This window comes from Colletotrichum fioriniae, assembly GCF_027942845.1.
Source record: "Colletotrichum fioriniae strain IMI 355084 chromosome Unknown scaffold_3, whole genome shotgun sequence".
Lineage (NCBI taxonomy): Eukaryota > Fungi > Ascomycota > Sordariomycetes > Glomerellales > Glomerellaceae > Colletotrichum > Colletotrichum fioriniae.
In genome coordinates, this window is record NW_027076839.1 from 2,866,340 (window position 1) to 2,988,235 (window position 121,896).

General features: G+C 53.9%; 39 protein-coding genes across 39 annotated transcripts; 19 read left to right on the forward strand and 20 right to left on the reverse strand.

The window, feature by feature from the left end:
- Positions 1–12,954: 12,954 nt before the first annotated feature.
- On the reverse strand, positions 12,955–13,990 carry FLX1 (mitochondrial FAD carrier protein flx1; the record flags this gene model as incomplete). Its single annotated transcript, XM_053190675.2, has 2 exons — positions 12,955–13,799; positions 13,867–13,990. The coding sequence occupies 2 exons, from the start codon at positions 13,988–13,990 to the stop codon at positions 12,955–12,957; spliced, it is 969 nt and encodes a 322-aa protein (XP_053052084.2).
- A 1,663-nt stretch (positions 13,991–15,653) lies between these two features.
- sap49 (Spliceosome-associated protein 49) lies at positions 15,654–16,807 on the forward strand (the record flags this gene model as incomplete). Its single annotated transcript, XM_053190674.1, has 2 exons — positions 15,654–15,673; positions 15,742–16,807. The coding sequence occupies 2 exons, from the start codon at positions 15,654–15,656 to the stop codon at positions 16,805–16,807; spliced, it is 1,086 nt and encodes a 361-aa protein (XP_053052083.1).
- Positions 16,808–17,524: 717 nt separating this feature from the next.
- Positions 17,525–21,675, reverse strand: N0V96_003676 (uncharacterized protein; the record flags this gene model as incomplete). The annotated part of the gene is made up of 2 exons (XM_065756905.1): positions 17,525–21,217; positions 21,670–21,675. The coding sequence occupies 2 exons, from the start codon at positions 21,673–21,675 to the stop codon at positions 17,525–17,527; spliced, it is 3,699 nt and encodes a 1,232-aa protein (XP_065614672.1).
- A 278-nt stretch (positions 21,676–21,953) lies between these two features.
- Positions 21,954–24,475, reverse strand: N0V96_003677 (uncharacterized protein; the record flags this gene model as incomplete). The annotated part of the gene is made up of 5 exons (XM_065756906.1): positions 21,954–22,770; positions 22,995–23,561; positions 23,620–23,735; positions 23,790–24,222; positions 24,324–24,475. The coding sequence occupies 5 exons, from the start codon at positions 24,473–24,475 to the stop codon at positions 21,954–21,956; spliced, it is 2,085 nt and encodes a 694-aa protein (XP_065614673.1).
- Positions 24,476–25,972: 1,497 nt separating this feature from the next.
- N0V96_003678 (uncharacterized protein) lies at positions 25,973–27,589 on the forward strand (the record flags this gene model as incomplete). Its single annotated transcript, XM_053190671.2, has 7 exons — positions 25,973–26,521; positions 26,582–26,665; positions 26,723–26,858; positions 26,920–27,034; positions 27,086–27,200; positions 27,260–27,388; positions 27,440–27,589. 7 exons carry the CDS (start codon positions 25,973–25,975, stop codon positions 27,587–27,589), a joined length of 1,278 nt encoding a protein of 425 aa, XP_053052080.2.
- A 413-nt stretch (positions 27,590–28,002) lies between these two features.
- Positions 28,003–28,673, reverse strand: LOC1 (60S ribosomal subunit assembly/export protein; the record flags this gene model as incomplete). The annotated part of the gene is made up of 2 exons (XM_053190670.1): positions 28,003–28,293; positions 28,365–28,673. 2 exons carry the CDS (start codon positions 28,671–28,673, stop codon positions 28,003–28,005), a joined length of 600 nt encoding a protein of 199 aa, XP_053052079.1.
- Positions 28,674–29,377: 704 nt separating this feature from the next.
- On the forward strand, positions 29,378–30,760 carry ECM42 (glutamate N-acetyltransferase; the record flags this gene model as incomplete). Its single annotated transcript, XM_053190669.2, has 1 exon — positions 29,378–30,760. One exon carries the CDS (start codon positions 29,378–29,380, stop codon positions 30,758–30,760), a length of 1,383 nt encoding a protein of 460 aa, XP_053052078.1.
- Positions 30,761–31,834: 1,074 nt separating this feature from the next.
- On the forward strand, positions 31,835–33,489 carry N0V96_003681 (uncharacterized protein; the record flags this gene model as incomplete). The annotated part of the gene is made up of 5 exons (XM_053190668.2): positions 31,835–31,858; positions 31,958–32,034; positions 32,110–32,536; positions 32,604–32,921; positions 32,980–33,489. 5 exons carry the CDS (start codon positions 31,835–31,837, stop codon positions 33,487–33,489), a joined length of 1,356 nt encoding a protein of 451 aa, XP_053052077.1.
- Positions 33,490–34,818: 1,329 nt separating this feature from the next.
- Positions 34,819–35,304, forward strand: N0V96_003682 (uncharacterized protein; the record flags this gene model as incomplete). The annotated part of the gene is made up of 2 exons (XM_053190667.1): positions 34,819–35,102; positions 35,196–35,304. The coding sequence occupies 2 exons, from the start codon at positions 34,819–34,821 to the stop codon at positions 35,302–35,304; spliced, it is 393 nt and encodes a 130-aa protein (XP_053052076.1).
- Positions 35,305–35,714: 410 nt separating this feature from the next.
- RBG2 (Ribosome-interacting GTPase 2) lies at positions 35,715–37,273 on the reverse strand (the record flags this gene model as incomplete). The annotated part of the gene is made up of 6 exons (XM_065756907.1): positions 35,715–36,300; positions 36,368–36,799; positions 36,861–36,885; positions 36,946–36,960; positions 37,157–37,185; positions 37,245–37,273. The coding sequence occupies 6 exons, from the start codon at positions 37,271–37,273 to the stop codon at positions 35,715–35,717; spliced, it is 1,116 nt and encodes a 371-aa protein (XP_065614674.1).
- A 436-nt stretch (positions 37,274–37,709) lies between these two features.
- On the forward strand, positions 37,710–38,992 carry CWC2 (Pre-mRNA-splicing factor; the record flags this gene model as incomplete). Its single annotated transcript, XM_053190665.1, has 2 exons — positions 37,710–38,322; positions 38,394–38,992. The coding sequence occupies 2 exons, from the start codon at positions 37,710–37,712 to the stop codon at positions 38,990–38,992; spliced, it is 1,212 nt and encodes a 403-aa protein (XP_053052074.1).
- A 129-nt stretch (positions 38,993–39,121) lies between these two features.
- Positions 39,122–40,108, reverse strand: N0V96_003685 (uncharacterized protein; the record flags this gene model as incomplete). The annotated part of the gene is made up of 2 exons (XM_065756908.1): positions 39,122–39,873; positions 39,952–40,108. 2 exons carry the CDS (start codon positions 40,106–40,108, stop codon positions 39,122–39,124), a joined length of 909 nt encoding a protein of 302 aa, XP_065614675.1.
- A 560-nt stretch (positions 40,109–40,668) lies between these two features.
- N0V96_003686 (uncharacterized protein) lies at positions 40,669–41,119 on the forward strand (the record flags this gene model as incomplete). The annotated part of the gene is made up of 2 exons (XM_053190663.1): positions 40,669–40,820; positions 40,954–41,119. 2 exons carry the CDS (start codon positions 40,669–40,671, stop codon positions 41,117–41,119), a joined length of 318 nt encoding a protein of 105 aa, XP_053052072.1.
- Positions 41,120–41,348: 229 nt separating this feature from the next.
- Positions 41,349–42,551, reverse strand: RFC4 (replication factor C subunit 4; the record flags this gene model as incomplete). The annotated part of the gene is made up of 3 exons (XM_053190662.1): positions 41,349–42,097; positions 42,156–42,376; positions 42,436–42,551. 3 exons carry the CDS (start codon positions 42,549–42,551, stop codon positions 41,349–41,351), a joined length of 1,086 nt encoding a protein of 361 aa, XP_053052071.1.
- Positions 42,552–42,945: 394 nt separating this feature from the next.
- Positions 42,946–45,044, reverse strand: N0V96_003688 (uncharacterized protein; the record flags this gene model as incomplete). Its single annotated transcript, XM_053190661.1, has 3 exons — positions 42,946–43,868; positions 43,926–44,847; positions 44,913–45,044. The coding sequence occupies 3 exons, from the start codon at positions 45,042–45,044 to the stop codon at positions 42,946–42,948; spliced, it is 1,977 nt and encodes a 658-aa protein (XP_053052070.1).
- Positions 45,045–45,376: 332 nt separating this feature from the next.
- Positions 45,377–46,685, forward strand: LTV1 (the record flags this gene model as incomplete). Its single annotated transcript, XM_053190660.2, has 2 exons — positions 45,377–45,396; positions 45,449–46,685. 2 exons carry the CDS (start codon positions 45,377–45,379, stop codon positions 46,683–46,685), a joined length of 1,257 nt encoding a protein of 418 aa, XP_053052069.2.
- A 566-nt stretch (positions 46,686–47,251) lies between these two features.
- On the forward strand, positions 47,252–51,740 carry SAC3 (actin cytoskeleton and mitosis protein; the record flags this gene model as incomplete). Its single annotated transcript, XM_065756909.1, has 5 exons — positions 47,252–48,940; positions 49,004–49,265; positions 49,444–49,533; positions 49,579–49,990; positions 50,303–51,740. The coding sequence occupies 5 exons, from the start codon at positions 47,252–47,254 to the stop codon at positions 51,738–51,740; spliced, it is 3,891 nt and encodes a 1,296-aa protein (XP_065614676.1).
- A 456-nt stretch (positions 51,741–52,196) lies between these two features.
- Positions 52,197–53,883, reverse strand: N0V96_003691 (uncharacterized protein; the record flags this gene model as incomplete). The annotated part of the gene is made up of 3 exons (XM_053190657.1): positions 52,197–53,233; positions 53,294–53,545; positions 53,601–53,883. The coding sequence occupies 3 exons, from the start codon at positions 53,881–53,883 to the stop codon at positions 52,197–52,199; spliced, it is 1,572 nt and encodes a 523-aa protein (XP_053052066.1).
- A 2,401-nt stretch (positions 53,884–56,284) lies between these two features.
- Positions 56,285–57,307, reverse strand: N0V96_003692 (uncharacterized protein; the record flags this gene model as incomplete). The annotated part of the gene is made up of 1 exon (XM_065756910.1): positions 56,285–57,307. The coding sequence occupies one exon, from the start codon at positions 57,305–57,307 to the stop codon at positions 56,285–56,287; it is 1,023 nt and encodes a 340-aa protein (XP_065614677.1).
- A 2,307-nt stretch (positions 57,308–59,614) lies between these two features.
- On the reverse strand, positions 59,615–62,271 carry CBF5 (centromere/microtubule-binding protein cbf5; the record flags this gene model as incomplete). Its single annotated transcript, XM_065756911.1, has 12 exons — positions 59,615–60,060; positions 60,118–60,222; positions 60,280–60,334; positions 60,458–60,673; positions 60,731–60,802; positions 60,859–60,962; positions 61,022–61,143; positions 61,215–61,230; positions 61,286–61,332; positions 61,854–61,897; positions 61,958–62,070; positions 62,154–62,271. 12 exons carry the CDS (start codon positions 62,269–62,271, stop codon positions 59,615–59,617), a joined length of 1,458 nt encoding a protein of 485 aa, XP_065614678.1.
- A 662-nt stretch (positions 62,272–62,933) lies between these two features.
- Positions 62,934–64,371, reverse strand: N0V96_003694 (uncharacterized protein; the record flags this gene model as incomplete). Its single annotated transcript, XM_065756912.1, has 4 exons — positions 62,934–63,721; positions 63,772–63,923; positions 63,976–64,057; positions 64,116–64,371. The coding sequence occupies 4 exons, from the start codon at positions 64,369–64,371 to the stop codon at positions 62,934–62,936; spliced, it is 1,278 nt and encodes a 425-aa protein (XP_065614679.1).
- A 2,802-nt stretch (positions 64,372–67,173) lies between these two features.
- On the reverse strand, positions 67,174–69,348 carry N0V96_003695 (uncharacterized protein; the record flags this gene model as incomplete). Its single annotated transcript, XM_065756913.1, has 4 exons — positions 67,174–67,234; positions 67,396–68,628; positions 69,062–69,077; positions 69,213–69,348. 4 exons carry the CDS (start codon positions 69,346–69,348, stop codon positions 67,174–67,176), a joined length of 1,446 nt encoding a protein of 481 aa, XP_065614680.1.
- A 2,217-nt stretch (positions 69,349–71,565) lies between these two features.
- Positions 71,566–72,391, reverse strand: N0V96_003696 (uncharacterized protein; the record flags this gene model as incomplete). The annotated part of the gene is made up of 2 exons (XM_065756914.1): positions 71,566–71,792; positions 71,866–72,391. 2 exons carry the CDS (start codon positions 72,389–72,391, stop codon positions 71,566–71,568), a joined length of 753 nt encoding a protein of 250 aa, XP_065614681.1.
- Positions 72,392–75,435: 3,044 nt separating this feature from the next.
- Positions 75,436–77,259, forward strand: N0V96_003697 (uncharacterized protein; the record flags this gene model as incomplete). The annotated part of the gene is made up of 3 exons (XM_065756915.1): positions 75,436–75,721; positions 75,781–76,032; positions 76,091–77,259. 3 exons carry the CDS (start codon positions 75,436–75,438, stop codon positions 77,257–77,259), a joined length of 1,707 nt encoding a protein of 568 aa, XP_065614682.1.
- Positions 77,260–77,533: 274 nt separating this feature from the next.
- N0V96_003698 (uncharacterized protein) lies at positions 77,534–78,837 on the reverse strand (the record flags this gene model as incomplete). Its single annotated transcript, XM_065756916.1, has 3 exons — positions 77,534–77,998; positions 78,450–78,726; positions 78,791–78,837. The coding sequence occupies 3 exons, from the start codon at positions 78,835–78,837 to the stop codon at positions 77,534–77,536; spliced, it is 789 nt and encodes a 262-aa protein (XP_065614683.1).
- A 724-nt stretch (positions 78,838–79,561) lies between these two features.
- HIS3 (imidazoleglycerol-phosphate dehydratase) lies at positions 79,562–80,345 on the forward strand (the record flags this gene model as incomplete). Its single annotated transcript, XM_053190649.2, has 2 exons — positions 79,562–79,835; positions 79,933–80,345. 2 exons carry the CDS (start codon positions 79,562–79,564, stop codon positions 80,343–80,345), a joined length of 687 nt encoding a protein of 228 aa, XP_053052058.1.
- A 269-nt stretch (positions 80,346–80,614) lies between these two features.
- Positions 80,615–82,795, reverse strand: N0V96_003700 (uncharacterized protein; the record flags this gene model as incomplete). Its single annotated transcript, XM_053190648.2, has 1 exon — positions 80,615–82,795. The coding sequence occupies one exon, from the start codon at positions 82,793–82,795 to the stop codon at positions 80,615–80,617; it is 2,181 nt and encodes a 726-aa protein (XP_053052057.2).
- Positions 82,796–83,504: 709 nt separating this feature from the next.
- On the forward strand, positions 83,505–88,688 carry GCN2 (eukaryotic translation initiation factor 2-alpha kinase; the record flags this gene model as incomplete). Its single annotated transcript, XM_065756917.1, has 6 exons — positions 83,505–83,717; positions 83,799–85,949; positions 86,014–86,352; positions 86,415–87,414; positions 87,467–87,888; positions 87,942–88,688. 6 exons carry the CDS (start codon positions 83,505–83,507, stop codon positions 88,686–88,688), a joined length of 4,872 nt encoding a protein of 1,623 aa, XP_065614684.1.
- Positions 88,689–90,623: 1,935 nt separating this feature from the next.
- CDC34 (Ubiquitin-conjugating enzyme subunit) lies at positions 90,624–91,361 on the forward strand (the record flags this gene model as incomplete). The annotated part of the gene is made up of 1 exon (XM_065756918.1): positions 90,624–91,361. The coding sequence occupies one exon, from the start codon at positions 90,624–90,626 to the stop codon at positions 91,359–91,361; it is 738 nt and encodes a 245-aa protein (XP_065614685.1).
- A 1,476-nt stretch (positions 91,362–92,837) lies between these two features.
- On the forward strand, positions 92,838–95,893 carry N0V96_003703 (uncharacterized protein; the record flags this gene model as incomplete). The annotated part of the gene is made up of 7 exons (XM_065756919.1): positions 92,838–92,936; positions 93,009–93,041; positions 93,118–93,193; positions 93,255–93,338; positions 93,471–94,790; positions 94,846–95,102; positions 95,159–95,893. 7 exons carry the CDS (start codon positions 92,838–92,840, stop codon positions 95,891–95,893), a joined length of 2,604 nt encoding a protein of 867 aa, XP_065614686.1.
- A 1,369-nt stretch (positions 95,894–97,262) lies between these two features.
- On the forward strand, positions 97,263–98,630 carry SIS1 (Molecular chaperone (DnaJ superfamily); the record flags this gene model as incomplete). Its single annotated transcript, XM_053190644.1, has 3 exons — positions 97,263–97,342; positions 97,516–98,269; positions 98,337–98,630. The coding sequence occupies 3 exons, from the start codon at positions 97,263–97,265 to the stop codon at positions 98,628–98,630; spliced, it is 1,128 nt and encodes a 375-aa protein (XP_053052053.1).
- A 2,231-nt stretch (positions 98,631–100,861) lies between these two features.
- On the forward strand, positions 100,862–101,682 carry N0V96_003705 (uncharacterized protein; the record flags this gene model as incomplete). The annotated part of the gene is made up of 2 exons (XM_053190643.2): positions 100,862–100,870; positions 100,954–101,682. 2 exons carry the CDS (start codon positions 100,862–100,864, stop codon positions 101,680–101,682), a joined length of 738 nt encoding a protein of 245 aa, XP_053052052.1.
- A 242-nt stretch (positions 101,683–101,924) lies between these two features.
- On the reverse strand, positions 101,925–103,606 carry RIT1 (tRNA A64-2'-O-ribosylphosphate transferase; the record flags this gene model as incomplete). Its single annotated transcript, XM_053190642.2, has 3 exons — positions 101,925–103,033; positions 103,101–103,159; positions 103,254–103,606. 3 exons carry the CDS (start codon positions 103,604–103,606, stop codon positions 101,925–101,927), a joined length of 1,521 nt encoding a protein of 506 aa, XP_053052051.2.
- Positions 103,607–106,715: 3,109 nt separating this feature from the next.
- N0V96_003707 (uncharacterized protein) lies at positions 106,716–107,760 on the forward strand (the record flags this gene model as incomplete). Its single annotated transcript, XM_053190641.2, has 3 exons — positions 106,716–106,880; positions 106,954–107,174; positions 107,238–107,760. 3 exons carry the CDS (start codon positions 106,716–106,718, stop codon positions 107,758–107,760), a joined length of 909 nt encoding a protein of 302 aa, XP_053052050.1.
- Positions 107,761–108,337: 577 nt separating this feature from the next.
- Positions 108,338–109,133, reverse strand: NOP16 (Nucleolar protein 16; the record flags this gene model as incomplete). Its single annotated transcript, XM_053190640.1, has 2 exons — positions 108,338–108,911; positions 109,021–109,133. 2 exons carry the CDS (start codon positions 109,131–109,133, stop codon positions 108,338–108,340), a joined length of 687 nt encoding a protein of 228 aa, XP_053052049.1.
- Positions 109,134–110,707: 1,574 nt separating this feature from the next.
- N0V96_003709 (uncharacterized protein) lies at positions 110,708–112,083 on the reverse strand (the record flags this gene model as incomplete). The annotated part of the gene is made up of 3 exons (XM_053190639.2): positions 110,708–111,771; positions 111,840–112,002; positions 112,060–112,083. 3 exons carry the CDS (start codon positions 112,081–112,083, stop codon positions 110,708–110,710), a joined length of 1,251 nt encoding a protein of 416 aa, XP_053052048.1.
- Positions 112,084–116,179: 4,096 nt separating this feature from the next.
- LGA1 (L-threo-3-deoxy-hexylosonate aldolase) lies at positions 116,180–117,151 on the forward strand (the record flags this gene model as incomplete). Its single annotated transcript, XM_053190638.1, has 1 exon — positions 116,180–117,151. One exon carries the CDS (start codon positions 116,180–116,182, stop codon positions 117,149–117,151), a length of 972 nt encoding a protein of 323 aa, XP_053052047.1.
- Positions 117,152–117,812: 661 nt separating this feature from the next.
- On the reverse strand, positions 117,813–119,429 carry N0V96_003711 (uncharacterized protein; the record flags this gene model as incomplete). The annotated part of the gene is made up of 3 exons (XM_065756920.1): positions 117,813–118,150; positions 118,245–119,201; positions 119,276–119,429. 3 exons carry the CDS (start codon positions 119,427–119,429, stop codon positions 117,813–117,815), a joined length of 1,449 nt encoding a protein of 482 aa, XP_065614687.1.
- Positions 119,430–120,981: 1,552 nt separating this feature from the next.
- Positions 120,982–121,575, forward strand: GPX2 (Glutathione peroxidase 2; the record flags this gene model as incomplete). The annotated part of the gene is made up of 2 exons (XM_053190636.1): positions 120,982–121,024; positions 121,112–121,575. 2 exons carry the CDS (start codon positions 120,982–120,984, stop codon positions 121,573–121,575), a joined length of 507 nt encoding a protein of 168 aa, XP_053052045.1.
- Positions 121,576–121,896: the final 321 nt, after the last annotated feature.

Sequence of the window (121,896 nt, forward strand, 5' to 3'; positions counted from 1 at the left end):
TGTAGCACCCGCGTGTCATGGCTCGCATACGGTTCGTCACATATCACATTCACTCTGACCAATTGAGTCTGGAAAGACTTCCGCGGGCTTGGCACACACACTTCTGATGCTGCAATACGACTTGGGACTTCACTTGCGACCGTCATGCTCCTGGACACTACGGACGTACTGCAGCGTGTAATCGGCCATCCGCACATCCGCATCACAGCAGCGCGAAAGTGACACATGACTTGATCCACTCAGATGGCTGCCAATTATGAGTTACCGAGATATTACACAGTAATCACTTGAGTGAACTCCCGCTCAGGACGAAGATCAAAATCGGGTGGCTTGAATGCTGATTGACATGATCGAGAACTACCAAACGCCAATATCTAGTCCAAGTAAGTAGGTAACAACGTTGCCATAACCCGATTTGTGGCTTGGATGCGCCGATTTCGCGCCACTCATTGGCGCGCACTATTTCAAATGATGAACTACCCTGTCGCCATCGCTGTTCTTCCGTTGTATCGTTGGCCTATGACGGAAAGCAGTACGCATAGTTGCGCAGCTAACGAGGTTTTCACGCATGGCTTGACAGGTAACTAAGGTAGGCAGTGAATACAACAATTGACAACTGACTTGTCCGTAGGATGTTGCTACGGCATTGGGTTCCAGCTGGCTGAGCACAAAAACAGTACCGTCTCTTAAGAGTCCAGACCCCACCAACTGCCAGGGTTGTTGCGGATTACTGAACAGCTTTGCATGGCGAAGGAAGACGCTATGGAAAGATGATTTCAATGGGTGCTACGCTCCTCGAGAACTGTGCAACTCCACTACATCAGATGGACTAAGAATCCGATCTGGTTGTTATTATCGTTGCTAACTCTCGGGCATCAACATCGATTAACTAACAACTTTAGGCTTCCAGCTGAGGCAATGTCGTCTCGTCAAGGGACCCATCACCATTATTTAGCAAGGGCCTCCCTAAACAAGCCTGTCAAGTGAGGTTGACGGTCTGGATGCCGTAACTCTTTTCGTGCTCAGAACTTGAACCCAACAGATGGGTTCGTTAACCCGAGCAGAGTTGCAGAATGCATCACGATCCATACCGTCGGGTATGGAGGCACTGGGCAAACGGTACCACAGCAGGGTAGGGCAGCAAGGTAAGCAGCCAGCATCACGACGAGCTGAGGTGACCCGGGCAGTACGCCAACCGGAACTGGGTTAGCGAAGCTGCAGGCGTAGGCTCCCGCGATCCGTGCACAGGTCCCAGAACTGTGGTTGAAGGGCGATCCCCCGGCTTGAGCCACCTTTGTGTAATTGGGTGCCCGATATGCTGGCCGGTATCAGGAACACTTTCCGGAAGGGATAATGGCAATGTGGTAGTACGCAAGGGGTCAGTGGCGGAAACGAGTCGAAGAATCACAGTTGAGGAAAACGACAGATCAGATGTGCCTTTCCGGCCCGGTCCAATTCCGAGTGGATGACGAGTTTTTCAGAAGCTAGAATCGCCATCAAGACTCGCCAAATTTCTTGTCAACAACATTTAGAGGTTGCCGAAGACGCTCTGGCTTTCCTTCCAATGATCCAATCAACTGTCCGGAGAGACGGGATTGTAGGTGACACTACCTTAGCCACGGGAGCGGCAACTCATACGGTCAGTGGGCTATATCCCAGGCTGGGAATAGCTTGGCACAGGAAGGAGACAACCTCCAGCGCCTCCCGAGTTCCAACCAGGTTCCATCGTTGGTGTTGCGCCAGGATCGATTACTATCGAAACTTCGCCCCGTTCGGGCAGCCATCGGAAGAACATTCAAGGCTTCAAGTACGAGCATGCCCAATCGCCCGCCCATAGGCGAACCGGCACCTAGAAGGACCGACAAACTCTTCTAGCGGCGAAACACCATCCCGCCATAGTTTGGGCTAGACGGTCGGAGTAGGCGATATGCCGATGGGACGAAAATAATTGCCTAGAGCGCCGCTTCTTCTCGACCTGATGCAGGTCACAGGTGCAAGACTGTTGCCCTGGCCACCTTGAGAAGGCTCATTTCCCCCTGGAAGGGGACCCGTTTCAAAACATCGTCATTGCTGATTTATGAGTGACTGACATTACCAGGGCCTCATTGGAATACTGGATAATTACGGGCGAAATACCCCGGCCTTTCTAATTAGGGAGCTGATGACAGCAGGCAACTCTTTGCCGCCCCCACGACCTGTCAAACAGCCTCCTCCTCCCTCTCGTCTTTCTCATATCCTGGTTCGCTAAATTGGCCGCTGCCAAATGTAGTACTGGCGCTGCACAGTGCACCAAGCGCGCACATGTATGGCTGGTGACAGATGCTAGAGTGTTAGGGGTGCAACGAAGTCCAAACTACGATTACATGCCGCTGTGACTAAGGTTGGGATCTCCAACGGACGACTGAAGTCAAAAATTGGGCCAAATAGGCTTAAACTTGACCGGATCTCACCTTAGCATTCGACTTAGCGGCTGTCAAGCTCGAAATGGCACAGCTCATCATTATCCATCGCCCTAACGACCCGTCCCGCTCTCTGTGGCTGCTGACTTTCGCAGACGGCTTTCAACCGACACATCGTAGGAAGCGTTCGGCACCAAGTTTTTCTGCAACAATATCCTATCGTGAGGCAGACATTATGCAATGGTGAAGCTTAACAAGAACACTTGAATTTCAGGGGCTTCCGTCGTTCATAATGGGGTATCGTCATCTCCGTTCAGTCCGGTATTTTTTCGAGAGAAGAACCTCAACTGATACGCTCTGCATAGTCCGTGAATCCGTGAAGTGGTCAGTATTGCAGAAAAAGGACAGGGTTTCGCCAAACTGTGCGACGCTTCGGGCGTTACAACAACATGATATGCTACGGCCGAGAACTCGTTGTGATTAAGCACCGCTTCTCAGTATGGAAAGACTTCACCTCGTACTCTCGCGACCATGACCATAATGGACAGTTTTCTCCAGTGTAATTCATCGCTGCAGGAAGGCTTCTCCACTGGGCCTAGGCTCACTCATTGGTATTCCAGCGGGTTTTCGCGGGGCTCTCTCGGGGAGCGCGGCGTTTCCCTGCTTTTCCTGGCGGGTAACTCTGGGGCTCCTGAGCAATGGACATTTCTCATGAGGAGGATTCGCATACACCAGGCCATATGATGACTTGAACCGGCCCAGGAAGACATGACAGGGAAATTGAAACTGGCCAAATTGCACGCCCTCACCTCAGCCTTACAGATACAGCCATCTGGGTTAGCATCAGCAGACGTTGAACCCCTTTAATAGGGGCCGTTTCTCAGACAAATCCGTACAATGAAGTTGATCCCGACTGATTCTTACGGGAAACGGTCAGCGCGTTACCACAAGTCTGGTCTTCTACGGAGATTAGACCTTGACGACGGGTATTACGCCATATCATATGGCAGTATCCGTACTCCGTACAATTACCTCCACTGCAGATGCTAACGAAACTAAAGGTTCCCCAGTACCCTTAGCATCGCGGGGGGGTTTTGACTGATGCGCTGATGGCGAACCTTGCCTTGATTACCGCGCGGCTTTCGGATTCTACGGGCAGAACAGGAATAAAAATCAGATATCGTCTGGTCTTCCGATGGCCCTCATCCGCCCCTCCGTTCTCTCCATCGGCAATCGCGCTGTGTCCCCTTCACCCGCTGATGAGGGACGGTGTGGATGAGGGCAAATTTTCAGCCTTTTGCGATCACATCTCAACTTTTTGAGATTATTTCCCAAATTTCCTACCTAACTTGGTCGGGAGAAGCGCAGGTCATGCCGCATGGATGACAGAATGGGCTTGCTAGGCACCGGGGAAGCAGGGTGTTCGACCCGCTAACCAGGACAGGGCCACTTCGGCTCTTGCAGGCAACGTGGTTCTTCTCCCTGTATCCGTACAGCTTGGGTTGAGGGAACGGACTACGAGGCGCGTCATGGCTGAGCCGGACCAATGCCTTGGAGCGAACGCTTTCAAGGCTCCTCAGCAACGAAGAACTCCTTACTTTCGCAAGTTGAACTCAACCTGCGCTCGTGTCACTTATCAGATCCTGGCCTCAGCTTCCAAGACGCCGCATCCACTTTGCATCGTTATCTGACAGGCTCAAACTATCTCCAGAGTCCACAAAGGATTTCTCTCTATGGGCCTGATATTGAACGAGATGGACGGTCAGGCGGATCGAGACGCTCAAATAACTTCATCATAATGACCAAAGTCGGCTGTGAACCTTCCATCTCGTGGTTCCGGCCTATTTCGAGCCTCTTTGAAACATGGTAATACCGGCACCGCCTTCTGGAGTGGTACGCTCTCGGCCGTTGAGGCATCGGTATGCTCCGAAGGCGCCGCGCTGTGATCACTCAAATGTCAATCAAGTCCCCTGATTGACATCACGCGGTTGACAGCTAGGCGGCTTGTCAGCGAGAGAAGACGCAATGATTGACCTAGGCAAGAGAGGCACTGTGGGCCACTTTTACCAGCTTTACCAGCATGCCAGCAAGCCCTGTGCTGAAGCCCTGATCAGGGTCCAGGGGCTTGAGACGGGTCTTGACTCTTGGGGGAAACGACGAGCAGAACTGAAATCGGTGCATGTGCACGCACCGAGACTTGAACCTTCCTGAGCCCATGGCTGCAAGGGGCGTATGAAGGCTCGACTCCGCCGCTCGGCCATTCGCAGACGATGGCAACCTTTCTTCTTCTGATCTCTCCACAGATCGATGGTAGCAGTTCCAGTGGGCAGGGAGGGGCTGGGGCAGATCACGGGAGTCTCGTCTCAAGCACCTTGCCGTATGAAGGTTTGCGCGAGTGAATATGGGCAACCGGTCGGCTTACCTAGGTATTCTCTGACTCCGACCTCGACTCTGACAGAGAAGCCATTTTCGTGGCGCTTCTTTTTTGGCCACAAACGGTCAGCTGCCTACGAATTCCAAGACTGTGGCAACCCACACCCTTCCCAGGCTCGCCTCGCCAGATCGCGGCACTGCCGATCTATGAGCTGAGGCTTCAGAGTGGCAGGAATCCAATACGCGGCCAATGGGAATTGGACGGCGGTAGAACACTCTGCACATCACCGAGATCTGATCGACTCGCGCGATGGGCGACATGACGCTAGACCTCTGGAATGTGGCTGCGCAAAATATCTCGGCTTGCATGGTCGCTGCACCGAGAGCCTATTCACCACGGATATCGCTCACAGACATGACGATTCGTGGGGACGGTAAAGAATTGAAATCAGAACCAGCATTGGCATCAGTAACCTAGCAGGGGAACAACGTTTTCGACTCGTTTTCACCTCTCGCGAGGCCGCCGAATGAGATGTGATACGGTGTGTGATTTTGTTGAGGGGACTTTCATTTGAGAGGGCGTGAGAGATGGTAAGTGATGGTATCCCTGACGAGTCCAAGCAGGAGTCGAGTATCTAGTGTCCGAACACCCACTAACAAAGCAGTCGATATGTGAGATATTTCACTTTTCTATGTGGACAGCCCACGAGTGGTGCGCTGTAGTTTTGGAGGGAAAAGACTTCTGGGAGCCGGAAGCCTCGTCCGAAGTACTAGCCGCTGTCGATTGTCCGACGTCGAAGGGATAACCTTGTATCAAAGTCGCAGGTCAGCCGACGACATGGACGTATTAGGGTGGGTCAGCCTCATCCATTCGCGCAAACTGGGCTTGGATGGGAATGTTTCAATCCCAAGCATCACGATGCGATATGCGAAGCCGCCTTTTCGCGCACACATCGCCCGACCCCACCGGCAGGCATCTGGGAGTGTGATCTACGCACTTTTCCTAACCGAGACCAAGCTGGATCGCCGGGTGCTCGAGGAGACCAGGGGGGGACGTCCTCAAGAGCTCGAGGGAACCAAACCAGACAAGCTGGGAGCTATGCGACATGGGATCCCTCCCCCCAGCGTCACAGAAGCCAGGGCCAAACCCGAGTCCAAGCTCCCAGTATCCTGGTCAGTCTACACTAGCGATGGAAGTGGACTGTGGCCCAGATCTCGGCTCTGAAAGCTTTCTCTCTCATCTCTCTTGTCAAGAGTCTGTGGGATGTGGGTGCGCGCTTTGTGTGGGCAGCGGCACAGAGGTGGGGTTCTCTCCGATTATGACAGCCTTTTTGCTTTCTTCCCTCACATTTTCACCCTGTGTGATGCAGGAGAAATATGAGATGTGACTGAAGGGCTGAGATCTGCCCTGACCAACATTTCGCAAGCTCTTCCATTTTGATCACGGCCCAGCTTCCCAATCCAGCATCTCTGCGCCGAGCCACTCAGCTCTCTGGGACTTTATGGTCCTTTGGATGCTGCGTACGGAGTATTCCCATGGCATTGCGGTTCCGTACAATATCGGGAAATCTGACATGTCACCGAAGCACGATCAACCGACATGGCGGTCGATCACCCACTGAGCTGTTTGGAATGCATATCTTACTCGATACCACCGGGGTCGTATAGGTCCAGACCCTTATTAGAGGTTAAAGGCACGAGATGAAGAGGGGCGGCGGCGGGGGGTTCACGGTTTCGCGGACGAGGTCGCTAGTTCAAGGCGCATCCGGCGGCCGTGGACGGGTCCGATGGGCGACATCAGTGCGACGCCCGACACGGGATCTCGACCTCCCAAGGCCCCCCTTCCTGGCATCGTCGCCTCTTCGTTGTCGTCCAGTCCACTCCACGCCCCGGGAGGAACGGACGGGGGAACCATCATCGCCGATACCACCTTCAGGCTCCAGCACCCATCAACCATCAACCACGCGAACCTTGACTCGTTCTCGCTTAAGGTGTGTCGTCTCTTTTTTCCTTTTCCAACCCGGAGGAGAGGGGGGGCCAACAACCTTCAATCCTTTCCTTCATCCAGGTTCAGGCTGGAACCCCGTCACCCAAAATTCTTTTCTGCTCAAAACCCACGGCCATGGAACCCCACTGTGCGACCCTCCGTCATCAGAGAGGTCAGAGAGAGATCGCGATCCTAGGGCAGTGTAGATGCAGGTGAGGACTGACAATGCGACCCCTTTTGCTGCGCTCCCAGCGCTGCAGAAAGCAGAAAGCAATTCAACAGAGGTCCAAGCGAGGAAACTTCTATCACATTGTTCACTTTTTTTTCTTCTTGTTAATTCCCTCTTTACCTTTACCCTGATTATTCAATCCTCTTTTCGCGCTATCCTCTTTGACGATGTCATTGCGAACGGCCGCCCCCGCCCTATCGAGATGTTGTTTTCCCGTGTTTCCTGTTCTTATTGACTTTCGGTTCAATGTGACCCTCTCGGGGCGCCTCTCGAGTCTTGAAAGGGGAAGAGAGGGGTCGAGAGAGATACCCAAGACGCTCAGCTTCTGTGCGTAACTTTGACAGAACCGAGGATGGGCCCATTGTCGCCAATGTTTTGGATTGTTGTTTTATCCTCATTCAGTCTTCAAGTGGTCCCCTCGTGGTGTTACCCGTGTTACACAAGGAGATCTAACGGGACGACTTGAACTAAAGCGTAAACTCCTGGTGATCTTTGGGAAGGGGGGCAGAGGGCGCTTGCTACACTAGATATGCGACGTTGCTCGGTGCTCGGGTCCTGATTCTCCAACGTTGTCGTTGCACTCACTCACGCACGCGTGGGAGGGGGAGATACTCGGGAGGGAAAGGGAGACAGACGAAGAGCTAGGTTTAGATCATGTAGGGGGTGGTTACTTGAGACGGACGACGACGTCGACGTCCGAGCAAAGCCGCTGAGCGTCCGTTGTTCGATGTCGTCCCTTGAGATTCTGGGTTCTGGTTCTAGCGGTAGGTACCCGTCGTGCCATCGTCCGAGCGCTCGTGGCAAAGATCTGATAGTGACGCGGAAACCACATGTTTTCCTTTCGTCATTTTTGGACGAGTTCAACTTTTGTCTCTGGTCTCTCTTTTGTCTTGCGCATCTTAGTGCGGTTTGCGGGGACCCGGGAGCTTGTGAACGTTGGATGACAATTGGCTCCGGCACTGGAACAAGTCTGTATCAGATGACTCACGCCCTCTTGCTCTCTGGGTTTTCTGTCTCTCTCCCTCTCTATTGCGCTTCTCTTATTGTTCCCACCGCTCAATATGATCCTAGTGGTTGGGTTGAGTTTGAAATGTCGCGCACATAGCCACTGTGATTGAGGCGCGCAATGGGAGGGGATACCATGCTTGAGTGGACTATATCGGTTTCCGCAAAAACGGTACAAGAGGGGCAACCGATCATGAGCGAGACGAACGACAAGCGCGTGCGTCTTTTGCTCCGTAGTCGCCGTCTCCAGTGTAAGTCGGAGGAGAAGGAGGCGCGGGCGAGCGAGCGAAAAAAAAAAAAAAAAAAGAAAAAAAAGATGGGGGTCCACGGCACGCCGTACACGCCGTGCACACACGGGAAACAAAGCTGAGCGACGGAGTAGGGGTGATGCTTGTTCGGGGCCGCAACTGACACTACGCAAACCACGCTGCCACGGCAGCGCACCCAAAAAAAGGCTCCATTTTCATCTCAAAGTCTCAACGTCCAGTACTGTAGTCTACCTCTACTGCGGCGTGGAGCTGCTGCGAGGGGAAAAGCTCTGCTCAGTGCTCATCCCCCGTTGGTCCCCTCCCCTTCTGTGTCCTCTCTTTCTCTTTCTCTCTCCAGCCTATCGCCTGTCACTCTTGCCCCCCAAAACCCCCTTACGGATACTACCTCGAGTGTTTTTTTTGCCACGCTAGAGCCCCAGGACGCACTTCTGGGCTTCTGAACGTGGCATTGTGATTTGTTCTTTGGGGAGAGTCTTTGCCTCCTCTTGAGCAATCTTGAGCAAGGGAGACATGTTGAGAGAGATGAGAGCTGTCGTTGAACCGTCAATGGCTGGCTGAACCTGCTCTGGACCATTGCCTTGATCGTATGGGCTGGACTCTGGGCCTCGGGGACCCGGTACTGGAGACTTCAGACGGGATACGTGGGCACCAGGTGGGCTTGAGGAGCGGTTTAGGTAGCTGCGATGCCGTTGCCCAGCACTTCATTCCTGTGGCTCTGGTTGGAGGAGCACGATGGGGGGAGGGGAGAGACGCAGGTTTGACACGTTGGCAGGTCCTGTAGAGATGGAGTCATGGCAAGGAGTAGGTAAGTAGCAAGAGGAGTCCGAAGGGGCGAGAAATGTCGTGCAGTTTACGGTTGTCTTGGTTGTCGACGGTCGAAGTCCTATCTGCACTTTCTCCATTTCTCCATCATCATCATTGTTATCATCATCATCATCATCATTATTGTAGTCATCAATCATTGTAATCTTGTTCTTGTTTCTCACGCCCCCCTTCCTCACGGCGTCATGTATCGTCCTGCTTGAAAAGCCAAGCCCACACGACCTCGCGGAGCGCGGGACTTCGGATCCACGGCCGTTGGGAAACCCCAAAACCCAACACGCGGGTTTTCTGGTGTGTGCTTTTGTGACCTGTAACAACGGTGCCACTCTGATCCAGATGGATAGTGAGTGAGGCCTGTCTCTTGGGATGTATCACTCAGTTGTAGGGTGTGTGTGTGTGTGAGCTGTGTTCCGTTCACCCTGGTTTCCTCTACTTTGGTGAGTGTTCCTATGTCTTGAAGAGGAGGTGGTGGAACAGCTTGAGGGAGTTATAAGACCGTTAAGTCAGGTAGGTAGGCTGCGAGCGAGACAAGATTACCCAGACACGCTAGGTAGCTAGGGGTGTGTGTGGAAGTGGCGAGTGGGAAAAGGTTGTGAGACGTGTAAGAAGAGAGACACGGTTCCAGAGACATGGTGGTCAGAGGAAGGCGGGGAGAGAGAGGAAGAGCAAGGACAAAGGGGGTTCAGTTGAATGTGAACCGCAGTGGCATGAGAAACTGAGATGTGGCCTGTTTCTTTCCTATGTCTGGGATCGGAGATGGGAGGGACGGCACGGAGGAAGAATGATGGCTCAGTCGCAGATTCGGAACAGTCCGATAGACAATCGTGATTACTCTCTTCACAAGCACAAGGGAAAAGCCATTTCGGCATTGGGGGGAGGATGCCATGAGCCTGAACATGTTTTGGGGGACTCTGAGTGGATGATATGTGATGGATGGGTAGGTTGCTGGCTGCTTCTTTGTGTAACCGTTACTTCCTCTACCCGCCTCTTAAGAGGGGCTTCCGCGCTTAAGATTAAGATATATCCCAGATAAGGTATTTCCCGAGTTGGCGATGGAGTGAAGGGCACCGGCTATCTAGTCTCAATGGCGAAAGATGTGAGAACGTACCGGCACATCTCCTTTCTTTCCACCCTTCTCCCGTTCCCCTAGCCCTCCATTTCCTTCGAGACTTATTCCCGTAAAAAGGAGCGGTGGTACATCACATGTGTGAGAGTGTGTGAGCGTGGATGTAGGCGTCGGTATCCGTAAGTGTGTGTGTGTATGTGTATGTGCGCGTGCGAGTGAGATTGACAGTTGTTCACCGTGAGATCCTGCACTTTGGACCCTTTTCCCATCCCGACCACAGTGAATTCTTCCTTTTTTTTCTCCTCTTTTTTTTTTTCAAAGTTCTTGTGTTCTCGTGCTCTTGTCATATCACGATGCCGCGGGTGCTATTCTGATAGGAGGGGCCAAGGGAAATGTGGGAAAAGACCACGCAGAGATGTACGTGTAACGTTGGGCTACATCCGGCAAGGACTTCATAAGGGGTCCATCTTCTCCCCTCTCCACAGTGCCCGCTCTGCAAGAAGAGAGGCCTGCAGGAGAGAAGCCCAAGGGGACGAAGAGCCAAGGGCCTCTCCTCTTGTCGACGATTGGATATCCAGATCGCCTCCCCTCTCCTCTTCATCTCACCACTTATGAGATCAGGTACCTTTTGACGATCGAGGCGCGCGTCAGTGAGGTGATTTACTGGAAGTGGTGTGCTGGCTAGGCTATCGCTGGCTGGCTGGGCGGGATGGATGGATGGATGACCTGTGTGGGATCTGCCGGCTTCCCTTTCCGCTAGGATCCGGACGTGACATGTCAAAAAGTCTCACGGCTCTTCTCGTCCGCCTACCTTACGCCTTCTCTTTTCTTTGCTTCTTCTCTTTCTTTGAGTGCCCGTACCTACATCTGAGAACTGAGAAACGTCCTCGTGGCTTCTGGGTGGCTTGAGAGGGTAACGGGGGGCCGGGAGGAGAGACGGAACATTCCATTACATGGTGAGATGGTGGTGGTGGTGGTGTGTTCGGTCTTCATTCATCAGTACCTACAGGCTATGCAGGATAGGTAGCAAAAACAGAGTTATTACTCTGCTACGAGTGTCTCGTAAAGAAGGGGTGCTGATTCCGAAGCAAGGAGGTACTTGAGTAGGGGGGTATAGCAAGCCTCGTGTTGTGTTAGTGAGTTGTCTGTCTCGGACGTCGAATGCCGCGCCCGCTGGGAGGCGTGGGATGTGTGGTTTTACTGTTTTGTGTGCCGAGCCTTGAGAGACAAATGGGGTACAAGGCGTGGGTTTCGGTTCGAAGAGAAGGCTGGGCATTGATGGCTTTTGTGATCTGGTATTTTGGATTACGACAAGATCAGATCGAACAAGTGTCATTCTCAAGGAAAGATTCGCCATGTTCTTTGTGCTTCAGCCTATGGTCTCATGACTTTGGTGGAAATCAGACAGACTTTCCTGGTGTCGAAACCCCTCACTGGTCTTCTGCACATTCGAAAAGTACCATATTCCGTCACACAGAGCGATAGCAGCGGCGTATGACGAGCCACGTGTGAGACTCTGGATCGTGGATCGGTGAATTCTTGTTGCCAGTGGCTCAGTGCTCTTCAACGTCGCTCGTAGAACCAGCCTCGAAGCGATGGCACATTCCTCTGGGTTTGTCCATTCAGTGAAGCCTTCGCTCTCGCGTGCGAATAAGCTCTGACAAAGCCTTGAGCTTGTGCTTGGTAGCCTTGGAGATTGAACTACTCGTTAAGTAGGAAAGTCGATGTTCGTCTTGCAGCCCCTATCCCAGTGCCTTGGGCCTATGTTTGAGCTTTTGATAATCTATCAGAATTCACCACTGGTAAGTCTATTGTGCCAATCACCCGGCTTGAGCATGGCTTTCCTCGAATTCGAATGAGGTTCCTGATTATCGTTTTTATGATCTTTCAATGAGCAGGTAACTACAGTGATGGAAGTTCATCGCAAAATTGGCCATCTATCGAGTCTGATATGGGTATTCTGAGTACAGATGGTGCGAGTATAGGCATAAACTGATCCAGAACGACGGGGGGGTCTCTAAACACAAGGTTCGAGACTTCCAAGATCAGAACGTTCGTGTACTATGTCGTCTTTATTCTCTCGTCTTTGTTGTACTCAGTAATTTGATGGTATCGCTCTACTGGTTGATTCAACGGATCAAGAGCGGCTGATTTCAGAGAGATATGAGGGATGAGATACAATGAAACAAAACGAAACGTGAAACGAAGATGCAACGGATTTTGACTGGCCATCAACCATGTGATACAACGCTGACGATGAAGAGTAATGAGGAGTAATCCAAGTCTACACAAGAGTTTTATCGCTCGTGAGAATTCTATCTTGTTACGTCGATTTACAACTGTGGTCTAATCTAAAAAACTAGATGTAGGAAAATGCAAGTCCCTAGAGTTGAGCAGTCAAGAAGGGCCACATAACGAAGCTTCCCCCAATGTGCTGTATAAGCCAGAGCAACTCACACACTCTCTCCTGAGAGTAAGTTTGGGTTATCTTGTTATGTCGGTTGATCTCACTGTTGCTTATTTCTAGTGGCAATGTAATGGTCTCCGTACAGACGTGTTTGAGTAAGGGGTCGAATAGCAAACTTGAGGACACAGGCGTTTGCCACGTCCAAGACCACCAAAGACACACAAGCAGCCGTTTCATGAAGATCTTTCTTATTTCGTAGCCTAAAGTCATGCAAACCAGATGGCGTCCCTGACATTGCAAGTGCAATCTTACTTGGCCATTGAATCTTCACTCTCCGCTAGCAGGAACATATTTATTCTCGAATGGTATCTCTTGTTCCGACACTATCATTACAAGCCTAGGCCACCCACTGTGGTAAGTAGTATTTGACGTTCTCGTACACAAGGAAAGTGACCCATGTAGCCGGCATCACCCTGACGACTCCCGGCATCAGGCCTCTGTAGAAACCTCTGGCGCCTTCCTCCTGCCAAATCCTTTTCACAACACCCCGGATACCCCGTCCGAACCTCTCATCGGCGTCGTAGTTCTGTAGTCGACTCCGGAGCACCTGGTAGGGATACGTTACAGCCCCCGCGACCAGCTTCGCAACGCTCGAGATGACCACCGTCGCCTCGTTGCTCAACCGCCCGCCATTGTCGCCCTTCCGCTGCCTTCCGGCGAAATACATCTTCTTGGCGGGCTCGTATACGGCAAACTGTACCGCGCCGTGCGAGACCCCGATCAGACTGACGCCGAGACCGCGGTAGAAGCCCCGGAGACCCTCGGAGCGATACAGCAGCCGCGCGCCGGTCCACATATTGGCGTAGGCGCCCGCGGCGGTGCGGTCGGATGAGAGCATGCGCGTCTTGAGGACCCAGACCGGGTTCGTTAGGACCTGCGTCAGCGCTCCGGCGAGCGCAGACGACACGAAGAAGTCCTGGGTGGTGAGGTACTCCTTGGTCAGGTTGCGGGCGTCGGCGCCGGAGCCGCTCGTCAGCGGCATGTAGCCGGCTCTCCAGAGAGCGATGGCGCGCTCGACGCGCGACTTGAAGAAGAAGAAGGCGGACCAGCTTGATGCGTTGCCGATAAGGTTCGGTGTCAGGCCGCGGTAGAGGGAGGCGATGGGATGCGGGTTCTGTGTGAGCGTGCGGATGAGAGACATGGTTGTCAGCGACACTGAAGGGTTGGCCGCGCTCCGGTGGACTAGGCTCTACTTGTTAGGGACTGCTTTTGGATGGTTCTTAGATAGACACATCATTCCTTCACTTACTTTGCATTCGCGTCTTCACGATATCAAGCGGGTGAACTACCAAAGTCGCAACCGAGCCGGCCGAGAGACCGGCGACGGACTCGACCAGAGCGGGTGAGATGCCCGCATTTTTGCTTTCTGACATAGAAGTGAGAGGGACCTCTGTCACATTGCTCTATGTAGAAAACGTGACTGCGAGCTCACGCATCCAGTTGCAGAGACCTCGGCCAAGCTCAGATGTCGGAACCTGTGTAAAAGGAGCTTGGTGAAGCGCTAGTGTGGCTGAGGACTGTAGCTTACCAGAAAAATGCGACCGAGTGATTATTCATACGTCATGTTAGCTCATTAAATTGCGGCTCCGCCGTCACTTTTTCAGAGCTTCAGCCACACTAAAGCTCCTTTCGCAGGTTACCTTATGACCAGGCGTAAGGTAGGAGGGATATCAACAGCCCCTAATGCCCATAAACGCAATTCTTTTAACGTGTACGTTCGACTAGTCTTCAGAATCATTGAAAGACTGCAATAATTCTGCAAAGCTTGTTGACTTCTACTTGAGCCTTCAACTATGTATATTCTGTCTTTTCTGCTTCCAGGCACTAGCCGTTCGCGTTGGGAGAACACTTTTTTTTTTTCCAGAAGCTGCATCAGATGCGATGTGTAAGAATAAGCTAGAATGCGCCAGTTACCCGTGGCAAGCTCCGAATGTCCATTAACAACCAGCTAATTGCACCCAATTCCTCCCAACATTGGTGTCCGCGCTGCGGGACCATTTGTAGTTGCGTACAGTAGACAAGAGTATGTCGTCAGAGAGGTTTCATTTGATTACATATGTAGTTGTACAATGCGCCGGAGCCGCGGCCTGCATTTTCCTCATCACCATTTGCCAGTGATCCGGTGTGTCACCCCCCCAAATGTTGGCTAGCATCCAAAATGTCGCAAGCCTAATATTGTACAAAAAGTCGATGTTGAGACACGCGTCGTCTAAGAGAGGGGAGAAATAAGGCTGGAGAAGGATTAGCTACGCTGCTCCGTGATATTCGCGCGTCTCGGGGTAACGCCTACCGGATGAAAGCGGGACGGGGCTCGCTGCGGGTGTAGCCTGCAAAAGTTGGTCAGTTTCGCTGTCAGAGGCGTAGTCCGAATCGAAGCATTAATCATTCGTACCGAGGTAGAGGACGAGAGGGAGGTAGCCGCTGTGAATAGGTCAGTCACTGGGTTTCTTTCTCATCAGTCACAGGAGACTACATACTAGTGGATGGCAATACGGGAGATCTCAATGATCTTGCCAATGCGCTCCTATAATATGCAATGATTAGATCCAATTCCATGCGACGTGATCTAGCTGTCGTTGCGGTGTCGCACCTTGGACTCTTCGGAGAGGGCGAACATCTTGACGGTTGGAATGTGACGTCGAAAATATTTGATACGTTGAATCAGATCGAGTTCGCGTGATGGCGGTCTTCGTCGTCGTCGCTGGGAGTTCGTGGATATCTCGTCGTCGCTGCGTCAGGGAGCTGGTAGTGGATGCGCTGGAAGCTGTTCCTGAACTTTTCTTCGTCTGCCGGAAAAACGCATCGAGTGGAGCCGCCGGAACAACCGCGCAGGGAGGCTTATCGACCTTGGATTGCACGATAAGGTACGTACCACCATAGCTCAACCGCGACTGAACGTCAAGGCCAAAATTTCCAGGTCTTTATGGTACAAGGGGACCAACGACTTTCCGCCTCACGCATTCTGACGGTCTGATTCATCTTGCAAGTATCATCCATAGATCGTACAGAGAGCACTGAAGGTGCCGAAATTTCAAAATGGCACAAAACAGGCATTGGTAAGCTCCAATTCGCCCCAAAGTAATCGTTCAAAGATACTGTAACTAACCTACGACGCGCGACACAGGGAACAAGACAAAGATGCGACCATCTACATCGGAAACATTGACGAACGCGCGACCCCGGCGATGGTGTACGAGGTCATGCTCCAGATGGGCCCCATCCACAACATTCACATGCCCCGCGACCGCGTAACCCAGAACCACCAGGGCTTCGGCTTCGTCGAGTTCAGGACGCCGGGCGACGCAGAGTATGCCGCCAACGTGATGAACGGCATCAAGCTCTACGGCAAGTCCTTGCGCGTGAACAAGGCCAGCGCGGACAAGCAGAAGCAGGCAGAGGTCGGCGCGGAGCTCTTCGTGGGCAACCTTGACAGCATGGTGGACGAGAAGATCCTCTACGACACCTTTTCGCGCTTCGGTCCGCTCGTCAACTTGCCCAAGGTCGCGAGAGAGGACAGCGGCAACTCAAAGGGCTTTGGTTTCATATCTTATGCCGACTTTGAGAGCGCCGACGCGGCGATTGCCAACTTGCACATGCAATACATCCTCAGCAAGGAGGTCTCGGTCCAGTACGCGTTCAAGAAGGACGGCAAGGGCGAGCGCCACGGTGACGCTGCAGAGCGTGAGCTCGCCGCGCAGGCCAAGAAGAGGAATATCGTCCCAGAGATTCAGGCCGTACCACCCGCTTTCCTCAACGGCCCGCCACCGGCCGCTGCGCCGACTGCTCCCGCCGGATTCGACCCCGCAAACGGCCTGCCGGTCCAAGTCCCGAACCCGGGAGCCCCAGCCGGATTCGCGCCTCCGCCGCGGGGACCAGCGCAATACAATGCCGTACCACCACCGCAAGGTATGGGTGGGCCAGGCATGGGTCGCGGCGCCGTACTCCCTCCCGCGCCGTCTGGTCTGCCCGCGCGGCCGCCACAGTCGCAGGGCGGCTACACGAATCCGGCCGACTTCCACCCGGGTGCCCCAGGTTTCCGCCCGCCAAGCGGACCTCCTGCACCGCAAGGCTTCGCTGCGCCCCCTCCCAACTTCCCCATGCCTCCTCCGGGGGCTTCTGGGACACCGCCCGCGCCGCCGGGCTTTATGCCTCCTCCGGGCTTCAACCCCCCTGGATTCCCCCGTCGATGAAGAAACAGAACGCAAGGAGATCGCCACTCGTTGGCGGTGTTGTAAAACTACAAAAAAGACAAAACAGCGCTGCCTTGGTGCCGCTGCACTTCGAGGCTTCATCAGTTTCGGAATAATAGCCGGGCGTTTAGGATAGGGCCCAGTGAGAAGCTCGTCCAGAGCAGGTTGAATCAGATTGCAATGGTCTGTCGTCACTTTGATCAGACGGGGAGTAACCATTGCTAACATTGTCCAGATCCTCACTTCAGTGACATGGCAACTGTCAAAGCCCCAGCCTGGATCGCAGGCAGATGCCTCGCAGGCGTCATACCTCAAGAACCGGCGGCCACGGTGAAGGTTATGATGATCGTTACTTGTAGCTTAATGAAGAAATGAAGGTTACATTATTTTTGACTTTGACTCCAGCTCAGTGGGCTCCAAAGGACGCATAGACGGATTCTCTACGTGTATTTGTAATGACTGGTCCAATTGAATATTGACGAGCTTCGTCAATGCGTCGCAATCCTAGCTTACACGTCTTTGAAGCAGCCCGCACGTCCAAGGTAATGTAGCACTGCATTGGCAGCCAGACGCACGTAAATGTAGACGTTCCAGGTTGAGGAAAATGCTGAGAAGAATGGTTATATCATTCCAAATCCGCTCTCGCCGTTTTTGTACATGGATTACAAATGGTAGGTACACAATTATCATACATCTCCGACTCCGCGGGATCCCCATTTATGAGTCTCGTGGCTTGTCCTCTTGCAGCTCCTCCTTCTTCAGCTCCTCTCTTTTTGGCTCGCTCACTTGCGGCTCATTTTTCTCCAGTTCGTCCTCCTGGAAGATACCTTCCTTCAAGGTCTCCTCGTCAAAATCGTCCTCTCGCAGCTCGTCTGTCGTTTCATCCCAGGATACAGTCTTCCACTGGGCCCTGTGTCCGAAAGCCTCATCATAAGTTACGGGATCATCCATGCCAAAAATATGAACTGGGTTTTCCCGGGCCTTCTCTTCCATTTTCGCCCGGAATTTCCTGCCCCTCTTGCTCATCTGTTCCAGCTTGCCCGAAAACATGTGGTACCATGGGTCAGGCCCGTTCGCATCCTTGTCGTTTGAGAGCGCCTTTTTGCGTCGCACCTGAAGTGCTTTATACAGAGCTTCGGCGCGGCCCGCAGGAAGTTCTTCAATAGAATACTCCACGGTCCAGGCCGAAACGCCAGCCTTAGGGTCGGGCCGAGGGGCGTATTCTCCATTCACCCTGTTCCGCACTGTCAAGACCATTCCGAGAAGCTCGTTGTCGACGATATCAAGCTCAGGGGTCTGGTCCTCCTGGGCTTCTTTGCCGCCAGCATCCTTGGCAGACTCGGTGGTGGTTACCGTTTGGCTGGCACTGGGGATAAGATCCTCAACCATTCCAGTCGTTGCTTCCTCCATATCAGAAGCCTGAGGTGTCGTCTTGATTTCCGACTGCTTCGACTCGGCAACCAGCTTAGAGAGAATACGCTCGAACGTTCGGAGTTTGGAGACGTCGGAAGTAGCGTCGTCTTCAGGAATGTCGGTTTCTTCCACGTCGAGATTCTCATCGACATTCGAAGCAACGCGGAGAATCAACTCCTTCAGACCGAGATTCCGAGAGCTGCGCACCTCTCTCTCTAGCGAAGACTCTCCGTCTGTCTCTTGGACCGACTCAGTTCCCTCGCTAGCGGCTGGCACAGCTTCTTGTGCTTTGCTCGATTCAATAGCTTGAGCGGCATCGGCCGATGGGGTACTGATATCGCTCGCAGACATCGCATCTGTCTGATCATCCTTTCCATCAATGTCCTGTGCCTCGCTGGCTTGATTGCGAGTGAGAGCCTCCAAAAGACCGTCGACATACCAGCGAGCTTCTTCAGGTGTTCTCGCCTTCAGCAATGCACTTTGCTCCAGTGCGTCGTGGATTGCCTCCCGTACATGGCCAATGCCGAGGGCATCGTCTTCCACTGCCTCGTTGACCTTCTCCTGCATTTCTTCCCAGAATGCTTGCGTCTGCCATACTTGGCTACTAGACTCAGTACTAGACACATCGACGCTAATAGCTTCCTCATCTTCTTCTTGGCCAACTGATTGTTCGACTTCCGAGTCCTGCATCTCGGGCTCCGATGACTCCTCTGAGGCCATACCAAGAATCTGCTCCTCGAACTCTCTGACGGCAGCTTGGTTGCGCGTTTGGACCTTGTCGATATCTTCCTTTGTAACAGGCTTTGCGAAAACATACATAAAAGGAGGGTCGGTAGGTCGCGTTTCCACATGAAGACGGATGGATCGGCCAGGGAATCGTTCAGTCGCGCGATCGAGGACCTTGTTCAGAAGGTGAAGGCTAAGCTTGAATTCTTGGTCGCCAATATTTCGGTGAAAGGTTCCGTGAATGGCTTGGTCCATCTCGTTGATGGGGATGTACTGGAAACCGAAGATGCGTTGTGTGTTATGGAAGGCGACGAAGATGCCATCCATACGGCCCATTCGCACTTGCAAAGAATACTTGAGGAATGCAGATCTGATCATGTCGAAGTATTCGCGCTCAAAAGACTCCCACTGACCATAACGGCGGCGGATCTCATAGCCAAGTCCCTTGTGGAATTGCTGAGCGTCCATCCGGATTGAGACCACGGCTCTTGTCTTCAGATCAAACATCCCAGATCCTGGTAACCGTGGATCATACGCGTCCAGTTGAGAGCGCATAAGGAAATCGCCCATGGTAGTGTAATGAAAGGCTTCTGCGGCATTGCGCTCCTCCTCGGTGATCTGATCGGAATTGGCACGGCGATACTTTTCGAACTCTTCTCGCGGCAGTGTCAACTGCTTCTCCATTGACTTTCCGAGCATGCTCAAGATACTGGCAGAGTCGTACTCCTTGTCTGCATCTATCGCGTACACCCCTTCGTTGAAATGCAGAAAGGAGGCAGCTGGGGCACGAGAGATGGCAGTGAAACTCGAATACTCGGGCGTGAACTGGCGGCTCATGTTATCAGGGTTGATAGGCCGCCACGCAGAAAGCAAGAAGTGGAAATGGGACAGCGTCTGAGTCATGCTGGACGTTGAGCCGGTGTACTTCCTACCCAGCTTGGCCGCAAGCGAGATCAAGGTGTTATCCTTTGAAGAGGTAACATATTTCTGGAGCGCATTGAAGTCAAACTCACTGATCGGCATGATATCGCCGAGGTAAGGATCAAAGTTGAAGACTCGCGAGCGGGGGTCCTGCATATGGTATACTCCAGGGTTGAACAAGACTCTGTCCAGGCCGTACGCGAGTTTCGGCACCTCGGGAGCGTCTGGTACTTCGATGGGCACTAGGTGAAGATTTTCTGCATGCACTCTCTTTACATTGACAAGAGGTTTTTCAGATTTCTTGGCCCTCTTGGGCTTGGTTGGAGGTGGTTCGCTGTCGTTGTTCGATGTCTCGTCGGCAGCCGCTTCGTTGGCAGCCGTGTTGGCGGCAGAACGAGCTGCGCCAAGAGCTGATGCACCAGCTGCGGCTGCCGCCACAACTAATGGAGCCTTGTCACCGCCAGTGAGGCGATTCTCAAGTGATGTCCACGAGGCTTTCACTGGATCTTTCGGTATCGGCTTTCGTTGCTCGCCAAGCAGGACCTTTCGCACTTTTATCCGCATCTCATCCCGCCTCGAATTTGCCTTGCTACGCGATTGAGCTTGCTGAGGTTGGTCTTTGCGCTTAGAAGCGCTATCTGATGTGGTGCCCGACGGTTTCGTGGCACTTGGCCTCTTTGCGAGATGGTCGAGGGGTATTGACTGAGAGCGCAAGACGCTCTTCAGAACGTCCAGAGTACCAGAAATCATCTTGAGCTTCCCACCCAGCTTGTCGCTCTGTTTCGCCACGAATGCGTCCAGTTCTCCCTTCTTCCCAGAATCTGCTTTGGCTCCTTCGGCAGCCGCTCCAGTGGTGCCTTCTTGAATATTCGACAACCTACTGTTGATGGAGGCGTAGCTTTGCTCAAGCTTCTTCAGAGACTCAAAAACCTGTTTTATGACCTGAGGCTCGGGCGCTGTTTGGGGGTCGACCGGCTTCTCTATATCGGCGGGGTTTCCTTGCTTGGCTGGCGGTTTCTTGCTTGACTGCACCCTGGCATTCGATTGAGCTTTAGAGGCAGTTTTCTTGGGTGGTAACTTCATTGACTTTGCCGTCCGTCCGCCCTTGAGCTTCGTGTCGCTCTGAGGTTTCGCATCGCTCTGAGGTTCCGTATCGCTCTGAGATTTCTCTTTGCTCCTAGATTCCAAACCGCTCTTAGCTTTGGCCTGGTTATCTTTCCCAGTATTGGCCTCGAAATCGGGTGTTGCATCGTTTCTACGTTCTGCATCGTCTTTCGGGGCTGGCGTTGCTATGGATTTCTCGTTCGAGCTACTCTTCCTATAGCCTCGGTCGCCAACCAGGGCGGTGGTCTGGAAGAAAGAGGGTCGCGTCCGACATGGTGCTGAAAGGCAGGGCCGGCAGGACGCACAAACGTAGGAGTTTCCCAGCCTTTGAAGGCGCAGGGTGTTTGCACGAAGCATCGGAGGCAAAGGTGACGATTTGCAGCCTCAGAAGTTGACGGGGAGTTTGAAGTGGGCTAGAAAGCTGTTGGTCAATTTTTTTTTCCTATTAGGTAGAACGGAACGCGGACGGGACGCGCCACAGTTCAGTCAATTGCGACAAGGGTCCAAAGGAAGCCTGGTCCGTGCATGCGCAGATCGCATGCCTCCAAGCAAACCCCCCTGGCCCCCTGTCTACCTCGACTCCCTCTTTGCCTTCCTACCTCAGGGTAGCTCACCTCAGGCAGTTGAGGTGAGGGAAGTAGAAAGTCTATCTTGGTCGCTCAAGATTCAAGTAGTATCTTCCATCTGTCTTACCTTACCGTCATCGTTTGCTAAGTTGATACAAGTTACGAGCGTGAGGAATCGAGGTAGTAATTGCTAATAGGCCGAAGTCATACAGCCCATCAACTTTGTAAAGAATAACTACAGCGGGTGTCACAACAATTCCATCATCTCCCAGTCAATTTCGCCGCATCATCTGGCAGCGATACAAATTGGGGGGTATTATGCTTTCCCAAACAATCAGCTCATGCCAGGCCAAATACCGCACCAGACGCCAGTCCATAATGCCGTGATAACATGATCCACGCTGAACCCGAACCCACTACTCCTTCCCAGTGAATGCGTGAGACGCATAGTCCGTGGCCGTCTGCCGCGCTGCTTCGGCGTCTGCAAAGAGTGCTTGGACTTCAAAAGAATCAGCCAGCATACCGTCCGCCACACTCATCCAAAGCAAGTTTCCACTCCGCTTCGCCTGTGTCGAGGCTGCCCTTGCGCTTTTCAGAGCTTGTTCGCCCACCACATTATCGAACAGTCTGGACCGCATGATGCTGAGGGCTATCGCCAGGCAGTGCGTGTTACCTGTCACCCGAGACCCATTCAACGAGTTCGTTATACTCGTTTTGATTTGGTGCATAGATGGCGGGGGCATCGTCTGAGCCGTTGCCTGTACGAGATTGAAGGCGGTGCGTATATCTGGGTCTTGATGTTCCGTGCACATCGGCCGCAACTGGTCCAATAGCTCAGTAGATGTCATCTCGTCCCGGTAAGATGAATCTTGAAGGATCCAGATACGGTTCAGCGCAGCGAGTATGCACAGCTCTAGCTTAGCAGGCTTTCTGCCACCTGGACCTCCACGGCCTGCATCGATACCCAACCTCTCGTCTTCGAACAACAATAGAGCAGTCTCCAAATCACCAGTGCCTTGATGATAGACCCCGGAGAGGTATAGCGAGAATACGCTAAAGATTTCATTCACAGCTGGTGTGATAGCCTGCTGCAGTTGTGCCACGCACTGTTCGACCTTTGGCCATTGACTGTGCGTTGCAAAGTACAGCCCCGTCAGAGCTTGCAAATAACAGAAGATTTCGGTCCTCCATTTAGACTGCTCCATCGACTCGCGTAGGGATGCCGCGGGAACACTGGGGGCTATCTCCTTGTTCCCTTCTGCTGTGTAAGCTTCATGCATATTTGAGAATACAAACCACACTCACATTTTGCCAATACATCGAATCCCTCCTTCCAGAATTCGTGGCTCCTCTTAGGATCCGAACCAGGGCGATACATGCCGGCTAAACCACTGAACGTGTAGCTGTTTACGGTTAATTGATATCTGACAAAGGGGGCGCAATTGTGTGGTACTTACGTCAATACTATAATCTCCAGCCGGTTCAGGAAAGTCATGACAACGTAATCGTGTTGTCCGTCAATTGGCCCAGATCGGAGGATAGCAGTCGTGTCATCGCTGAGGGTTGCAGAGGTTGAGCTATGTCTCTTAACAGGGATCAAGATCTCAGGGTTCAGATCAGTCCATGTCTGGGATCCCAAGTTTGCATCAAGCTTTGCTTGAAGTGTTCTCAGTTTGTGAATCAAGATATCGGGTGTTTTCTGATGCATGCTACACGCAAGGTCGAGCAACAGCGTCAAAACATCCAGCTGCGGAATCTGAACGGAGGGGTCCAATTGAAACTTTGTGGCTTGCGCCAGACAAGTTTGCACTCGTTCGATGGTGTCAGGGCGCATGTTCCTCAGCACCGACAAGCCTTCCAAGAGGGAGGCGAAGACAACCATCGCGTTGTCCCCTCGCTCGCCCGCTAAGACGGCAATAGCGCGCAAGTTGTCCAGCACTGCCGCATCGGGTGGACTACCCGCATGGACATGGAACGTGGCCTTCAGCAGGCGAAAGGCGTAAACCCAGTGTATGTGTTTGAACCTGGTGTTTCTGTAAGCAACGAGCCAACATCGATTGAGGTAAGGTTACTACGACGTACGTGAGACAGTCCGCGATGTTTTTTTCAACGGCGATGAACGCCGCCTTCTGATTCCTCTGAAACAGTACCTTAAGCAGTAGATACTGCATACAGTACTTAAGATCGGCGTATCTATGCTGGAAGGAATGTCAACACAAGACTCGAGCGAGTAACGATCCAGTCCAACATACCTTGTCGCAGATGGTGATGCCCTTGCTCAAGGCTGTTTCTGCCTCTTGAAGATTCTCAGTTTCATCACACAAGATAGACGCATATCTCAACCTTGCTTTCGCCTCTTGTCTCGGAGACAGTCGATTGCTTTGGAATGCAGCCTCGAGACACGCCAGACCAGTTGTAATCAACTTTTGGTACTCGCGCACTTGCTCGTCTGATCCAGATACCGCCACTCTTTGTACACCACGGCGCGCCTTCTCGAAACACTCTTCTGCCACGTGAACAAGGATCGTCGTCGTGTCGTAAGACCTTGCTTTCGTCGATAAGGCGGGAGAGCCTCTGGATGATATGGCCGGAGAGTTCATCGAGGATATCGCAGGTGACTTTCTAGCTATACTAGGAGATCGTGCCGGCTGAACAGTTGGCGAGTTGGCAAAGTGAGGCTCGGGGCTAGGTTGGACTGGAGAAGGTTCGGCAAAAGCCTGGTTCAGGACCGGCACAGCCTGAGTTTGACCCATGGGCGGCTGAGAGAACTGGGCATATTGTGGTACCGCCGGAAAGACTTGGGGGCTACGCTGTTGCTGTAGCTGCTGCAACTGCTGCGGTGGTTGAGATGGCGCTTGAGGCTGTTGTTGGAAGTGAGGTTGGAATTGCGCTTGATGTTGCGGCTGTTGCGGCTGTTGCGTCGGCTGATAGTCAGCATAAATTGGCGGCGTCGGTGTCGGGGTCGGTGCAGGCGCAAGCGCAGGAGAACGCGAGGCGTGTGTGGTTTGGACGAAGGGCGAGTGAGGAGGCGCAAACTGTACGTTCATCGTATTCCCGTGAGGAAAGGGCTGCTGGAGTTGGTGATGGTGGGGGTATTGCGGCGGCTGCTGCTGCTGTTGTTGCTGCGGGAAGGTGCCGCCATACGCAGGGAACTGCCCATATCCGTTGGCCTGCATATTCATCGGCGTAGGCGCAGGAAGAATAGGAGTCGGAGCTTGGGCAGGTGGTCGATGGTAACTGCCATGAATCGGTTGCGCTTGACCGTGAGTGCCATATGCAGCGTTCGCGTAGTTCGGGGTTTGGCCATTCCCACTCCCGCCGCCATTGCCATTGCTATTGCCGTAGGGATCGTGGTAGGGTTGGGGGACTTGCTGCTGGCCATTGAAGGCCTGTCCCGAAGGCAAGGAGCCCCGGTATGTCATCTTTGGGACTGCATAGGGATCGCAGGCTTCGCTACATGGAGTCTCGACGGTCGCTTTGTTGAACTGGACTGACTTGATGCGACGCGGTTGCTGTCCAATAGCCGCACCTGCAGGTCGCGAGGCTCCTCGAGGAACGACTGGTCGAGAAATGGCCCATGGTCCCTGCGTGCCTTACATAATTCCACGTGCCGTGGATCCCTCCCCACGGTTCCGGTCAGGTAGGAAATGCACAGACCACGAAGGCTCCATCTTTGCCCGAAAGAGTTACACGTAAAGATGGCTGGCTACCTTAGGCAAATAGGTACTGAAATTCTAAACTTTTGAATCCCGATGAGTGTGGCACTGCGTGGCTGAACAGAGTCTCAGCCGCTGGGTACCTATGTACGGTTACGACCGAGTTGGTCCTCTCCGTATTCTAATTGGCTGTGGACATGTGCCTCGGCTCGATGCCAAATCCATCTTGCTCTCTTTACCGCTACCTAGGTGATCCACGTCATTCGCCCTCTTTTATCGAGCTTGAAATGTGCTGTCGTACAGACATATCACTGAATCCCACTGCAGAACGGACACTTGGTGAACCCGGCGCCGATCTATCATGGTAGGCTGATTTGAGACCTTCGGTCCTACACCCAATACAAGACAAATGGCCCGCTGGTTCGCCCCCTGGACTTGATTTTGGTACCCAGGTCCGTAGCAAACATTGTGAATTTGCATATCTTAAATCGGAAGCTACTAGTCCTCGGGGCTCCACTGCCATGACTTATGGCTCTCCAACCATTCTCACATGAGAGTTCACATTGACTTCGCAACAACCTCCTCTGAACTGCAGTCTTTTCTAGAAGCCCTAGCCTTTTCATAACGTCGTGCGACTAATTCCCTTGTTTAGTCTTTACTCGGCATCCTGACATTTGCTGCTGTGTTGTCTAGTGAAGGGACTTTTCCACCTTTTGCTATTGCAAACTTTCTCTTAAGCCAAACTGTCTCGATCAACTGCTGTCCGAAGACTCCGAATCATGGACTGGCTAGGACACGCCAAAATCAACTTCACACACGCATCATCGCCTGTGGCCCTCAAGGAGAGGGATGGCGCCCAAACTGACCTCCTCAAGATCTGTGAGAAGATCACGCCGCCATGCCACATGAACCCGCTCCTCTTCAACGGCCACTTGCAGACCATGTGGACTGCCACGAAGCAGCACGGCCCGCCAGTGTACTATCGTCGCAAGGTCTTTGACGCCGACGACAAGGCCTTTGAAGGCACTTTCGCAGTCGACTTTGTAGCGCAGCCCTTTGAGGAGACCGATAGCACCTTGCCGCCGCGGACGGTGTACTTCGAGGACCAGGAGTTCGAGACTCTGGCGTCGGACGACAACAGGCCCCAACTGGTAGTTCTCCACGGCCTCTCAGGTGGCTCTCATGAGATTTACCTGAGACACGCCATTGCGCCGTTGATTGACTCGGGAAACTGGGAGGTGTGCGTGGTGAACTCGAGAGGTTGCGCCAACAGCAAGTTCACCAGTGGTATTTTGTACAATGCTAGAGCAACATGGGACTTCCGTCAGGTGAGTGATTTGTTCGCTGCTCATCATACTTTGCAGGAGGTCAATTGACAATCGGCCCAGACCATCAAGTGGCTGAGAAAGAAGTTCCCCAACCGCCCTCTGTTTGGCTTGGGCTTCTCACTCGGCGCCAACATGTTGACAAACGTAGGTTTACAGTTTTTCATTATACTCTTCTCACGTTGACTAATTCTTCCACGTCAGTACTGTGGCGAGGAGGGCGTCGACTGCCAGTTGACGGCCGCTATTGCGTGCTCCAACCCCTTCAACCTTGAAGTCTCCAACAAGGCACTGAAGCGCACTTTCCTTGGTAGAGAGGTCTACCAACGAGTTATGGGAAGTAAGTTGTTCTCATCACGCAACATGCGAGCTTGATCCTTGGTACTTACACGCCTATGCAGCCAGCATGAAGCAACTCATCAACGGACACAAGGAGGAGGTGCAAAAGCACACCAACCTCGACCTCGAACGCCTTCAGAACGTAACGTACCTGTGGGAATTTGACAGGGAAGTCCAGTGAGTTTTCATACGCCACCAATTCCACAAAGCGTTTCTCACAAAAAGCAGATGCGTCAGCTGGGGCTACCCCACAGAGAGTGCCTACTATCGCGATGCGTCTTCCTGCGACGCGGTCCTGGCCATCCGGATTCCCTTCCTCGCCCTGCATGCCACCGACGATCCTGTAAGCGACCACTCAATCCCAGCCCTGAACTTTCAGGCAAGCTGACCAAAATTTTGCAGATTGCAGTAGAAGAAGCTATCCCGTACGAGGAATTCAGCAAGAACCCCTACACGGTTTTGTGCACCACCTCCTTGGGCGGCCACCTTTGCTGGTTCGAGCCTGGAGGAGGAAGATGGCACGCAAAGCCGGTATGTCCTATCATCCAAAGAATGCCGAAAAACATGAACTGACGAGACCAGGTCTCAAACTTCTTTAACCACATGGCGTTCAACGTGGATCATAGCCAGCTACCTCCGAAGACCAACGGACTTCCGCCCAGGAACGGCAAGTCAGAGTTCCACTTCACCCCTGCGAGACACAGAATGGAGATCAAGGCAGCCTCGGAATAGCGCGGGACACAATAGACATCACAATAGGATTTTGTATCGGTTTAGACTTAGATGATATAGATAGAAAAAGTACACCTGCTTTTTATTGACATTCGCAGTAGCGGACAAAGCTATGAACATGATAGTATCCAGACAGGTTATTTGCAACGGCAAGATTCATACCTCGCCGATGCCTGACTGATCGCTGTCCTATGGTGGTGCACTGAGCTCTCGTGCAAGGTTAAGCCCTCGCCATGGTATCTGCTCTGAACGCCGTCGACACAACAGAGGGATAAAACAAATAGACGAATAAGAAGACGTTCCCCCTCCCAACTTTTTACCAACCCAGTATGTTTACTTTTTTTGGCACTCCTGAACGCCGCCCAAGATGCAAAGACATGCTGCTACGTGTTCCACAACCCCATCTCCCTCACTCACGCAAAGGAGACGCTCTTCTTCTTCGTCTTGGGCTTGGCGGCCTTTGACCCTGCGGTCGCGTACTGGCTGATCTTGTCCTCGTCCTCGGCGCGGGGGTTACGCTTCCTCTTCTTGCGCAGCGAGTCCTTGGTCTCCTCCAGCTTGCTCTTCTTCTCCTCTTCCTTCTTCTCGGCCTCTACCCGGCGGGCCTCGCGGATCTCCTCCATTTGTCTCGCCTTCATCATCTTGGACTCGATCTGGCCCTCCTTCTCGGCCTGGACCATGGCGAGGATGGTGTTCATGCTCTCCTGTTTGGGTAGAGTTAGCTATCAGAATAGTTTGAAAGAAGAAGGCATATTGCAGCGCGGGGGAACCATACCCTGTCATCGACAAAGACCTTGCCCTTCTTCTTGCCCTTGGGCTTCTCCACGCCGACCGGCGTGATCTTGTTCAGCTTGGGGATGCCGAGCTCTTCCTCCGTGTAAATCTTCTTCTTGCGCTTCTTCAGCAGGGCTTCGAGGTTCGTCTTGCCGCCGGCCTTGAGGGGCTTGGTGCCCTTAGGCGTGTCTCTGGATTTCCTAACGATGCCATCGGGAACGGGCCTCTTGTCCGCGGCCTTGCTGTTCTTGATGCCAGAGCCGTTGGCGGCGTGCTTGTTCTTGATCGTCCTCGTCTTGTTTGGCGCCATTGTTGCAAAATCGGTGACGAGATGTCCTCTTGTTGCGGGTTGTGGCGGGTTGGGTATACAACTGGAGCGTGTCGCGACTCGGCTGGGTGGTTGGAGGGACCAAAGGTGCGACTTTCTTAGAATTTTTTTCTATGCTTGGGAGGCGATAAGCTCACCGAGGCGGATGCGATAAGCTTGAGTGGGCCCGCTCCCCGCCATTCGACCTCACTCGCTGCAGGGGTCTGAATTCCGAGCCGAGACTCTTTCACTAAGTCTCGACGAACTTGTAATAAGTTATTGCCGCACAGTAATGATCAGTTTCGATTTCACTTTCACGATACAATTGAATTGAATTGATTTACAGAGAAGGCATGAGTTATTGCTCTCAAAGAGTGCAATACGACGTAATGTATGATTCGGTCGACATGAGCTGCAGCGTCAGAATAAGTTGCTAGGATCGGGACTGGTCTCAATGCGCCTTTTGCAGCACAGTACTGTGCCATCCCTGTCCAAAAAAATGGGCGACTGCCGTTATCGCACACCTGGCGTCGTCTAAATCTCTCTTCTCACCTCTGCTTCCCCCCCCCAGTGACTAACATTCTCTCACAAGAAACTCACACAGCTCCAGCATCACAGCAAGCCGTACGTGAGCCAATTGGCTCTCGAGCATCCTCTCCTCTCCAGGTCCTTTTAATCTCAGCATTGGGCTGTCGTCAATTGTCAGAATGGCGCAACCCGTCAAGAGGTTTCCCGGCCATCTGGCTCGGTTCGTGAGGTGCTACTCGGTCTCCGCCGAGAGCATTCCGGCCGCCAAGAAGAAGTACGTCCCGACGGAGGGCACCTATCCCAAGGGCTTTCAAGCCTCTGGCATCCTCGTCGGCGTGAAGCCGGGAAACAAGACGAAGCCCGATCTCGCTCTTCTCAGCTCAGACCGGCCCTGTGCCGCCGCCGCCGTCTTCACCAAGAACAAGTTCCAGGCGGCGCCCGTCACCTTCAGTAGGGATTTGCTCAAGAAGAAGGCCAACCGCGGCATCCGCAGCGTTCTCATCAACTCGGGATGCGCCAATGCCGTCACCGGAAAGGGAGGTCTCGAGGATGCTTCTCTGATGGCCAGCGCAGCCGACAAGGTTGTCGGAGGAGAGGGCGATGCGTCATCCACCATCGTCATGAGCACAGGAGTCATTGGGCAGAGGTTGCCGATCGCCAAAATTGTCGATAACGTCCCTGCTGCTCAAGGGGCTCTGGGCTCCTCTCACAAGCACTGGCTGAGCTTTGCTACCGCCATCTGCACGACCGATACGTTCCCGAAACTTATGTCAAAGACTTTCACGCTGCCCTCGTCACCAAACGTTGAATACCGCATCGCTGGAACCACCAAGGGCGCCGGCATGATTCACCCTAACATGGCCACTCTTCTCGGAGTTGTTGCCACGGACGCGCCCATTTCGCCCGCTGTGATGCCTTCCGTTCTCAAGCACGCCGTCGACCGATCGTTCAACAGCATCACTATTGACGGAGACACTTCGACCAATGATACCCTTGCTCTTCTCGCCAACGGTGCTGCCGGTGGCAAGGAAATCTCTTCCGAGGACTCACCCGACTACGCCGCCTTCCAGCAGGTCCTGACCGACTTCTCCATCGACCTGGCCAAGCTCATCGTCCGCGACGGCGAGGGCGCCACCAAGTTCGTCACTATCCGCGTCGTCGAGTCTGCCAGTGAGGAGGCCGCGCGCAAGATTGCCAGCACCATTGCCAGGTCACCTCTCGTCAAGACTGCGCTGTACGGACGGGACGCCAACTGGGGCCGCATCCTGTGTGCGACCGGCTACTCGCTCGTGTCGGAGCCCGGCCAGGCCGTCAACGACGTCCCCGAGGTCACGCCCGAGAAGACCAACGTCTCGTTCGTTCCTACCGATGGCACGCCTGAGCTGAAGCTTTTGGTCAACGGTGAGCCGGAGATGGTCAACGAGGCCAGGGCTTCGGAAATTTTGGAGCTGGAGGATTTGGAGATCCTGGTGAGGCTGGGAACTGGCGACAAGGAGGCGACGTACTGGACCTGCGATTACAGTCACGAGTATATTACCATCAACGGTGACTACCGCACATAGAAGAGACGTGGGAAATCAACGGATTGGGAGAAAAAAGCCTAGATTTTAGGTAGAGAGCTTGAAGCATTGTCATATTAGAAGAGCGTCTATGAGGTAGTTGGCCATTGTTTGTCAAGGAAATAGACTCAGCCAGCCAATTGAATAATTCACTTTACCAGTCAACCCATGTTGTCGACGGCATTGCAGTGTTGTAAGCGCAAGGGATTCGGAATTGCGTCCCTAAGAAAAGAGTGAGCTAAGGCCCCGAAAAAGTATCCCGCCGGCCTGAAGGCCGCGCCGAGGCATCGGGTTTGGGTGCGGACACTGCTATTGGAGGCCGGCACAACTGGCGCTCCCCCGCAACGGTAACGCGCCTAAGTGGCACCACCGCATCGTCCTTACGGAGTATCCGTAGTTTTAGTCTTGTGAGGATTGATGAGCGCCGGAGAACGGCTCTAATCAGGAGGAAAGGTCACTGAACACTAACAGTGAGGCCTGAGGGCTAGTAAGTGATCTTGGGCCAGGGTGATCCCAAGACAGGTTTCTGATCTTACGACTGGACCGGAATCTGCCTCCATCGCTCTATGAATGAAGTCCGTTTCGAACCCACCTCAACCCACCTCATGGGCAATTTGGCGGTAAGCTACCCAAGTGATCTAGATAGGCAGTCTTTCTAGTCCTTTTACTGTGTGGTAGGTATGGCTAGTCAATCAGGAAAATGAGCCCAGCTATACGGCAGAAACCCACCGCTACAAATCTGGGGGGGCCTGGGGCCATTCTCAGACGTGGAGGGCGGAGGCGGAGGTTCAGAGACGGCTACCCCAGGATCCCCACCTTTTGGGGGTCCCTAGGTACTCCCTAGGCAGCTCCAGACTCAACCTCGGCTTGCCGGCTCGTCCCATCGCTCGTCTACCGTATGATGAGACTAAACACTCCACGTTCAAAAAGGGAGTAAAGATCCATGCCAATTGACGTTGTTCCCCATTTCTTGCATCTCTATACTCTTCATACCTCACAAACCTCACAATTCCCAACTCTGAGACGAATCAATCTCGTACTGTCATCCCCAATTCGCCTCGCTTCCATATCCCCAAGATGACGTCCAGAGTTCCAGCCATCGTAAGTCGCTACCTTAGTGCGGGGAGAGCTTCACCCCCCAGCTCAGGTACCCAAAATTTGGAAACGCACAGCATCGCTGACCCAGCCGCCGCCGCCCAGGTCCTGGATCGCCTCAGCGATCGCGCCAAAGAGGCGCTTGATCTCGTGGCCAAGTTTGTCGAAGAAGAGTGCATCCCGTAAGCAAAAATCATCCACCAAAACGGCTGTTTTGCTTAGTCCACCGGCACTAAACATCCTACTTCTGTGTGCAGCGCAGACCCCATCCTGGAAGCTCAGATCGGCCAGGGCGAAGCGAGATGGGACCACCACCCGGCCATCGTTGACGACCTCAAGGCCAAGGCCAGGAAGCTGGGCCTGTGGAACATGTTCCTGCCAAAGGGCCACTACAAGGAGTCACCCGGCTTCACGAATCTCGAGTACGGCCTGATGGCCGAGTGGCTCGGCAAGTCGCGCGTCGCCTCCGAGGCCGTCAACTGCGCCGCGCCCGACACGGGTAACATGGAGGTGCTGGCCAAGTACGGAAACGAGGAGCAAAAGGCAAAGTGGCTCAAGCCGTTGATGGAGGGCGAGATTCGCTCCGCATTCTTGATGACGGAGCCCGAGGTTGCCTCGTCGGACGCAACCAACATCCAGCTCAGCATGCGCAAGGAGGGCAACGAATATGTCCTGAATGGCTCGGTACGTTGTGGGACGAACCCTAGGCATATTTCAGTGTTTTGGAGTTTCGTTGCTGATATCAAAGTAGAAATGGTGGTCCAGCGGTGCCGGTGACCCCCGATGCTCAGTCTACATCGTCATGGGCAAGAGCGACGCGAACAACAAGGACCCCTACAGGCAACAATCCGTCATCCTCGTCCCCGCGGACACAAAGGGCATCACCATCCACCGCATGCTGCAGGTGTACGGCTACGACGATGCGCCCCACGGCCACGGTCACGTCAGCTTCAAGGACGTCAGGGTCCCCGCCAGCAACTTGGTGCTGGGCGAGGGTCGCGGCTTTGAGATTATCCAGGGCAGACTTGGTCCCGGTCGCATCCACCACGCCATGCGTACCATTGGAGCAGTAGGTCCATCCACGAGTAATGTGTTACGGCTACAGACTAACATATTTATCTCCCCAGGCCGAGCGAGCCCTCGAGTGGATGCTGATGCGCATCAACGACCCGACCAAGACGCCGTTCGGCAAGCAGCTCAAGGAGCACGGCGTCATCATCGAGTGGGTAGCCAAGTCCCGCATCGAAATCGATGCCGCCCGTCTCGTGGTCCTCAACGCGGCCATCAAGATGGACGACCACGGAGCCAAGAAGGCGCTCAAGGAGATCGCCGAGGCAAAGGTGCTCGTGCCGCAGACGGCGCTGACTGTCATCGACCGCGCCATCCAGTCGTTTGGCGCGGCCGGCGTCTGTCAGGACACGCCGCTGGCGGGCATGTGGGCCAACATCCGCACGCTGCGGCTCGCTGACGGACCCGACGAGGTGCATCTGCAGCAGCTGGGCAAGAACGAGAACAAGAGGGGCAAGGAGGTCACAGACAAGATCCAGTGGCAGAAGCAGAAGACGGAGCAGCTGCTTGCGCAGTGGAAGCTCCAGTCGTTCCAGCCTGGGTCGAAGATTACCAAGTCCAAGCTGTAAGGTTGCGTTACGCGTCGCCAGCTAGGTGTTTGTATAGTTGAATGATATCTTTTGTGTACAATATCGTGAATGACAGGCCTTGGGTCAGTCTAGGCCATGTTCCTCCCCCAGATGGGATTGACATTTAGGATGAGAAGTGATCTGCAACCCGTTGGCCCGCCGCCGCCTTCCATGTTCTCTGAGTCACACTAGCACCCCCATTGTCTGGCCATGTGGAAGTGGAATTGATCAGTTCAAGAGACCCTGCGGCATTAAGGTCCGGGAGGTGACGCTGCTAGTTACCTTGGAGATGGGCGCGTTGGACAGCTCAGAACCGTTCATGCTGGCAGCATTGACCACAGATGCAACCTCTTTCTTTCCCCGGTGGGACGGGAGATGGGGTCAGAGCCACTCCACAGACCGAGAACTAGCAAGGCAAACAAGCATTGCCGTAGCTCTCGACTGCTTCGTTGTACAGGATTGATGGGCAAGATGGATGCAATGGCAAAGAACCATAGCTGGCAACATAAGGTCCGGGGTGCTGGGTTGCCCAGGAAGCCCGCTAATAATCTAGAAGGAAAGGATGGAAAGGATGGGAAAGGAAAGGGAAACCTGACAGCGCATCCCGTCCACACCTGTCCATCACACGGGCGACGGCCGAAGGTCACAGCTTCCTGACTGACAAAGACTCGGTGTCTCTGGGTGTCTTGTGCTCATAGTACCTATGGAAATAAGTAAGTAGCGTCGTCCCCTGGCAAGTTAGGCCGAGGACCCGCATTCCTTCCCACCCCTGAACCCCTGCACTATTATCTGCAGACTGCAGTTTCCCACAGCGCCGTCGCCGTTTCGATTAGCCCGTTGCCCCGTCAACATCCCAGAAAATTCGTTTACTTTGACACCCGGCAACTGCTCCACCCACTTTACCACCCAATGTGTGCCAGACAGGGCCTTTTCATTGCTTCCAAGAGAGAGGAAAGAGCGTGCATCTTTTTCACATCCATTCACGAACGTCATAAACACTCCACGGTAAATCCTGTGTACCAGCGCAAGCACCCGTTAAGTACAAAGACCTTCCTTCTCTGCATTGGGACCCAATCCACAGACCATAAACTACCCAAATCCACCACCACTTTACACATCCATCTTCCTTCACCATCCCACTGCAACCATCCATCCATACACACACACACACACACACATACACACACTTTGCGCCATAAGCTTCACGTCTTCTATACACGCATCGAGCAGCAGAACCACTTCCGAGCATCCAGCACAGCTCAGCATTGCGCATTGCATACAGCAACCAAACCAAATCAACCCACCACACCACCCAACCCTTAAGCAAACATGTCTCCCAACGTACTCGGCGACAAGGACGTCAACGCCACCGTCGTGGCCAGCGACCCCCAGTCCACCAAGGACCTCAAGAGCATGGAGTACCACCGCCAGGTCCTGCAGAACAAGATGGCCCAAGAGAAGTACGACAAACTACAGCCTCGCAGCAGTAACAAGAGCAAAACCCTAAACTCCATTGTTCTCGATAGGTCCAAGACGTACATCTCGCCATCTGACAACATCATGAGCCCTTGCACCGCCAAGCTCAGCGCCCTTCGCAACAAGCAGGTTGGCAAGTAAGTCATACCATCTACCCACAACATCCATTGGGCTCCCGACGTTGTCTACTCTTGTCAAGAACAACAAATGCTAACCTCTTCATCCAACAGGGTCAAGCCCAAGTCCCTCTTCGCGCAGACCTCAGCCAAGAAGCTCAGAGGCGACGCCGCCGTGTTCGGTGACCAAGCAGGCACACCCACCAAAGACAACGCCTTCTAGGCAGCGTCGTCGCATCTTCTTCGGACCAAAACAACATAAAAGCTTCACTTCACTAATGGGATTGGCTCGCGGGTTGTTTTACTAGTTTTGTCTCTTCCTCTTTTTGGAAAAGGGACGCTGAATTTGCGCCTCTGCTGGCTCTTCCAGGCTGTTTTTGAGGATGGGATAGGGTTCATTGGCGTTTTACGGGTAGACCGAAGTCTGACTCCAGGATAAGGGGTTGGGTTGTACTACACCATGACATGACACGAAACGATATCAGGCTTTTTTTTTGCTTTTCCACGACTAGGATTCTAGAAGGACTGTATTCATCAGCCACCGCGATGTTGGCGGTTGGCATGCGCAGGAAATACAATTCCTCGTCACCTTTTTAAACCCATTTTCTTATTTTCATCTGATGAATTCATTTCTCATGCCTTCCACGCGCTCACGACGCAAACCACATCCTCATCCGCCACCGCATGTCCGAGTCCCACTCTCTGCGGGATATGCCTGGCGCTGGCGCCCCAGACGAGCGCGTACTTGAAGGTATCCTTGAGCGTCCTGTGAATGCGGTCGCACACGTCCTCAATGGTACTGTTGCTCCGCACGATGAGCGCCTCGCTGAAATCCGGATCAGCGCCCTGGCGCTTGGTATAGATGCGGATGAGCTTGAGCTCCTCCCAGCAGCGGTCGACAACGTCCTGGATGCCGAGGTCGAGCTCGCACGACATGACGACAGTGTGGGGCTCGCGGGCGAGCTTGTCGAGGAAGTCGAGGGAGACGGAGTCGATCTTGTTGTAGACGTAGAGGCATTTGATGTACTTTCGGTGGTCCTTCATGATGACGTCGATGAGGTCGTCGACGGTGGCGTACTCGTCGCGGACGAGGACCTCGCAGTTTAGGATCTTGTAGTCGCGGAGGATGTTGAAGACCATTTTCTCGTCCATGTTTTTGGGCGGGGACTGGAAGGTGATTTTCATGCCGCCTGCTTTTTTGGCTTTGAGGTAGATGTTTCTGCCACGGTTTCGTCAGACACGAACGAATAGGGGAAGAGGAAACATCATCATCATCATCATCTTACGGTGGCTCTCTGTTGAGACGGATGCCCACGGCCTCCAGTTCAGCCTCCAGTAGCGCCCTCTGCTCCGCCTTCTTGGTCGCGTCCAGCACCATGAGGATCATGTCGCTCGTCTTGGCCGCCGAGATGACCTGCCGTCCTCTACCTTTGCCCTCGGCGGCACCCTCGATAATACCCGGCAAATCGAGCAGCTGGATCTCGGCGCCGCCATACTCGAGAACGCCCGGGATGGCTGTCAACGTCGTGAAGGCGTACGAGGCCACCTCTGATTTCGTCCGCGTGACCTTGGACAGGAAGGTGGATTTACCGACCGAGGGGAAGCCGACGAGGGCTATTCGGGCGTCGCCGGATTTGCTGACGTCGAAGCCTGCGCCGCCGCCGCCGCCTGCTCCTGGACCTGGTTCGAGGAGTTGTGCTCGGAGACGGGCGAGTTTACTTTTGGTGTGTTTGTAAGAAACAAGGCGCCTATGTGGATAATGGTGTGATGAGTACTAACCCCTTTAGAAGACCAAGATGATATTCTTTCAAGGTCTGTTGTTAATAATGGTTCGTGCTTGGTTCAATAAAGATCACAAACGTACCAGTCGCCTTATTCTCTATAAGAAGTTAGCAAGAATTCTATCGGAAAAGAGCATTGCGCTTGGTCATCTCTCTCCAGTCACATTCACGATGAGCTTGTAGAAAAGCCATTCTCATTCTCCCGTTGATTCGTCGAGTCTCCCCAAGTCGACCATGATGCATATGAAATGACTTCTGAAAAATGACCCGAAGGCAGGCGAGGATGCGTCTTACTCTGGGTCTTTCTCATCTCATCCTCAATCCTAGTGGCGCATCATCAGCCTCCCGTTTGCTTCGATTTGGTGGTGGTGAGGTTTCGTACTCCTTGATCTTTTCCGTAATGTTCACCATCTTGGCGATTTATGAGCTCAGAGTCTTTAGACTCTGACAAATCCTATAAATCGAAAAGATGGTGATGAGCAATAAGCGCTTCGCTTTCTGATCGACGAGAGACGGCTTCGCAAGATCATGGTGGGGCAGGTCGGCCACCCAAGGCATTGGAAGACTGAACTGTGTGGCAGAATTTACCGCGGGGCTGCGTTGGAGCGACAGGGGTCTCCACTCACCGCCCTCGAACCACTGAGGTACTGAGGATGTGCGCGCCATGGTTTGCGCCACAGCTTTATCGCGATAACAAATTTCGAAGCCTCGCCGCGCGCGTTCACTGTTGCCCCGTAGTCGACATCCATCCAAAAACCACCCATCAACACTCGAGGTATCCCACCAGCTCTCTACCACGACATCCACTGCACTATATATCCCCCCTCCCCTCCCCACGACCGCAATCATGTCGGACGAAGTCGCGCAAGCCCGTCCCGAGGAGGTCGACGGACCAGAGCCCGAGGACAACGCACAGGAAACAGCGACAACCACCACCGAGGTCGCCGCGCCGACAGAACGAAAAGTAAAAAAGATCATCAGGAAGAAGAAGAGGCCGGCGCGCCCCCAAGTCGACCCGTCCTTCATCACCTCGGAGCCGCCGCCGCAGACGGGAACAATCTTCAACATCTGGTACAATAAGTGGTCGGGCGGCGATCGCGAGGACAAGTACCTCTCCAAGACGCACGCAAAGGGCCGCTGCAACGTCGCCAAAGACAGCGGCTACACGAGGGCCGACAAGGTGACCGGCAGCTATTTTTGTCTGTTCTTCGCGCGCGGCATATGTCCCAAGGGCCAGGACTGCGAGTACCTGCACCGTCTGCCGGGCATCCACGACATCTTCAACCCCAACGTCGACTGCTTTGGCCGGGACAAGCACTCCGATTACAGAGACGACATGGGTGGTGTCGGTAGTTTCATGAGGCAGAACCGCACGATTTATGTGGGAAGGATACACGTCACGGATGATATCGAAGAGATTGTGGCGCGTCACTTTGCGGAATGGGGGCAAGTCGAACGAGGTGAGTTTATGCAGAAATTATGTGCCGCATCTACGGGAGCGTATGCTAACTTTCTTTGCTTGTCTATCTAGTCCGCGTGCTCAACACTCGCGGAGTCGCATTTATAACATACTCCAACGAGGCCAACGCGCAATTCGCCAAGGAAGCTATGGCGCACCAGTCCCTGGACCACGAGGAGATCCTCAACGTGCGATGGGCGACCGCCGACCCGAACCCGATGGCGCAGGCGCGCGAAGCGAGACGGATCGAAGAGCAGGCCGCCGAGGCCGTCCGGCGCGCGCTCCCCGCGGAGTTCGTGGCCGAAATCGAGGGCAAGGACCCGGAGGCCAGGAAGAGGAGGAAGATTGAAAGCAGCTACGGGCTCGAGGGCTACGAGGCGCCAGACGAGGTCCATTTCGCGCGGGGCGCCAACGCCGTGAACCCCGTCGGCCGTGAGGGCCACGAGGTGGAGTACCAGGAGCGGCCTATGCTCGAGAACGGCGGCCAGGAACAGTATGACGGGTTGCCTATGCTACAGCAGCAGCAGCCGTCGATTGTGTCTGGCGGGATCTTCTCCAGCAGCACACTGGCGGCCCTCAACGCGTCCAAGGTCGCTGTGGCGTCGAAACCAAAGGTTGCTGTGTCTGCTGGGCCGTTGGTCGGCTACGGTAGCGACGATGATTCCGACTGAGTCCTAGGCTGGTTGGTTTTGTACGATTAATAAGGGGCAAGGAGAAGAGAGAATAAAAGCGATCATGATACCCCATTTGAGAATGGAAACACATCAAAGTAGAGAAGCTGAGTGTGGAAAAAAAAAATTTCAACTGTTGAATATTCGTGAATATAGAACCTCGTGTCTGCCTATCCATAGATCCATGACCGGCATCGTCTGCCCGGCCCTCTCGACGGGCGTGCCCCACTCCCGTTCAATGGCGGCAGAGATGAGTTGCTGGACCTGTGTGCTCGCGAGCACCTTTTGCGCCTGGTACGGTCCAAACATGCTGGCTCTCACGGCGGCCGAGATGAGGGCCTTAACGTGGCCCATCATGAAGATGTAGGCCGTCTGCTGCAGGGTGAGGCCCACGAGGTTACAGATTGCGCCAAAGAGGGGGGCCAGGTGAGCGAAGACGAGCGGGGGTTCAGCCTGGTCGTCTGCAGTCGACGACACTGACCGCGACGAGGTGGCCGTCTTGAGAAGCGCCGCGTACGGCTGGAGAGTCTCGACAACAGGGGCGGGGAGGGAGGAGGCGAAGGAGCGTTCCCAGATGGAGAGTAAGGCGCGGCCCTGGGCGATGGAGGCGCGGCGGCCGACGGTGCAGATGATTGCGGCGTCGAGTTGGTCGTCTAGGTCCGCGACGTCGGAGGGCGAGCGGTGCGCTGCTAGGACGAAGGGTAGAGTCGTCGAGGCGTAGGCGGAGATGGATTCCGGGAGGAAGGTGTTGAAGGAGGAGCGGGGCCGGGTGTGGGCTAAGTAGGACTCGAGGCCGCTGCTGAAGGCGAAGGAGCCGAGGGGCAGGGCTGAGTCTGAGAGGAGGAGGAGGTAGTGGTTTGTTTGTGAGGGGGATGGTGATACTGGGATTTCTGTTAGTTGAGAAAAGGAATGATTTGAGATATTATATATTGAACATGTGTAGTTGGGGTTGGACTGACATGAGGGTTTTGATGAGAGACCTCGAGACGGTAGAGATTCGACGGGTACTTGTGTATCTCCTTTGAGATCATTCAACTTTCCCCTGGCAGCTTTGAGGCGTGCCTCCAGCTCCAGGATCTCCTTTTCAGCATCGTCAACAGATCCATCCCGCGCCATTGAATCCATTGGGGAAACCTGCAGAAGCCGTTTGAAGAATAAGACTCGATGTTGCAGTTGATAAGCTTCCGATAGCGGGAAGGGGTCCCTGCAGGATCGGGGGAGAGTGTTCGTTCAGGGGCTGCATCGAGCCTAGGCGCCCGCCGCCATTCTCCCACTGCAAGGATGGCCGCGCCGCCGGGGCACTCTATGGGACTTTTGGGACTCGCCGCAGGGATTATGTTCGGCGTCTGCTCTCGTCCCACCCGCCCGTACCAACTTGCTCACCTCGGCGATTGATGGAGCAAAAAAAAGACAAGAGCTTCACCTTTCACGCCTTACAAGGTAGCTATACATAGTAGGATGCCCGCCCGGTGAAAATCGTACGATCTCACCAATCAAAAGTCTCAGACTTTTATCGCTTCTGAATATCTTCAAATTGCATCTCTCACCGTCGCCTACGTACGGAACACTTTCACAGACCACTGAGGTCTCGACGTCATCAACTCTTTTCTCAGCAGACACAGACACAGACCGGCGCCCCGGTCGACAATGCCAGTAGGATGGCAACGCACGACAAGATGAAGAGCGCCGAGGCCGACGATGCCGCGTGGGAAGCTACCCGGGGAGCCTTCATCGGCGCCGCGAGATGGGGTCTCGGAGCCGCCGTCGTGGGCGCCTTTGCGTACAAGTTCTCGCCGCTGTACAAGGGCCTCACCATTCAGTTCAAGATGTAATACGTCACCTCACGCGACACAACCCAAGTCACCCTTACCCTTTTTCTCCCCCTTCTCCTATCTCACTCCCTCGTTCATTCACTTCGTCTCGTAGTATTGGATGAAATGTGACTGACATAATCACGGCAGCTATATGCAAATGTCGGCCATGGTGCTGGGAAGCATGCTGGAGGCGGACAATAGGTTACGAGAATACGAAGCCCGCGTTAGATTGCAGAAACGCATTCTGAGGGATAGGGCTAAGTGGGAGAGATTTGAGCGGGAGTTTTATGAGAATCCAGACGAAAAGAAATGAACGGTAACCATCACAAGCGACTACACCGAAATTGAACTTTGTCAACTGGATGAAGGTCGATCTTAACCTGTATTTCATAGTATTGTATATCATTGGACACTCAAATCCTTGACTTTTTGTTTTTCGAGCTACACAGAAAAGGTACCGCAGACCTGATTTAACCCCCAACGCCGGATCATGCAAGTCATTATGTCCCGCCAGCAGCGAGTCTTCTATCGGCTGCCAATCCTCATTTTGAGGGAGCCTCAAACTTCTTCGGGTCCATGTTGAGCTTGCAGAGCCTCGCAACGCAGCCGCTCAGCTGCAGCAGCGTCTGCACGCCCTCCAGAATCTTCATGTGCGTGAAGCCAATCTCCTTGATGAACTCAAGCTTGGAGTGCTCACTCAGCGTCGGGATCGTCTTGGTGACCTTGAACATGGTGCTGATGATGTCGTGGCTCGAGTACCCCAGGTCCCAGAGCTCCCGCAGGCATTCGAGTGCCGAGTCGACGTTGCCCTCGTAGCACGCCTTGAGCATCGCCTGAACCTTGATCGGATGCGGCGAGTCCACCACCTTGAAAACGTTGTCACCTGACACGAAGCCGAAGCCGGCAAACGTCGACTGCAGGTTGTTGATGGCCTGCCGCATGTCGCCCTCGGCGCTGAAGACGAGCGCCGCGAGGCCGTCGTCGCTGTATTCCACCTTTTCAGCTTCAATGATTTGCAGCAGTCGCTTAACGACCTGCTCGTCGGTGAGTCGGGCGTAGCGGAGGATGGCGCATCGTGACTGCAGCGGCTCGATGATCTTGTTGGACTGGTTGCAGGCGAAGGCAAAGCGCGTGGTGTTGGAGTAGATTTCCATTGTCCGGCGAAGGGCCTGCTGGGCGCCTGATGTCATGCTATCGGCCTCGTCGAGGATGACGAGCTTGTGGCGGCCCTGGGGCAGGGTAACCTTCTTCTGCGCGAAGCCCTTGATGCGATTGCGAACGACGTCGATTCCTGTGCTTGAGCGTCAGTATTGGATGCGTCAAACATAGAACATATCTGTTATCGTTACCTCTCTCGTCACTGGCGTTGAGCTCCAATACAGCCTCCTTGTATGTGTCTCCGAGCAACTGTCTCGCCAGGCAAAGCACACTCGTAGTTTTTCCGATACCAGGCATGCCCGAGATGATGACGTGCGGCATGTTTCCCTCCTTTGCAATGATCTTTAGTCGATCAATCGTCTCGGTGTTTCCGACTACATCGTCGAGGAAGACTGGGCGATACTTTTCGACCCTGAAGCGCGCATATTAGCAGCTGGGTTGGAAAGTTGGAGGAAGCTTATAATGACTGACCAGGGAAGCTCGTAATTAGGAACGCCATTTGACGCCGCAGTTAGTGCCTTCTTGGCTGCGGACGTCGAGGACTCGCCAGCCTCCTCTGGCTTCGTGATCTGCTTCTGAGCGGGCATGGCGGCTTTTTTCTCTTGGCTGGGGTTTTGGGAGATGCAGATAGCAGATCGTCAAGTAGCTGGAGTTCTGTGCGGGCAGTGGGCGGAAGCACTTTACGCGATGCTCATCGAAAAGACGCGTCGGGTGTGGAACGCGCTAAACTGCTCTGGGATCCACCCTTCCATTGTCTTTCCTGACTAGGTATTCTCCAGCATTCAACCTCACCGACATCTCACAAACTTCTTGTCAGTCCTGAGATGTTTCTCCTCCAGAGCTTCAATACGCAGACACAATTCCGATCTTCATTCACGATTTTATTGCATCATGAAACCTTTCACGCATTTCCTCAAAAAAGTACTGGTAACATCAAGGCATTCAACTTTTTTTTCGTTGCATTTTGTTCATCCAAGGTATCTAGTCGTCGTCTTCATCGGCCTTCTTCTTACCCTTCCTGGTCTTCGCACCTCCCTTAAAGTGCTTCTTTCCGGACGACAGCTTCACGTCTTTGGGGTCGACTCCGCTCTCCAGGGCAATCATTGCCCTTGCCTTTCTTCCACTCAAGTGCTTCTGGCCCTGCTCCGTGTACTTGTGGCTGAAGGGCATCTTGGTGTGCCCGCCACTGCTATTGGGGCCAAAAAATCCTTTGTCAATCTGCTTGGACTTGGGACCAGCCGGCAGAGCTGCCAGGTCCGAGGGAGCTATCGAAATATCGTCGTCGACAATGGACATGGTGTCCATAGACGTGCTCAGGGCCCGACGGCGCTTCTCGGGGAGATGCGTCTCGTCATAGAGCTCTGCGTTAAACTCTGGGCCCTCGACTGTTCCTGGTGGCGGCTCGCAGTACAGGAGCTTTCCGGCAACGTAATCTTTGAGGATGTAACGAGAAGCTCTTGACTCGTCAGGCTGGCCCAATCCTTGGGTCTGGAAACCTCTCGCTCTTGCGTATGCGCGGAGCAACTCCGGAGCCGTAGGAGTGCCTGTGCCTCCCTCTTCGATAGCGCGGGTCTTGATCTTAATTCCGTAGACTGCCTCCAAGAAGGACTTGGGTATCCTCCTGGTGACCAAGCCGGCCGGGCCCTGGAACTCTCGCAGTTGATCAATCGGCAACACACCGTTGCAAACCAGGTCGGCTTTGGTGTTTGCGAAGTTGGGGTAGACCAAACCAGGGCAATCGCACAGGACAACATTATCGCTGAGGTGGATTGTCTGGAAGTGCTTGGTCTTTCCTGGTGTTGATGAAACTGACACCTTCTTGGCACCAATCAAGGCGTTGATGGTGGAAGACTTTCCGACGTTAGGGTATCCGACAAGACCAATCTGCAGCTTGTGGCCAGGCTCTGTTCACCCGTCGTCAGTACCCAATCCAAATCACGTTTTGGATTGTCTCATCATACCTGCGTTCTCGGGAGCGTGGCTGAGGAAGATATCCTCCAGCTCCTCGACTGTAAGAATTCTCGTATCCTCATCGTCAACGTCGACCTCGGCCTCCGGCTGCGAGACCTCAGGCTGAGCGGTCTCTGCGCCGCCCTCTTCTTTGTCATCCTTCTCCTCCTCTTCTTCATCCTCCTCTGAGCTCTCCTCCTCAGCGGATGCGGCATCCTTCGTGGCAGCCTTGGAGCTGCTGCCAGCCTCCGGTTCTTCCTCCTCAGAATCGTCGTCGCTCTCCATGGCCTCAAGCAGTTCTTTCGCAAGATGCGCAGAGAAGAATCTGTACGCAATGCCGTTCTCCTTCAGGTACTTTGCCCACATCTTACGCTGCGTCAGCGTGAGCATGTCGGCCTTGTTAATCAGCAGTAGGTTCTCCTTCTTCGAGTCGATGTCTTTGACGTAGTGCTCCAAATCCTCGGATCTGAAAAGCAAGGGGTTCCTGGCATCGACGATCTGAACAATCAAGTCTGATCGTTCAATGACACGCCAAAGTTGCCTCCACACCTCAAGGTTACGCTCGAACGGTGTCATGAGCAGATCGTTGTTCTCCTGAAGTTCGGCGAGGCCTCGTCGCCAGTCAAGGAAACTGTCTCTCTCCCGTCTGTCCAGCTCCTCCGGTGTGGTGGACGCATCCCACTTTGGTCTTCTCGGCACTGTCAAGCGTCCTCTGTGAGCCTTCTGTTTGCCAATGATGGCCCTTTCCTCTGCTCCAGAAAGCAAATACGGGTTCTTCTGGTCGGTATGGATGATCTTGACGTTGTTCATTTTCTCCGCCGTAAAGTCCGTGCCCGCCAGCTCTGCGGTCGCGAGGAACTCGTCGAGAGCGCCTTGCTCGGTGACCGATCGCATTTTGACCCATGATGCTTCTTGTCGCTCGTTCGTGAGATACTAGCAAAGTGTGAGTGTTTATCTGGCAAATATCGGGGCAAAGGACTCCGGCGTTGCCTCATTACCTCTTCTCCTGTTGCGTGGTTCACTCTGGTGATGGTACTCTTCTTCCTGTCTGCGCCACGACCCTTTCCAAAGCGGTCGTTCATCAGGGCGTTGCCCAGCCCGGCGGTCTTCTTGGATTTGGCGTGCACCATTTTCGCGGTGATATATCGTCTCTCGCTACTTTGGAAAATGGGGTGAAAAATGCGCAGTGGAAAGAAACGACTCCCCAAAGCTGCTTTGTGAATCAGAATGAGTAATAGTGGGAGCCGTCGCAAGTGCCCGCCTTGAAGAGAATAGCAGTGCCCCGCGACTATTAATCAGCGGGGCAAAAAAGTGATTTTAGGCGTTTATCGATAAGAGATTTTTTTTTTGCGACCGCGGGGCTCTCATCTGTGCGTCCCACTGAATCTCTCCCTCTTGCGCACCCAACTGTCAATTCAACAAGCCAGTATACCATACCGCGAGAGACCCCAAATTAAACAAGATGGCGAAGGGAAAGAAATTGTAAGTTAAGATTGAATAACTACCAGGTTTGATAGCTGACTTTTGTTTTCAGCGACAAGAAGAGTGCGCAGCACTTCACCCTCGTCCACCGACCGCAAAATGACCCCCTCATCCACGACGAAAATGCGCCCTCGATGGTGCTCAACCCGGTGCCTCAGAAGGGTGGACCGTCGAAAAGCAAGCATCTGAGCGACCTTGCATCTGAGTTCGGATCAGAAGCTGGAAACATACGCGCAAACGAAGGAGAGGCGGCAGAATACGGCGTTTACTACGATGACACTGAGTACGACTACATGCAGCATTTGCGCGGCTTGAACTCGGGAGGTGGCGAGGCTGTCTGGGTCGAGGCGTCGGGTGCGGCAAACAACGACAGGAAAGGAAAGCAGGCGCAATCACTTGAAGATGCACTGCGCCAGATGGATCTGCAGCACAAGAGCGAGGATCTGCTGGATCCCTCGGTCCTTCCCAACAGAAACCTGCCGCGCACCAACTACGAGACACAGGTGGACATCCCCGATGCCATCGCTGGATTCCAGCCCGATATGGACCCCCGCTTGAGGGAAGTGTTGGAGGCATTGGAGGACGACGCGTATGTGGATGATGATGACGACATTTTCAAAGAGCTTTCCAAGGACTCGCGTGAAGTCGATCAGTACGAATTCGAGGATCAATACGGCTACGATGACGAAGATGAGGGTTGGGAATCAGACGACACTGCAAAGCCGAATAAGGAGTACAAGGAGGAAGCGGTGCCACAGCTGGTCCCTGTTGACGGGGAGGCATTACCGGAACACCAGAACGAAGACTGGATGGAGGACTTTAAGCAGTTCAAGAAAGACCAAAGGGGCGGCAAGGTCCAGCCGGCTAAAGACACTCCTTCCGAGTTGCAGTCCTCCATTTGGACCACTACAACGATGGGTGGCCGGAAGAAGAAGAGAAAGGGAGCGTTGACCAACCCCTCGGCCTTCTCCATGACCTCATCGGCCATGGTCAGGACGGAGCAACTCACCCTTCTGGATGCCAGGTTCGACAAGATTGAGGAGGAGTACACAAATGAGATGGGCGACGATATGGCATCTGTCTCGGAAGTATCAACGGCAACTAGTGTGACCGGACCCACCAGAGGCGACTTTGACAGTATCATGGATGATTTCCTGGGCAGCTATACTAAGCCTGGAAAGCGGACAAACAAGAAGAATAGGCCGCAGACTGGTCTTGAGCAACTGGACGAGATTAGACAGGGTCTTGGCCCAGCGCGGTTCCGTTCACTCAACACCAAGAGGGTTTAGGTCTGTTTGCGCCTAGATACAGAAGCATTCGGCGTAACCTAGATTCCGGTCATCGAGATACCCTCACTGAGCGCCAGATTGCATGAGATCTGCGCCCCATAATGTTATGATAAACAAATTGATGTTTTATGAACCACTATCCTCTTCAACTTGATCTGAGATTCTGCCACATGCTGAATTCCTGCAGTCCCTGGACTAATGATGTTCCGTTCAGTGATTCACATTTGTTGCTTCCTTGAACAAAATAATTCTTTGTCGCTAGGAATATTTTTCGATACTTCCTTTGTGGAAGGAACACCCGAAAGTGCCTGCGAAGAATGCTCCCGCCGTCATAGAACCCTGAGGAGTTCAACGCAAACAAAGAGGGCGTGTATTTATTCTTCTCACACCCCTGGCTCAGTGGAACGCAGATGGGAGTCATAGCTTTGCTGGCTCTAAACGCCGCTAAACGCGATACGCGCCGGGAAAAAAACGCGGCAAACGCAGACCAGCTCCATCCTAGTTCTCCACTTGGTTCTTGCCTGCCTCGTGGTTTCCTTCTTGGAGTTTCCTTTCGCGAACCCGACATGACGTCGGTCTCTTTCCCTCCAAGCAGACCCGACAGGAAGCTATCGCCATTCGGAGGCACATCGACTGGTGGCTTTGGGAGTCGGCCTGACGTGAGCAAAAACGTTCTCGGCCTCAATGGGGCGAGCGCCGGCGGTGGGCAGCGGTCGACACGCAACTTGAATAACCAGCCTCCCGACATGACAACTCCTGCGACAAAGCGGAAGGGCGTCAACCCGTTCGATGGCGCCAGCTCAGACGATAATCGACGACGAAAAAACACGAAGGGAGATTCACAGGGCGAGTGGAAGAAGAAAGGTCTCAAGGCGCAAGGCGCGAAGCCAAATGGCGCGAAGGCGCCGAAAGGGTTTGGAACCACCCAGTCGCGCGGTGGTTTCGGCAACCAAAACAACAACAACAACAACAACAACAATCACAGCTCGGGATCTACCGACTACGAAACAGACGATGCGAATGGCGAATTGAATGGCGACGGCACTGCGTACTCCGACAAAATATTCTCGCAATTACGGCAGGATGGAATCGCACCGCCAAAATGGCCGTCAGATCCAGGAAATACGTCGTCCAAGGCCGCCATGGCCAAGTTCAGGGAAGAATATAAGACATATCGCGATCGGGCTAGGACGTCATTGATGCGCGCCGGCTTGATTGACGATCCCGATAAGCCAAAGCGGCTGGAAGACGCGATTGACTTCAAAGGCATCTGCGACGCGATGTGCCCCGACTTCGAGAAAATTACTCGCATCACCGAATTCGACGTTCAGTCTGCCGAAAAGGACCCCCGAACCACTTTCGCCAACACATCAAAAATGGTCAAGAAGTTGGCGCGCTCTGCTGCTGGCCAGGAGGCTCCGTTACCCATGGATGTCCGATCCACAGCCGCCCTCAGGAGGACGCTCGACTACCTCATCGACGATCTTCTACCGATTGACGACAAGTTGCCCTCTTCGCATGGTTTTCTATGGGATAGAACACGTGCAATTCGCAGAGACTTTATCTTTCATTCGACAATGTCCCCCGAGGAGATGAAGGATCAAGTTTACTGTCTCGAGACAATCGCCAGATTCCATGTTACAGCTTTACATTTGCTTTCTCAAGAGGGATTTGCGCCGGAAGACTTCTCGGAACAGCAAGAAATTGAGCAGCTGGGAAAGGCGCTGCTTTCTCTCATGTTTGCTTACGACGATTGCAAGCCGCAAGGTGTTGTTTGCGAAAATGAGGCCGAGTTCAGGGCGTACCATTTGCTTTTCAGCGCAAATACTCCCAATATCCTCGACAACGTGCAAAAGGAATGGGGGGACGCTCGCTTCTGGACCGAATCCGATACCATCAGAACAGCTGTCTCACTCGTCGAGAGTCTGCAGAGCGCAGAGGACTTCCACGGTCCTTTGGGCTCGGGCCCGTCCATGGCAACATCGGGTGCACACCTCACTTACTTTAGAATCCTCCAAAGCCGAGAAGTGTCTTATACAATGGCATGTTTCGCAGAGATTCACTTAGGTCAGCTGCGCCGCTCAGTTCTTCGCTCATTGAAGAAGGCGTACACCAGACCACGGCATGGGGCGAAAGACATCACGCCCTCATCGCTAAACCGATTTCTTCATTTTGATACAGAAGATCAGGCGATTGAGTTTGTCGAGCAGCATGGTCTCAGCTTCTCGAATGGACAAGGACCAGCGGGCGAGCCCGTACGATATCTGGATACCTCACAACGCATGACATGGCCGAGAATTCATCACAGTTTCTCTCAGAGACTGGTTGAGAGAAAACGAGGTTCTCGTAGTCTCCCTGAGATCATCCACCGCACAATAGCCGACGAATCCACGGGCGCTGGCCAAATGGCCCCTACAGGATTTTCGACGGGAACAGCTTCGTTCAAGGCGCCTCCACCGCAGGCTCCTTTTGGAAGCAACTCAGCAACGAACGCAGACTCTCCTTTTTTCAAGTCTCCTTTTTCAGCACCCCAAGGAGGCATCTCGACGGGACTTACGGGTGCGCCGTCTTTCGACAAAGGTAAAGAATCTTCCACACACTACCCATACCGTTGTAGCCGCTTGCCTGCCAGCACCGTCGTCGACGTCAGATTCATTGCGACTCTCCTCCGCCGAACCATTTCTCTTAAGTCAAGATCGAACGTCACATTGCCAGATTTCAGACTTGACAACACTTGGTGCGGCTGATCGACTGGCAGCCGTTCCAGAGGTTGAGAAGCGCTCAAATCGTATTCACAATCAGGACGAGATGACTAGCGGTGGATTGTCATTGGCACAAGACGTAGAGGGTAGGCATAACCAAGCCGGAAATCTGCTAACATTGTGTCCCACAGCAACCGAAGGCCCCAAGCCTACCTCAACGAATTCCAGCCCGTTTGGAAACCCCTTTTCAACCGGTCCGTCACCTTCCACTGGTGCATCCCCTGTCCAACAAAGCGGTCCGGCCTCGTCATCGTCGGCAACAACAGCGCCAGCTCTGAATCCATTTGCCGCCAAGACAAGTCCTTTTGGCAAATCAGACGCTGCAGCAGAGAGCGCGACGCCTAGCAACAACCCATTCGGGTCGCTGAATCAACCAAATGGCACTTCGCAACCCAAAGCCTCGAGTACACCGGCTTTCCCTCCTGCGACCTTCGGCACCGGCGCACAACCAAAAGCACCGGAGCAAGCGCGACCAGGTGCCTCGACAGATGGCTCTCCCGCCATCACCGTCACTCCGCCAACACCTAAGTTCCCATTGCCAGCGTCAACCACAGCCGCAGAGTCGTCAGCGCCTTTCAAATTCCCATCAAATCCAGGCGTGCAGTCTGGGGCTCCGAATGCTACCACTAGCGGTCCCTTCCAGCCAACTCCGAAATCATCTGTGACCCCACAGCTACCCTCCTTCTCGGCAGGCGCGGCGGCTCCCGCTCAGCCGGCAAAGCCTTTTACAACATTTCAACCTCCACCGAATCAACCTCCTAGCCTACCTCCGTCCGTTCTCTCTCAGACACCCACTAGCTCTACAACCGGGTCCGGGCAATCCCCATTACCATCCTTCAATTTCCAAGGGGCTAGTTCGGAACCCGTGAAGCCCGCGCCCTTACTTCAGCAGAGCTTCCCTCCAGCTATCGCCTCTCCTGTACCACCTGCAGCTTCACCGCTCGCCCAAGTAAAGCCTCCTCAAGCTCCACCCGTCAAGCAGCGGTCCAAGAAAGATGTTATGGCCGACTTCGCGAAATGGTTCGTTACAGGAGACAACGGGCTGATACAAGAGTTCGAGAAATACATGGTTGAGCAGCTCGTCTCGGCCGCTTTTGAACAGTATCACAGGGAGGAAGAGGAAAGGAAGAGAAGAGAGGAAGAGGAGAGGGATCTGGCAGAAGCTCGGAAGTTTCAGGTTTACAACCTATCAGTCAAGTACTTCTACCGATGGAGGGAAATCGCTAGAAACCTTCGCCTCACCAAGCTTCGCAGACAAGAAAGGGAGGAGTACCGAAGGGTTCAGCGGGAACAACGGGAGGAAGAGATCAGGCAGAGGAAGAAGGCAGCCAAAGTTGCCGAGGCAAAGAAAAGGGCTTTGGAGAGGAACGGTTTCGATCCTGTGGAGGAATTCAGAGAGCTCCTTCAGCTCAGAAAAGACGGCACACAAGCCGACTTGCAAGCCGAAGCAGAGGCTTTGCTAGCGACCGGCATCCTGTCGGGTGTCTCGAACGAAAGAATCGCAGCCGCCAATGTCATTCGGGCCCCAGGGACGATGGAGACAATTGCGACGAACACGCCACTACCTCGATCTCGCTCATCAACAGCCTTATCGCAGTCGACTACGGGCGCTAAGTCCCGCGGCGCGAAAACGCGGGCCATACGGGAAGAGTTTGGCAAGAGCGCTACCAATTTCCGACGATCACTGCCTCCCATGTCTGCCCACTCCTCGTCGTCACGACTGTCTTCAGAGCCGCAGAAGCGCGTTAGCAAAGTGTCTGACCGCTGGCGTCTGAAGGCGATGGGGCTCGTTACGATGCCCGACGGAACAGCGCTGCCGGAGACCATCGCAAACGAGATGCGGTACAATGGGAAACGATATGCAGGGCTCGGGTCATTCGGCTTGGACGCCACGGAGCGACGGCGGAGCGTCTCGGCGGATCTCAACCACGCAGCCGAGGCCCGATTACGCTTTTCGCAGTCGCTCAACGGTGGCAGTGGCAGTGGCAGCGCTGCTGCCCTATCGCAAGTCAACGGGATCTCACCGCTTAGTAAGAGGAAACGGGCTCTCGATGACGACGACAACGAGGTTGCTGTCGCGGACGAAGCCGCCACGCGGGTCAAGAAGCGGCCGTCGAGCAATGCGGAGATTGATAGGATACTCCGGGAGGCGAGGGAGAATCTGGAATCGTTGAGGAGTTCGAGGATCGAGCTCGACGAAGGGGCGGACTGGTTCAGGGAACAGAACGAGATGATGCACGCGGAGGAGGCGAGCAGGGCTAGCTCGCCGTGGGGGAAAAGCGGTCATCGATGAAAGGGACGGTGGACTGGGGGACGGAGTACGTACGATATGCATCAGCATTGGCGTTTTCAAGGGTTATGTTCTTGGGCGTGGAGTATGAAGGGCACTCTTTTTTTTCCTCCCACTAGTAGTTCTCGTCTTTGTAAAGGTACACAAAAAACAACACGGGCTACGAATACCCATAGAAGAGACTTGTTTGGATTACTACGTTCTCGTGTATATGAGAAGTGCATGCACACTCATGAGGACTTTAAATTTGTGAAGTGAAGTGAAGTGAAGTGAGAATGTAGATGTATGTATGGAATTGGTATTACTGTCTGGTATTGGGTATGATGAACCTTGTGTTTCGGTGCCCACTTATTCCATCGTCTTGTAGATTTACTCCTAAACGCCACTCGCTACCGACCGTGACTTGTAACAAATGAAATCAGAGGGAGACCCCCTTTTGACAGCTTTAAACATTGACAGCTATCTCTTTTTGTGCGGAGGCGGCGGCGGGAACGCCACCTGGATCTTATAGCTCTCTACGGGGCTACCTCCCAACGAGGTAACCCTCTTTGGCAACGGCCGCGCCAGATCCCGCACGATGCCGGGGATGGTCTTGGACGCGTCCGATACCAACGGAGGCGGCGACGACTCGGTGTGAATGTGCCGGTTATGCGCAGGCGCAGGCGCAGGCCAGCCGGCCTGGCTTAGCAAGGGGCTCGCCGTCGTGCCCGAGGTCGGGGAGGCGTAGGTGGTGGACGGGCTAAAGGTTGCCGCGTTGCCCATTGACGGGGTCGAGAAGCCGTGCTCTGAGGGGACGTAGGGTCTGAAGGAGAGGAGGGGCGCGGCGGAGGTGGTTGATGTCGGGGTGGCGTACTCGTCTTGCGGGGAGGCCATGTTGTATTTGGGTGAGTGTGCTTTTACGGGGATGATGGGGAGGCTTGTTGTGATGTTTGCGAGGGTTAGGGGTTCCTTTTGCGAGGGCTTCTTGTCGGTGTAGGGAATGTGGTCTGCGGCTGTGAAGGAGGTGATGGAGTTGTGTGGCATCCAGAGGCTGGGTTTTGATACGGGGCTAGGGGCCATGTCTTGCTGTTGTTGCTGATGCATGGACTCGTAGTAATGCTTTTCGTTTTGTGCCTCTTCCTCCTCGGCGGAGAAGAAATTTGCTGCCTTTGGCGTGAGATGCGTCTGGCAACGGAAGGAGAGAGATGAAGCTGGACGATGGCCCTTTGCGCGGCGAGAGAGCTCTGGGTTGATGCCGCGGCCTTGTCTGCGCGCCCTGCGCTTGCGGCACTGAATGAAGGTGCAGCCGGCAGCTAGGAGGAGTGCTACGATGGCTCCGATGACGATGCCCACGATAGCCGTCATGGGAAGGGTGTGAGATTCAGTCTTGTCGGCACCTGCCGCATCCTTTGGGTCGACGACGGTGATGATGCCCTTTGTGAAGACGGTGTCGTTGAGGCCGACTAAAGTGCCTGGGTTTGGTCTCTGCTGGCAGCCTGCTCCAAGGGCAACGAGGTCTATGCAGTATGTTAGAAGCGTGCCTGCGAGGGAATGCTGTTGACCAAGACGTTACTTACAGTTTGAGAGATAGTAATGTTCACCACCCGCTCTGACACACGATAGGCACTTGTCGTAGGCTGAGCCGAGCATGGCGCCGCCGTCTGCATCACAATAGGCGTACTGTGATGACTTTGTTGGGTCCAGTTCACCATCTGTGAGAGCAGCCTCTAACGCGCCACATGCCGTTGACGTCTGACAGGGGTTGGAGCCTACGCCGGTGGCATTGGGGTACCCAAAGATGCAGTAGTCGAAAGAGTACCTCATGTTGTCTGACGGTATTGGTCAGTACCCCTTGTCCGCAAGTGTGATTGTTGTAAGACTTACACAGAAACCAGTCTTGATCGTTCTCGCTGCCCTGAACAAAGGTGCTGTCCTGAAGACAGCTCAAACATTGCTGGTATTTCTGTCCGGCGGCCCCTGTTTTGTAATCATCGTCCACACAAGTAATGTCCTTGCCCTTGGTGTTGGATGAGTTGGGGTCCGAGGCATCGAGGCCGTTGGAGTCCAGACAGAAAGACGCACATGGCGAATTGGGCGTAACTTGGAGTGCTGATACACAGGCTGGTACGATTGTGGTGAGGAGAAGGAGGGCGGATCGAGCGGCCATTGTGAGCTGCGGCCGGATGGACAGGGATTAATGAGTGTAGTCGAAATAGAGCAGAGCAAAGACTCCAGAGCCTTGCAAACTGTAATTAGGTAAAAGATCGTAGAATAGAGAGTTGATATCTCGAGAAATGGTATTAGATATCGCCCAGTGTAAGCCAAGAACACAAACGAAACAATTGCACACACACACAGTTGGAATAAGTTTAGCAAGGAAGTAACTGCTTCTCAAGTCAAGGTGGGAGAGCAAGGTGATATATCTCGCAGAAGACGCTGATCCCATCTCCACCATTCACTCGAGCAGGGGGCGGGGGGGGCCATATGCAGATGCAGGAACAGGATGGTCTGGAATGGTAAGGTGATGGTCTGGAGTCGCCTGCAGCTCGCAGGGCCCATGGGATGTGATCCCGAATGTATGGGGAAAGATACACAGTAAGAGGTATGGAGTGGCAGGCATTTGGCAAACGCAGCCAGATAGAGTGAAGAGCGGCGTCCCAAGCCGGAGACGGGCCCGTCGTCCTGCCGCCCATCTGCTCGACCACGGTTCGAGATGGGTGTCGGCGTCGGCAGAGGGTGTGGTGATGTCGGATCGAGGCGGCCAATAATAGGCCTGCGCAGGTTCCCGAGGATTACGGTTATAAAGTGATGGAGGGGGCGGGGAGTTGGGGTGGACTCTCGACTTGTGCAGTCGTGTAGAACTGGACTCCATAGACGCCGTTTGCCGGACGAGGTGAGAGAGCATTATCTCCCCGTTGGAAAAAGCTCGTCAGGTGAACAGGCGATAAGGAAGACGGCAGAGCGCTAAAGATTTCCCAGCACTCGCAGGACGGTGTGCAGGGCGATACACCTCAGGGCGGCAGCTTGTTGGTCTGCCGCAACGTGTATTTGGTTAGTGGCCGCCGGACGGCATGCGCCATCTCTCCATCTGCCCCCAATACGGTGGTGCAAGCGATCGATAGTGTGGTTTTTCCCCTGACGATTTTGTGCGTATGTGTGCCCGCGTGTGGCCGCGAGTGTGCTTGTGCCTGTGCCTGGCGTTGGTGGGATGCATTGTGCAATGTTAGTGATGATGGCGGGCGGCTGCGAGATGCACCCATGGGCATTGGCAGATGGGGGCAGGAATGGGAGGAATCATTGTGCCAATGGGAACACGGCGTTTGGCGAATGATCTGGTTGGTCAGATCAGTTCTGTTGGAGTGTTGGAGCGTTAGGTTGAAAGTGTGAGTGACAGTCAGCGTAGTTCGGCGCTTACATCTGGCACCTGTGGCAGTTGGTTCCCGTTATGCCTGCGTGCTTGCCTTCCATTGTTGGTTTCCTTTAGCTCCTTCTACCAGGGCATTTGCAGTCTCCACTTAAAGCCGTGAGCCCGGCCCAGCCGGTTCCACTGCGGAACCCAAGTGGACAAGTGGGGTCCGGCCAAGGTACCGCGGTACTTGGCTTGTCGCTCGTTGGCGATCACTTCTGGGTCTCGTCAATGCTCTTTCCCTTTTCTCTCATTCCCTTCTCCATCACTCTACGGAGGAAGCATCTCTCCCTTTTCCATCCTTGGCCCTTCAGCCTTCAGCCACAACTACACACTACCCCGGTCGCTTTCCAATCTCAATGCCTTTACGGAAACCATCCAGATCCCGGCCTGTCTATCTCGAGAGAGTTCCCTTTTTGGTTGACAACCCTTTTACCAGACGTCTGCTATTAGGGGGCGTGTTAAGCATGCCGCACCCAATTCCCCATGGGTTCCTTGCTGGCATGAGCTTCTTTTCCTCGGACTCCCTCTACACCCCTGGCAAAACTCTGTTGTCACCTTGTCTTGTCTTACTGAGCCGAACTTTTTTTTACCTCTGAAAGCTTGTCACTTTTGCATCACTCAGGTGTTCGAGTGTTTTTCTGAATACGGATTCATGGGAGTTCGTGATTCGTATATCTCACCAAAACTAGAAACTTAAAGGAAAACCCAATATCTTGTATTCTCGCCTTCGATTCCGATTCACCCGTCATCGTGCGACGTTCCTTCCGTTCATTCCGACTCCCTGGTGTGGTGTAACACCCTTTTCTCATTGTTCTCTCTCACGTCTCTCTCTCTCTCTCTCTCTTCTCTCGTTTGTCTCATAAAACGGGTGTGTGTTCAAAGCTCCAGTCGCTATGTTGATGTGATCCAAACGCCCGCAGATGAGAAGAAACACGCCCCAAAAACAAAATCCAAACCCCGGATTAGACTTCCGGCTGTGCATGCATTCTTGCATTCCCTCTCTTGCATCGCTGAACATGTCCAAACGCTTTTTCGTTGCCGGCTGTTGATCCTCGACGAACCAAAACCAGCATGCATCAAATATGATTACTGTTGTCATTAATCGCCTCCCTCTCACTCCCTCTACTTCTCAGGTCGTCTCTTTCTGTTTCATGCCTTCTTAACTGATGATGACATCTCTGCCGGTAACCGAATAACTCGTCTGATACATGCACCGCTGAGGCGAAGTCTCGGGACAGTTGCCGTGAAACAGCATCTGCCCGCCCCCAGCAACGCTCGTCGCGCCGCCGGGCGCCGTGAGGTTGAAGTCGCCCGTCTTGAGCAGCATCCTCGACGGCCGCTGGTAGGGGCCCTTGATGTTCCTGCTGGTCGCGTAGTTGACGTTGTAGTTGTTCGAGTTGAAGCAGAAGCTGCTGAAAAACAAAATATACAGCCCGTCCTCGGTGCGCACCAGGTCCGGCGCCTCCACCAGGGGGCCGTCGGCCGCCGTCCGGCTGAGGATCTGCACCGGGTCGCCGACTTTACTGATGCCGTCCGCCTCGACCTCCTGGAGCATGATGGGCGTGTCCACGAGCGGCTCGACGCCGTTGTTGCAGTCGCCCCCGTTGCCGACGTTGTTGCCGTCCACCTTGTACACCACGTAGCGCTTCTTGGTCGGCTCGTCGTAGTACCCGGCAGCGTCGATGGCGCCGCCCTGGTCAAACGGACACACCCACGGCTCCGACGTCGGCTTGTAAGGGCCCGTGACAATATCAGAAATGCCCACGCCGATGCAGTGCCGGCCGCCGCCGTCCTTGACTTCACCAGAGTAGTACATGATGAAGCTGCCGTTGTCGAGCCTCCGCACGTCGGGCGCCCAGGTGTTGGACCCCGTGGCCCAGCCGACGTTGGGGAGGGCGTCGTTGTCGAGTAGCTCCCAGGAGCCGGAGATCTGCGTGGCTTTCGCGACCTGGATGTTCTTGCCGTTGCCGTTGGTCGCGAAGGAGTACCAGAGCCCGTCGTCGCCCTGGACGAGGGCCGGGTCTGGGAAGTCGGTGTTGATCTTGGGCGTGAGGACCTTGTCGTCTCGGCCGACGACGTAGAGAGCGTCTACTGGTGCGCCGAGGACGGGCTGGAAAGCTCCTAGACTGAAGATGCCTGCTGCGAGGATGGCATATTGCCGTAGTGATGTTGTTGAAAGCATTGCGACTGTATATCTCTCTGTCTCTCTCTCTCTCTCGCTCTGGGGTATAATAAATATTGACAATTATGTATAAGAGGGGCGTGTGTGATACAAACACACACAACAGTGCAAAACAGATGACGAACTAGACCAAAGACTTCGCGTCCAAGAACAGGAGAGTCTTTTCCCTGGGCTGATGACGAGAAGGGGTCTTTCCGCGTGTGGTAGGTAGGGTTTCTGGGTTGTTTGTACTCTTTGAGGAAAGGAATTGGAACAGGTCTATTAGAATCCAATTACTGAGTACACATTACTTTTTCATAAGCAAAGTGCTGCCGTCATGAGTGTCATAGCGAACTTCGAGAAGGAAAACGGTTTCGAGGATCGTGCGGACGAAGGGCCCTTCTTGTAGTCAAACAAAACAAGCACATACACATACACATACAAGCTACAGCTTACACCCCGAAGAAGAGACTGACAAGTTTGATGCGTGCGCGAGTGTGTGTGGGTAAAGGTGTGTAAGAGGACGAACCCCCCCTTCCCCTTGGCCGGAAACATGTACATTGGGAAATCTTTTTCCTTGCTCTGCTCCTAAGCTTGCGCCCAGCTCTCAGCTATGCAGGAATGAGATTATCACTGCAAATGCGTGTGGAGAGATCGTTGAGCTGGAGCAAGTAGCAGGAGGAGGATACCTCTCACGGCTTGTGGTGGGCTCTGTTCCATGGCACGTCAAAGCAGATGATGCTTGAAACAGGTGGGCCGGGGGGGTGTGTGTCGTCAAAGTGCGTGGCAGCTTTTCACACTTGCGCCCTTCTCTCACTCCTCGACCGGATACCCGAAGCTAGAACCTCTCTCCCGGCATTGAAATCCCTTCTTCCTATTTTTTCTCTGCTTGGAAGATCAATTTTTACACTCTTAGGGCTCGGCGCGCGTCAGATGGGAATGTCGGGGTGGTCAGATAGCATCCTGTTAGGCTTCCTCCCCACGATAATCCAATAGTTCTTACATCAACTCTCCTAGTCCACGTTCAGGTAGAAAATTTGCCCAGATCGGAGAAAAAAAAAGGATTTGCATAGCATGCATAGGATTCCGGCACCCGTCTTCCGCCCCATTCCTCTAGAGCGCAGCCACATAAGAGACTGTACCCTTGGTATAGAGTTAATCCTTGTTGTCCCGACTCCCGCGTCGTCATGGGCAGGAAAGGAGGCTCTTGGGGTGACTTGGGAGTTGGGTTCAGACCGCGGTGCCACACGGGATGTACTTTGGTTGACCGGGATGACGGTAGTGGCTCTTCTCCCTTCCCTTCCCAAGGCGACGGACGGTGACCGGGGTGGGAGGTATGGGTAAGTTCTGTAGGTCCACGGGGAGATCTTCCACTGGCGGTGTCGGCCCCCGCTGATCGGGCATGGGCGAAGCAGGGCATGAGGGATGAGGCGCAACAGGAACCGGCAATCATTAATCCTGGAGACCGGGGGGCACGGGGGCTGTGAAGGGGGGAAATGATTTGCATCCATACTTGGTCCCAATACACGTGCCTGGAAGACTTCAAGACGTCGAGGAAACGACAAAAAAAGAGGGCAAGACACAAAGAAAGGCGGGGGTGACGTGCTGCCACGAGTGCCATCTCAGGGGAGCATTGAAAAGGGATCCGCACCTCCAGTAATTATACCCGGTCACGGTATTCTTGGTTGCATTATACCCAATTCTACGAGGCATCGAGGAGGGTCAGTGGCAGTTGCTGCTGTTTCCTTGGTTGGCCAAGGCATGTGGTCTGAGACATGCTTGGTGACAATGCTTCCTTGTATTTTTTCCCTCACCCTTCATGGTTGATAGGTAGATAGTGATAGGGTAGGGAACCCGTCTTCGGACGAAGGACGGAACACGTATATTGGCACTGTTTATGACTGAGATTCCCAAACAAAACTCGTTCGGACGAGATCCACGTTGGTCCGGGACCCGAACTGTGCTGCAGTCTGAAATCCCGCTGGGATGCTGCCGGGAGTACGTAAGTCCCTACCCAGCGTTTTGCGTGTGCCTTTGTTTCAACACCCTCTGCTCAACAACTCCTGATATGTTTGCGATAACGTCGAGACAGTAACAGCCTGGTTAAAACGTGAACTGATGCGACAGTAGTAGTCGTCACTTTTGCTTTCCGTATAGGACCTATCTACTCCTATCCAGCCAGTCCGCACTATGTTCAGAGACAGAAAAATTCAGAGCCAAACGCCACTTGCCAAAGCCATTTTTTTTATGATACAACAGCCAACCACCGACCATTGCCAACAAACACATGGTATCTTAGCCAATCGAGGTGAGTAAACTCGCAGGAGCTTACTCGCTGTCGTCATCGTCGTCAGCACCACCCTTGGCTGCCTTCTTCGCGGCCTTGGCCGCCTTCTTCTCAGCCTTCCGACGCTTGCGCTCCGCCTTCTCGTCAGGTGTCTCGCCCTCGTGCTTCTTGCGTTTCTTGGACTCGCCATCATCCTCGGCGTTGGCAGGGGTGACTGCGACGGGAGTAGCTGTCGTAGACTCCACCGCCTTTTGGGGAGTGGCCGGAGCCGCCGCTGCAGGAGCAGCCTCACCAGCAGGAGCTCCGAAGTCCTTGTACTCCGACACCCACTTGGCGGGAGTGGCCTCATTGGGACGGCCGTACTTGTCGAGCTTGCCGTCGGCCTTCATCTTCTTCTTCTCGGAGGCGAGGGGACCAAGACCCCATCTTCTGGGGTACAAGTCGCGCTCCATGATGCATCTCTTGACCTTGGCAACAACGCCGTGATCTATTTTCCATTAGTCAAAGGAGTCATAAGGTTGCAATGGAAAGAGAGAAATCTTACCGCATGTCGACATCTCGACGGTGGACATCTGGGCAATGCCGAGGGCGATGGCCTCACCCTTGGTGGTCATGAGAACAACCTCATCGTGAACCTCGATTTCGGACTCTAGAAAAGCGGATCAGCATGTCAATCATATGTGACATCGTGGGGTTGACAACTCACCGTATCTCAGAAGACCGGGAAGCATAAGCTTAGCACCGTAGCAGACAGCGTTGACCTGTGAGGTACGTCAATATCAGATGCAACAGCGATTCATGTGTTTAACGCGACTGAGACATTGTCCACAAAGTCGCATCGGGCCGTGAGGGGTTTTGGAGAGGGGTTGCAATGGATTACTTACAGCGCTGTCCTTGACCACAACACGCTTGTAGCCAGTGAGAAGAGTCTCCAGGGGAGAGATGACCTTGCGCAGGTAAGACTCATCCCTGGTGTTGTCCATGGTCCACTGAGCATCAAGCACGTCGTGCAGAGTAACCATCTCCTTGCTCTCGCCCATGGCACCAGAGCGCACTCTTCGGAGCTCCTGCATGTGGCCACCAACACCGAGCAACAGACCCTAATCCATGTAAGCAATCAGAACAAGGCTGAATTAACGACATTCAATATGACGTACAAGATGGACGCAGAGGGTACGGATGTAGGTTCCAGCTTCGCAGGAAACCCAGAAGACACCGAGGTGGCGATCCTATGATTGAGACACGGTCAGCGGCTGTTTCCCGATGTTGTAGCAGATCGACGTACATTGTCGAACTCGATGAGCTTGCTCTCGTGAATGGTACGGATACGCAGCTGACGCTTGACGGCAGAGATCAAAGGAGGGCGCTGGAAGAGGGCACCAGTCAAAGCTGCATCGCGAGTCAGAATACTTTCGGCAGTTGCAACGGAGTTTCTTGAATCAACTCACTCTCAAGAGCGCGGGCGAACTGGACCTTGCCGCCGGGCAGCTTGTCGTGAAGGCGGATGACGGCAACATACTCCTTACCAGCGGACTGCTGGGACTTGACGAGTCTGGTGGCACGGTCGACGCTGGAAAATTTCGTCAGTCGCGATTCTCTCTCGTGGAATGCTCCATCGGATTTTGGTGGGTTGCTGCTCACCAAACAATCAAGCAACCTGAGAAAGTTAGCAAAACACGTTCGAGACAGATATATGTGGGAACGCGACTCACCAGTGACCTTGGGATCAAGGGTACCGCTGTGACCGGTCTTCTCAACGCTGCGGAACAGAAAACATGGTTAGCGATGTTTCCTCGACAAAACTCAGAATGTTCTGAAAGATAAGCGAATGCCCCTCAAAATCGTTCGATCGTATGTGTTCTCGGTTGACAGACGGCAACGGCAGCATCCGCAGTCCCAAGACGTCGCAGTCTGATGGTGGTCCGGGCAAGCGAGTTCCGACGATTGCCTCGCGAGGCATGCCTTCCCATGGCAATTTGCACCTTTCCAAACATGATATGCTAGTCGCTGTTGCCATGTTTTCGTCTAGGCCATGACCATCAGATCGCAAGGTCGTTGGAAGTTTTTCACCAGGAAGTCCCCGACCGCATCGTGTGGAACCATCTGCAAAATGCGTCTTGTCGCCGTCGAAACTCGCTGACCAGGTGCCACCGATGCCAAATTTTTATGCTAGCCATTGCTGTAGAGAAATTCGTCTTCGTGGTCGGGGGCTAATCGTACGATTGGGCGCGGGGCATTGCCTTTCACGAACACAAAAACGAGGGGATGGGAATTGCATACCGAAGGATACGCTTGACCCATGCGACAACCTCGTGGGAACTGGGCTGTTCAATTGTTAGTTTGCTTGACTAGACATGTAGAGCATCGCGACTACAGAAACATACGTTGGAGGGCTTGTCAAGGTTGATGACACCGGAAGAGATGTAGGACTTGATGTCTCTCTTCAGAGGGCTGCATCCTGCCGGAATGGGGGTGAAGTGACCCGTCCGGACGAGAACTGCAAGAAGCCTGGTCAGTCATTTGTTTGTGATGATCTAGACGAGCGGTCGCTCCAAGTCCAAGAAGAAAGAGAAAACTTGCGCTTGTCGTAGTTCTTGAGCAACAGAGGCCAGCTGCTCGTGTCCAGGTGAGGGACAGAAGCCTGGGGCTTGATGGCGAACTCCTCCTCCTCGCCGTGCTTGACAATCTCCATGGCCATTGTTTCCGAATTGAACCGAAACCGACAAAGGCGTGTCAGGTGCAATGGGTGTCTGACGTTGGCTCGTGAACGTCGAAATGGAAGGTCTCGTGGTGTTGGAGGACTTGAAGCTTCCCAATCCAAATTTTTTTTCTCTGGCTGTGGGGTGGAAGCTGCCAAAAAAATCCGTCTGGATCCACAATGTGGCGCGGTGTTGCCATTGAGCAAACACGATTGGTCACGCTCTAACCCCTAGCCACACAGCGGACGCGCCTTGCACCGTTCCGCCTTCCTCAACCAGGGACCAGCCGTCTTGCAAGAAAACTTGGAAGTACTGAACGACCAAAGAAAGTGGCTTGTTATCGTTATCAAGGACACCTTCACAGCCGGAAATGGGACGAATGACGACAGGCTCAACTTAGGTAAGAATCACAATGACGGGAAGCATCCCTCTTTATCCTTCCTCTCCTTTCTTCATCTTGATGTTAACTACTTAATTGCAATTATGACGATATCTCACGTTCATTGCAAGTAGGCATACTTTGCAATCGAGCCGATGTTATTCAATCGGTATCTCCAACTCCAAACTCCCGCTAATTAATGAGCCTATTGCCCTCACGAATGACAGCCACACCAGCTCAACTTTGAAATCTCGCATTATTTCTCAAGTATTCCATCGCCGATCAAATATACCTCCTCCTAAATTCTTCTTCAGTCATTCCCTGGTACGCCGCCGAGTCGTGCTCTGCATATGTTTGATGTGCTGGATGCTGAAGGATTGGTGGGCTAGCATGTCTCTGCCTTGCTTCCCAGTCGCCGTCGACTTCTCTCAGCTCATAGGCCTCGGGTTTCCCCTTACCCTTATCCTCAGGCCAATTTTGCTCCGTATCGTCGCCTCCGAAAGCCAGGCCAATCTCCTGCTGCTGACTGCTTGGGGCTGCTTGATTGGCCGGCCACTGCATATGTGGCGCTTCAGTGCCGCTGACAGGACTGTTGTACTGAGACGAGTACGGCGAAAAGTATCTCGGAAACGCGTTCTCTCCCTGCGGGCTCAATGGAGAGTCATCATACGTCCGCGGGAACACCTGGCTCTGTGGCGTGTCATCCCAGCTTCGCAGCGGACGCTGGCTCAGTGGAGTGCCGTTGAGGCCGGCAAGGTTCAACGGCGCTGGCCATCCGGACGGGCCCTTTTGCTTCATCTCAAGCTGCTTGAGGTACGCCCTACGTCTCCTCTTGCCGTTCCATACGATGCAGAAACCAGCCATGGCAAGAAGCAGGACTGCACCTCCGATGGCGATGCCGACAATGCCGCCTAGACTGATGGGTCCCTTGTTGTAGTTTGAAACATATGTGTTGGTAGGTGTCGGCTCAGTGATGTTCACGCGAGTTTTCGAGAAAGGGGAGCCTTCCACAGAAACCGTTGTACCGGGTGTCGGCTTCTGTTCGCACCCAGCATCCAAGATGGTGATAACTAGCAGCTTGTCAGTCGAACTTCAAGACCATGGCCGTGGCGGTACGTACAGTTGGTCAGATAATTATTGTTCCCTGCGCGGAGACATGCTGAGCAGCTGGCGACCTGGTTATGGTCCCATACATCGCAGTATTCATACTCGGTAGCATTGGAGGCCAAGTCACCATACTTGATGGCGTTTTGCAATGGCTCACACGCAGTCCTAATCGGAAGCTTAGCAGGTAAATTTAGCAGCGCTTCAGAGGTAGACAAACCTTGTTAGACACGGGCTTGAACCGACGTCCGGGTTGTCTGGGTAGCCGAAGACACAATAAGAAACGGCGTATCTAAGGTTGTCTGCAGATTTGTGTGTGAGTACCAAAGTCACGTTCGAAGGAGTGGCACATGCACTTACATAGTAGCCATTGTGTGTCTGTCTGGTTACTAGCAGTCGCAAAGTCGCTGGTCAACTCGCAAGATATGCACTGCTGATATACAGAACCAGCTGCGCTGCTGGAGTACGAGTGTTCGTCGCAAACAACGTCATTCTTGGTCGTCGAGTCGAGTACGTTGCCGCAGAGTGTCTCGCAAGGTGAACCATCAGCCACGTGGATTGCAGACACCCGGCCGAGCCAGAGACCGGCCACAAGTGCGCTTGTCGTTACTCTCATATTGAGAAAGACGAAGCGAAAGGCCGGATTTGTGTATGTGTGTTTCTTTTCGCTTATTACGTTCTACAATGAGATCACCGCGGAAGGGCGATTGACTGCAACGCGCAAGGGCAGTTGACCGGGCTTGAAGTCGAATGATGAGGGGCGAGGTCCGCTGGTGTTACATTCCGGCGTGGAAGTGGATTTCGCAGCCCAAAAAACTGAAGCAAAGACTGAGCGTCGGGTGGGAAGCCTGAAATTTGTATGTTCAGAGCGAAGCCGCGATCCGACGATCTCGAAGAGGTTCTTCACGATGTGACGACTAGTCACAGCAACATCGACGCCATGCGAAACCAAGCTTCATATGTGTTTCGGTGTTTGCGAGAGAGAAGTTGGTTACGGTTGTGATTGTGACGAGGGGCGCAGGTCTCTGCATTCTCATCACCTCGTTGGTTCTACTCCGTACTGGTGCGTGTGATTGGGGTCCCAGAAGAATTGGGGCGGCACGGAGGTCAGCACACCTTGGGGAAGAGCCATTACTGTGTAGGCCTCTGGGTTGGTCTCCTCGACCACCAGGCCGGGTGAACAGCACGCAACCTGCCTCGAACGGTAAGCTGAAAGGGCCTCGTTGGTTGTAGCCAAGAACCCAATGGTCTGCAATAACACACCGCCGCCCGTCGGCTTCCCGTTGTTGGCGGACGCGGGGGCCGGATTGCAAGAGATACAGATCTGCCTGCTCTCTCCCAGTCTCTCTCGTTGCTTCGTCCTCCTAGCGCCGAGGTGGACGGTGGCGTGCAGACTACTGTTCGGCCCCAGCCACTCAGAATGCAACAACCCTGGATGGGCGATGGAGCTAAGATGCAAGAATCCCTGTCTGATTTCACACTTCAGCAACCTCATTCGGGGCGGCGGGAACCCCTCTCCGTTAAGTGATTGGTCGTCGAGCATGTTTGTCTGCTGGCGGAAGAGACCCGTTGGACGGCCTAGCGCCCTGAAAGCAAAGAAATCAAGGCGTTCCTGGCTCCCGTGGTTGGTGTGATATGCACCGGAACAATCAATCAATTGAGCCTCGACCTGGGTGATCGTAGGCTTAACATGTCGTTATGGGGAAAGGCAGGCAAACAGGATAGACCTGCGGAGTATGAACCGCGGCCATCTCACGATCATCGACTCACTACCGCCGCCTAGCGGAACCACCCGGCCTCGAATCCTTCGGAATGCAAGTCAAGCGCGGGTACCCCATCTAAACGCCCCTCAAGCTTTACTCTGAGGTAAATCTCTAGGATTCAGCCCCCCCTGTATTAGCAGGCGCCAACTACAGGCACATCAACGAGATGACAATGACGTTGTGCATCTTCATGTATTTTGGCCAGAGATATCGACATTGACAGGTTATGCATGCTCTCGGTGTCTGCTCGTGAGTGCGAGCATCTCATGTTCAGACATCAATGAATTTTCCATTTGCTCAAAGAATATCCGCAAGGCCTCAAGAGGCAAGACAAAGAAGTACATGTAAGGAATGCTACGTCAGCCCATACCCGGGAAACCAATATCAACGTGCACACCATCCGTCCCAAATCCACCATGTCCGTCATATCATGTCGACGTTGCACCCTAGTCGATCTATTCATTATGCATTGATATCCTATCGTGCAGATGATAGAACTTCGCCCCTGGCAAAGAGACCCGAACTCCCCGCTATCATAGATAAAATCGAAAACAAATATGGCATGAGCCATGCCTCTGGATGGAGGCATCTATGCTGCTACGACTTGTGGTCCATCTGCTGTTGGGCCGACAGTTCTATCGGTGCAAATCAAATCAGAAAAATTACCCGCCAAGTCTGAGAAACCTTTTCCCTCAACGCCGAAAGACTCGACATCACGAATGATGACCATGGCGCGCGGAGTCTTGGGTTCGAACAGTGGTGTAGATGGCGATCGACCGGAGCTTGATACCGTCTCAATCGTCTCAGCCAAAGAGGTTGCGTCGCTGAGTTTGGGAGACTTGGTGGCTGAGAACTCAGGATCACTCCCTACTGCGCTGTCCGATGCGGCAACAACACATTCAGGAACATGTGATGCCGCCGGGGACGACGCCGATCGACCAGATATGAGACCCGGAGACAGTCTGTGTTCTGAAGACGCCAAAGCAGACCCTGGGACGGATCCGGTAGAGTGCCGTCCATGAACAGGACAGTTGGGGCAAACAATAGCCTCTACTCTTTCGAAGCTGGGCTCGGAAGCCGGAGAGCTGATGGGAGGCTTGGATGCGATCGAACTTGCTCTGTCACGTTCGATGCGGACTATCTCGTCAGACGCTTGCTCTACTGGAAGAGAAGGATCGTGAGGTGACATCTTGGGCGGTGAGAACTTTGCACCAGGTTGTCGGCCACGGCTAGCCGCACGAGAAGCGGGACGTGGCCCGACTTGCCCTCCACTCATCGAGGCTCTGGAAGAGGGACGGGCATTTCTTAGGTTCTCGCGCTCAGCTTCTGTTATCGAACCGGTTCTTGCGCGAGTGTTCATTCGGGACATCGGACGCTGAGGTTGAGTGTTCTGAGTGTCCGGCAGTGCTGGGAGCGATCGTCGATTGTACTCGTCATGGTAAATACTCGGACTGGCTGCAATCAGGATGGACGAGAGATGCTCACTTGGGCGGCTCCTGCTGCAGTTGCGAGACTTTGGGGAGGACGGTCGGTCGAGCTGGGGAGTTTCAGTTCTCTTTTCCTCCGACTGAGCTCGATTTCTGTTGACTGATTCTGCCCTCTGCGAGATAGAACCCAGCTGCTGCGAGACTTGTTCGCGATGTGCCAAGGCGGACTCAGACCGGTCTAGCATTCTTGTTCGACTGGCGTTGCGCGACTTTGGCGAGGAAGGCCGGGCTGGTGTAGCAGAGTCACCTCTAGGGACCTCTTTTCTTTGACCCTCGCCTTTTGAGCTGTTTGAATCTCCAGACCGGGTCTTGCTAGAGTGGCGTGCCTTCGAGCTCTGGGATGGGGCACGTTTCCGCTCAGTTGACGGCTGATCAGCGGCCTTTTTCGACTTTGTACTACCAGCAGTGGCGACTGTGCGCATGGAGTTTGAGGAATGCGCGCGAGCAGTTGGCTCGTTCTGAGTGAAAGGAGGAAAGTGGAAGGATTGTGTTCTGGTGTGATCCGGCTCTGCGACTCCATTTCGACCCTTTGACTCCATCGGAGTCTTCAAGAGTGTCTCAGAAGGTCGCCAAAAATAGCGAGGCTCCAATGGTGACTGATCGTCAAACGGGGTAATGGGAGTGAAGGGCATCTGCGTTATTGAGACGCTGCCGCCGTAGATCTTCAAGCTCTTGTCCACAGCGCGGTTGCTTGTAGGATATCCACTCAAGGGTGCACCGCTATGGGGATAAGGGGTGCTGTCTTCAGGTGGACGAGGGTTTGAGGCGATCGACTGGTTGGACAAAACCGACTGAACAGAGCGGGTGGACTGGCTGCTCTGCGGAACTGGACTTCCAGATTGCCATGGTTCAAGTGGAGGCGACTGTGGGATGATCAGTTTTGGCCGGATTGCCATGGGCGTCGGGCTCGGTGCAGTGGGCGTCGGCAGATTGGACTCAGTGGACTTTGCTGAGATGCCTCGAAAGTGAGCTCCGGCGGAAGAATCAGTAGGTGGGATATGAATCTTCGCTGGCGGCGACTTAGTTTGCTTTGACGCTGGCAGACTCTTTGGCGACTGAAAAGAAGAGGTGGAAACAGAAGCTGGTTTGGTCGGGGGTGACGTTGGCTGGGTTGGAGTGTGCGAGGAAAAGCCTTGTTTCGTGCCCTTTGATGCATTTGATGCTGGTGTCGAGGGACTGCTTCCAGACTGTTGCAACTCGGAGTGCACAGCAGACGGTCTCTCGGGCTCTGGACGGTATACCAGCTTTGCGTACGGCGCATTGTTGGTATCAATGACCAAGAGTTCCTTTTCGCCACGGCCGAGGAGTCCGTATATCTTGACTTCGCCACCCTGGATCCCAATGACTGCACTCGTACCCGCGTAGACCGCATCGTCCTCGTTACCGGTGCGATTACAGAAGACGACAATGATTTCCTCATCGTTTTCCGCCCGAATCAGAGGCTCCAGACGGGTAACCCAGTAGGTCAATGTATCCATGTCTGGTTCGTTTGGCATTCGGCTGAACAGACGACCATCTTCCCTAGTCATCCACGCCATCGAAATGATAACCAAGTTCGAATCATATTCGAGCACGTGAAAAGCAAATTCGAACGCATGCCACGGCGCTTGGAACTTGTAGGGGCTGCTCAAAGGTCAGCGCAGGGTCATTTATCAGTTGTAGAGTTAAGCTACTTCAAGTCCATGCCTGTAATTCGTGACGGTTAGTGAGAGGATTCCAAAAAACGAAGCAAGGAGTACACTGACAGATGCCGATGGAGGTATTTCCAAGTCCGGGAATCCAACCCTCATAAAACCCTCTGTTCCCCTCGAGTGCCCAGGTCTCGTCTGTGTAGTAGAGGAAACTTTTCCGGTAGTTTGCGATCGTCTCTCCATCTCCATTAACTACAATCGCGGAGTTGTAGTATTCAGGTCCCGTAGGCCATTGATTCGAAACATCGACCTTCTCGGGATATCCAACGACCACATTGCAGTTGTACTTTAGGGCTGTGGTCCGAGCCCACAAGGAAGTAATACCGGAGCCTGACGGCTCGAGAAAGGGCGAAATGTGCTGTAACGACTTGAAGTTGTATCCTAGAGATTATCAGTACCAGGATAGACAATGCGCTCGATTCGGCCATTGTAAGAGAAGTGCAAAGGGTACAGGGCGGCTGCTCGCTAATCTACGCTGCATATAAAGAAACCCCAGATTGAGGCGGTAAAGCTAACCTGAGAAAGCCAGCTCAGGCAGTACAAGAAGATCGAGATCGTCCGTATCCGCCTTGCTCAAAACAGAGTCGGCGCGGTTGAGGTTATTGTCGATATCGCCCACTTGGGGAGCGAACTGAAGGCAGCCTATCCTCATCTTCGGTTGGTGTCAACGGCGAGTACGACAGGTCGACGAATAAGTCAGATGCCTCGTCTCCAGGAACCCCTCGACCGGTCGCACGGCTCGTCGCAACGAAAGTTAATGAGAAAAGTTTGTATAACGAATACATTCAAGAGACGAGTTCGCGATGCCGGAAGAGTGTAGGATCGAGGAACGGGGCATGCCGAGGAAGAAAAGGCTAGTGCACACTAATCCAGGTAAATGTCGTGGGCGACGACAGTTATTTGGAGGGCGGGGGAATTAGGAGTTGGCAAGCAGGGAGACAAGTCGCAATGCAACAGACTGGCTCAGCGGGACCATGGGGTAAGGCGCCGAGATGTGTGGAAGTGCGTGCCTCCTGAGCCTCCAGCCAATTGTTAATGTGCGTTGGTGGTGATGAAGCTCAACCAACGGGATAACGACGTTTGCCGCTGTCCGCGAACAAGGATCTGTAGGAGCCACTTACAAGCTGCAGCTGCTCGTCACTATACAACCGGTCGCCCGCAGAAGCACGCAAGCACGGACCATCAGTAAGTAGAGTCCACTGCCATCTGCTGCCAACCCACCATTTGAGCCCCGCGAAGCGACCTGAACTTGCCTCTTTTCGGACTGTATCTAACCACTTTGGGTAAGCGTATCGTTGCCAATCCCTCCAACGGTGTCTATCCCCTTGCGTTTGCCCAATGACAACAACCTCGTACTCCAAATCCCATGCTCATAACGATAGACCAAGCACCAACGGCATGAAGGACTCCAGTCTCCCATTGGTAGCCTATTATGCTGGCTGTGAGAGCATGCGACGATGTCCCGCCATTCTCGGCCACTGCTCTGTCGGGCATCCTCTTCCAGGGCCCAACTGTGCTCGTACAGTCCCAAAGTAAGGAGAGAGACAGCCTTATCAAAGTTGCATCTGGCAAAGTTCACTTCCCTCCTGATTCTGGGAGAAATACTCACCATGTCTCACGATGTTAGCTGGTAGAAACTCTCAGCCTTGCAACCAAACCTTTGATCCAGCTCTCTGGTAACCCTATGTCACTAGATCCGTAGAACGTGGTCTTTATCTGTAACACAGCTTGTTTAGAGAGCCAAAGAATCGTGGATCGCATCTTACACAGTGCTACCTTCTTACGGACGAGAGCAGTACGGGAGAGGTAACCGCGGAGCAAGATCAGAAGCGAGTGATCTGCAGACTGAGGACTGCAGATGCACGAGACCGGTTTGCTGCCGCTGGGGGCTGCGAGTTGTCCACGAAATAAGCCCAGGGGGGCTGATGTCTACGCTGAGACTTGGTCACGCCCGTCGCGTGATTTTCTCTGTTTCCCGCCTCATCAAATTCCGGTTCCCGCCTAAACGCCCTACACAGTCAACCAACTTTCCCTGACCGCAAGTCACTTGAGAGAAGTTTCCTTTGCCGATCCCAGGAAGCGAAGCCAACGGTTGGACAAGAGCCGCTTCCGAGTCTATGGTATCGGTGGAGAAGCCATACAGGGTCCCATTCGCCCACTACGCGGGCTAGTCAGCTACATCATCAGTCCTACATAGCGTTGCAGCCTCCGGCCAACGTGCCAGCCTCTCATTGAAGAAGGCAGCGCGTAGCTTAGCCAGTCAGAGATGAACCCGGGTGCGCTACCCGGGTTCACTCCACAAGCTACAGGGCAGTGAAGCTGCGCAATGAAACCGTACGGAAAACTCTCGAGCGACTAAGTCCGCAACTCCGGCGTCTAACAGAGGCTCTGCCTTCTTTTCTGCGGTTACCCAACGAGGTTATAATGCGAAGCAGACGCAGTAGCGGTGAGAAAATAATCGGATGCTAAGCACAGGTTGTGGCATAACCGCGTTCTTCATCCTCGATTCTCATTCATGATGTAAGGAGAAGCCGCAGCTTGCGGGATACCGCTCGCGTTAAACATGTCAATCTCATTAGATCAAAGTACTCGTTCTACAATAGTGAATGATACAACAAGTTATGAAGCGAAGCATAATCGAAGAAGACAAGTCCACACTACCCGCCGAATTCCCCATCTTATCAATTAGTATGCCAAATCATAGTTTTCGTGAACGATTTTCTCAAAGTTGTGAGACAGGTCTAGGACCGTTGCTGCCAAGAACAACGTTGGTGCTGACATTGTTGTACCCAAAGTACGCAATCCTGTCATGGTTTGCACTGCAGAATAATATCAGCTCCGTTAAAACCAGAAGATACAGAGGCATATCTTACTTAATCAGGGACAAGACTGCCTCGTCCGTCGTCTCGTTGTGGCCCCAAGAAGCCGTCCATCCACCGTAGTCGCAGGGTGCGTCGAAGAAGCTCTTGCCCAGCGGCCGAGTACCTTCAAAGAGGGGAATGATGAGGAGGCACTGTTCGATTGGAGTTCCAAGGGCCTGGATGCCGAACCTCATGATGAGTGCATCGGTGTAAGGCTGTCCTCGATTGAATTCATCTTCACAACTTTGTTAACACACTGTTGATGTAAAACCAGCCGAAGTTGTTAATTCAAAACATATCAAACTCACATCTGACAAGGTCCTTGATCCTCCAGGCAGAGGCGTATGGCAGGTTGGCCTCTTCGTCCCTTGTCTCAACTTCGCGCTTGACCGCCGGCATCGGGTAGATGTACACCGTAGACTGCTGCGGCACGGCACCGTCGCCGGCCCAGAGATCGACGTCTCTGTAGGCGAAGAAGGACAGGAGTTTCCTGTCGTCGTTGATAACTGTCAGGGTGATGAACTCGCGCTCGTCCCAGCCGCCGTTGACGGTGTACTCTGGTCCGCCGGGACATTTTAGGGACGAGAAGTCTATCTGATACGCGGGCAGCCCGCCGGCGGCGTCAATGTCAAAGTTGCAGTACTTTGGCGCCTTTGTCGCGTCTTCGGAGACGAGAAAGCTGTAGCTGCATTTGCTCTGGTCCTCTGCGCAGGTGCGTCGGAAGTCGAGGAGGGTCCAGTCTTCGGGGTTTGGGGGCTGGGGAAGCCCAGATGGGAGTGCGAGCGCCTGGATGGCGGCGAGAGCGGCGAGGAAGAGTCTGAATTTGAAGGCCATTGTATAGAATTTGAGTCTTGGGTGCTTTGAATGTCCTGAGGATGTTCACGAGATACTCTGGTTCTCGGGCTCGCAGTAGATAGAGCCATTTTATAAGTCTTCACGATAGAGATGACTGGTTTCAGCAAACAGCGGTGGCATCGTGGGAACAGAACTCATAGTCGTATGTCAAGGATGAGTTTGCAAAACGAAGAATCATGTTGATGAGTGGGATTGATTGCTTCCTGCTCATGTTTCCAGGACGTACGACCCAAACGGCCTCCTTTTCTGCGAGACACAGACCGACTCACGCGATGTGTAAAGTCACACATGCTCCAAAATCACCGAATCGGCATAGCTCGTGCTTACCTAGATGGTTTTGTGTTGAGACTTTTGGCGATTCTAGATTGCCCACCGTGTCCCGTTGAATATCCTCAAGCGGGCTAGCTTCCAGATCTCACCGCAAGACTTGCCGTCTGGATGACACCCTGTAGATTATGGGATGTAGCGCAGGACGTTGACAACTCTTTCGGCCCGATTAACGGAGAGCATTCACCTTTCGATACCGATAATGATTCTAGAACGTTGATGAACAAGGTGTTCTAGGCTTGGAAAAAGGCAGAAATACGGGCTGCGGCGTACGGATGTTGAAAATTTGGGCACCACGCATGTTGTACCACGGCGGCGCCACGAGGGAGAATAGCCAAGGCGCGGATAACAACAAGTACAACTTGTCGACATGACCTATTGGGAATGTGAAAAGCTCCTTGAGGAAACAAAACATTGTTAAGGTTTCATGCATACTGTAGGAACATGATTCGGCTTGACAAACGACGTTTGTTCGGGTTGCAAAGGTCTTGATCGGCAACAGTATCCATGTCTGGACTAACAAAGAGTCTTGTAAGTCATGCAAGGGCCCGAGGAGGGAAATGAACTCAACTGCCATGCCGTACAGCAAAAATTGTTGGGTACGAGACATAATCACATGAACGGAAATGGGTAAGAAATAAGAGGCTGATCTTGTGCAAAAAAGTGTTGACTAGGTTGGCAAGCCAGTCCGCCAAACTCATATTGCGTCCATTTTGTGGAAGAGTCCTGGACCCAACGTGCACCGACACAGTCGTGCTGCGATATTACATCTTGCTGAGAATAGCAAGTGATAAACCAGCGGCTCAACGGGTATCTGAAGATGAAGAAAGGGACGGCAAGTCGGGAGATAAACAATCAAGACAAAAGTAATATAGGAAAACAATCTCAAGTGCCAAAGCCTCCAGGGCCGGGACGTCGTCTGCTTTTCAATTCTCTTGAACGGTATCGAGGTGGAACCAAGATGCCGATGGGCACCACAGAATGAGACGCAACACAGGACAGAACTGAGCGCGAAATGCGGAAGCTCTGCTCCACGGTCGACTGTTAGTGTCAGTCTGCCAGAAAAAAATTCATGTTGCACCGTTGCTGGTGGGTGGTGGTGGTGGTGGTGCTGCTGCTGCTGAAGGCGGGAAGCTACGCTACCGAGCTCCATTCTGCTGAGGTTCGCCCCGCGGAGGTTGGCTTATGCAGCCACTATCACATCTGTCTTCTATTCACGGAAATTTGGCTGCAAGTGACGACTTCCGCGGTGGACGCCAGAGCGAATAGGAGCCAGCCAAGTGCGTTGTGTGGGTGTCCGCAGTAGCATGACCGCTAGCCTAGAGTTGGAAGACGTTGCGTTGCCGTCAGGCCCGGCAGCGCCAGTAACTCATTGCAGGTGAGGTATTTTGGCAATAACGGATTGCAGTTATATGGTTGTGGTGAACTTCATCTCGTTGGTTGATAGACGCGGGAAGCACAATTGCGAGGCTTCAATGCATTCTTAGGCTTACGTGAATTAGCAAATATAGGACACTTCAATTCCATGATAAGCCAACCAGAAGAGATGATGAGTTGAGCGAACCTCATTGTCACCAGTCCGGCCAAGAAAGACGTCCAAACGTGGGCAACAGACCAGAAGTGAGGGGTAAAAGAGTGAGAGCGGTCATTCAAGCGAGCTTGTGAAGGAACTTGGAGAAAATGGAGATATCTTACTCGGGAGACTGCCGCCCGCTCAGAAATGCGACCTCGTGGCAGTCTTGACTCTTGGCCATAGCTTAGGTGGTCTGATTTCCCTCAACCCCGGCCGTTAATCAGAGTGCCAGAGGAGTTCGGTGGCGGAAAGGATGGATCCCTCGGGCGGGAAGACGGCCGCTAAGTGGTTGAATGAAGCCAGGGGGCCGCATCCCCGGCCGGCGCCTGCGAGGCCACTCAATCCTGTCCATTCCGTTTCCACTTCCCGTCTTCAAAGGTAAGGTATCTCACTCAAAATGTGCCTCCCGACCAGTCAGCGACTCGCATCTTTGCGGACCCTGGCTTGATCTATCTTTGTTTTGGCGCTGGTGTTCATGTTTCCTCCCTCCTCATTCGACGGGTTTGACCTCGAACTTTCTAGGATTTTGGCACTTTGCGCCGTCTCATTGGCCGCATGTTCACTCTGATCCATCTCGGCGTGCTATTCTCAGCTCGGAATCCCCCGCCAGGGTCGATCTGGAGAAGCAACGCACGACTTACATGTTCACTTTACCATCTTGGGGATGCTACATTTTATTTTGGCTTTTTTCTTTCGGCCGGCTGGAAGCCTGGAAGTCATGGCGACTACTGTACGCTACAGCACACCCTCAAAATAGACCAGCCCTCTCTCTGCAATGGGAATGCTTGCAAATGTAGAGCCGCCTGCCTGTCTTGCATGGGATCGCCGTGCTCCCGCGATGCTACCTCTGTATTATCCTTTGGTATATCTGCAATACGTCCCTCGGACTCGAAACTTGAGCTGTGTCTCTTGATGGATTTTGAAAGGTTCATCTTGAACTCCGTGTCCTCGATACATTCTGCCGAGTAGACAGTGTCTTTGTGAATCCTTATTCACTTACATGTGGAGGAGATTATTGCATGCCATGCCGTTGAAGAAGCTATTATAGCCTTCTCCCCGCCTTGGACGCCCTTCCTACGCCCATCCTCCAAAACCCAGACGGCCTTCAACTGGCCTTATCATAATGTCGACTTTCTCCCTGCGGCGTCTCCTCGTTGTGTGCTCTCTCATCACAGCCGCCTTCTCGCTAGAGGTAACACCAGGCTCAGACTGTGCAGCCTTGTGCCTGGGTGGGACGAACGGGACGGCCATCGACACTGCGACGTCAGGGACCAACTCCTCCGACATCGTATGCGAGAACAACCAGTACCACTCTAGCGGCACCGGCATCAAGTTCAAGAACTGTGTCAACTGTCTGCAGAAGAGCCAGGCTACCAAGGGCCCGGAGAGCGACGCTGCATGGTTCATGTGTAAGATTATAAACACTCAACAGGGTGCTTGCGGGAGTCTTGTCTGACATTCTTTATAGACAACGTTCGTTACGCCGTTGACGTCTGTCTTTTCAACTTTCCGGACACAATCTCCACCATCAACTCGCCTTGCATCATCAACAGCGCCTGCTTGCCCCTCAAGAACGCTCTGACAGCCGCCCTTACAACGCCAGACGCCGATACGGCATACGACTACTGCACGGCGGACGGGAACAAGTTTTCGAGCTCAAGCTGGTGGTCCTGCGTGAAGTGTCTTCAGTCCAGCGACGACCAGAGCTACCTCTCAAACTGTAAGCAGTATCCAAAGAGAAGATTCGCATCAACAAACCCGCTGACCTCCCCCCTCAGTTCTCATCGCCCTCAAGGCTGGCTGCCAACGAAAGCCAACGGACGGAAGTCTGATCGGGCTCACCGGGCAGCTCTTCTCCAAAGAGATCGTCAACATCACCGACTCGGCAACAAACACCACGCTCCCCGGAGACGGCGGAGCCTCCTCGACGACCATGACGCTCGGCACCATCGTGGGCATCGCCGTCGGCGGCGGTCTCGTCTTCGTCGGCGCCATCTGCCTCTTCATCATCTACTGCCGCAAGCAGCGTAAACAACGACTCCAGCACGAGGGGACCTCCCTCCACTACCACCATCAACAACTACCCCCAAGAAGCAACGGCAGCTCCTTCACCGCGACCAGCAACGGGGCCTACCTCCCCATCGGCGGCGGGGACCACAAGAAATCCTCCTCCATCAACTCGTACAACTATGAGCTCCAGGAAAAGAACATCATCGCGAGCAGCAATAACAACAGCTTCAACAACAACGCAGAGTACTACGACAGGCTAGAGCAGGAAGTCCAGGCCGGCCGCGAGATATCCCACTACAACTATGACCCGCACTCGGGCCACCACGGCCCCAGCAGTGCCTTACCGACGCACCCGGCCTACATCCCCCGCGCCATGAGCCGGCAGTCGAACCGCAGCACGCCGACCCCGACGCCGCCGATCCCGCGCAAGACCAACACGCCAGACTCGTACGCCTTGCAGACGTACCTCAGCGCAGCAGAGGATCCCCTCTCCACCATCAGACCACCACCCCGCGCCGTATCCCGGACACCGTCGCCCGCTCGGTCGCAAGGGTCCGCGTCTTATACTACAACCACCAACAACAACACACCAAAGGTGATCAACATTCCGCCTCCGCCTCCGGGGAAACCTTCGAGGAAGATGTCGGCGCGGATACCCTCCATCTCCCTCCCCTCGGTACCGCGGATCCGCGTGCCGAAGCAATACTCCCCGCCCTCCATCACAGTCCAAGGCGCCACGCCGATAGCGGACCGCGGCGAGAGGACGAATGAGATGCAAATCTCGGAACCCTTGACCTTCCACGAGGAGAGGTTCAGGGACGAGCCGCTCGCGGGCCGGTCGGCGATAATATCGCACCAGGTGCCGGTGCAGGTCAACCCTGAAGAGTACGAAGGTGATATGCCGATTCGGAGCGGCAAGAGCACTCTGTACGGATAAAAAACTATGATTTGGGGTAGTGGGTAATGTGTCCTGATAATGGCGCAGGGGAACAATCGGTGGTATACCAAGGATTGTACGGAAAGGAGGACAATTCTCTATTTTTGATATCATGGAGTTTTTTTTTTGGGATGGGGCCGGTAATCTGTATGTTTATACCTAGCGTGTGAGCCTGCGCCGTCAGGTATTCAAAGTGATCGAAAGGGTCATGGAACAAATACAATGTTCATCATTGATTATGTCTATCGTACAACGATTATCATGGCCTGTGAATTCAACCCAGACGTCTACCGGGTCCTCTCGTCCTCCACGACTCGGGCAATACACCGCCGCCCTGAGATACACCGGTGCTGCTTCCCGAACTTTGGGCGGAGCCACCACCGCCGCGAACAGCAGTTCCGTATCCACGCTGATTAAAGCGAGGCGTCTGTACAAGACGAGACAGGAAGCCGGGCGTAGGGATCAAGTTGCTGCCTCCGCTGAACTCGGGCCACACCCGGGACAGGAAATCGTAGAGGTGAGCGGCCAGGAAGCCCATGAGCTGGAGCATGGCGGTGTAGTATCCGCCGGGGAACAGCAACGACACGAGCATCATGCAGAACGGGGTGAGCTGGGCGGGGATGGTGACGAAGTAAAAGTTGGCCTTCATCCCACGCTGGTCTTGGGTGACGGTACGGCACATGGCGAGAATCAAAGCCGGCAGGAAGGCTCCTCCGCCCATGAGGTAGGTGCAGAGTGCCTGTGCGATATTAGCGCATGCTCCTTTGGGCCGAAGCTGTATGATTGATATTGGTCATGATAATGGTATAAACAGTGAACAAGAGGAACAAAAAACCCAGAGATTGGGTGAAGATATGTAGGGCGCTAAGAAAACCACTCGAGCAACATTGTGAGGTTGCACGAGCCATCCATAAGACATCCCACCATGCCCACGCCACAAGCCACGTCCCTAAAGCGAAAGAGGACGGGTCGCGCCGTGAGGGTAATCTTCCTCATTTCCAGGAACCGCTGACAGCTGTGGGATTCCACTGTGCGGGCAGATAATATGAGGTGCAAGAGAGTTGTGTGTATAGCAAGAGAGGAAGAGATGTTCCTCTCGTATGGGCATTGTGTATAATGGAGGAAGTTTTCTAAGAGGGAAATAGCATGGTTTTGGGCGGACTGTCGAAGCAGCGACAATAGCAACTTACCGTAATGACAGTGCACACGAACATGAGATACCAGATGACATCCTCGCGCCTAGCGAACCTGGGGTTGCCGACCTCGAGCGCCGTGAGGTAGTGGTACAGGAAGTACGTGTCAAAGAGCAACCCGAGCTGGGGGCCGGTGAGCAGGAAGTTGGTCCCGAGACGCCAAATCTGAGGCGGGATCTGGAAGAGGAACTGGGGCATGAAGATGAACCAGTATCCATTTGCGACGCCCAGGAGAACAGAAAGAGAGGTGACGAACGCGGCTGTTGCAAATGTTCTGTTGAAGACGAGTCAGCAAGGCTGAGGAAGAGAGCAAGGTGAGAGGGATGAGCTGTGCTTACCTTGCAACAGGCGGCGCCTGCCAGTAGGCATCGAGGAACTCGGACATGTCTTTCAATGTCCAGCAAGCAAGCAAGCTGTGTGTTCCAGTGCGTTGAAAAGGCAGGTAAGTGAGAAGTCGTTGAAGCAAACGAGAGAATGTGGTGATGTTGCAGATGGCAAGGCAGCTAGCAAATTGGCCAGGCTGCACTATTTATCTGCAGGTGTTGCGGGAGAGGAAAGACGTGACCAATCAGACACCAGGCTGCAGCGCTGATGTGTTGGTGTTGGTCACCTATGCTCTTTTCCTGACCCGTGTCCTCTCCTTTTTGGGGGCGAGCTGGGGGAAAGCTGGAAGGACAAAGAAGCGTTCCTGCCTCTGCGCTTTTCAATTCTTTTTTTTTCTGCCGCTGGAGCTCCATTGCTTCGGGTGGGCCTGGCCCCCCAAGCGGTGAAAATTGGGGAATGCGGTCGGGTACGATTTACTTACCTTAGGTAATATCTTCCTTACCTACCAGTACCTTACCTACTTTCTGTTTGATGGCGGCAGCAATCGCTGACAGTTGAAGGGTGGTGATTGGGCAATGCCCCACCTCATCTGAGGTCTGCCCCTCCCCGCCACTGGCAGCTCCGACACACGGCGCGCATTGATAGCGATTAGTGACTAACAAAAAAAAGTCCCAATTCAACCTCGAAGATATTCAATACACTTGCGACATTCCCTCGATCTTTGTACCAATTCTTGACATATCACCCCTGTTCTCAGTCATATACGACCTATTCACACACCAGCCATGTCTACAACATCTCACCCGCCCAGATGGGCCGCCCTCGCGCGCGACACCAACGAGACAAAGATCCAGATGGCCCTCAACCTCGACGGCGGGGCATTCCCCCCAGACACCGACGAGAGGCTCACCGCGGCCGTCACCGAACACGCCTCCCAGGCAAGCAAGTCCCAGACCATCAGCGTCAACACGGGCATCGGCTTCCTCGACCACATGCTCCACGCCCTCTCCAAGCACGCCGGCTGGAGTCTGGCCATCGCCTGCAAGGGCGACCTTCACAGTTCGTTTCCCCAGAAACAGTGACGCAAGGACACTGGCACAAAGGACAAGGAAAGCCCGTCCATGCAGACTTACACCTAACACCTTACCCTCTATAGTCGATGACCACCACACAGCAGAAGACGTCTGCATAGCCCTCGGCTACGCCTTCGCCGCCGCCCTCGGCAGCGCAACCGGCCTCGCCCGCTTCGGCTACGCCTACGCGCCCCTCGACGAGGCCCTCTCCCGCGCCGTCGTCGACCTCTCCAACCGGCCCTACAGCGTCGTCGAGCTCGGCCTCCGCCGCGAAAAGATTGGCGACCTGTCCTGCGAGATGATCCCCCACTGCCTGCAGAGCTTCGCCCAGGGCGCCAGAATCACCCTCCACGTCGACTGCCTCCGCGGCGAAAACGACCATCACCGCGCAGAGAGCGCCTTCAAGGCCCTCGCCGTCGCCGTCAAGATGGCCACTAGCCGCGTCGCTGGTAAGGAGGGCGAGGTGCCTAGCACCAAGGGAACCTTGAGCGCATAAGGAATGGGTAAAAGAAGAAAAAAGACAGAAAAAAACACGGTAAAACAAAAGCAAATCATGGGGAACACACAGCCTGCGAGAGAGAGGTTTCTTGGAATCGTTTGAATAATCCGAGTTGATATGATACCCCCGCCAAACTCCATGCTATCATCTTTGGTGGTCAAAAAAGACTACTCGTACAATAATGCCTGAATCATATCCCTCCAACTAAAACGCCATAAACACTAAAGGGCGGAAGAACGTAAACCAGCCCACCATGCAAATTAACATCATGAGCGCTGTGGTCGCATGTTCTCCTTGTTATTGCTTTGGCCCGACGCTGCGCGCCTCTTGTCGGCCTTTCTCTGTTCTATTCGCGCGATGGCTGCTGCCCGTCTCTGCGGTGGTAATGTGCTCTTTGACATGTTTGCTGCCAGCATGGTGCTGGCCTCAACATCGGGCTCGCCCGGTCCCCCTAGCCGAGCAAAACGATCCTGCAGCAGATCAATTGGTGCGTCCTTGTCCTTGCTGGAGAACCTGTGTCGAGGTGCCGGCGTGCTGCCTGTCGGAACCTCGCTCGAGGTGACGATGCGATCGTTCAGGTCAGAACCTAAGTATTCTCTGTTGCGAGGGGACCTTGGGATGAAAGGCCGCCACTTGGGCTTGTCCAGGCTGACGCGGTTCGAGAAGATTTCGGACTGGGGGCGCCTCGGTGGCTCTCTCGCGGGCGGCTCGTCGTCTGAGCTGAGGGAGTCGGCGTCTCGCTGATACTTGTCCCGAAGGTTTTGAGACTTTGGCTCGTTGAGCTTCTTACCTAGTGATTCTACTAGGTCGAAGCTCCGGCGGCCTGCCTCGGTTGAAGTTTTGCGGCTTTTATGATCCGCAGTAAAGCGGTCAGTCTCTTGAGTGCGGTGTTCCTTGGCAACGGGCTCACGTTCAGAGGGAGCAGTGCCGTTCTTCGTCTTCGGCACATCGGCTGTTCCTGCTTTGAGAGTCTTGTTTTCCCTTTTGAGCTCGTTGATCTTCTCCGTTGCCTTCTCCAAGATGCGCCGCGTATCTTCTTGCGTGGCTTCGGCGTCCGTCCTGTAATTCTCAAACTCCGACTTCAACTTGCGTAATTCATCGTCTTTCTTGCGAATCGCAGCCTCTAGCTCGTCCACACGCTTCCCCGATATCGCGGCGTCTTTGCCTTGTTCCTTGCTCTGTGATGGTTGTTGCTCGGCAAGTCGTTTGTTTTCTTCGGCGAGCTTGTTTGCTCGTTGCTCTGCAAACAGGAGATCGGACTTTAGCCGTTCGACTTCCTCCCGTAGCTGCCCATTCTCCTTGACTTGTGTTCGAGCCTTTCTCAACTCTCGCTGGGCCTCGAGCAAGGTCTTGTGTGTTCGTGGTGAGGCAGCCTGCCGCCGACGCCTGCTTCGTGCGTCCCCTTCTTCGTCTTCGCCGGTTTCGCGGTTCTCCAACAGGGCAGCTAGTTCCTGCACCTGCGTCCGGTACTCAACAGCCACGGCAGTCTGTTTTGCTAAGTCTTTGATAAGCTGGGGATTGTCTCTCTCTTCCCCGCTTGCTCGCTGCTTCGCGGCAATCTGCGCCGCCATTTCGGAGATCTTCTTCTCCATCTTGGCGGCCTTCTCTTGCTCCTCCCTGAGTTTGGCGTTGAGGTCGATAGCCTCGGCGTCCTTCATCTTGGCGTACGACTTGGCAAGCTGTTTGTACTTGAGCAATTTCTCCATCTCGGCTTTAGCGTCCTGGTGATATTGTTCGAATTCCGACTTCCAGTACTTGCCCGACCGCGAATGGGGCTCATTAAGGTCCATTGTGATATCGTGCATGCATTGGTCATCGTCGGCTTCCTCCCATTCGTCCTCAGCATCATCACTCCTGGCTGAGGTGGTCCGCGTCTGGCTCTTCTCCCGCGAGCTTGAAGCTCCTTTGTTGCGTCGTGAATTCTCCATTGTTTCGGTCAATTTGGTGCGCTTGCTTGCGGAGTCGCTGGTTGTGTCTGCAAAACTGTCTGGAAACCTCCCAGGTCGTTCATCGGTGTCTACTTCTTTGCCCTTTCTGTTTTCGACCTTCTTATTGTCCAGCACATCGTGTCCGAACGACACACGCTTCCGCCGAGATGTTCCGGTTCCTGGGGTGAGAAGAATTCCTTGAGGTTGCTTCATCGGGGTTCGGGACTCGGCATCAGAGTCGTCTTCGTCCTTGCGACGCGCCATGCTGGCAGTATTGTCGTCGTCAGGTCTCGCGGGTGTTCCAAAGATGGCGCTTTTGAGTGCGCGGGCGGCAAAGACGGGCGCGGGCGTATCTGGTTGCTCAATCTGTGTTGTGTCGTCTGCTGTGAGGTCAGAAAAGCCGTGCGATGCGGCGGGAAAGAAGGTTTGATCTGGCTGGGCCTTCTTACCTGCGCCTGCGTTTGCTCTGTTTCCCCCCGACGCGCCCTCCAACCCTCGTCTAAGAACCCAGCCCAACATCCTAGGTTGCTTGTGGGCTTCTTATCGGTGGAGGAAGCTGGTTGTGCCAGTAGATATATGCGCGCGGATCAATGGTGTTTGAGGTTGGGCGGAGTCCGACAGACGAGATCACATCACATGCGCTCATGTCCCGGCGGGTCAGGTATTAATTAGTTGTGCAGTTTTTGGTGATCTGACCGCGGCGAACAGATGTGGTTCTCAGTTGTTTACTTTGTTACCGCATACGGACGGCGCGTCCGTGGTTCGTCCCCTGGTCCCACACCGTGCTTAGTCACCGTGTGCACACTGCATCCAATGTCTTTGTCGCTTTCCACTGCCCCTCGCCTCAGGGGTTCTTCAGAGCTTCAGGCGCCTTGGCCCACTGGAAAGAGCAACTAAGACGGTCAGCGTCATCATTGAGGGGCACTTGTTCGCCCCAAAACGAACCCCCACTTCCAGTTTGGCAGCGGTAAGGCACCCAGCTAAAGGCGAATGCGCCGTACTGTGACAGCGCACCAGGTCGCCAGCCGTCGATGGTCGCGGTGTGGCGCTTTCATCGGCTAGACCTGCGCTTGTGACTTCTTCCTCTTTTCTTCTTAGCTTTGCTTCACCCATATTACTATATCTGAATAACTAACTTTGCTCAACGTACCAATTATGGCTTTCCCGTAACGGACTGTCACGGCTCGCGCTGTGGTGATTCGTCAAGCCTTTTCTCGTCGTCCTCGATATGGCGTGGAAATCATCCGGGGTGTGGAACAAGCCCATCGACAAACCGCAGAAAAATGAAGATGACTCAAGCTTCCCGGGACTCAAACCAAAGCGTCCCGAGGCCGCCCCCAAATTGGAATATGAGGAGCTCCAGCAAAACGAGCTCATCGCCCTTGAAGCCATTTATGGAGAGGATTTCATGAGGCATGCAGAGACGCCGGGCGCTTGGAAGGTAATGGCTACATCAATATCATCCCGTCCTCAGCATATCAAGACTTCATTGAACAGAGCCTGATGCTGATGCTCCAAACAGAAATCCGACCCCTCATTCGATGTTCGCATCAGAGCTTCATCAGATGAAGACTTTGCAGTTACGCTGGGCGTTGTGATGACTGCTACGTACCCCAGAAGCCCGCCGCTACTAACACTGAAGAACACTGGCGACCTTCGCGAGGTCACTTTGTTCAAACTTCAGAAGTACCTCGAGACAGAGCCCAAGATCTTTGCCACCGAGGAGCAGGAGATGGTGGACCGTATCGTAGAGGGACTCAGAGACGTTCTCGAAGACGCGGCCCAGGCAAAGGCGAAGGGACTTGAGCTGCCTTCGCTGGAAGAGGAGAGAGCGGCACATGAGGCTTCGTTGGCCAAGTTGGCCGAGGAGCAGAAACAAGCCGAGGAGCGCAAGAAGGAAGAGGAAAGCAAGGAGGAGGAGAGGGTTCTCGGTGGCTTGTTACAGGTTGAATTGAAGCGTCAGAAAGAGAAAGCCAAGGAGACACGAAAAAAGAATCGCCCCAACGGAGGATTACCATCTCTCAACACAATGGACGGTCCCAACTGGCCCGAAAGTGGCCGCATCATCTTTGACAGACCTTGCCAGACCACCGACAAGACTGGAAATGCCATTTCCTTCCAGGCTGTCTTTGGAAAGTCCGAGATTGCCAAAGGTCCCGTCTCAACCGTCTTCTCCGTCTGGCCTCTCGTAGGCAGCGGACAAGAGTGCCCCAACTTGGCGCTCAAGGAGACAGTTCTTCGCCCGGCTTCAAAGGACACTTCAGTATTCAAGAAGCAAATCCAGTCACTCGAGGGTCAGCTGGAAGCGCTCAAACAGGTGCGTCATCGCAACTTGCTCGAGGTCTTGGATTTCAAGGTAGAGCGCGAGAAAAACAATGTCGAGAAAGCGTCAGCAAGCCTCTGGACTGTCAATGTCCTCACACCTAGTGCTGAGAAGGGATCATTAGCCGAGCTACTTGACTTGGCTGGCCAGTTGGACACCAGCAAAGTACGTGCCTGGACACGGGATCTATTGGATGCTCTGAACTTCCTGCACAACAAGTCTCTGGTACACCAGGATATCCATGCAGGAAACGTGCTGCTCTTCCGGGAACAGACAGGAGAAGTCGTGCCGAAGTTGTCAGACGCAGGCTACCAGAGGGAGTTACATAACATCTCTTCCAAGGGACAGGCGCCAATTGGGTTGAGCTCTGCAAAGTCTGCATATTGGCTGCCGCCAGAGACTGCTGCTTTATCGAAACAGCATTATACACAAAAGACGGACATGTGGGAGTTTGGCATCGTTTTTCTTCAAATGATATTTGGACTTGACGTGCCTCAAAAATACCACTCACCCTCTGCTGTCTCCGACTCCATGTCTCTGTCGCGGCCTTTGCAGGAGTTGGTTACTAGATTCTTCAAACCGGACCCCAAGAAACGACCCCGTGCTTTCGAACTCGGCTCCAGCGAGTTCCTCGCCACCGACGCCCCTGTGATCGTCGAGGACACCGCGTCAATCGCGTCAAACTATCACTCCGTAAACGCACTATCGCCTATACCTCCGAGATTGAGACGCGAGTCAACGAATAGAACTCTTACTTCGTCGAGATATCGGGAAGACTTTGACGAGGAAGGTCGTCTTGGTAAGGGAGGGTTTGGCGAGGTTGTCAAAGCTCGCAAGAAGCTGGATGGGCAGATTTACGCCATCAAGAAGATCAGCCAAAGATCCCAAGCAAGTTTGACAGAAATTCTGAAAGAGGTTCGTCTACTATCGCAGCTCAGTCACCCAGCTGTGGTGCGCTACTACAACACTTGGGTCGAGGAGATACCAGATCAGTCTGACACGGAAGGCGACACCTCCACCGAAGATCTGAACACGGAGGACTCTCGCGATACTATTTCACAGGACCCGGCGATTCACTTTGCAACCAGCACCGGCGGTCTGGATTTTATGTCTTCGAGTGGCTATCCACAAGTGGAGTTCGGCTACGATGATTCGGACGCCGAGGAAGAATCTGAAGAAGATGATGAAGACGATGAAGAAGGCACTGAGGATGAAAGCGACTCTGATGACGACGACAGCAGCCAGGCTGTCGGAAATGGTCCAAGGAGCAGGGAAATTCAAAGAAGAATCAAGCCTCAACGATCCTTTAGAACTGTCTTGTACATTTCCATGGAGTACTGTGAAAAGAGGGTGAGTTCCTATACCGCGCAGAATACACCGTCTGCGAAACAATTGGGGATACTGACGACAACAGACATTACGCGATCTGATCACTCGAAAACTCTACCAAAACACGCCAGAAATCTGGCGTCTTTTCCGTCAGGTTCTCGAAGGCCTGGCCCATATCCACGGTCTTAGCATCGTCCATCGGGACCTAAAACCTGAAAACATCTTCATTGCTCACAGTAGCGATGGGACGGACAATGTCAAGATTGGAGACTTCGGATTGGCCACTAGCGGCCAGTTCGCGGTCGATAGGGCTCTTCCTAATACGATGGAGTCGGACGATATTACCAGGAGTATCGGGACTACGTCTTATGCTGCGCCGGAAGTGCGCTCCGGGTCTAGCGGAATGTACAGCTCTAAAGTGGATGTAAGTCTCTCGCGCAAAATATGTTGTCATGCTTTGTTGGTCGTGTCTCTGATACTATTTAGATGTACTCTCTGGGCATCATTTTCTTCGAGATGTGTTATCCCCCTATGTTGGGCATGCAAAGAGCAGAAGTTCTCGAGAAGCTCCGGCGACCAAGTTCTGAACTCCCTGTGGATTTCAAGCCTGCCGAAAAGATACAGACGGATATCGTCCTGTCTCTCATCACCCATAACCCCAAAGAAAGGCCATCGAGTGCAGAATTGCTGCAAAGTGGAAAGCTTCCGGTGCAAATGGAAAGCGAGACCATCAGACGAACATTAGCTGGTCTTGCCGACCCCAGTTCGCCTTACTACAAGAAGATGCTTTCAACGCTCTTCTCACGGCCTCTGGAGCAAGCCAAAGACTACGCTTGGGACATGCATGAAGCGAGTCCCAGCCAGGCAGACTTGCTCAACCAAAGCATCGTCAAGGAAACCCTGATTTCTATATTTCGCCGACACGGAGCTCTGGAGTGTCAGCGCACCTGCCTTTACCCACGGTCGTCCCACTACGCAGAGAACGTCATGAGACTACTGGACTCGAACGGTACCGTTCTGCAGCTGCCGTTTGATCTCACAATGGGCCACGCCAGAATGCTTGCCAAAGCTAGCGGGACTCCGGGCGTCCAGCGCACTTTCACTTTTGGCAATATTTTCCGTGATAAGGGGGATACTGGGCAACCTTATATGCTGGGCGAAGTTGACTTTGACATTGTCACGACCACCACCCTCGACATGGCACTAAAGGAGGCCGAGGTCCTCAAAGTACTGGATGAAATTATTGCCACGTTCCCGTCACTATCTACGAGCCAGATGTGTTTCCATCTAGGACATTCTGATTTGCTGCAGCTAATCTTTGACTATTGTCGCGTCGAGCATGGCTCCCGAAGGGCTGTGGCAGATGTACTCAGCAAGCTCAATATTCACCACTGGTCTTGGCAGAAAATCAGAGCCCAACTGCGTTCTCCCCTTGTAGGCCTTTCGGCAACCAGTGTCGATGAGTTGCAACGATTTGACTTCCGAGGTTTGCCAGTTTCCCTTTCTTTCGCTTTGAGTCATATGCTAACCTGAGTTAGATACGCCGTCCAAGGCCTTCTCCAAGCTCAAGACACTGTTTGAAGGCACTGACATGTATCAACGAGCTTCGTCGACTCTGGCGCATTTGAGAGAGGTCTCGGAGTATGCCAAACGACTTGGCGTTACAAGCAAGATATATGTCACGCCATTGAACAGTTTGAAAGAAAGCTTCTATACTGGCGGAACTCTGTTCTCCTGCCTCTATGACAAGAAGATGAAGGATGTGTTTGCTGCGGGTGGCCGATACGACAGCCTCATCAGGGAGAATCGTCCTAGGATTGGCAGCCATTACGAAGAGCGTCACGCAGTGGGATTCAACCTGTCGTGGGAGAAGCTCTCGAGAGCCCCCAAGACGAGCGGAAAAGCATTCCTCAAAAAGTCGGAAGAAGAGGGTCACAACATGTTTAGCAGCACGAAGAGAGTAGGTCATCGTTTTCCCTCACTTTTGGTCTGGCTGCTCACAACATCTCACAGTGCGATGCCCTCGTGGCCAGTTTCGATGCTGCCGTCCTGCGGTCCACGGGGATAGAGATCCTGCAGACGCTGTGGTCGCACAACATCAGCGCCGAGCTTGCGAGGGATGCGCGGTCCCCAGAAGACCTGCTCTCTCGCAACCGTGACGAGGGCTACTCCTGGGTCATTATCATCAAGCAAGACGCCATCCTCAAGGTCAAGACGATGGACAAGAAGGACACGCCCGACGTCGACATACCCATGGCGCAGCTGCTCTCGTGGCTGCGCGCCGAGATCCGGGAGCGGGACTCCAAGGAGTCCAAGGCGGCGGTCAAGTCGCGGGCTGGCGGCGGGCAGCAGGCTGAGACCAACGCGACGATTGAGACGCACCACCAGGAGCAGGACGTGCGGGTGCTGGTGGCGGGGACGCGGAGCAAAAAGTTCAATCGCAGGACGGTCGTGGAGCAGGCGCAGGTGAGCGCGGCGAGCCTGGTGCGGTCGTTCCTCGACGGACCGATCCTGGCCATCGAGACGACGGATCAGGTGATGGACCTCATCCGGGACACGTCCCTGTCGGACGGGGAGAGCTGGCGGCGGGTGGAGCATAGCGTCACGACGGCGGAGAAGAAGTACGTGAGGGAGATTCACGACATGTTGCTGAATTGGAAGTGGGCGTGGGAGAAGAAGAGCGGCAGCGGCGGCAGCCGGCACGCGTTTTTATATAACTTCCGGACTGGAAACTGCGTCTACTATGATTTGGGGGCATAGTCGGCTGGATGAGGTAGATGGGGTGAGCTTGTAGCTTGCTCACCAAAGAAACGAATGAATAAAGAAACGAACAATCTTTCGAGGCTCAAATTCTTCTTCCTCCTTTTCCTTTTCTGTCTTTCTTTTAGGTTTCTTTTACCATTTCTACCGAGAAAGCGTACTCGAAGCATCAGCTTCGCTCGAGTCTGCCCAAAGAAGTATTCCTTGGTGCAGGTTATGGCGGTGGATGGTGGTGACAAAACGAGAAGAAATGAACAAGAAAGCAGGGGTCCGATGCCGGGGCGGTGACTTGTGACGTGGGTTTCTGCGAGTTTGCATGGTTGGGTCGGGACGATCGGACCAAGGAGCATTGAGTTTATCTGGGATTCGACTTGGTTTACCTACTCTGACGCCTTTTTTGCGACATAAAGTACCCCGTAGAATAGGGATTTACGTGCCGGGTCGTTATGCGAGGACAAAGGCTCCCGGTCAGGTACCGAAACGGAGGCATTTTTGGGGCGAGTACCAATTTGATCAGCGATTTGGGAGAGGGTTGATTTTCAATCTATACCCGTGGACGGATACCTTGATGGCATATTATAGAGGGTGGATATCATATCATGATGGACATCGTAAATATTTGCAACTTCTATCTGTATGAATGTCCTTAGTCATCTTGGGCAGTCTTTGGGAACAGTACCCAAGGTAGACGGGATACTCGAGGGAATCATGAGGTGTAAGTGCTGTGCTGGTACCTGACGTGGTGACAGGCTGAAATGCACAGACAACAAAGAGAAACCTGGCAGTGCCTGTGAGGTGCATGGCGAGTCCCGGACCACCACCACCCCTTTGCAGTCCCAGAGTGTGTTGTTGGCTTTGAGTTAAAGACTGAAAGTGGCGGAGGCGAGGTCGATTAAGCACACACAAAGATGACACAGCAATATTGATGGCAGAGCAGACAACAAGAGGTTTTCAATTATGAAGGAAGGCCTGTTGGTGGCGGCGTATTTGGCTGACTAGCTGACGCCTGCACTGGTGAAGTGACCTTTACCTTGTTGTACGAATACTACGCAAGGTCCTCGAGTGGACAATAAGACAAGGGGCAAAGATAGAGGCACCCGACAGCGGCAGACAAGGAGTACTCCGCAAGGTAGGGTGCTGGTAGGGCCAAGGACAGGCGACGGCTCTGAAGCTGGCCACGGATCCGAGACACTGCGTGACCTCCTTGAGGAGTCTAGCCATCTCGGGTGCTCGCTGGGGTCCCATGGTTCCCAAATCGTCCAGGCAGGGCAGTTTCCGGTCTACCTTACCTCATGGCAGGGAACCTTGATAAATCGCAAAGGGGCCACCTCAGACTCTGGCTCTGGCCGGAACTGCTGCTTTCTTAATTTGAGACTATTTCTTTGCATCGCGACTTCCGTTGTTCAGCTTTGTCCCTGGAGGTCCTCTTCTCCCTCTCACAGCACACAGCATAAAATCTCTCCCTGGACCAGACCTTACCGCCACTCCATACCCGTCTCATACTCTTACACACCCGACTCCCCACCACCCACCAGACAGCCCGAGGTCTTCACATACAACGGGTCGGTCCTCCCGTCTCCCTTTATCTTATCGCCTGCCGCCCACTCCGAGTCAGTTCGGTGGTTTATCGAGTCATCCCCTTTCGCCCCTCCATACCCTCCATCCCACCTCATCGTCGCTTCCTTTCTCCGGTCACACGTCTCTTGTGAGAACTTGCGGTGCGCCTTCTTCACTGCCCACCCACACGAGTGCCCTTTCATTTCTACTGCTGTTTGTGCACACAATTGCATACTAGCATCGCATCAAATTTTGACATCTTCTTCCCTGCGATAAATCCATCTCATCGCTTGAACTTCATCCCACTCCCTCACGACGACGTGCTTCTCTTCCGCATACTACCCACCGCCACCTCACTGTTACAAATACTCCAACATCATGGCGCAGAAGCGATTGATGAGTGAATATCAAACCCTGCAGAAGGAGAAATGGGTTCACATTGATGTTGACGAGCGGAATGTCTTGAACTGGAAGCTTGGCCTCATGGTCGTCAACCCCGACAGCGCCTTCAACGGAGGCTATCTGAAGGTTTGCTTGATCTCCCCTCAATACACTATGGAAGCACCTGGCTCACTGACTTTTTCTAAGGCTGAAATGACGTTCCCTCGAGACTACCCGTACCAGCCTCCCACCTTCCGCTTCCTCAACAAGGGAATCTGTCACCCGAACATCTACACCGACGGCAAGCTCTGCATCTCCATCCTCCACACTCCGGGCGAAGACGAGCAGTCTGGAGAACAGGCTTGCGAGCGTTGGTCTCCTCTGCAGGGCGTAGAGTCGGTCTTGCGTTCTGTCCTACTCCTTCTGGACGACCCCGAGATCAACTCTCCCGCCAACGTCGACGCGAGCGTTCTCTACCGTGACAACCGTGCCGAGTACCAGAAGAGAGCGCAAGATACGGTCGCAAAGTCCAAGAAGGACATTCCCGAGGGTGTGGTCTTCCCCACAACCGCCGATCTGGAGCCTGTGCCTCAGAAGCCCATCGACGACGACGCCTTCTGGAACGAGACGGACGACGAGGGTGACTTTGATTTGGGCGGTAGCGATAGCGACTTCGACATGGACGAGTACAACGAGGACGATGAAGATGAGGATGCGGACGACGATAAGCCTTGAATTGAACCCTCGAACATGGGAATCGACCCATCACACACACACACACACACACACACACACAAACACTTTCCTGCTCCAACTCGAACCCGCGACACCAAGAAAAGCAAACACTTTACGGCAGTCACTCTGACTTGGCGGCGTTTGCGGTGGCCTCGTTTTCCATCTCTCACATTTCTTACATCTTTCTTCCTCTACACGCATGATAATGCATAGCGACGGCCCCGGGCGTTTTACCGGCTGTCAGCACGGCCTGCTTAGGCTAACACGGCGTCTTGGTTTTTACGGGTTTGGCATCATTCAATCTCTGAGGAGGGCTTCGACACAGGGATACGGGAGTTCACATTTGGCTCTGCAAAGGCAGAGAAATCAGAAGGGGGCGGGATTCAATAGTTTGGTGGCTGATTGGCAAACCAAGCGGCTAGGACAGCGTATGAGATACCGCACTTAGACCAATCAATGAATTCATCACTTCACAACTGTAGAGTGCGCCACTCTGAGAAAATCTAGCAAAGGTTGGTTATCTGGGAAAGCTTACCAAGCCAACGTGCCTCATGCGGGTAATAAGCAGACTTGTCTGGACGCTCTTGGCCAATGTGTCGTACCTTTGCGTACTCCGGTCACTCGTCTGCTGCGTGTTGGCGCAACATTGCTCGCGATGACTGGGCCAGCAGTGGCCGTAAACGTGCACGCCGTTCTCGATCCTTCAGCGCCGTAAGGGGTTTAAAGTGTAAACTTGCCCCGCTAACACCATCAGCATCCATGACGGTTATCGATGACCTTTTCTTAATCTTTTATCACCTCGACTAGATGGTTACTATTACGAAGAAAAAGCTGTTGCCGAACGATATCAGATCTTTTGAGGAGTTGAAATCAGAGCTTGATTCATATGCCTTACTTGCCTCAGTTGTGACCCAAAACCTGGGTGCCTGTGAGGGCAGAGAGTGTTGGTGACGGCAGATAGTGGGGAAGTATCTTTGTGCCGCTGTTACCTTGAGGCGCACTGTCCACGAGCAATCGACAGGACAGACAGCTCATGGGGCCTTCCCAGCACGGGTCTACGTACTTGCATCCAATGCCACTTCCACGTTCCTGAGGTACCAAATCGAACGTGAGGTGTCTCGACCACATCTGACGACAAGACGAACGGAGTGAAATTGAAAGTCCGCTGGCATTGCTTTCTCCCGTACTGTTGCTGATTGCTGCTTTCCGACCTCTCTTCCGCACCCTTACGGACAGCATCACGCTTAGGCCGGGTCACCTCTACATCACATCGGGTCCTTTCCGTTTGGCACTACTCCTCCGAGCCTCTCTCTCTTGCAAAGCTACATGCGCCAGGCCACCTGCGACTCCAGCCCGTCTTTCTCGATAACCATGCGCAACTACCCTCGATCCTTCCACCCGCATCGCTTCTAATCGAACCATTCGCAACGATTCGGACCGAAAACATAGTACTTGTCTGAGGGGTGGCTTTACAACATGGCGCCCGAACCCACGGCTGAGGATGTTGACAACTTCCTTGAGTTCTCGGGCCTAGACCCCGCTAGAGACCGCAATATCGTCATTACGGCACTCAAGGTGAGATGATGGCGGCTGTTTGCCAAGCGCGATGCTCGTCCGGCTGCACAGAAGGGCTGACATGGAGTACAGAGCAACAGCAATCGGGATGAGCTTGCGTCAGAGGTCTTGATAGATGGAGTCGACGTGGTCTGTCGTGCCTGGTCAAAGAGCTCTTCATCGCAGCTAATAGGGCTCCCAGTTCCGGAGAAAGTACACATGGGACGACACAGCATTCGGAGCCAGTCGTGACGGGGAACCGAATCACACGGGTATAGGTGCGTTTGGTCTTGTGCTCTCGCAGCTGGAGACATTGCGTTGCTGACTCTTGCTGGCCAGCTTTCAACATTGAAGCTCCCGACAACGCCGTCATACAAGGCGTCACCCCTCCACCCGACAACGGCTTCTACGGGCCTTCAGCAGGTGCTCCCTCACGACCTCCATCGAGAACAAACAACCGATCGCCGCTTGGTAGGATGATTGACTGGACGACCGGGGACCTTTCCGGTACTGCCTTCCCTGTTGTGTGGGGCTTTGGCTGACCATGGACATTAGGAGCTCCCAGCACTGCTGCGCAAGAAGAGGACGATTACAATAGGGCCATTCGAGACTCCCAGCGAGATGCAGACTACATACCTCAGGAAGCTGGCGTCACGGGCGGAAGCGCCAACGCCCCGCACTTTGGACCTGCCAACAGGTCTGACTACGACTCGAACAGCTGGGCTATGGTGACGACCGCAACGAGCTCGTACCAAACGACTGTCGACGACGACCCCGCCCCTTCTGCAAGAAAGCGAGAGGATGACGCTCCGGCGTTCCTTGTGCAGAGAACCACGGCACGCGCATCTAAGCACCATCTGGATTCCGTGTTGACAATTCTGCATGAGATTCCGCTTGCACGCAATATCTTACTGCAGGGGGGTGAACAGGCTGCCAGCTATGGCCACAACAGCGAATGGTGGAAGGGTCAACCGATTTATGCCCCCCACGTCCTAGCCGCCATGAATCAAGGCGACCTCCAGTGGGCCGACGACACGAAGCCGGACTTTCATGAAGAGATTCATCGTTTGATGGCCTTCTTGGACTTGACTGAGAGAAGCTACGGTTCTGTCGATTCCATGGCCGATCTAGTTCCCAAAACCAACTTTGCCACCGAGAGGCAGTTCTTTGATACCCTCGTCGAAAAGACCGATGCCGACGTCATCAAACCCCTGACGCACCTAGCATGCCCCATGTCTACAGACACCTTGGAGAGGACTCAAGACCCACACAGATTTGCGTTCTTGAACTTTGAGTTGACGAAGAGTCAATATGAGAAGACGACATCTCTGTACGAAGCTTGGAACTGGATTGTGTGGCACGATGTCATGACGTGGCTGGAGCTCAATGCGGATACCGGAATGGTTGTCCTCGATGACATGGGCGAGGTCATGACAGTCGTTATCGATGGCGATGGCACACCCGACAAGCTCGACATTCCCGAAGTGTGGTATCCAGAGCGCTATCTCGAGAGCCGGAAGGAGGAGGCAAAGGTCTGCCAGGAACACCTTGCGTGGGTGCATAGGATGCTCTACGAGGCCGAATCCAAAGAGTTCGAGCTCACTAAGTGGATTGATCCGAAGACTGACAAGGTCCACAACAAGGAGGAAATGTTGGAGAAGACAATCAAGGAGTATGAGAGTCACGTCAACTACCTAGACGGCCTGGGACGGTTCAGAGAGCTGCGAAAGTCAGACGACGATGAGCAAGGCAACCTCCGTTTGGAAGACGTGCCGTGCGTCTTGTCTGAAGGCGAAGAGGAGCTTTTCAAGAGCTCGCAAAAGGTGCTCCAGAGATGCAAGTGGCAGCTTGCTCAAGTCAGAGAAAAGCAACAGAGTACGTCGAGCCACATGTTTACCACATGCTTGTCGGTCACTAATCATGGAAGCAGAACTCAAGTGGGAACGGGAGAGGCTTGAGGAAAGGAAGCAGTATCTCAACACTATACTGACTGACCCCGACAAGCCAGGCTTAAGCAAGCCGTTCACTGGCAAGAAGTACCTGTTGAGGGGAATAGCAACACAGCAAAACGTGACATATGTCTGCAAGCGAGCCGAGCCGACCCTCATTGACATTGATGAGGCGCCTACTTCAGTAGATCAGTGGTGGCGGCTGTCGTATAGTGCGAAGCAGTATGCGAAGGCCGAGGTACGAAGCTGCAACGTGTTTCTATTGGAAGTAACTCGGATACTGACTTGTTACAGAAATATACCTTCCAGCAGGTGGTGGACGCAATCTACTTTGAGACTAAGAACCCGTTGCTCGTGTATGCTACTGACGACGCAATCAACACGCCTGTGGCACCTCTTTCAGACGCCCTTTTACGGTTCGCCAAGGCCGAGAACAAGATCTTCAGACAAGAATTGAACCAGGAAACCACGGAGGAAGTGGCCAACTTGAGAAACACAAACATGTCGCCAATTTCGCCGTCCAAGAGGAAATACCGGTCGGGCAGCGTCGACTCCATGGCAACCAACCGAGCTTCATTGGGCAACAGCGATACAAATTCGCGCGCCGGGGATTTTGAGACGGATCCATTTGGCGACGGAGACGGCACCATGGACACGGAAATGACGGACTTGTCGACTAGGCAAGGCAACACAGACACACAAAACTCGAGTCTAGCCCAGGTCATGTACTCAAGTGAGGCGCAAGACAAAGCACGAGGAGGCTACGACATCAACGGGCCCGGCATCGGAAAGGACGGACTTTCGACCAGTGCTCCCACTGACGATGTTACAGAGATTAGTCGTACAGTGACGCCAGACGTAGACGTGGAAGAGCCGGCCAAGGGACCTGAGATGCAGGAACGGAGCGGAAGCGGTGCCGGATCGCCATTCATGGCTAGACACTCGATTTATGGAACGGCACACGACCCCAGAGATGAGCAAAAGACGATAAAAATGATGGATATGGAGATTCCTGATGAGCATCAGTAGCATGGGCACTAGAGAGCATCATAGGGGGAAAGTTTGGTCTACACAGTGAGACTCGCAAAGGCATAGCGGTACAGGCAAAGTCTTGAGAGGCATGCAATGCAGCGAGCATCTTTTGCTTCTTGAAGGCTCTACAGCACAGCACAGCGCAACACGGCATTGCCATGGTATGATGATGATGCATGCAATAGGCGATGAAATGATCAATCATTGGATACCCCATTGTCTCAATTGATTTGATTTAAGCATGCGTACCTTCTATGTACCTTACCATGTTACCAAAGATGGATATTGTCGTTGACGTACCTTATCTTGCACTGCGTATGTCGGATAACTGCGTAGAAGGTTCTCGAAGCTTCTTATTCAACTAGGAGAATTGAGAGACGTTGCAGGGATATGATGGCTTGAAGCGGCGCTCGAGCCACGGCATGAGCCTGACTCCGCTATTCCCGCACGGCAAGCGACCCCGCCATTTTCGTCATTGTCCATTTGCGACTGCTTTCCTGCTGCCCAAAGAGCTCTCTTGCTGATGATACTCGTCTGGAATGAAGGAAGGATATTATGGACATATCTCAGGACCCCGTTTACTAAAAGACTGGATAGGTACTCTCTACATGTAGAAGATTGTATGGATACTTCTGTGATCAGACAATCTCGAGACCAAAGGGCTGACTGGACGAGACCCATCCAGCCTTTCTGCGCTCTTCCATCGAGGCAGTTCGAGTGAGATCACCCGATTCGACGCCCCGCCAGGTTTTGGGTCGCAAAGTCGCACGGGACGGGGGGTGTGGTGGTCAAGGCTCCCCCTCCTTCCTTCCTGCCTCCCTCCACTCCCGTCCTCTCAGGCTCTCCCTTCCCCACCCCCTGCTCTTTGGGGCTGGGCTCCTCTCGAGAAGACGGGCACCGAACCTTCCACAATCACGCCCTGTTTCTTCCATTGAAGACGGCCGGGGAGCATTTTCTACCACTAGACGCTCTGGGCTCCCCTCGGTGACCCGGTCTTTCTTGGCTTTTTACCTTACCTTGCGCAGTAAGGACCAACTTTACCTTACGTAGAGGTACATACATATCACGCACCGAGACCCAGACAATCGGCTGCATCATCCAACCATTCTCTCCAATTCTTCTTTTCTTTAAAAACTACCAACCTTTTTTCTTTCTTTTGCTATTCACTACCTACACGCACGTCGATTGACTGCACAAGCAAAGCAACCTCAAGGGTTCAGACATTAAAACACCCCAAGTGACACACAAAAGACACAACATCAGCGAAGACAAGTCACAGTTTCGCTGCGATATCCACACTACTTTTACCCCTCCGTTTAATTGACTGGTCGACTTTAACACGACAATCACGCGACAGTCTTGAACAATGGTGAAAGAAACCAAGCTGTACGATCAGCTGGGCGTCAAGCCCACAGCGACGCAAGATGAAATCAAAAAGGGTTATCGGTAAGTCACAACAGCTTTACCTTGAAACTTATTACTTTTTTTTCACTTTTTGCCCTCTCTGCCCCTCACTTCTCTCCTGCCCGTCGTTGCCCAACGGCGTGGCCCAATCGTCCTCTTTGCCTCTCCACACGGCCATATCAGACCGTAGTATGCTAACCATCTCACGTGTATAGGAAATCCGCACTAAAGTGGCACCCCGACAAGAACAAGGATAACCCAGACGCCGCCGAAAAGTTCAAAGAGTGCTCCCAGGCCTACGAGATCCTTTCCGATCCCGAGAAGCGCAAGACATACGATGACTACGGTCTCGAGTTCCTGCTCCGCGGAGGCGGTGCCCCTCCTCCGGATGCCGGTGGTGCCAACCCCTTCGCTGGGGGCGGCATGCCTGGTGGCTTCGACTTTGGAGGAGGAGGAATGCCCGGCGGCGGCGGCGCACGCACATTCCGCTTCAGCACAGGAGGAGGCGGCAACGGGTTCAACTTCAGCTCGGCGGATGACGTCTTTGCCGAGTTCATGCGCTCTGGTGCTGGCGGTATGGGCGGTGGCGGCGGCGGCGCGGGCGGCATGGACGACTTTTCCGACATCTTTTCGACGTTTGGCGGTGCTGGTGGCCCGCGCGGTAGCAGGTCATCGCGCATGCGCAGCAGCGGGTTCGGCGACTCGCGGGGGGCGAGAGAGGCGACGCCCGAGGTCACGACGGTGGAGCGGCCTCTCCCGCTGACGTTGGAGGAGCTCTTCCGTGGCGTGACGAAGAAGATGAAAATTAAGCGCAAGACCTTTGACGACACGGGCAAGAGGACGACGACTGATACGGTTCTCGAGGTGCCCATCAAGCCGGGCCTGAAGAAGGGCAGCAAGATCAAGTTCAAGGGTGTTGGCGACCAGGAAGAGGGTGGCCAGCAGGACCTGCACTTTATCCTGGAAGAGGTACGTTCAAATACACATCCCCGGTGCGAATACTTGAGAGGCACGGCGATACTAACAAACACTACAGAAAGCCCACCCGCTATTCGTGCGCGAAGATAACGACCTGGTTCACACCGTCGAGTTGGACCTAAAGGAGGCCCTCACAGGCTGGAAGCGGACGGTGACGACGATCGACGGCAAGCAGTTGAACCTCGATAAGAACGGCCCCACACAGCCTGGCAGCTCCGATCGGTACCCCGGCCTGGGCATGCCCATTTCGAAGAAGCCCGGAACGAGAGGTGACTTTGTCATCAAGTACAATGTCAAGTTCCCCACGAGCTTAACGCCGGCACAGAAGCAGCAGTTGAAGGAGATCCTGTAAAAGGGCTTCAGCAGCGAGGGAGAGGGGGTGCGGGTCAGAGATGATGACAAGGCGACGCGAATGCTGCGGGGATGTTGGACCGAAAAGAAGATGATGCTTTGGTTTGGCTGGCCGGTATGCTCATCATGAATAGGAGTTTGGGGCGTGGTTGGGTTTTCTGCTTTTGCAAGGTCACACAGGGTTGGCCTTTTTTCCTCTTTTCTTCCTTTATGAGCATTGCGCATTTCATGAGCAGGCAACGCGAAATGAGTTGCTGGTGGGGAGGTGATGCCTGCGCAGAGGTACTTAGAGAAATGAAATAATCAAGTTTGAGACTACATTGATACGGATTCAAGTGTCCTTGTGATGTGTGTGATGTATATGTAACTACAGACTGAGGGCTGGGATCATGGAGATGGCGCTTTTACGTATATTGTTCTTGACGATAGATACGACATACAAATTACGTGTCCGAGATGTAAAAGGCATGAAGTTTTGCGCCAAATGTCCGACGATTCAACACTGAGCATACACTGCACTATTCAAAAGTTTTCAACCAGTTTTGTTGTGTTTTTCTTGAGGTGGTTGATAGTTCGTGATCAGGCTTCGGTGACGACATTAACACGACTAGACGGCTCAGTCGGGCATCTCGGGACCGAAAGGTGTTCCAGCCTCCCGTCATCCCGATTTTGCTGAGGTGTGCTGGAGTTTCTCCTGTTCATCCCGGCGTAGACCGAGCGAGCTGTATCCTTGCGGCGAGTGGGGTGTGCTTAGGTACCTACAGCCTACCTTACTTATTTATATGTCTAATCGATCTTGTGTAAGTGAGTATACGAAAAGATTTGGATACAATAGGTGAAGTCTTTTTGTTTCGTTCTTGTTCCTGGTGTGTAGATGGCAAGTGCAATCAGAATGAATGAAACCCTCTCCTTTTGTATGTCTTCGATATATGTCAGTTATTCTCGGACGCGATTCGGAAGCTATCGCTCATTTGTATTATGAATCTCAAAACGGGAGAAGGAAAGGGGCCTCGGCAGTACGTCTAACAAGTACGAGTGCGCCCCGTTTCCCTTCTCCCAGTGATCAGACAGCTCAAGGTTGGATTTTCTGTGCTGTACGGATACACTAGAGATATCTATACGGCTGTGAAAGACGGAGTATTTCGCGCAAGGTTGGGCTAGAGTGAAGAATTTCTTAGGCCCGTCTCCCCGAGTTCCCCGGCCCCCTACGCTCGGCAGAACTCTGTTTCGCAAGCTGAGGCGCGGGTTCGGGAGTCGGGATGATGGAGCGCGGGTGTCTTGTGCGGGGGTTGCGAACCATGGGCTGATCGCGATGAGTCTCTTTTTCACTACTACTCTTCCAATTACCTATCGGCATTATAAAAATGTAGCGTTCTTCTATGTTACAAGCAAGTAAATGGCGCATCGAGCCTGATTCGGTGGTTGTGGTTCCCAGGCTTATGCCGCCGCCTTTCTTCATGAGCTTGTATACATAAGCGGCCATGTGGTGGTGTATGTATGTATGTAAGTACTCGACCCCGCGGTAATGACGACACTTCACATGCGGGAAATGGTGGACGACGGGATGGGGACGCCCGTGGGTTTTTGGAGGGGGAGGGGTAAAAGCGTTTGGTGGGGGCCCCCTTTCGTTCTAGGCACAATACGCAGTAAGCAGCCCAGCTCAGCCCAGCATAGCATTGATGCAAGTGCTGGTCGGGTAAGGTGTTGTAAGGCCATTTTTTTCTTTCCCGCCAGAGCTGGTTCAGGTCCAACCTAAGTTACCTTTTCTTACTTGCGTGTTATTTTCCGCTGCTCTCATTGGACTCGTCGGGACGACGAAAATGAACAGCCGGCTTGGAGGAAGAGGGAGGGGGGCGGCATGAGGGCGGGCGCGGGAGAAAGACGGAAAGAAAAGAGAGACCTTTTCGGTTTCCTGGGAGATAGATACCGTAGATACCTAGTACCTGAATGGAAGTCTTATTCTACCTTGATTCTCTCAGTAGCTCATTTCTGCTCCCTCTCTCCTCCATTGCAAGGTTCCCAGTTCTTCAAGTCCCCAGCTCAACCAAGGTTTCTTTCTCGATTGGTCTCGGACAATAAGCTTCGTCTGCCTTATAGATAGCTTGCTTATTCCCCTCCTCCCCCTTCTAGACTCAGCTCCTCAGCTTCGTTGAACCCCGCTCTTCACGAGTACAAGCTCTCCACCTCAAACCCGGAATAGCATCCGAGTCTTTTTTGTAAATAACCGCCAACATGCCTCAAGTAAGTCGCGATGAGAACCCAAGTCGACGGAGTGCGACTTACGCAGCTCCAACGAACATGAAACTAACAACCAAACCCACCAGATCACAACCCTCCTCTTCGACTGCGACAACACCCTCGTCCTCTCCGAGGAACTCGCCTTCGAGGCCTGCGCCGACCTCATCAACGAGATCTGCGCCTCCCGCAACATCGAGCAGCGCTTCACGGGCGAATCCCTCATCAAGGAGTTCGTCGGCCAAAACTTCCGCGGCATGCTCCTCGGCCTAGCCAAATCCCACAACTTTGAGCTCCAGTCCGACGAGCTCGAAAAGTACGTCACCCGCGAAGAGGACGCCGTCATCGCCAAGCTCAAGGCCGCCCTCAAACCCTGCCCGGGCGTCGACGACCAGCTCGAGGCGCTACAAAAGGCCGGCAAGCATACCCTGTCCGTAGTCTCCTCGTCCGCCAAGCGCCGCGTCTGGGCGTCCGTCGTGAAGGTCGGGCAGGACAAGTACTTTGCCGAGGACGTCGTCTTCAGCGCCGCCACGTCGCTGCCGACGCCCACCAGCAAGCCCGACCCGGCCATCTACCTGCACGCCATGAAGACGCTCGGCAAGAAGCCCGAGGAGTGCGTCGCCATCGAGGACTCCAAGAGCGGGACGCTCAGCGGCACGCGCGCGGGGATCAAGGTCATTGGGTACGTCGGCCCTTACGCCGCCGACAAGCAAGGCGAGATGGAAAAGGTGCTGCGCGATGCCGGGGCCGTGGTCGTCATGAAGGACTGGAGCGAGTTCCCCGGCATGTTGGCCAAAATTGAGAGCGGGAGCGCCTGACTAGCCGGGGTTTCTATCCCGTCGCCTTCTCTGTGAGGTTGAAGCCGCGGCGATGTAGAGGGACCACGATTGCTTCCATCTCCCTACCGAAACCCCCTTTCATTTTCTTGCCATCCTTATAGTGTTCATATCGTTAGCTGGAACCGGCAGCATTGCGGTTCTTGGAGGCGCTTCATCAAGCCAGCCTAGGGGGAGAGGAGGAATCCAAGTAGACTCAAGACTAGTAAAAAAAAAGAGACTCTTCATCTTCGGTGGTCCATGAGAAAGCTGTTGACGCTCTGCAACGTGGCCCGATTCGCGTTCGCCTCCGGAAACGCCGTCATGATGGTCCCCAGCTTCACCCTGATCATATCCTTGTTGAAAAACGTCGTCGAGTCCGCCACGCGAAACTTGCCGTCCCGATCGAAGCACCAGCAGTAGATGGCCAGCGCGGCACCAATGGATAGATCCTTGCCCGTCTCGCAGGCCACGAGGACGCTGCCGCTGCTGTCACCGCTGTTGCCCTCGGCGGCGCCCTCAACTACATCACGATGTGAGTCGAGGTACCGCGAGACAAAGGCGCAGATATCCGGCAGCGCCTGACGGAGGTTGCGACTCGCGACCTTGTGCTTCCCGAGGCCGACTTGCATGTACGTCGGAGATTTCACCCACGAGTCCCGCGGCGTGACGTCCTGTGTCAGTACAACTCTGCACGCACCCGCGGACACAGCATCCGTACCACCACTGCCGTCTTTCTCATCGTCCAGGGGTAAAGGACAGACGTAGATCCGCGGCGCAACTCGCTTCGGCTGCACCCCTCTCGGCGCATTCCTCTTGTCCTCCGCGACGAGACGAACGACCAGCTCCGGGAGATCTGCCTCGGGGCACGAGAGCAGCGCCGCGGCATTCTCCCAAAAGACTTCGGCCGTCAGACCGAGGGCCCAGTTCTCCGTGTCGTCGCCGGCGCCTTGGATGTACCCGGCCTCGCTCATCTCCGTGCCGGCGACGCGGCGCGAGGAGGTGCAGCAGATGATGGGGTGGTAGTCCTCGAAAACCACATTCTTCACGCCACCGTCATCGCCATTGACATTACCCGCAAACGTAGACGGAAGCTGCGTCTCCTGCGTGACCCAAAACGGCCGCAGGGGCTTGGAGACGTGCGCGCGGAGAGCCGCGAGGTCGAGGTCGAGGCTCTTGAAGGAAGCGAGGAAGGACGGGAGGAGGGCGGCGATTTGTGCGTGTTCCGAGGCGGAGACGACGTTGGGCGGGGTGAAGAGGCGGAGCTCGCGCGCCGGGTTGAGGTCCGGGAAGAGGGCTGCGTTGAGGACGGCGCACCAGATTGGGATTGTTTTGCTTAGGGCGTCTGGCATTCCTAGGAGCTGTGTTAATCTTGAGCCTCGTGGATGTGTTGTTATGTGAGTCTGATGATGTAGACTTACTCTTGCCTCTGCGGGTTGAATCTACGATGATGCATCTGGGGTCCTCAGTCAGCTCTGCACTTATAAAAAGCATTTTATATCGAAAGCCTCCCACTCCAGAATACGCTTTTGCCATCATGACCACAATGTCACATACACCACCGCAAGACTCACCCATTATGCTTCCCGACAAGCTCAAGCAAATGCAGATTCAACCTGCGCGTACTAAACTTCCATGCATTCGTATGCCCATCCGTACTCTTAAAGTACGCGCTCGCCCTCTTGTCCGCAGGTCGAATATACCAGCTCCCGCAGCGCTCATTCGCCACAAGCGGCCGACCGAAACTGGCCGCAACATCTTGCACAAAGTCGGCGTCCTGCGTGATGGAGCGAAGCCTGTTCGCGATGGAGAGGTTGGAGCGCTTGAGATCCGTGAGAATGTGGGAAAAGTTGTGGTTCGCCGTCGTGGGGAAGATGAGGTCTGAGAGGGCGGGCGCTGCGGCGGCTGGGGGTGTGGTTTGCGCCATGGTTCCCGTTTGAAGCTTTGGAGGGGTAGGGAGCTCCAGGATGGGACAGGGGTATGTTTGAATTGAAGCTATCTCATCCAAGGTGAGATTGAGTGAGGTTGGAGGGGGTTGTACAAGATTGGCTCTGTCTAGGGCTCGAAATGAGGCACGTCTCAGTCGTGAAATTTCCAATGTGGACGACCCTATTTTGCACTGTGCTTGCGCTTTGGTTTGGCGGAAAAACAGCGTCACTCGGCACTGTATGGATGCGAGGCGACTCATTCATCGCATCTCATTTGGACAACACTGATTGTAAGCTTGTGAGGTCATGTTTCAAGGCACTCATTTTGCAGGTTTAGCTGATGAATGTCTGATGAGTTGATGCCAAGGGTTCAATGAGATTCAAAGGGATCAGAGACATCGGAGATATTGTTTACGAGACATTGAACGAGGCTTCCTTTTCATGTCCGTGCTGAATTCCAGGTGCATTCAGCCGCAAGCTAGGGATCTCACTCAGATGTCGTCCCAAGATGATCAAAGTTCTGTGCTGCTGCTGCTGCCGCTGCCGCCGCCACCGCCGCCGGGCTCTCGGGGGCCGGACTTGAGAGTCGGTAACGCCGACGAGTTGAGGACGGAGAAGATGATGGAAATGCCGGAATGTCGAGAAAATCTCCCCGCCTTTCTTTCGCGTCGTCAAGATGCGCCGGCAAATGGTATATTGGCAACACGCAAGCAAGCGTGGCTATGTTGGGTACAGCCAAGATAGGCGACGCAACTTTCGCTCGCTCGCTCGCTCGCTTGCCTGCTGCGCGGGTGAGATGCTTTCTCTGCACCCCAGCAATAGCTTGTATCCGTACTGCGGCCGTGGATGGATGGGGACCCGTCTTTACATAGCATCGGGCGGCAAAGACGTACGCCATTGTATCCACCCTACGGATACATCAGGGACTCTATTTTCCTGGCGCAAGGGCATCTGGTGCCCTCTTCCCGCTATGCCGCTCTGGCGATCAGACCAACATCTCCCTTGATGTGGGAGAGTAATAGCGATTCACCCCGCTGGAGACGCACTCGGGGTTCCCGTCTGTCCAGATCAAGGTCTTCGTTGTGGAATGGACTGCGTTTCCGTGGGCTCTCAAGGTTCCGAGGCTCTTGGGGCCCAGTCTTCTCTAGTCTCGTACGAGAGACAACATTTGCCCTGTGACCAAACAACGCAAGGCCGATTGGACCTTGAAAGTCGCAATCCTGGCGTAGACCGTAGGGAGGGGAGCACTGGGCGGCTCAGCCGTTGTGCGCGTGGACCATCCGGAATGCGGCGGCAGCGGGCTCGTGTTAGCTCCTTGATCTTACCAGGTTCTCTGAAGTTCTGAAGACGGCTGAGGTGTCAGTCAGTGTCAATTGTCAGAGTCGCGCGCAATTCTGTGGCGGCTCCGCTGCGATGACAGTACCGAGTCCGTTCGCAAAAAGACGATATTCTCCAAAGCCCTGCCTGGCGGTCGTCTTGTCTCGTCTCGTCTCGTCTGCCGTGGGTTGCCGTCCAAGGAATAGAGGCCCATTATCGTCTGCAGGTTGTCATCATTGATGATCGCCGTCCGGCCATTCTCCCCCTGCTGCCGCGCATCACCCCAGACAACCGTGACAACCAGGACGTTTTAGCACGCTGCAAAAAAGCAGTAGCAAAGCAACCGCGAAGCAACGACCAATCCAACGCCAGACAACGTCAGACGAAAATCAGGGCTCGCTGGCTTCGGTAGGAGAAACAACGGCGCGTCAGCCATTGGCTTGCGCCGGTCGACGGTTGAGAAATACGAAAAGGCGCCATACCATTGAACTGGTGCGTGGCTTCCTCCCCCTCGGTAGGCTCTCTGTACTTTGAACGTCGTTCCTTTGGCTAGCATGCGGCGACACCAAGTACATGGACACATGGTGAACCATAGGGCCACAGGGCAAAGGGGTTAAGAAAGGTAAAAAAAGAGACGGGTTCGAACTATTCGCTCGGGGAGGCGTGGCGTGCAGGGGTCTATTGCTCAGCTGGTCGCACTCGAGAGACGATAATTCGCTGCCTGGGCCGCAGTGGCGCAGTGTAAACCCAGTGGTTGAGTGGCTTGGTTCAACCCAAGTTTCCGCAGTCTGCCTCATCCCAACCTGTGTGCCTGTGTGATATCCATCCGTTCATGGAGTGTCCTTGGACCATGGGCCGTGAGTTCGCATTGGTGTCCGTCCCATTGCGCGTAGAGGTTCCGCAGCATCGGGGCTGCAAAGTGGCCGTAGGAGGGATCCTGGTTGAAGCCTCAAGGTTATGACCAAGAAGCGAAGAATGATTACACTGCAAGTTACCTTACCTTATACGGAGCATAACATGGAATGATTACATACCTTAAGGTACCTTGCTTTGCCTTAACAATTCGAAGTTCACTGTGTATCCGTACTAGTGTAAGGCAAGTAAGGCCTGGGTAGGGCAGGGAAGAGAAAGACCAAAGATGACGGGAGCTTCAGGCGCGGCTTGGACCCACCCCTCTGCCAGGCGTCCACTCCACCGCCCACTGCCACAGTAAGGTAAGAGAGAACGAGTCGTTACCCACTGAATCCACGTCTCGTCACTGCCGCAATTCGAGGCCAGCTGGGGCTGTTTCGTTTTAAAGACAAGAAAAGGCAGACGCGTCCCCCAAAAGCCACTTTGCTCCTCCTGTTCCTGATTTCTGTCTATTACCTCCCATCTTCCTTACTCTCACCTACCTCACTCACACACCTCCAAGATTTTCTCTCAGATATCTTCCGGTGTTTCTAAACAACAGCGAACAGCACCTCACCTCGCCCCCGACACTCGTTCCCACAACCCGGACAACCCAAGCCAGCGAGCTACCTATCTTACATCATTACAGCGGGTTCCCTTATCGATTGGCCCCCAAGACCCCCCGTCCACTGGTTCCGATCCCTGGGTTGTCTCGCCAAACCCCGTTGCCGAGCCGGATTGAGTTTGATCTTTATTTAGAAGGGGAAAAAAGGCCAGGGGAGCAACAGTCGCATAGCTGACAACCTCCTCTCATCCAACATCCCCCTTTCGATCACAAACGTAGGGAAGCCCTACTAGATCACCAACAAACCCGACATATTCGACGACTCGACGACAAACATGCTCGGAAACTTTGACTTCGACCCGGAATACGTCCCCGGCGTCAAGCTCGGTCTACACATCTTCCAGTTCATCCTGTCCTTCGCCATCTGGGCATTGGAAATTGCAGTGTTTAGAGCCGATAACGCAAAAATCGTCGGCAACAATGGCTGGACTTTTGGAGTGGTAAGGCAACCTGACAGGAAAATCATGCCTGTATCGTGGCAATGTACCCAGAATGCTGACAGTCGCATCGCAGTGCTTCCTTTCGCTACCAGCGTGGATCTACCTGATTATGGCGCCGCGATGGCCCAGAACGAGAAAACTGGCCAACCCCTACGCTATGGCCATCGTAGACGCATGCTTCTGCATCATCTGGCTTTCTGCTTTCGCAAGTCAGGCCGCCTACAACACGGCCAACCAGTGCGGTGACGGCTGCAAGCTCAGCAAGGCCATCGTCGGCTTGGGTGTTTTCGTGTGGTAAGTCATCAGAGAAATCGGATCGCAGCCATTCAGGCAATGATGCTAACAGCACTTTGACAGCCTTCTCTTTGGCGGCAGCACCTTTATCAGTCTGTACACCCTCAAGTACTACCAATTCCACGGCAAGCTCCCCGGTTACGACAAGGAGAAGCTCGGCGGTGACAACATCGACCCCGACAAGGCCGCCTTCTCCATGGCACCCCATGACGAGGAGGCATACGCCCCCGTCCAGATGGACGATCACAACGACGACAACACAACGCTCTACGGCGGCAACGCCACCGGCAACCACGGATACGCCAACAACAGCTACAACAGCCGCTACGGCGCCGGCAGCTCGGCCTACGGCGAGGATGACGACCCGAACCGCTACGGATCCCTTCCCTCGCGCCAGAACGGCGCCATGTTTGACAGTGAGACCGAGTACCACTCCCAAACCCATCCTCAGCGGCCCACCTCCACCAGTCCCGCGGCGGCGATACAACCGTACTCTGCCCCTGAGCCGTACGGCGCAGCGCCTGCTTACGACGACGACCGGCCCGCGCAGTTCCCTTCCGCGCCCTACGATCGCACGATGCATTAAGATGAAGATCTTATTCTTTCAGCGGGATAGTATTCCAGTGTGAGGGATTTGTGATGGCAGGGCCACAGCCCGAGCAAAACCTGGCCCGGTTTTGATTTGACGAAGGGGGACGGACCGTGCTGTCCAGTGTTCACATAGATGGGCTTGGATTTTATTTTCCGGATTACGGGGTGTTGTTGGCGTCCCATTTGTAACAAAGGTAATCGCAAAGATACCAGGCATGAAGCTCTCTCTAGGTAGACATCAAATTTGATGACATGACGATTAAAAGTCAATGATGAAAACTGGTCAACTTGCTTTTGTAGTGAACATGTGGAATATTGTGTTCTATGCCAAAAGTTTTGATCTGAAAACGCCATAACTCCTCAAAAGGGGAACACGACAGACAGTATTTCCTCTATGGCCAAGCTCTTACCGCCGACCAACATGCAATATGAGCGACTCCTTTTGAAACTTTTTCTTTCCTTCCAGGCCCTTCCTCTCTGTAAATGCTTTCTCCTCCCCTCTCCTTCCTCCCTTCCTTCCTTCCTTCCATTTTCCCTTTCCTCATTTACCGCGTCCCCTCTTCCGAGCAGATTTACGCCTTGCCAGTAAACCTCTTCACCCGGCGAGCGATATCGCCCCTCGTCTGCTGCATAGGGTTCAACTTACGATCCCGCACCATGGCATCGTAATCGTCCCCGTGCTTGGCAATCAACCTCTCGAGCCACTCCTTCTCCTGCTGGCTAATGTGTCGCGGCTTCTTGATCTCGGGGAGGGCGGCCTCCTTTTCGAGGAGGCGGATGACTTCGGGCCTGCTCTCGTCGTCGATGCCGCCCCATTCTTCTTCGTTTTCGGCGCCGGCCCCCTCCTCCTCGTCGGAGTCTTCTTCGAGGGCGTTCAGGGGGTCGTTGAGGGGGTTGGGACGCTTGTTGGCGCTGGCGTAGTGGATTTTGATGATTTTGCCGTCGGCGTCGCGCTCGACGCGGGCTTCTTCGAAGACGGCTTCTTCGGTTGTGGAGATGGCGAAGGGGTCGCGCTGAGCGGAGGCTGAGGCGGTCTTTGCTTGCTCGAGTTGGGCGAGGGTCTTTTCTGTGCCGCCTGTTGCTGATTTGAGGCGGGCTGTGAGGCCTAGACGGCGGTAGTTTTGGGTGAGGGTTTCCTTCTTGTTCCTGGATGGAGGGAAGGGTTTTTGGTTAGCTTTTTTTTTCTCGATAACGGGAGCTCAGGGTAGAGGGCCGGCTGTTAGAAGGGGCGGCGAGTGTGTGTATGTCTGCGTACCAGTTCTTTGCGATGATGTCGTTGCCGAGAGGGTTGAGGAGCTTCTTGGGCCTGTTTGTCTTGACCTTGGCGCGACCGGAGCGGCGCTTCTTCTTCTGAAGTACGGAACCCATTGTGAGGCAATTGTCTTTTTCCGGGGAGGGCGAGGGCGGTGGTGGGATGCGGGATCACGGGTGATGTCGGTAGAATTGAGGTACGAGATAGCCGGGCGCAATGCAGTTTGGCCGGAGGTTGCTCGAGTTGCCGCTTCTCGAATTTTTTGTTAATCTTATCTTATCGGGGGGAGGGACCGCTTGGCTCGTATCGGGCTTAGCGTGGTTTGCGAGGTGGGTGTGGTAAGGCACACCGAGATTCACCGATGTCTGACCGAGATTCGTCTTTTCTCACCTAAATGCGATGCTTTTAATTCCATGCCGGACGTAAAGTATTCAAGTTTTTCGATTGTTTTGAATGTCTTTGGGATTACCTTTCCATGGATTGCTACAGATTTAAGGCGTGCTGGGTACTTTTTCTAAAAGAAGGGTATGGTTGTAGTCGAATCTTCTAAAGAATATCGCCCGAGAAGCTTGAGGATTCTCTCCATGCTGGAACCTTCCTTATCGTCGTATAAACTTTTTGTCGAGTGTTAAATTCTTGCAAGCCAAGAATAGTGGGAGTGACAAACTGTTCATTTTCGAAGGTGGTAAAAGAAACATCGATATTTTGATGATCTGTGTTCCGGCGTTCTTGCCTCTCACGCAGCTATCGTTACCTTGAGGTAGATAGGTACCTTACGCGTGGCACGTTCTACCTTCGCGTTTACGCATATTCATCTCCGTCATCACAATGCACCACAGGCAGAAGCCCATATAGGTCCCCTCGATCCCATTCTCGTCACCGGCATCAGCAGGCGCCCCTCTAGGTCGGGGGGTCAGGTCAAACTGGGCTGAGTGGTGGAGTGGTCTGAGGTCAACAATCAAATATATGCTAACTAGCCTACTCGACGACAGGCTCAGCGCATACGAGTACTCGAGTTCGTATCCCAGCATGGGCACCAGAGATTTCAAGTTCCAAGCATGAGCACCAAGAGATGCAGCCCCCAGTCCAGCACCAGGGGGTAAACTCTTTTTGTGTTTTCCCTTGTATCGGCTAGGACCTATGTTGTATTGATTCACGATCCAGTACAGGGTCGGAGAATGAACGTTGAAGTCTAGAAAAAATTGAGTAGGCCTGCAACTGGATGAATAGACGTTCGCGGCAAGCTGTAATACTTCATTTCACGTCGCCTGTGGAGGGGTCGGCTCAGATTGAGGACGTTCTTGTTTTTTTTGTTAATGCTGGCTCGCTTTTAAAGCTTGGAAATGTTTCATCAGAAGCGGTTGACTATTTTAGATGGTCACTTGGCGCTTTCATTGGCTGTTGTCCAACTGTTAAGTCAACGGTGACAGGTCTTAAGGACGAACGAGGATTTCCTGCGGTGATGGATTGCACCCTTTCACATGTGGACTTACACTGCCATTAAGCTGTCTCGACATCCCGTTTTGACGATTGATAGTACCCTGGCTTCAAATATCCTCACAAATACAGTGTACTCCCGTTCATGTCATGATTTGATTTCATTCAGCGTAAAAATAGTTGATGGTATATAAGCCCTTTACATATCCACAGGTCATCCGCACAACGTCATCCCTTCAGCACACAAAACCCCTTACACCAGCTTCCAGACACCGTCGTTGACCTCAATCTTGATCTCGCGGTTCTCGTCGATACTTTTCCTGCCGGCGTGGAGGATAGCTGTGGTGGCAATGGTGTTCTTGAGGGTAGGCAGGCCCTTGGCGTCAAGGTCCTTGGGCTTGAGCTGGCCAGAGTTGACCTGCCGGCAGCCGTCGACGAATTTCTCGAGCGAGATGTAGCCGTAGCCCGTCTGACCGTTGAAGTTTCCGTCCTCGTCGGGCGCGTAGCGCATGTAAAAGGGGTTGTACCACATGAGCTGGCCCGCCGAGTCGTCGGCGACGTCGTAGCCGCGCTTGGCCTGGTCGACGCGGATCTCGCCGTTGGCGGCGAGGTAGTGGAAGTACTGGTTCGAGTGGACGCCCGCGCGCTGGGGCGCGGTCCAGCTGGCGGTGTAGACGCCCGTGGCCTTTTTGCTGGGGTCGCCCTTCTTCTCCCAGTGGACGAGTACGGAGATTGTGTCCTCGGTGGCCGGGTCGCAGCCGAGGTCGGTGGCGATGCCCTTTGACGCCGAGGCGGAGACTTTGACGGGGACGAAACCTTGCTGGGTGACCATGGAGTCGCAAATGTCGACGTGGTGGCTGTTGAGGTAGTAGGAGATGTCCGAGTCGACGCCGGCCCAGGCCTTGAAGGTCTCGAGCTGGGACTTGGGCTGGGACATGTAGCTGTAAAAGTAGTTGAAGTCGCCGAGCTTCTGGGCCTTGAAGCGGGCGTCTGAGTAGGCCGGGTCGAAGCGCTTGTGGTGCTCAATGAAGACGTAGACGCCCTTCTTGTCGGCGGCTTCGATGAGGGCCTGGTGGTGCTCCAGGTCCTTGACTGCGGGCTTGGTCAGGAGCACGTGGATGCCGCGCTCGATGGCGTAGAGGGCGATGGGATAGTGGGTGGTGTCGGGAGTGAAGATGGTGATGGCGTCGCCGGCCTTGAGGGCGTCAATGGCCGTCTTGTAGGAGTCGGGGTCCTTCTTGTCGTTGGCGGGGTAGGAGTCGAAGGAGGTGTCCAGGCCGTTGTAGGCCTGGGTGATGTTCTTGTGGAGATGCTCCCCTTCACGCCCTGGTTAGCATCATCACTTTGACTAAATTTAGGTTGCTCGGGAAGCGGCGTCTACTTACTGATGGCGGGGAACTTTGTGCCGTTGACACCAACCATGCCCAGCTGGTTTACCTTGCCTCTTCTCCTCAGATCGAAGAGAGTCAGGCCGACGACGCCCACCTTCTTGTCCGAGCCAGAGGCACCGCCACCGACGAAACCGGTGGTGTACTCTCCGGTACCAACCTGGTGATGATGAGATCAGTGACTGAAATTGAGCGGGACGCTTGTGAATTGGCTTACCATCAAGACGTTGAGAGGCTCCATTTTGGTCGCGTCTTTTCTTTCAATGGGTTGGAAATGTTACGTGTGAGGGGGAAGAAAGTTTGGGAGGGAATGGAGAAGAAGAACTTCACGAGCTAGGACAGATGGCGAAAGCTATGGTCTATATAAGAGAGGAGTGGGAACGTGTCAACGGGTCAAGTAGCACAAATAGCTCGGGCGAGACGCAGCGAGAGACGGCACGGACAAGAGAAGCAACGGGTAATAATGGGCAGGCCAAGATTGTTTTTCTCTCTTAGGATGAAGCTCGCCGTGGTATGGCGACCAAGGAGGAGCTTCCGTCTTGTCTCCGTCACGTCTCGTAGCTACTCCACGACAAAGCTGGGCCCGGAAAAATTGAGGGGCAGAGGAGGGGGAAAGACAATTGGAGGGATTTATCAGCCCCGCACTCCGCCGTGCGTCAGCTCCCCCAGCCCAGACGCTCGACTTATCCGCCCAGATAGTCTGATGGAGACAATTATAGGGAGTCTCTGGGATGATGTGCTATGGTGGTTTCTCTTGGCTTGTTTTGTCAGACCAACCCGAGATTGTTGGAAGAGCAAACAAGTCGCATGGCATATGCACGGTGTATTCTTCAGCATTCATCCAGCATCAATTTGGATCAGGAGCACATTGCGGAAGCATGAGAGACTCGCGGGGAACTTCTAATTACGGTAATGAAATTATGTCCCTAGCGTAGGGGGGAAAAGATAGTAGGAGACAAAAAAGAGCATGCTGTCGTTTACGGAAACACATCCCGAGCATGGCCGAAGCCACGGTGCCGTGGACGCCGGTGTTCGGAGGGGCGCACCGGCCGGTTCAAGCTCGAGACGGAGGATGCGCCGCCACGCCATCTGGCCAGATTTTCATGTTGTGGCTCAAGTTTGCAATGGTAGTAGGACAGCTTGGTAGCCAATTCTTCTTTGTGGTTTGTTCTGTTCGATTCTCGTCTCGCACCAGAGCAGAAACCAAAATGAAGACATCCGTGAGTTGCGGCTTCGCGACTGAAGAGTAAGAGAAACATGGAGGGGCAGCAAAAAAGTGGAATGAGGGGAGGGAGGGGCTGTGGGAATCGCAAGTGTGGGGCAGCGTCGTGCCGTTCTTCCATTGAGGTTCAACGGGTGTACTTGTGCACCTCACTTTGTACTAGTAGTTGGCCTAGTAACGTATGGATTTGGCCATGGAGAATAATGCCAATTTGTCTGGAGGGGGGGGGGGGATCAAGTGCTGGCCGGTTAGAGCAATTAACGCCGGTTATTGCCCGTTGGCTGAGAAGACCATTTTACTTGAGAATCAACCCTGTATTCGGACCACAGCTCAACTCCAGAATTTCTGAGAGCCGAGAGCGAGCACGAAGAATGTTGGATAAACATCTTAAGTTAAAGGAGGTTGAATGATTCAAGGAACCAGTATTCCCAAATTCTGATTTGAACTTGACGAAGGTTACCTGGATAGCCTTTGCACGCCCGCGGAGACACAACCATAGTGCTGGTATAACTATCTTTTTTCCTTCCTGGCCCCATTCCCACCCCCACGCCCCATCTGCCCCGCGTCAACTCGTGACATGGATGACCACTGGTATAAAATACATGAGGTACCTTGAGTGAGTAGATATCTCAATAAACCACCAAGGTATCTGTAGGCCATAAGACTATTCTGCTACTGCGCATTTCGCTGCACAGAATGCATATAGAAGATTTGTCGATTACAAAATCTCCTTGACAGACGATATGCAGGCTTTCACGGCTGATGCAGTGATATTCATTCCGAAACGCGCACCAGGGCATCCTGCTCCGAGGAAAACTAGGCGATGGGATCCTTTACCTGCAAACGATACATCGCCTGCAGAATTCGATATTTAATCCCTCTCCAACCGGCTAATTGAGTGTGGTTGTATTGCACAGAAGTCCACAGAGTTTCATTGCCTGCGATGTTAGCAATACTTGATATTTTGCACGACTTTACCCGAGAATTGGAGTTTAAGAAGTACATACCTTATTTGACTCAGTACTTACAACGTGAAGCATTTCATGATACTATCTGCACCAGGAGGTAGCGCAGACCCCAGGGCACGCCAACCTTGATAAGTACTTCAGAATAGTAGACAACCTAACGCCTTTCTACATGAATTTCACATTGATCGCGAGTCTTAGTACCTATGTCCTTTCGCTCGTTCATTCCGTTCCAGCCCCGATGTCTAGACCCCTCGTGCCTCTCCGTGCTTGCTCCAATTCTGAAGCTAAGGTACCGTGGCACCTCCACTCATTCGAAGACACCCCACTTACCCTGCCAAAGATGATTCTTTAGTTCCTATTGGCGGAACAATCTGGACGTAATTTCTCCGTCCACTCAGCTGACTTCCATTTCCATCACTTCCAACCTTCTCCAACACTTCAACGCCGCACAAATCCATGCCACTCCATACACTTCGTATCGCCGGCCAGCCTCTCACATATCGTTGCAAAGAGGTTACAGCGATGCACTGCGCCATCTGCTAGATGCTCTACTGTTTCAAAGTCCATGCCGGCTTTCTCCCGCCGGCCACCGGCTGCGGTCACCGGAGCTGACCGGCAGTGACCGGGACCTGCTTCGAGAGTGACTCTTCCTGGGGCAGAGCATGGTTACTTTGCTCGTCTCCAGATATACAGCAAGACAAGTTGTCAAACTCACCACCTGATGCTGACCGCAGGGTTTCCAAGACCTTCTGGGCTAGAGAGCACTGCTGCCGTGGCTCTCGTCACTTTCCTTGTCTTCAACGTGCCGCTTAGTGCGTCTACTGCCTTTCTGGCGGTGTCGATAGGCCAGAAGAAAGATGATGACGGAAAAAAGTTCAACTCATGCACGACGGGCGAGCAACCCCGAGACTGGGCTATCAATCGCCGGATGATTTGCCAGGCACCCTCCGGCCTGCAGCTGTGCATGTCCCAGTTCGGCGCTAATGCTCAGGATGGGCTTGACGAGCCTTGTGCTGCATAACCAGACGACAGCTCTCCCAATAATGCCATCTTTCTCATCACCGTCTGGTAATGCCCCCGACGCGCGATTTCAGATTTCGGACACCATCCAGCCCTGTGCGAGCTGTCTCCGTGCAGATCTCGTGGCATCGGCCGGGAGCATCTGGCTTATTGGCGCAATCCATCTTCCCAGCAAGATCCTGTTCACGACACAGGGCTACAGCGTACAGCAGATGCATCCTCGCTACCGTCTATTACCGGAGCCCACGGACCACAGACGTGGGTGGGCGATATTGGATGGATCGGAGCTTCAAGGGAAGTCCCTTGCTTGTCTCAGATTCCCCTCGTCTTGTGACGGCTGTCTTTTCTTGAAGTCTGCAAACACCCCGCCATGGCTGAGAGCCCTGCCCAGAGGATTCCTCCTCATGGTGGGACTGAGACGCAGCGAGCCGACTTCATCCTCACCAGTGCTGTCCATTCCTTCACTCAAGATATCTGCAAATATGTGAGCTTGACCATCATTATCCTAGTAGGCTAATCAGGGCCATCCAAGAGTAGAAATTGGACACCAAAAGTAACATCGTTGAACTCCCTGGAAACAGGAACCGCTTGCCGCAGTACCGGCGATGCACCTCGTTTCTCTGCACACTCCACCCCCCTTCTCCATCTCTTTTAGCGTTTTTCTCGTCTAGTTTCCGATTGCCCCTTCCCCTCCCTCACCCAACTGGGGTGCAAGGGAGCGTCCCAAGGTGGCCCCGTTGTGCAGTTGTTAGCTTCTCCGGTCTTGGCTTTGAGTCTACACGATGCTCGATAGTTCGGGCCAATGTCCACACGAGCAAGTCCCTCGCGACACGTCAAATATTTATTTCTAGACTCATCCCACCCCACGCAGGCTTGCTGATACTGGAACAAGCCCATTAGCTCACGGAAACCTTCCAGTCCTCCTTGTTGTCTCTCTTCTTTCTCCCTCCTATAAATACAACACCGGCCTCTACCCGTCTCTCTGGTTAGTATTATCTCTTACCCCTTCTCAACAACCATTCCACTCCTCTCTTGTGCTCTTCACCTCTCCAAACTTACCCCTCTCACTCACACTTTGCTCACACCTCTCTCTCATTCATCCAGCTCACCCACCAAACCAGCCCATCATGACCGTCTCCAACGGAAGCAGTGGCGCTCGCCGCCCCCTCCCCGTCGGCATCTACGCCCCCACCATGACCTTCTTCGACCCCGAGACGGAAGATCTCGACATCCCTACCATCAAGAAGCACGCCGAGCGTCTGGCCAAGGCTGGTCTTGCAGGCCTGGTTGTCATGGGCTCCAACGGAGAGGCTGCCCACTGCACACGCGAGGAGAAGCTGGCCGTGACCAAGGCCACCCGTGAGGCTCTCGACGCCGCCGGCTTCCAGAGCACCCCCATTATCCTCGGTGCCACCGAGGGCAGTGTCCGCGGCACCATTGAGCTCTCCAAGGCCGCCCTTGAGGTCGGCGCCGACTACTCTCTCATCCTTCCCCCCTCCTACTTCCGCGCCCAGATGGACGAGCAGGCCATCCACGACTACTTCATCGCCGTCGCCGACCAGAGCCCTATCCCCCTCATCCTCTACAACTACCCCGGCGCCGTCTCCGGCATCGACATGGACAGCGACCTGCTCATCAAGCTCGCCGCGCACCCCAACATCATCGGCACAAAGTTCACCTGCGGCAACACGGGCAAGCTTACCCGCGTGGCCCTCGCCACCGACGCAAAGACCCCTTGGTCAGAAGGCTCCGGCTACATGGCCTTTGGCGGCATGTGCGACTTCACGGCCCAAACCCTCGCCAGCGGCGGCAGCGGCATCATCGCTGGCGGCGCCAACGTCATGCCCAAGGTCTGCGTCAAGGTGTGGAACCTCTACTCGGAAGGCAAGAGGGACGAGGCCATTGAGCTCCAGAAGAAGCTCAGCCGCGGCGACTGGTTCCTGACAAAGGCCGCCATCGCCGGCACCAAGGGCGCCATTCAGAGCTACTACGGCTACGGAGGCTTCCCCAGACGGCCTCTGAGACGTCTGGAGAAGGCCCGTACCTCTTCTATCGAGGAGGGCATCAAGGAGGTCATGGACATTGAGAACTCTCTCTAATTGGAGAGCAACTTTTCCTCGTTCTCATGATTTCAGGCACTCATGAAAAACATGGGAAGAAAATGACCTAAGCGTGCGGGCAACTTTTTTTTTTTTTGCCCAGCGTGGCAGATGGTGGGGTAAACGTCCCCCCTCCCACCGATCACGGCCGTGGGGGTAGTTTCCCCGGGCTAGGTCTCGGAAGAATGTCCGGGGTGATGATGTGCCGAGCTCTTTGGCACCCCCCACCTCACCTCACCTCACCTCACCTCACGGGCTCCTACCTGGTCGCTCTCACCAAGGTACCTAGCCTGACATAACTCGGACTTATTTGTCCTCATCCCCCCCAAAAAAAAGACAATGTGGGTTGGCATTTATCGATGGTTTTATAGGGAGTTTTTGGGCGCGGAAATAACGATTTGGGATGAGAGGTTGCATTTGTTGGTACCATTACCAACTTGGTACTCTTGTACTAGGAGGAGCGTATAGTCAGAGAGATATCGTCCTCGGGACTGAGCATCCCAGGGGAGCCTCATAATAGATCTTATGATTTTTTTTTCAAATGACTGCTCATGTTTCATCAATCATGCGTGTCTAGCTTATTTTCATATTCCATGCAGCACCGATTCCAGTACTAAAACTGCACTTCCACTGCATGTCTGCGCTAAACGTCACCGTCCATCTAAACTCTATACCGCCTCGGATCCAGCTCCGAAATATCGGCGCTAGCCGTCTTGCCGTCGAGTATATACTCGGACATGAGCTTCCCCGTCGCGGGTCCGTTCTGGATGCCCCAGCATGTGTGGCCGGCCGCGAGCCACAGGCCCGGCACCGACGTCGCGCCAATGAGGGGGCCGGACTCGTGTTGGGGCAGGTAGCACGCCTGTTTCGCCTTGATGGAGGCGGCCGCCAGGGCCGGGCTGACGGTGGCGATGTACGAGATGATGTCGTCGCAGTTGGCTTCATCTACCTGGACCTTGTCTGCTGTCTCTGGGAGGGGTGCGTCTTCGTCTGGTTCGCCTGGAGTGTGGGGTGTTTCTATTAACTTTGGTGTTTTCGATGACTTGGGAAGGGGAAGGGGAAGAAGGAGAAGGAGAAAAGAGGATCAACGAACCACATGCATACACCTCACCGTACGGCCGCGCATAAATCTCCGGGTCGACGACGCGCTTGTGTTTCCTCTTTTGGCCTTTGCTGACCCGGTGCTCAGGTACAAAATCGGCCGGGAGCTTGATGCTAGTGAAGACGGCGTAGGGGCTGACGTCGGCGTTGTAGACGACGCTGTGGGCCCGCAGGCCCGTGACCTTGGACCGCGGCAGCAGGCGGCCGGTCCAAGGCCCCGCGGACACCAAGACGTCCGTCACGTCGTCGATCGTCCGGGTCTCGTTGGTTTCGCGGTCGAGGTACTCGACGCTCTTGACGACGACGCCGCCGCCGCCGCCCCCCTCACCGGAGATAATCCTCTTCAGCTGCGCGTTGGTCCGCACCTCGACGCCCTTTTCCTGCGCCAGCGCCGCCATGGACGTGGTGAAGTCGTAGGGATGCACCTGCGCCGTCTCCGTCGCACCGGGCCTGCCCATCTCCGCGTACGTCTCGACGGCGGCCCGATCGATCCAGTCAAGGTCCCCCGGCACGCCGCCCGAATCCCGCAACATGGCCTCGGCGGCCTCGTCCTGCTTCGGCAGCCTCTCCCACCCCTTTTCCTGCTCGCCTTCGTTGACACCAGGCGCGACGGCGTCGGGTTTAGCGGCGGCTTGTTTAATGTTCTCGAGCGTCTGCTTCGTGACGCGGGCCTCGAAGCTGCCGCAGTTGACGCGCCGGTAACCCCATCTCTTCTCGCCGCCGTGCTCTGCGGCGAGCTCCTTGTGCAGGCGGTAGGAGAGTGGGACGAGGCAGGACGGGTAGGCCCAGAGGGCGAGCAGGCCACCTGCTTTACCGGAGGCGCCTGAGGCGATGGCGCTGGCCTCGAGGATGGTGATGCGGTGAAGGGCCGGGTTGTATTTCGGGTGTCTTGTAAGGAAGTAGGCCGTTGTGGAACCGATGATGCCGCCACCTGTAAAGTGGCCGTGCCCTTTATATCAGTCTACTTGAAGTGGCGACGACGACGACGAAGACGAAGACGACCCTGTTGTGTAGTAGACGTACCGACGATGACAATGTTGCGCTTTGCTTGGGAATCCATGGCTGGCAAGGGCGGTGTGAGTGTCGACAGGGCCTCTTCCTCGAGTATTCGTCTGGCAATGTCGAGTTGTCGTTTCTCGCGCCGCTGCTTCTTCGTCTTCTTCCTGACGGCGGGCATTTCGTCCCCCCGTGGGGCGGCCGTCCCGCTCGATCCTGAGCTTGTCGAGGGGCACGGTCCGGGGCGGGGTAGTTTCTTATCGATAGCGCGTGGTGACGGCGGCGGAACAGACCGCGGCCGGGTTGCGGCCCCCCCCTCTTCAAGGTACTTTGGAGCAGGTATCTGTATCTGTAGGTAGCAGGACGCGGCAAAGTCTCTAGCAGCCTGACGTGATTCGGGTGAATCGCGCACTGTTAGGTTGATTGGGAAAGATTGCGCTGAGAGAGACCGGGGCGGCAATTGGCTCAGGATTGAGCTTGCATTCCAAATACGGAAATCACCTCGGCGAGGGAGCTATGACGGAAGAAGCATTGATCCGCCTCGGCTCGACTTCATTCTGCTTAGTAATTGACAACTGATGAGTGGCTAACTTCTATGTCCCTCTGATAACGTTATGAGCCGGTTTGGCGTAGCTTCATGAACCCTCCATTGTATTTGAGGTAGCTTCCCCCGGCATCTTCGGTGCTCTTGCCTCGACTCGGGCAGTCTGCCGTCACGGAAGACCCGGACTTCAAAGTTGATGCTGGTTAAACTTGTAAAAGTAGATGCTTCAACACCCATCTGGACTGGCCGACTCGGGCACCGGAACAACACATTCAACCGACTGGCTCCACTCTCACATGAAGAGCCGGGTCTCGCGTTCGCTTCATGAATCCGAAGTATGTATTGATTCAATATTGTATGATTGCCAAGTTGAAGAGCTGCCAGAGGCAAAGTATTCTGGTTGGCCTCAAGCAAGACACTGGGGAACATAGCTCGTTATTTGAGTTGAGCTTTGTAATGCACTGTTTGATAATCATCTATCCACCAGTGCCACCAGTGACCATACTGAGTAGACAAGCTGTGACATTGGCATGTCTGGATCGAAACAAAACGGAACCAGAACATGCCGTCCCGTACCTCGGCCGATGCAGAGCTTGTCGACCCTCCCGCATCCATCGTGACGGAGCCCCACTTTCGACCGAAGACCCCGTCGTGCCCCTCTTGTTCTGGCCCATTCGAGGTGTCAAAGTGCAGCTCTGTGGAGGCGTTGGAAGTGTGATGGTGCAACACTAACGGTAATGGAAGGTATCCGTAGGCCATTACGGAGTACCTTACTGTGCATCCGTAGTCTGTTGGTGTGGCTTCGATGCGAGTGCACGCCCGTGCCCGGGTACCCCATTGGAAACCGGATTGAAACTTTGTCCCGGCAGCACACTGGCAAAGGGACAGGCGTGACAGGAAAGGACGACGCACTTCCCTTCCCGTCCGTCCCTGCATCGCCCAATCCCTCCCTCGTGGCGTCACGTATGGCATGTTTCGTCAACTACATACCAGAGCCCTTTCTCCCATAACAACTTCCACTGCTGCTTCTGTAGCTGTGCATCATCAAAGACCTTTTCTTCCCTACATCTACACGCTCAAAACTTGTGCATTATCGCCGAACCGACCGCAACTAATCAACAAGATCCAATTGCGGGGTAATCTCAGAGCTATCGCAGAAAAGCAACAACAAATCCACACAACCGCAGCAATGGCTTCCGCAACAGGCTTCTACGACTTCAAGCCCTTGGACAGTACGTGTGATTCCATTGTTTGCGCGATAACTAACCAATCACTTTGAAAATGCTCTGGCTGACATGCATTTTTCCCCTCCAAAACAGAGCGCGGCCAAGAGGTCCCCCTCGCCGACTACAAGGGCAAGGTCGTCCTCGTCGTCAACACCGCCTCCAAGTGCGGCTTCACCCCGCAGTACGCCGGCCTCGAGAAGCTCTACAAGGACGTCAAGGAGAAGCACGGCGACGACTTTGTCGTACTCGGCTTCCCCTGTAACCAGTTTGGCGGCCAGGAGCCCGGCTCCGACGACGAGATCCAGAACTTCTGCCAGGTCAACTACGGCGTCTCCTTCCCCATCATGCAAAAGATTGACGTCAACGGCGACGCCGCCAACCCCCTCTTCCAGTGGCTCAAGGAGGAGAAGCCCGGCATCATGGGCCTCAAGCGCATCAAGTGGAACTTTGAAAAGTTCCTCGTCGGCCGCGACGGCCAGGTCAAGGGCCGCTGGGCCAGCACCACCAAGCCCGAGAGCTTGGAGAAGCCCATCCTCGACGAGCTGGAGAAGAAATAAACGCGACAAGGAGAGAATGATACCCAAGAGCGCGTTTAGCTGCGGACTATGGGGGGGTTTTCTGTTGTGTTTTGTCTGGGAAACCCGAGCCAATCGCACAGGTCTCGTAGTATAGTTGGCAAACGCCCTACTCCCTTCGGTTTAGTATAGTACGGAGGATAATCAACAATATGAACCACTATAGTGATTTGTTCTGTTACATTGTCGTTGAAGCTTTCGCAGTGTCTGGAGACGAGGCGGCAATTGAGGGATGGTCCCAAAACATGCCATTCATAGGCTCTGGTTGGTTGATGTTCGTTAGTGTGATATGCATGAGCCAAC